This window comes from Bacillus rossius, chromosome 3, assembly GCF_032445375.1.
Source record: "Bacillus rossius redtenbacheri isolate Brsri chromosome 3, Brsri_v3, whole genome shotgun sequence".
NCBI lineage: Eukaryota > Metazoa > Arthropoda > Insecta > Phasmatodea > Bacillidae > Bacillus > Bacillus rossius.
Genome location: NC_086332.1, coordinates 56,046,993 through 56,163,162, shown reverse-complemented (window position 1 = coordinate 56,163,162; position 116,170 = coordinate 56,046,993). Strand labels below are relative to the sequence as shown.

General features: G+C 38.8%; 2 protein-coding genes across 2 annotated transcripts; one reads left to right on the top strand and one right to left on the bottom strand.

Annotated features, from left to right (window-relative positions):
- Window positions 1–31,068: 31,068 nt before the first annotated feature.
- Window positions 31,069–113,493, top strand: LOC134531291 (uncharacterized). The gene is made up of 5 exons (XM_063366985.1): window positions 31,069–31,077; window positions 32,856–33,012; window positions 70,720–70,797; window positions 74,809–74,933; window positions 113,335–113,493. The coding sequence occupies exons 1-4, from the start codon at window positions 31,069–31,071 to the stop codon at window positions 74,922–74,924; spliced, it is 360 nt and encodes a 119-aa protein (XP_063223055.1). The 3' UTR covers window positions 74,925–74,933; window positions 113,335–113,493.
- Window positions 97,991–103,028, bottom strand: LOC134531445 (odorant receptor 2a-like). The gene is made up of 3 exons (XM_063367149.1): window positions 102,935–103,028; window positions 101,136–101,291; window positions 97,991–98,066 (listed from the first exon to the last, which is right to left on the bottom strand). Exons 1-3 carry the CDS (start codon window positions 103,007–103,009, stop codon window positions 98,016–98,018), a joined length of 282 nt encoding a protein of 93 aa, XP_063223219.1. The 5' UTR covers window positions 103,010–103,028; the 3' UTR covers window positions 97,991–98,015.
- Window positions 113,494–116,170: the final 2,677 nt, after the last annotated feature.

Sequence of the window (116,170 nt, the reverse complement as noted above, 5' to 3'; positions counted from 1 at the left end):
GAGTAGAGTTCTTTCAGCAGTGAAAATATGACTGATAATTCTATTACTCTGACGTCGAAACTCTCACGAGGTTTAAAGCCCGGTACCCAACCCATTACCAGTAGTCACCCCTGACTGCGGAAGGCACCCACCGACCACTGAATATGGGCAAATCACCATTTACTAACCTGACAATATGGGGTGGCACCTGTTCATATTTAAGTCGAACAATTCCATTGCCAAGAAATTCTTATATGCATTCTTATTTAAATATTTGGGTGTCATAGACGTTGCTTGAGATTGTCTCAAGAGATCGCAAACAAGACAGTTTGATGAAGACCATCTTATGATAGTCCCATATTTCTTATTTCTGAGAGGGAATTCTCATGTATCATAGTTCGTTGCTTGAGAACACCATCGCATAAGCATGTTTCATAGTCGCTGAGGCCTTGCTTAAGACCTTCTTTGCCAAGACCACTGGAGACATGTCTCAAGAAATTGCTTGTTCAGATCGCAGTGTATAAAATGGCTGATTCTAGTGAACCTTGTATTTTTTAACTTATACAAATCCTATATGAAGATCTGAAGCAATAATTTGATATGTGTTTTAAAATAATTTAGTGTTTGTTTGTGACTGGTGGTTACATTTTAAAGTGTTAACCAGACCCATTTATTTACATATCGATTACAGAACGAGTACAATGGATGTGTAAGACGATGAGCTACATGATGGTTGATGAAGTTCATTTCACCATCAAAAAGATAAAATCGATATTCATGACACCCAGAATCCATTTTAAAATATTTAAAAAAATAATAAAATTGGAATTTACAGAAATTATACATAATCTCTCTCCTAAGTTCCTTAGAGCTTCGGTAGTCAATAACGCACCGGGCTATGGTGCAGGGGCTCTGGGTTCGAATCCCAGGTAAGACATGGATGTAATTTGTATTGTCTTAATACACCAACAATCACAACTTCAATTTCACAATGACTCGGGATGACATAACAATACAACATTTAGGGGGGGGGGGGGGGGGGGAGATGATTGGCACACTGGTGACTGTCAAAACTTGCCTGTGTGCCACCCATCTTTAAAAAAAATTATTAAATAAAGGTAGTATAATGGTTAGAATGTAAGATTTCGAATAACGATGACAATGGAAATTATAGTTCAAATCTTGTCATATAGGTAGGTTCTAATTTTTTTTTAGTTACAGGTTATTGAATACAAATATAAATTTAAGAAAAATTGTATTCATAATATTTTTGTTTAGATAATTGTTATACAATATTTAAATATGTATCTAAGTTCTGACATCGTACCGACCATGGCCTTTAAGCCCGTGCTCCGCACCGCCAGTACCGTATCCCGTTTTCGGAGCGCGCCCCTTGCCCAGCCGGATTGAGTCAGGCGAGCGCCTCGGGCGTGACCCCAATAGACAACAAACCAAATTAACAGTCACCGCGGCCACTGGCCTTAATTAAAATGCCCGTGAATGTCGGAATAGGAGAAGTCCCTCTAAAACAATTCACAGTGGGACAACATGGTAGTAAATTTACAGTCGCCAACTTGATGTCACATTTTAAATAATTAAATACATTAAAACTATTGTTAAGCCTTAAGCACCAATTACCAGGTGCTAAATTTAATTGGGCACCTGGAACATGTTTTAACTGGTAATATAGTAAATTAAATTAATATAAGTTTTTTGACGCCGACTCACAAAGAAGAGAAAGTTTCTCTTCCTTGCGAGGCGGCCATGTCCGGCAGTCTCGAACCACTCCGCGCCGGGAACAGATGTGTGTCTGTGGGCAGCATCCAAGTTTCTTTCATTTTATTACTTTTTATTCTGTACTAAATCTTTAAAATTAAAACCTTTTGTTAATTCACCGCTGCCCACGTCGACTCGGCGCATATTTTGCGGAGCCGGGCCTATCCCAACCGTCTTCAGTGTGATACCGCGATACGTATCGTAGCACAAAACGTACGGTACTGGCCGACTCCAGCGAAAGTGTTTTACTTAAGGACGCCGTGCATATGCCTGCCGGCTGCACACACGTAAGTGTTTCGCCGAATTTAGGAGCCCAATCATAGAGCACCCCCTGCACCCATTAATGTTCGGCACTGGCCGTCTCCAGCGAGCATCGACCCGCGTCCCGCGAGACTGCCGCGGTAACCATTAATGTCGCGTAGCGTTATGTTTTTCCTGTATTAATCGTGTAACGGCTAGACATCGCCAAGTGTTGGTAAGAGTGTTTGTAGCGGGACTAGATTAAAGGTAATTCTCACCAACTCGTGTATACTAATTTTCCGGAGTCTCCCGTCCTCCACACGGCCGAGCGGCCTTCACAGTCAAGAGAGAACCATTCAGGGTAGATTCAAGCCGTGTACCTGGCGGGGCACGCGGGGGCAGAGTACCCACGACCCAACACCAACGGCCTAGCAGCCCGCTAGCCTGGCGCCCCTCCGGACAACAAGAGCACCGCGACGCCCGTAGCGCCCGTCAGGTACCCCCCGGGCCTTTCACATAGGTCGGGTGACGGCAGTCCATTAGTTTAGTTATTTTATACTCGGTAGGCTTTGTGACATGTTTTGCTTCTAATAAGATTCAATTACAGCATCACAAGTAACTTGAACAAAAAAAAATTAACCTATTATATGAGAAAATTAATGTCTAATTTTATTTATTGCCGTCACCTGGCCTCTGTAGAAGGCCCGGGAAGTACCTGACAGGCACTACGGGCATCGCAGTGATGCTGTTGTCTGAGGGGGGGGGGGGGCATGCTAGTGGGACACTAGGCCGTTTGTGATGGGTCGTGGGTACTCTGCCCCTGCATGCCCCTACCAGGTACATGGCTTGAAATCTAACCTGAACTTCCCTACTTGGTTGTGATACCGCTCGGCCGTGTGAAGGATGGGGTGGTGCGAAATAATCGTAAGCGACACCGATTATATTAATTTGCGTTTAATTAACGGACTTCTCCGGTGGTACGCAAGGGTATGCGGTGACGTCCCTCGGCTTGTGGCCCCAGATTCCCTGCTTGCGTGACTGTCCAGTTATGCCCGTACTGCTCTCGTTGGTGAGGTGTGGGTCCAGGCCAACGTGGCCGGGACTGGGAACTGCAGGACCTGGAGGGAGGTGTTAGGTGAAGAGGAATAGTGGTAGACTGTTCCAAGAACAACTCGACGTTGACGATTTCACGAGCCTCTTTTATTGACGTTTTAGAGCCTGCCGCAGCCTGGCGGAACCGTCGCGGAACAAGCGCCCTTCCCGCGGCGACCCGGACTCCCGTAAAACCGTACTGCCCGTTAAGACGTCCTGAAACGGATTGGGAATTTTTATACGTAATACTGACCCCGTTTAAGGTTACTCTGTGAAGAAGTGCAATACGTGCGCGTCCCGTTACGTAACGTTTCGTAAGACGATGGAGGTTCTGAGACCCGTAATTGCACGTCCGCGTTCTGGAACTCTCGGCTTGCAAACGTCACTCGAAGACTCGTAAATTCAGTAAGGCGGCGAATGACTCGCGGAGGCAGCTTAACTGCCGCGACAACCCGTGAACTAGAGACAAAAGACTGGCCACGAGCTCAGGGTACGCGCTTCGCGAGCAGCGCGGAGCGGTGTACACGACTGTCCCGGTTCGAGCCCTGAACACGGCTGACTCTCCCCGCCTGCCAGCGGGCCGGAGCTCGCGGGCTGCGGGGAGGGGAGGAGAAATTGGCCGGCGTGGGAGAGGTCCCGCCCCGCGGCGCGCCAGGCTGCAATTACATACTAGCACACTTGAGAAAACACAAAATATTTACACAGCTAAACGAAACATTAATCAACAGCAAATTTACAGAATTAATAAATTACGATTACAACATTTACATACTCGTTGAGGCCCGTGACCATTTGGGAAAAATACAAACACAGAATTATTATTGCACAAAAGAAGCCACTGGCATGCTAGGGCGCACGCGGGTGCGTCCCTGGCCGATGCACTGCACTAATGGTTGCACTGGGGAACAAGAGAGGATGTTGACGAGGCATAATGGCCTGAAGGAGCCGAGGAGACACTTGGGTCGACGTCAGCGGTATTCCCTATACATTATCTATGTGGTGGCAGAACTGCTACAAAAACTATGCGAATGCACTATGCGGCATCTGAGCCTTGTACAGTTACATTAACACACGCTGATTACAGAACAAAACACGACACTAACATAACACTGCCGTCGTCCGGGGTCTCGGGCTCGAGTCCCGGTGTGGCTCCTAGTGGGAAAAGGCGGTTCTTGCTACGTATTGTCCGGGTGGGCGCCAGACTAGCTCGGTTCTAGTCGTGAGTTTGGGGGTCGTGGATGTATGTGCCCCTGCGTGGCCCACTAGGGCCGGCGGCGGTGTTGCGTGAGATGATTTTAAATAAGAGGCGTGGAGTTGAGGTGGTGGTGTCGTACCTTTTATTCATAGGAACGAGTCGTACACAATACAACACTCTACAGAGGTCCCCGGGGGGGGTTTACTCGTTATTCCGTGGCGCCGTATGGTTTGTGTTCCGCGTTACGTGGCCTCGGACGCTGTTACGTCTCATACGTCTCACTGGTTACACAGGTAACGTAATTTCGTAACACAAAGGCGGGACACAAAATACACTGAATTAAGGGGGTGCGCACAAGTTACGTTGCACTCGTTACTCGGGTAACGTAAGTTAGCAATACAAAGTACGGGACACAAAAATACACTGAATTAAGGGGGCGCGCACAAATTACGTGGCACTCGTTACTCGGGTAACGTAAGTTAGCAATACAAAGTACGGGACACAAAAATACACTGAATTAAGGGGGCGCGCACAAGTTACGTGGCACTCGTTACTCGGGTAACGTAAGTTAGCAATACAAAATACGGGATACAAAAATACACTGAATTAAGGGGGTGGACGATTGGAGACGGCCAATCCCGTATGCAAATGTCTCGGCGCGGGTGTTGTGCCCACTGTGGTAAAACACGCACCGCAATTAAGTTTGTCCAAGTTCCCTTGCGGGTTTGTGGTCAGCGCCGTGCGCGTGACCTTAAATAAAGTTCTGTAAGTTGCGGGAGGCGGCCCGTGCCGTATACTGAAGAGCAGCCCCGTTGACCAAGTGTGGTGCGGGGTGTCTTTAAATTGATGCGGCCGGATTAGGTCCTGGACCGAAAAAAGGGACCGGGTACTCACGGAGAGGTTAAGTAATAAAAGGGGTTCTGTTAATTAGTGACTATATTTACCGGACGTTACTTTCGATGTAGACAAAGGATGTTGCCTCTCCGTGGGACGTAGGTCCGCCCCGGTCCGTGAGCTGCGCTGAACTGCCGAACTGGCATGGCGTCCGAGGGAGGCTCGGCCTCTCTCGCGCCAGGCGTGACCTCATTACGCTAGACTCCAAACGGGTGTGTCTGGAAGAGATTTTATTGTCGCTAAAATCCTAATTTAATGTTTTAGGAGGAATGGGTACGGTTCTTCTCTTGTCTACTCAGGTTTCCGCGGCTTTGTCTTTGATTGCTGTTCGGGTCGCCTGACTCGGGTGGGCCATGGCCAGGGGTGTGTTCCGTTAGCGGGAGCGTATACTGGCGGGTGCAGGTCGGGCTCTGGGGTGGTCGTCGGCCAGACGACGTTAAACGCCCCCCCCCTGTGAAGCCCGACCTTGCGCCGCTTATGGTCCCGCTAACATGGGGCCACCCCTAGCTCCGGCCACTCCATCCCGGCGTGGTTCGCGGCTCAGCAGCTGGTTGGCTCCGCGTACTGGACCTGGTGATCAAGGCCGACTGGGCCAGCGTGCGCGCCGCCCCGGTTGCCGTCGTGGCAGGCGTGCCGGGGGCGGCGTCGTGGCGCCTGGGCGGGGTCAGCGGCTGATAGGGTCAGCGCACTGGACCTGGTGAACGTGGCCGACTGGGCCAACGTGCGCGCCGCCCCGGTTGCCGTCGTGGCAGACGTGCCGGGGGCGGCGTCGTGGCGCCTGTGCGGGGTCAGCGGCTGATAGGGTCAGCGCACTGGACCTGGTGAACGTGGCCGACTGGGCCAACGTGCGCGCCGCCCCGGTTGCCGTCGTGGCAGGCGTGCCGGGGGCGGCGTCGTGGCGCCTGGGCGGGGTCAGCGGCTGATAGGGTCAGCGCACTGGACCTGGTGATTGTGGCCGACTGGGCCAACGTGCGCGCCGCCCCGGTTGCCGTCGTGGCAGGCGTGCCGGGGGCGGCGTCGTGGCGCCTGGGTGGGGTCAGCGGCTGATAGGGTCAGCGCACTGGACCTGGTGAACGTGGCCGACTGGGCCAACGTGCGCGCCGCCCCGGTTGCCGTCGTGGCAGACGTGCCGGGGGCGGCGTCGTGGTGCCTGTGCGGGGTCAGTGGCTGATAGGGTCAGCGCACTGGACCTGGTGATCGTGGCCGACTGGGCCAACGTGCGCGCCGCCCCGGTTGCCGTCGTGGCAGGCGTGCCGGGGGCGGCGTCGTGGCGCCTGGGCGGGGTCAGCGGCTGATAGGGTCAGCGCACTGGACCTGGTGAACGTGGCCGACTGGGCCAGCGTGCGCGCCTCCCCGGTTGCCGTCGTGGCAGGCGTGCCGGGGGCGGCGTCGTGGCGCCTCCTAGCTCCGGCAACAGCTCCACCCGGGTGGCGCTCTCGGTGGCCGCAGTTGGTAGGGCCCGAGCACCTGTCCCGGGTCGTCCCACGCCGAACATCCGGGGGTCGACTCGTCGAGGTGGCCTTGCGGCTGACAGGCTCTGCGCCTCGTTCCCAGGTCGTAGTCGGCCAGGCGAACTGGAGGTCTGTGGGCCCGTCGGGGTCGTTCCGCGGGCTCGCTGGCGGGTTCGCTTTTCCCCAGTCGATGTCCCGGTCCGCGGAGGTCCTCCTTCGGCGGCGGTTGACAGTTCGTGGACTGGTACGGAGTCCGTTCCCGTTCGGGTATGGCGGCTGATGCTGAGGCGGCGATCTCCGGGTCGGTCTCTCCGGGTTGCGTGACGATCGGCGTTGGCCCGTCGTCGTTGCCCGCATCGGATTGACCTATGCTGTGCGACAGCTCGGCGATCTCCACGGCCTCTGCTTCATCGCCCCGTGGGTAGCATTGCGGTGGGGGGCTCTCGTACACCCCGCTTCCCTCCCAGGGTACCACTGCCGTCTCCGGTGCGTTCTCGTGGACCTCTTCTGGTTCGTCTGGCACATCGTGGGCGGGGTCGCCCCCGGTGTCCCCCGTGGCCATGCTAAGGGCATAATCGTCGAGATACGTGGGCGGGCGCCGCCACCGCCATGGTCGTGGCCTCGCCTCGTCGTCTGACGCGGCCTCTGCGGTTGATGTCCCGGGCGTGTATGCAAGTTCGTCGCGGGGCCTGTTGGACGTGGTGTTCGTGAACACTAGGGTGCGGTATGGGCGCGGTTCGGGTCGGCTCCTAGCGGGGGTCGCTTCTGGCGAGTTGTCCTCTTCCTGGACGGCGTCGCTCTCCGGCGTACGGCGTCCGTTGTCGTCCGGAGTGGGGGGTCCTGCGTCCCCGTCTGGGTTCCTCTCCCCAGGCAGGGCGGTGAGCCGGATGTCGTCCCTGTGCACCTTTTTCAGGCGCCGTCCCTCCGTGCGGACTAAGTACGTCGTCCTGCCTAGTCGTCGCCGTACCGTGTATGGCCCGCCCCAGCGCGGGGCCAGGCCCGCGCAATAGTTGCGGGGTGCGGCTGAAAGTGGGTGTAGTCGCGCGAACACCTGATCGCCGACCTGCACGGCGAGTGGAGGATGATCTGTGATTGGGGTGATCCGGTTGGCGTACCTCTCCTGCCTACGTCTTGCCTCGTCGTGCAGAGTCACCTGTCGTTGGTCGCGTTCCTCCGTCGTCTCGTCGGGGTGTGGAGTGCCGTGTGTGGCCCATTCTCCCGGTAAGGGCAGGTTGTGGCCCTGTATCATTTCGGTCGGTGTGCGGCCGGTTGCGGCGTTGGTGCGGCGTCGTACACAGAAGAGGGCGTCAGCCACGTGCAGGTCCCACTGCGTGTGGTCTGCCCCCAGCCGGATCCGGAGCTGTGCCTTCAGTTCCTGGTTCCGGCGCTCTGTCGGGTTCGCTCTCGGGTGGTAGGCGGGCGTCGTGTGGTGCTCGATCTGGTGTTCGTCGCACCAGCCCTTCCAATGTCGCCCCAGGAACTGACTGGCGTTGTCCGTCAACACCGACTGGGGGTATCCCCAACGGGACAGGAATTCCCTGGTCAGCAGGCTGATGATGGTAGGTGTGCGCACGTTCCCGCATGGATACGCCTCCGTCCACCGCGTGAAGAGGTCCGTCACGACGAGGAGGAAGCGTTTGCCGCGCGGCGTGCGGGGGTAGGGGCCCATTACGTCTAAGGCTATCGTTTGGAAGGCGGTGGTGGGTTCCCTGGGTCGCTGTTGCTCCTCGCCGTCACGCCGCCTCGCTTTCCTCGCCTGACAGACCTCGCATTCGCGCACGTACGTACGTACGTCGTACGTGACGCGGGGCCAGTGGTAGTGCCGGGTGACTTCTCGTCGTGTCTGATCGGTCCCCGGGTGTCCAGCGAGGTCGTGGTCGTGGAAGAACCGAAGGACCGCTTCTCGGGCTTCCGTCGGGACGTAGGTCCTCCAGTCTTCCTGGTGTCCGGGTGTGTGAGTCTGAATCAGGCCGTCTTGCATGCGCCACGCCTCGTGTCCGGCGGTCGCTTGCTGGCGGCGTCTTGCCGCGTCTATTGACGTTTCCTGTGCTCGACGTACCCGGTCCTGGACGTCGGCCACAGTGTTGGGTGGGTCTTCGTCCCCGTCCGCGTCGGCCGTGATTCGTGCGCATGCCGAGTCGTGCGATGCGTGTCCGTGTGGTGTGTCCGGGGGTAGAATCTCCTCCCAGTCGTCCTCGTCCGTCAGCTCTGTTCGGTCGTCGGGTTCCCGCGACAGTAAGTCGGGGAGCTGGTTCTCCGTGCCGGGAACGTGCTCGACGTCGAAGTCGAACGACTGGAGGAATAGCGCCCATCGTATGAGTTTGCCTTTCCGCCCCTGCATCGTACGCAGCCAGGTGAGGCAGCTGTTGTCCGTTCTCAGTGTGAAGCACTTCCCCTCCAGGTGGGGCCGGTACTTTTTCATGGCGCAGACTACGGCTAGGCACTCTTGCTCGTTGCTGTGATACCGGCGTTCGGCTGGTCCGAGCTTCGCGCTAGCGTAGTCGATGACCTCGCGGACGCCGTTCGGGTCCGTGTGAAAAAGCACCGCGCCCACACCGAGTGCGCTGGCGTCGGTCTGAAGGTAGAGGCGGCGTCCGGGGTCTACTCGTGTGAGGGTGTGACAGCGAGTGAAGGCGGCTTTTATTTCTTCGAAGGCGCGTTGCGCGGGTTCGCCCCAATGGTACCGTGCCCGTGGTGACAGGAGGTCGGTCAGTGGTGCGATGGTACGGGAGAAGTCGGGGATGTACCCCCTGAGCCAGTTCACCAGGCCGATAAACCGTTGGAGTTGCTTCCTCGTCCGCGGTGGTGCCGCTTCAGCGATCTTGCGCAAGTGAACGGGTTGGGGTCGGTTGCCAGCCGCGCTTACTAGGTGGCCCAGGAATTCGACCTCCTGGGTCCCGATATGACACTTGTGGTGTGCGGCCGTGAGATGGTGTGTGGCCAAGCGTTCTAGGACCAGCGCCAGGTGTCTGGCGTGGTCCTCCCACGTCTCGGAGAAGACGATCACGTCGTCGAGGTACGCGATCGCAAACCGGCCCAGGTACCCCTCCAACACTCGGGTCATCATTCCCTGGAACGTGGCCGGTGCGCACTTTAGCCCAAAAGGCATGGCGCGAAATTGAAACTTCCGCCCGTCTGGTATCGTGAACGCGGTTTTCCCCCTGTCTTCCGCCCGTATGGGCACTTGCCAGTACCCAGCCTTCAGGTCGAGCGTACTGAAGACTTTCGCGCGGCCGAGTCCGGCTACGGCGGCGTCGACGCTGATTTGAGGTGGGGGTGAGCTAATCGTGATCGCGTTTAGCGGCCGAAAATCGACGCAGAAGCGTAGCGAACCGTCTTTCTTTGGGGCTAATACGACGCAAGCATTGTAATGACTGTTGGACGGCTCGACTACCCCGTCGCGAAGCATGTCCGCCACTTGCTCCCGGATGGCCCTCTGCTCCCGGAACCCGTAGCCTCTCGGGGCCTCGTGTACTGGGTTGTCGTGGGTGGTCGGGATGTGGATTTCGGTGATGGTGGTGCGTTTCAGTGGGTCGGCTACCGCGAAGACGTCCTGCCTTTCTGCCAACACGCGTTCCACTGCTGCTCGGTACTCGTGGGGGACGTTGTGGCGGAACTGGTCTAAGGTTACTTTCTCCCCCTGACTCTCGGGGGTAGTGCCTATGGCGTACACCGTGAGCCGCTCGCGGGTGCCAATGTAAACTCGTCTGGGTTTCATTTCGATCACCGCATCTTGTCTCGCTAACCATGGTTGGCCTAGTACTATCCCTTCGTGTAAGTCCTCTACCACTAGGGCGGTTACCGTGGTGACGTCGTCCCGAATGCGTACCTCGAGTTCGGCTTGCCCCACTGTCCTTCCCGGTTGCGTGCTGGTTGCTAACCGTAACTCGGCTTGGTGGGGCTGCAGCGCGCCGGGGGGTACCAGGTGGGGGGCCACGAACACGTGGCTCGCGCCCGTGTCTACCAGGGCCGCCGTGGGTTGCCCGTTGACTTCCACTGGGATACGGAGTAGGCCGTCGCGAGGGTGGACTAGCTGGTTTATCTGCGGTGTGGCTGCTTCCGCGGCGGGTGTGGGTTGGCTCGGGTTACTCGGAGGCGCGGGTTTTACCGCCGTGCCCCCGGGTGGGCGTTTCCCGACGTGTTGGTGAAGGGTGGTGTTTGCCGGCGTGGGCAGTCGACATGCCAGTGGCGGGTACCTGCGGGGCAGCCCAACTGGCATCGCGGTAGTGGGGGTTCCTGCTGTGTCGATGATCCATCGGGCCTACCAGGTGGTGGTGCGTCCTCGATGGCTCGTCGCGGGCGGTCGGGTGGGTAGCCCCCTGCTTCCCGGTTCTGGACGCTGGCTATTCTCTGACCCATTGGGCGTCTGGCCAGGTCCCGGTCGGTGTTCGGGGGGTCGTAGTGTCGCAGTCCCCGGATGTTCCGTTCCGTGTCTATGGCTTGTCGGACGTAATCCTCGACGTCCTCTGCGCGGTAACATCGCATGAACGGTTGCAGTTCATTGTGTAGGAGGGTGGTAATGGTTGCGAGCGCGGTGGCTGGCGCGGCGCCGGGTGCTACTCGATTGAACAGTTGCATTTTCTTGGCCAGAAACTGCTCGACGGGTTCGCCGTCGCGTTGGCGTTCGCCATAGAACTGTGTCGTGCATTGGACCAGTGCGTGTTCCGTGTCAAATCGGCGGTTGAATGACGTGGCAAACTCCTCCCAGGGCATGCCGAAGCGTCCCCAGATGTTCCACCATTGGCGGGCGGTCCCCTTCAGCTGTTCGCTCGCTCGCCCCGACCATTCATCGGTCGGTATTCCGGACCGTGCCAGTCTAACCTCGCAGTGTGTTAGGAAGTCTCTGGGTACTTCCTGCCCTATTCCGCTGAACTCGGGTAGTGCTAACTTCCCTGTGTAGCACGGGTTGCGTGTATGCATCCCCATGTTTGGTCCGGTGATTGCGCTTGGTGGTGGGATGTATTTGGGTGCCAGATTGGTCCGGGCACTCGTGAGGCCCATAGTCGGTAGTATGCCTCCCAGTGTGACGTTAGCTTGTGCCTCCGTCTTAAGCGGTGCCCATGACCACGGTAATTGGGTGTGCGGCTCGCCGAGTAACGTCTCGCTCCAGGGCTTGCCCCAGGTCTGTTCGGTGACGTTGTCCCGGGTGTTCGCGCATTGGCATGTCCTGTACCACGGCAGTGATCCTGTCAATAGGTCTATTTCCCTTGGTAATAGGCAACGCGTGCACACGAGGTCTGTAGGTGGTGCCTGCATGTTGAGCTGTATGTTGTACGTTCAAGTTCGCCGTCTGTGACGGGCTGTTCGTAGTCTGGGCGCGTGTTGTAGCGCGCGGGTTTTAGATCGGCGGCGGGCAGGTGCCTGGACAGCCGCACAAAGAGGAGGCGAAAACGGTCCGCGCGGAGTGGGGGTATCGGGATGGTTGCCCGAAGCGGAGAGCGTGAAGCGGAGTGACGAGGTGGGGGTAGGTGCCCGGACAGCCGCACAAAGAGGAGGCGAAAACGGTCCGCGCGGAGTGGGGGTGGTGACGTCGCTCCGTTGCTCGCCTCGCCGTGATGACGTGCGGGGGTGGGGGTGGTTGGAGTGTCCTTTGTCCGCTCGCCTCGTCGCGCCGGTCTGTCTGGCCTTCGACCCTTCCTGTGTCCAAAATGGCCGTTTCGTGTCTCCGCTGTTGCCTGTTGGTGAATTTATTTCGAAAATGTCCAGAAGTGAAAAAAAAAATTTTTCACGTTATTTTCTGCCCCACGCAGCGGGCGCCAAATGCCGTCGTCCGGGGTCTCGGGCTCGAGTCCCGGTGTGGCTCCTAGTGGGAAAAGGCGGTTCTTGCTACGTATTGTCCGGGTGGGCGCCAGACTAGCTCGGTTCTAGTCGTGAGTTTGGGGGTCGTGGATGTATGTGCCCCTGCGTGGCCCACTAGGGCCGGCGGCGGTGTTGCGTGAGATGATTTTAAATAAGAGGCGTGGAGTTGAGGTGGTGGTGTCGTACCTTTTATTCATAGGAACGAGTCGTACACAATACAACACTCTACAGAGGTCCCCGGGGGGGGGTTTACTCGTTATTCCGTGGCGCCGTATGGTTTGTGTTCCGCGTTACGTGGCCTCGGATGCTGTTACGTCTCATACGTCTCACTGGTTACACAGGTAACGTAATTTCGTAACACAAAGGCGGGACACAAAATACACTGAATTAAGGGGGTGCGCACAAGTTACGTTGCACTCGTTACTCGGGTAACGTAAGTTAGCAATACAAAGTACGGGACACAAAAATACACTGAATTAAGGGGGCGCGCACAAATTACGTGGCACTCGTTACTCGGGTAACGTAAGTTAGCAATACAAAGTACGGGACACAAAAATACACTGAATTAAGGGGGCGCGCACAAGTTACGTGGCACTCGTTACTCGGGTAACGTAAGTTAGCAATACAAAATACGGGATACAAAAATACACTGAATTAAGGGGGTGGACGATTGGAGACGGCCAATCCCGTATGCAAATGTCTCGGCGCGGGTGTTGTGCCCACTGTGGTAAAACACGCACCGCAATTAAGTTTGTCCAAGTTCCCTTGCGGGTTTGTGGTCAGCGCCGTGCGCGTGACCTTAAATAAAGTTCTGTAAGTTGCGGGAGGCGGCCCGTGCCGTATACTGAAGAGCAGCCCCGTTGACCAAGTGTGGTGCGGGGTGTCTTTAAATTGATGCGGCCGGATTAGGTCCTGGACCGAAAAAAGGGACCGGGTACTCACGGAGAGGTTAAGTAATAAAAGGGGTTCTGTTAATTAGTGACTATATTTACCGGACGTTACTTTCGATGTAGACAAAGGATGTTGCCTCTCCGTGGGACGTAGGTCCGCCCCGGTCCGTGAGCTGCGCTGAACTGCCGAACTGGCATGGCGTCCGAGGGAGGCTCGGCCTCTCTCGCGCCAGGCGTGACCTCATTACGCTAGACTCCAAACGGGTGTGTCTGGAAGAGATTTTATTGTCGCTAAAATCCTAATTTAATGTTTTAGGAGGAATGGGTACGGTTCTTCTCTTGTCTACTCAGGTTTCCGCGGCTTTGTCTTTGATTGCTGTTCGGGTCGCCTGACTCGGGTGGGCCATGGCCAGGGGTGTGTTCCGTTAGCGGGAGCGTATACTGGCGGGTGCAGGTCGGGCTCTGGGGTGGTCGTCGGCCAGACGACGTCAACACTATGAATTTTCCGTGACAGTCTCGCGGGGCGCGGTTAATAGTGCTCTGGAGATGGCCAGTACCGGAAGTTAACTGTCTTGGGGGGGCTCAGTGAGCGTGATCCTAAATTACGCTTTACACTTACTTGAGGTTGCAGCCGACAGGCTTATGCGCGGCGGTCTTAGCGAAAGCGTGTTGGTCTGGAGTCGGCCAGTGCCAAAAATTGCGAGGTCCGCGACTCGGTGCAGAACCACTAAGGAAAACAGTCGAGATAAACCCAGGTCCACGAAATACACACCTTGTCGACATGATCAGCAATTAAATAAAAACTTTTGGATATTAAATCAAGTACAGCGTGAATAATCGGTGGAACAAAATTCAAGGCTGCTTAAAAACACACATCTTGACCCGGCGTGGAGTGGTTGGAGACTGCTCAACTTGGCCACCTCACAAGGGAGGGAAACAAACTTTCACCTTCTTTGTGAGTCGGTGCCAAAAACTTACATTAACTTAATTTGCTCTATTATAAGCTAAAACACATTCCAGGTGTCCAAATAAAAGGTAATTGGTTGCTGAAGTCTTTACAATTGTTTTAGAGTATTTAATTATTTGAATTGTGGCATTAAGTTGGGGACTGTAAATTTATTAACATATTGTCTCCCTGTGAACTCTATAAGTAGGATTTCTCCTGATCCGACTTGATCATTGTCACGGGCACTTTAATTAAGTCCAGTGGCCGCGGTGACTGTTAATGAGGTTCGTTGTCTGCTCTGTGCATGCGGTGCTCACATGGAGTGGCTACGACGCACTTGTTAAATGCCTGTGAATTAATAATTTTGTCCTAGTGTCTTGTCCCTTAATTGTTTATGTGGTCGAGCCCCCAGGGTTCTGTGCCCTTAAGTTTATTTAAATCTAGTGGGCTCACGCCTGAGGTGCTCGCCTGACTCATTCCCGCTGGGCTAGGGGTGCGCTCCGAAAACAGGATCTGATACTAGCGGTGCGGAGCACGGGCCTAGAGGGCATGGTCGGGACGACATCAAACGCCTCCCCCCCAGCGGAAGCCCCTCTTTGCCGCGTGTTCCCGATCCCGCGGCTCGATGACCCCCTAGCATAGCCAGCACCCTTCGTGGCACGATCCCGTGGCCCATGGCATCTTGACGCGGGCAGACGATGCCTCGGATGCTGTGGGGGCAGCTGGGCCAGGAGGGGGCACCGCGGCACATCTAGTGGGGGGCAGCACGGTGAGACTGCCCAGGAAATACTCGGCCAGGCGGCCTTGGGGCCAACGCTCCTCTCAGGAGCTCTCTCACTGGCTACTCCCCGCGGGGCTCATCGAAATTTGTCGCCCGTAGGGCTGGAATTCCCATTCGGGTATCAGCGTCGGGCTGGGTGAGCTCCACCCCTGAGTGGTGTCTAGGACGAACTCCCGCAACCTCGCTGGTCTGCGCCGAGTCCATCGCGAACGTCCGGTCCCTTCCTTGCACGGGTACGTGATGGTGACACGGAAAGTGGTCCCAGTGAGGGAGGCTGCGTGTTCCCAACCGCCTCTCGTCGGGCTCGGGGGTGATTCCACCTCGGCCTCATCCAGGTCGGAGATGAAGGGCTCTGGGTCAGAGGGCGCTCCAGCATAGTTCTAAGAGTCCTCCCCGTAACCTCCATTACCCGGCACTGGGCATAGCGGGGCCGGCCCCTTCTCTGCTGGTGGGGCATGTTGTATGTCCGTGCGGGCTCCTCTTGCCGCCGGGGGGGGGGGGGGATTGGGGTGTGGCTCGCTATAGGGGGCCTCCCCTTGTGTCGGGGCTGCTATGGAACGGGGGCCTCTCAGGGGTCATGCGGATTGTCCGTTTCCAGTCCTCCGTCGGCGAGGTGTTCCTGCTCTCCTGGAGTGGTGTTCTCGGCTGTCTCTTGCGGTCGCTCGAAATCTCCAGGAGGGCGTTCGTCGGGTGGAGTATCTAGTCCGTCGGCCAAGCCCCGTTGGTCTGGTTCGGTCGGGAGTGTTTCCTCGGGGGTCGCCGCCACTCGCAGGTGGTCTTGGTGGATTTTCTGTATGCGACAGCTGCCTAGGTTCACCATTTAGGACGTTGTCCCTAGGCACCGTGTCACGGAGTAGGGGCCCTCCCAGTGGGGGGCAAGTCCAGCGCAGTAGTTGCGCAGTGTTGCCGACAGGGGGTATACCCGGGCATACACCTTGTCGCCAGCCGGCAGTTGTGCCAGTGGTCGTGCAGTCTGTGGCGTTATTTCTAGGCTGTAGTATGCTTGTCGCGCTCGGGCTGCATCGTGTTCGTGGGTGCAGAATGCCGTGGGTTGCCAACTCACCAGGTAGCGGCAGGTTGTGCCCCTGGGTCATTTCTGCGGGAGTCATCCCAGTGGCCACCAGCCACCAGCAGTGCGTCGGCGACATGGTTGTTCCTCTGGGTGTGGTCCTCCCCTAGGCACAGCCACAGTTGTACCTTCAGGTCTTGGTTCCTGCACTCGGTCGGTTTGGCCCTGTGTGGTAGGAGGGTGTGGTGTGGTGGATGACGTGAGCCTCTTGGCACCACCCTCTCCACCGGGCCCCCAGGAACTGGATGCTGGGTAGCCGAACCGAGTTAGGAACTAGCGCGTCAGGACATCGATGATGGTGGCTGCTCATGCATATCTGCAGGGTAGGCTTCGGTCCAGCAGGTGTGCATGTCGGTCATTACCACCAGGAAGTGCTTACACCTTGGGGAGCGAGGGTACGTCCCCATAACGTCCAGCGCGAGTGTCTGGAACGACGCTGATGGCAGGCGAGGCTGCTGCTGTTGGGTACCATCGCCTCGACGGTACTTGCGGCACTGGCAGGTCTCACACTCCCAGATGTTGACCTGGACATCCCGGTTCACCCCCGGCCAGTGGTAGTATTGGCAGACAGCTCTCCAGGACTGGTCCGAGCCCCGATGTCCAGTGAGGTCATGTTCGTGGTAGAATCGCAGCACTACCTCGTGCGCCTCTGGCGGAACGTACATCTTCCACCTGTCTGTCTCCCCCGGTAACCTATTCAGGACCCGGTCGTCCCGGAGCTGCCAGGAGGGGTGGCTTTCTCTGTGCGCCAGATCGCGGCATCGGTCGGTGTCCAGCGATTGGTGCTGGGCTGCGAGAACATGCCACTCTAGGTAGGCCTCGGTGCTGGGTGGTGTTTCGGCCCCCTCCATGTTGAATGTCAGGCAGGTAGGGAGCCCGTCGACAGTTGTGCTGGCATGGGTGCGGGGGCAGGATCTCGTCCCACTCCTCTTCATCCAGAACCTCCCGACTGCCGTCTGGCTCGCGCGAGAGCAGGTCAGGGAGCTGGTTTTCCGCACCTGGCACGTGCTCTACTGCGAAGTCAAATGACTGCAGGAGCAGCACCCGACGGATCAGCTTCCCCTTCCTCTCCTGCATGGTGTGGAGCCAGGTGAGGCAGCGGTTGTCGGTGCGGAGTGTGAAATGTCTGCCCTCCATGTGTGGACGGTATTTTTTCATGGCCCACACTACTGCTAAGCACTCCTGCTCGTTGCTTATGAATAGGAATCATTTTTGCTATTTTCCAATTATTAGGAAATATATTCGTTTTCAGACTGGTGTTAAAAATGTGATAAAGTAGAGGTACTAAAAGTTGGGCACAGCCTTTAAGAATAAAATTGGGAATGCCATCAGGACCTGTGGATTTAGTTGATTTAAGTCCTTAATTGCCCAAAGTATTAGACTTTCAGAAATTTTAGGCACAGCTATATTCTCAAAAGACATGACCGATGTAGTTATTTGGGGAGAAGTATTTGGGGTTACATATACACTAGAGAAATACTGAGCAAACACATTCGTTACCACGTTCGGATCATTTGATATATCACCATTTACTTTAAGAGAAAGTTGTTCATAATAACCATCTTTCATTAATTTTACATATCTCCAGAAACTTTTAGGGTTTTTCTTGATAATGTTATTTGTCGATTGAGTCCAATGGATTTTGTCGCGCTTAATTAGAGATTTCACAGATTTTCTAAAATGAGAGAACTGTGCATAGTAGAGTAGATTATTGTTTCTTTTGTACAGCTTGTGGAAATGTTTTTTAGATTTAAGAGCACATATTTAATCGCTGGAAAACCAAAGAGGATATTTCGATTGTTTTTTTTACTAGATAGAGGTATATAAGTATCAATTTTTTCAGCATTACAAGTTGTTAGTTGATCCACTAGATCGTTAACATCAGTAGAACTATAAAAGTGTGACCAGTCACAGTCATTAATAGAGTTGTAAAGACCAAGATAATTCCCTTTTTTGTAATTTCTGAACACAGCAGAGGGATTAATATTATTATGCCATGTTTCTAATGTGATGTTAATATTTAAAGCAGGATGGAATGAATCTTCTTTGATAAGGATATCAGCAGAATGTGATACCAAACAATGAGGAAGATTAGAAAGACACAGATCTAAGAGATTTTATTATTTTGTTTGATAAATCATTAACATCTGTAGTGTGTGTATTTTTTAGATTACTAATAATGTTTATAATTTATTGTTCTGTGGTTGGAAATAGAAAAATAGTTTTTGGATTTGTCTGGCACATGGTTTGTAAATATTCTATAGCTTTCGTTATCGGTTCATTGTTGTTTGAATTTAAATTCTCGCTGAAGCAATTTTTTCACTTTCTGTAAGTTCGGTTCCTTCAACCTCTAGTTTTTTAATGCAATCACTTTTAACATTTGACTTGCCTGATTCTTTCTTTATAACACCCCATGTGGTTTTTATTTTTTCCTGGCTTATGTGAATTGCTTTTTCTAATTGAATATTTTTAGCTTGATGTAATACCTTTCTGTAAATGTTTTTGTAATTTTTTTAATATTCAAGGAATGAAGTGCTTACTTCTTGTTTCTTACTTATTTGGTGGAGTATTTTTTAATATTTGCTGGAAGTTAGTATACCTTTGGTGATCCATTTGTTATTCTTGATCTGGTTATTTAGTTTTATGTTTTTTGTTGGGAATGATTCATTAATGTATTTAACTAATGTATTTTTTAAGGTAGAGCATTTTTGATTAACACTTTGCATGTTATAGATATCTAGCCAATCCTCTGATTGTAATCGTTTAATAAAGTTTTCTTTTAAATTTTTATTTATTGGCCTAAATGTTATAAATTTATCACTATATGATATTTTTCCATTCATACGTATTGTTATTTGTTGAGAATAATGATCTGCTATTCCTAGGTCCTTAACTTCGCTAGTGTAATTTTTAGGATTTATATTTGTTATGATATAGTCTAATATTGATTGAGTGGAGCGTGTTTCTCTTGCAAGTTGAGTAATTGTGTTGGTCAGATCATATGATTTTAAAAAATTTATTAATTTGTCTCTATTTCTGCTGTCTCTTGCAAAGTCTATGTTGAGATCTCCGCATAGTACTGTTCGGTGCATACACCCGCGGTCTCGGGGTTTTTGCATAATACATGTCAAACAAAACATTTACAGCATTGACTTCATGTTCTGAATCGTCATCGAAAAAATTAAAGTTGATATTGTCCAAGAAAAACATATATAAGAATCTGTGAACGCCACAATTTACATATAACATCTCAACATAACCAAAAAATCAATTTCCGAAACTTTTATTTTATTAACATATGTATAAAATCAATATTACAATAAAATAGCTACATTATCCACGTTTTATTAAGCTTTTTGGAGTTTAACAAGCAAATCTGTAAACATTAGACCATAAAACATTAACAAATGTATGATATTGTTACGAACATTAGCAGGGCTGCGGCGCGCAGGTGCAGCACTAGCTGGATGGCAGGCTGCCGCCGCAACATTAGATATGCCGTGCGCACCTGGGTCGCCGCTTCCCTTGCCTCCAGCCCACCGCTCCCCGCGCGTCGCTGATAGCTAGACATCTGACACATGACAGCTGGGGAGTCTCGCGCGGCACCTAGCAGATGCCGACACGTGTTTCGAGAGATTTCTGCCGTCGGGTCGGTGCGGAATGACGCGACAGGCCCCAGCCGCGCTCATGAATTCTAGAAGGCGCCTGGGCTGATATATAAGCCAAGGACGCCGGCCGCGGAGAGTCAGAGAGAGTTCAGTCGGGAGTTCTCCCGCGGCGGAGTTTCCGGGGCGATAGTGCCGCGGGTGCGGCAGAGTGGCGAAGTCCTTGGACGAAGGTTCCAGGGCAAGGAGTGAGTGGAGTCGGGAGTTTTCCCGCGGCGGAGTTTCCGGGCGATAGAGCGGCGAAGTCCCTGGACGAAGGTTCCAGGGCGGAGAGTTCATTTCCGGGCGATAGTGTCGCGGGTGCGGCGGAGTTCCGAGCGAAGTTTCGAGCGAGGCGTCGAGTGGGTCCTCGGCGAAGGGTAGTGCGACAGCGGTGGCGGAGTGCGGCGACGGAGTACCGCGACGGAGTTCCACGAGAGGTGCTGCGGCGAGAGTTGCGCCAGAGGTGCGGCCCAGCGAGGTGTGCAGTGTGTAAGAATCGAGTGACTTGGGAAGCAACTTTTTAAAGTGCAATTGACTATTTGGCATTTTTAGATTATTTGTTAATGATGTAAATAGTGGCAATAAATAAAACTGTAGTGTAATAAAATCTTTGATTGGGCTATCCTTTACGAACCCGCGATCGTAACAATATATTTGTTTGTAAACACTTCTGAACTGAAGTTGTGATCCATGACCACCGACGGAAAACTCAGTTCAGCGTATAGTACACAATGATTAACGATCACCGCTCAAAAGATCATGCAACAGATAAATGTCACTAACTAGGTAAAATGTATTTGGCCTAAGTTCACGTATGAACCACAATAGTGAAACTGGCCATTAAAGAGCCTGTTAATTTCTTGGCAATTAGCTTGATGAACATGCCTCGTAACTGTAAAGTTATCTTCGGAATATTTTGTTAAAGGCCATTTTGTGATATGGTATTAATGCATATGATTAATTTTATTGTGTTGTGTGCTTACAGAGCTTGGAATAGAAACTTGTAAGAATTATATTGAAGCCATCCCATATTTTTGCTTCAAGGCTTGTTACATGAGATTTAAATGTTGATGATTTTTTCGTCAATGAACTTCTGTTCTTACCACTTAGTACTCACTGTTATTCGAATTGAATACACTGTACTACTTTCCAATAAAGGGGTTTACACCACTTTAAAAAAATTATTTAGACTATAAGTGGCTTGCATTAATCATCTTAATTTTAATAAGGAATCACCTTCTGAAATTTCTGGCTTGTTTCCGAACAACCTATATGCATTAATTTTTTAGCGGTAAGAGAAATTTCGGAAGTTGTGAATAAATATCAATAAGAGTCTAAATGTGGTTTTATATAGGTATGTTATTATTATAGCATTAAAACACAACTATAAAAACTTTTATTCTGTAGTAGAATTTCCTCACAAAATTATTCCACATATAATGATGGAGTGGAAATATACTAAGTAAACCATTGTAACTGAGTGCCTTATGTATGAATTGGACCAAAAAACTTCGGCTGCAGGTTCATCACGTAAAAAATTAATAGTTGAAACTTGAAATACATTTACGACTTATGGTCTAAAGTGCTTCCCAAGATACGCCTTGGAAGTTGCAGCTGAACCAGTCGTTTATTGAAAATAATAAAAGAAAGTATTAATGATGAAACACCAAGCATCTGGATAGTGCCCAATTGAACAAAGTTATATAAACACTGCAATTAATGAAGCTGAAGTAAAATTATTAAATTTAAATAATTTTGAGTAGGTAAAATTCTTATTTTACTTTTTTTTTTGTGACTTGGATGAATAAATAATGTAGTGTTTAAAAGCTTATTATTAATCTACATGTCAAAGAAACGAAAAAAAAAGTTAGTCATGTTGTACTACAATTACCCACCGTTTAAAAGAAGACTAGTATAAAATCTAGAGTGAAATAACTCGTGGACTGGCAGGTGTGGAACACTCATAACACTCAGTTTGAAACAGCTGCCTAAAATAAAGGACCCTGATTTTTAAGTGCTGTACGTGCCAATTACGGTAATTTGAAACTAGTAACTAAACTAAAACAACTGCAAATTTATCTAAAAGCACATAAACGCGAATGCTGAACAAACCATCAATCAAGCACCACAACATTAAAAAAAAATTGTGGTCTCACCTTTATTTAATGTGGAAAATAACGTTTCTCTTTGAGGACCACTATTGACAAAATATAGCAGTAAATAAAATCTAAAGATTGCGTTTTAAATGTGGAAGTCGGGTTTCACGTTTAACAACTGTACCACACGTACATCAATATAAACACAGCTTCTCACTGATCGTCAATGTTAAGTTAATATTGTACGTGTTCCTGCGTAATGGGAAACCCTGTTTCCAGCGATTGTGTCTTGTGGCGTGGCGACTTCCTGATTTGGAATGGATTCTTACATTTTACGCGCTAAATTTAGTGAACTGTTGTAAGGAAAGTAAAAAAACCTTTGATTATCAAGTTATATTTTATGAGAAGACATTTCCTTTCGTATAAAGGTTTCACCACATTTGTATTTTTTCTTGAAAACGGTGCGGTAAAGGGTAGTAAAACAAGATGACCATTTACTTTTGAAAAGTAGATTAATAATCTGAGTTTTAAAACAACATTCTTCTTCTACGTCACAAAAATCATGGTAAATAGAGACTATTACAATACATTATTAAAAAAAATTTACTTCAGAGAAAAGATTTGCAGTGTTTGTAGAAATTGGTTTAATTAGACAGTATCCAGACGCCTGGCGTTCAATCATAAATACTTTCTTTATTATTTTCAAGAAACAGCTGTTTGAGCTGATATCTAAAAGGTGTATAAGAGTCTTGGGAAGCACTTTAGACCCTAAGTCGTATATATATATTTACGTGATGAATCTTTCAGTTGAATTCAGACCCACTCTGTATATAATTATTTGGAGAGCATGTGGTGGAAGGATCGATAAAACGTCAATTTAAGCCCTGGCTTCAACCGTCATGTTGTGTTAGTGCAGTTTCATACCATTATTATTTCAGATGATTTACTTAAGAAGTTCCACTATATGGACATCGTATTTAGTCTTCTGTAGCAAATTGAGTAGCAGATACATGTTAAATGATGTTTTTATAAGGGCCTGAAAAATATTTATAATTACAATTCTATCTTAATTACGTCACAGTCATTCGCTGGAAGTAAATTTATGGGTTCACGTAGCTGGGAAGTGGATGTTAAATATCTTCTATACTCCCAATTAAAAAATACCTGTTAGTAAAAATGTAAAATTGGACAAAATAGCAATTATGGTGGTTGTAAAAGAGCATTAAGGTCAGGTCCACGAGCTCTAAAATCACAGGGGTGCTAAGGGCGACACTGGCCCACTAAGCAGACGTCTCTTCGCCTCTACGCGCCAGGCACCGATCTAACATGCAGTCAGTTTTCTAGTCGGTAACGCGCTTCTATGGGACTCTAAGCGGTGACCCTAAAACCTTATGCTGGAACATTAAAGTTAAGGGCTCCCTGCACTTACCTATACCACTTACAGCGTCCGTGAAGACACCACGAAATGAAACTTGTATAGATAATCAGACCCTGTCGAGTAATCTTGAGCGGTCGGTAGACCGAGAGCTCTGCGCGTCATTTAGCGACCCAGCCTCAAGTGCGTGAACCAGCTTCTGTTTGACCTCGCTGACCTCGTTCTCGGAACGCGGCAGAACACATATGACTCTCATCCAAGAGCAATTTATTATGCACCAATTTTAATCCCTTGTGGGAACAGCTAAAATGAGCATTATAAAGTTATGGTTAATGAGAATTTATTTCCTCTCGTATTGAGGCCACTTGTGGCGGCCTCAGTCGTCTTGGTTATTACTATTACCTTTATTTTGCGTAAAGTTTATTATGAGTTAATTTTTTCAATAACATTATTTATGTGTTTATATTATTTAATGGTGTATGTTATTATTTATTTATTGTAACTTTTTAATCGTATACCTTTTTTATTTTACGTTAAGTACCCTTATTCTGGAGTGGGACTTGCAAGAAATAACCAGAACGATCTAGCGGAGTGAGGGGTGGTAGTAGAGGAGGGGGGTGACGTCAGCTGACGTGACAAGGGGAGGCGACGGCCAGCTGTTTGCAGCGGGGGAGTGTGTGTTTGACCGCCGGCCGCGGAACTACTCGGTGGATAGTAGAATTTGCATCCCAGCGATGAGTAACTGGTGTTACGTTACGTGAATAAGATTTAATATGACGGTAACGCCACGACACCTTAGGCGAAGCAACATAAGTGGTGGTATACGAGAACGCGATATTTGGGGGCCTAGTGCACGGGCCACCGATATAGCGCGATGCAAGAGGCGCTAAAAAGTGAGTGGGGTTTACACCCGACCCCGGCAGTCACCAAATACAGAGGTATGCTTCAGTAACAAGTAAGTGCGAGAACTGGATTTTGTACTTTTTGCCCGGCTGGTATGACTTAAGGAAGACGCGTTTGAAAGACAGAGTGCGGCGACGGTAATTGCTGGTTGAATTTATCTAGACTGAAGGACGTCACTATTTCGTTTCCCCCCCCCCCCCCTTCTCCGTAATAGACTTTGTGGGACTTTGGAATATAATTAAGTTTAGTGTAAGAGTGTCTGTATACAAATGTCGCTACATGCGTTGAATTCAATTATAGCAATTTAAATGATATCTCGAATTAACCTTTTAGATCCCTTTACCCTTTTACAGTACTTAATTTTGAGCATCTTATTTTTGGTAATTCATTATTATAACTATTATAACTATCACAATAGGTTATGCAGGACTGTCGGTAAATTTAGCATGCTAATGATTTATTTTACGCACTGGCCAAATGTTACACCAGTCCATGCGCGTCTGTTGAATTTAATTTTACTACACTTTCAATATCAACATGGAAGTGGTGACGCGTATACGGGACTGGCGTGGCGAGTGCGGACGTGTCCAACTACCCCGGTATAAGGGGGGTTGGCCACAGTATAAAGGTGCGATCACATATTATCTCTTATGGTGTTTGATAACGCACCTTGTTTGTTTAGCATCCACGTTTATGATTGTTAAGTTACATCTGAAATTTTTTTTAGTTAAGTTATTAGTTCATTGTTTTCTTCAAATACCTTATAACTTGACAAGTTAACAATCTGTGCCCTTGATTTTAGGCAGCTGCTTCAAACTGAATGTTGTGAGTGTTGTACATCTGTCTAGCCTAGAAGTATTTCTTTCTGAATTTTATGAATTCCTGAATGTATGTATTTCAAAGAAAACATTAAACTAACAACTTTATTGAAAAAAAAAAACCCTTCAGATGTAAACTTAAGGGGATTGGTGCAGGACAAAAAACAGTCATTCGTCAGAATTTGTTGGAAATGAGCTTAAGTATTTCATAAATGCTTGTTTATTACTACTGTAAGGCCAGCCAGCACGTATATAAGCTAGCGGGTGAGATTTGGCAAGTTAGTGGCGAGAGAGCTTCTGTGAGGGGAGGTTGTCGAATGTTGCAGCTCTGAGGCCTGCCATCTAGCGGGAATCTTTCGAAGGTCTTCCACAATATCGCCTTTCTCTCTCTGCAACACGGAAGGAAAGCGAACCGCGATAACCAGCTCTTATCTTCGCTTCCCATCTCGCCCTATCCTTCATTCTCGGATCAGGTAGCCGCCCTTCCCCGTGTAGACTTTCGTTTTACTCCAGATTTTTGTACTCTGGTAGAGTTGACTGTGCTTAATAACATACCGAAAGTTTACCGCTGTAGACCTAGTGCGTTATAACCGAAAATTTGCATTCAAGTCCTAGGTGACAGCAAATTAAAAACATTAAAATGCTACCCGTTTATACAGTTTTTAATTTTGACTGTCCGTAAACTTACCAAAATAATCGAGAAACTGTAATTCACCCATTAATGTAAGAAAAAATTAAATTTTTAATATTTAAGATATGATATAAAGAGATTAATTCACGACATATTTTTTTTAATCTTTGCCACCCAGATAAAAATACGATTTACACCGATTTGAAGAGCCCAATGCGATAAAATGTCTAAATAAATGTTTATAATTATACTTTTAGCTTTAAGATAGTATATTTATAAAGAGTCTAGCATAATTAGTTGCCTCATTAAAGCTGCCCGAGCGTTGCAGTGTACTGCGGCCGTACTGATCTTTCACGGCCGGCGTGCTTTGAAACACGCTGCGTACTGCGACACTCAATAAACTTGGTCTTATTTAAGGATTACTTAAAATATATTTAATGCATATGATAGGGTGTATTCATGTTACATCTATTGAGATATACATATTCTTTTTTCTTATATGAATGATTTTTGATACAATAAAATTAACAATAGCTAAACAATTTCTGCTCGGAACTTGTAAATAAAAATTCTAGAGGACCTCTAGTTTTATATATGTGTGTTCGAATTTTATTATTAAAAATTATTTTAATACCAAAAAATATAATTATTTTTTATTTCTAATACATTATATTATTTTCGATCAGAACTATGCAAAATTTTAATGTAGCCTATATTATAAAAAATATATATTTAATTGTATAAAATTAGTTTACTACATAACAATTGAAAAAAACGATACACCGTAAATTTACTTATTGAGTTTTGTCACTTTTATAACATAATTCGTATGATAATATAATTTTTTTTTCAGAAAATAAATAAAACATAAGTTGTGTTGTAAAATGTATTGATAGAATTACATATTTAGTATTTTTTTTTCTAAGTTAATTTATTGGAGTGCTGCGCCTAGCTGACTTCGTTAAATTGCTAGTGGCAAAGAGCGGTGGTGGATGTTTTTGCAAGAGTTTGACCGTATTTTATGACCCTAGCTGTGAGAGGGTGTTCGTCCCAGAAATCTTAACGGTCAAGGAAAATAGCCTTTCTCTGTAGTCACGTACGGGTCTGCTACTCGCGCAATATCGTCAGTTTATCACAACTTTCTGGGAAGTTCTATTGTTGTTATTTATTTATAATTTAGAAATTAAAGAGTCGATCATACTAACATTTTTACCTAAGCAAATCGCATCCTGGAAGATTTTGATCTACGTTTGCAGCAAAAATCACTTGTAGTTAGGAAACTTTTATTATTTCAGAGTAAAATTCAGTCTGGAATTACCATACCTTCCTGGTAGTTTAGAACAGGCAACATTAAAGATGTAAACCAGTCTTCAAAAGCATGCCCATCAAACCAACCAGATTTAGTTCTATTGTATCGAGTACCCGAGGGTCCGTTTTCAGTCCAAGTTGTCCAAATCTTCTCCGCCTTATAGTTTACATAAGGTGGTGCTACATCCCCTGCTGCATTTCCACAAACAATTATAGATGTGCACGCTTTAGACAAATTTTGTATCCTCTCAGGCAGGAGCGCAACAACAGGGGGAGGCAAGGGTATTTTGCCCCCCCTCTGAAACCTTGAAATGGGGGCAAACGGGGGCAAAGAAAGTGCTGTGTAATCAATTTTTAGATAATAAAACTGCTTAAATAGCACCATTTTCCACCTTGAAATACAAATTTTCCCGGGGGAGGACCCCTGGACCCCCCGCTTCAATACGGGGGATCGATGATTCTTTATAAAAAGTTATATTGCCCCCTCCTTTGGAAATTTAATTGTTGCACCCCTGCTCTCAGGGTACTTAATTCCCCTCTTCGTGATGATTTTTCTGGTTCCAGAATTGTCTACAAGATTTGTTTCGTCGTAATTCCAAATATTCACTTTTGGAATTCCTATCAGCTCCTTTTACAAATTATCAAAAAACTTATTCACAACCTTTTCTTCTGTTGCTGCTCTAGAGTAAGAAATTTTTTTGCTGTTCTCTGAGTTAATATTGCTTTGTGCCGTCGCATGAACCCTTCCGCCCAATCATTTCCTGGTAAATTGTTTTAAAATCGTAGCTCCTTTCTTCCACAGCGGTCCAGGTAGGACTTGACAACACATTGAAGGTCAAACATATCCACAGGAACTGTTAACTCTGGCAACTAGAGCACCGGGCAGGCAGTATGACTGAAACTGCTCACATTGTGACTCGAACCCGTTTCTAAAGCTCATTCCTTTTTTTTTTTCTCCCTCCCTCCCCACTTTCTTATCCACAAATAGCCCTCAGCAGGGGGTAGGTTTTTAAAGCCCCGACCGCCCCCACCAAAGGATACAAGTTAAACAACACTATAGAAGTAACTCAGCATCATATTTTCACAGACATCCACACATAAACTCTATTTTAAAACAAGAGGTAGTGGGCGGCAATCCGCGGCCTGGAACTCTTCGCGGGCCCTTGGTTCGATGCTTTGTTCTGGCATACGGACCACGAGGCCCGCAACTGCTATGATGACAATACAGTTTGCGGCACACTGTGTCGCAGTGTTGTCTGATAAGCAAACAGTCTGAGCAGGATATCCACAGGAAATCCATAGTTAGACACGGCTACAATGTGACTTACAAATTGCAACTACTCTTCATTTGTGAAAACAGGAGCTCGGTCGACAGCTTTAAAATGCTTTTCCTGGTTTTTTAGGTGCAAAGTGTTTTTTGGAATACCATATTTTGTTGAAGCTTTGCGAATCGACAATGTTTTGTTCCGTACAGCTTGCAAAGCTTCATTCAAGTTTTCCTCTGTGTAATTTTTATATGGCCGTGTACCAAGAGCACGTTCGGGATTTATTGGCATGGTTGGTCGCTTTATTCTGAAAAATATGAAGAAAAAATGCAGTAAAACATATTACGCCAACTTTGGGGCAACTTTGGGACAGTCCCAAAGTTACCCCACCAAGTGATGAAAATTTACTATTTTGAGGTTATAAAATAAAATGCAAGTATCAAAAACATTAGCATCACATTAAATGGATGTCAAGGCTTGTACTTCTTCAAATACATGCCTGTATTTCGTGAAGTATTTGCCGTTTTTAAAGTGCGTACAAAAGTTTACACAAAAACAAAAATATAAACATGTGGTTGAAAACAAATCCACTGCCTCTATCCCACCAGTGCAACTACAGCTTCAAATAAATGCCATGAGATAGTAGCACATACCAGCGAATATAGAAGCGGTGATTGCGTACCACTTCTAAATACATTGCCTTGACAGGAAATCCTAAAGCCAGAAATTACTCACTGTCCCAAATTTACACCCCCAGTCCCAAAGTTACCCCGGTTTACGGTACTGATTTTCGAGTTGTGTTGAGGTTTCACATGCCACTTCGTGTACACCTGCTCTGGTAACAATGACTCATCACAACCGGTGCCGTCTGTACGAGCGTCTTCACAAGTTATCCTGAAATATGTTCTTAAATATCAATTCAAGTGAATTCTTAAAATCCTACACACCTTATCTTAAGTGTCGTAAATGAATCGTTATATTTTGTAAATCCATAATAATATAGGAGCCAACATGGCGCGAAGCGATGGACGCGATACGAATAATATTTTTTTTTACCAACCACTACATCAGTAAATATTTGTGGTTTCCATTCGCTATGAATTCAAGCATGTAACATTTCTACTGCTTCTTCAATTCGGCTACAGTTAAATGGGAGGATCTGAATCACTGAAAACTCCTCAACAAAATCAACGATGAATCACAGGCATTACAACAAACAGTTGTCACAAGTCAAGTAGCCAATGAGCAGGTGACATTTTTCGAGTCCGTAGAGGATTATTGAGACTATCGTACAGGTCATTGGCAACGCGCCCTTACGCGCATGGTTAATACCCGCATGAGTAGAGTGTAAAGGCGTAAGCATGAGACACATCTAGGTCCTCATCTAACCGCGCACACTTAGATTTAACTCAGGATAGGGTGAAAAATGTTTACTAATTTTGCAGTCCTAACAGTCACCAACGAAACGCCAGCAAAATAAATAAATAAGGCCACGAATATTGTTCGTGAATGAAGGCGAAGCTGATACTTTGGAAACGTTACCAGCAGATATTAAAAAATGTTTATTATTTACGTAGCTTACTTCTTAAAACTGCATTCATGTACTTAAACTGATTTTGTGTGAGACTAGGTTGAGTGTTTTCTGCTACTTAATAAACTTTTTAACATTGATGCCTGTCATAAAAAAAAATTCAAACGTAATTATACGGATACATGTTGAGTATAGTTTATGAATGGTTCACGCATTGCTGGAAAAAAAAAAAAGCATGTTTACAATTTTACACATCTTTTTGTTGTCGCATCGCGTCCATCGCGTTGTACATACGCAACTCTGAAAAATAAATGTATGTTAAAAAAGCTATAATAAAATAATCTCTTATCTTTCTTTATTCTTATTTCTAAGCGCTATAATGGCTTTCGATAGTTTTGTTCTTTTGTGTACTCTGCTTGGTGGAGGTTTCTTCGGCATTTTATTCCTGAATAAATCTCACGCTTACAACAAAAAACATCTGGCTAAATCACTGTGCTAAATAATAACAGGGAATAACCATTCAATTATACGCCGAGATAGACCAAACACGTTCTCTTATCTACTGAAAATGAATACGTTGACCTTCATATCAGTTTCGTGCGAAATCCCGTCTCCCCTTCGTAAACAGCAGACAGCTGTGGCTGGGTGGGAACGAGAGAAAACACTGGCTGCAAACAGTTGGGGAAACTGTCGCAAGGTGTCACTACTGTCCAGCGCGCTCCATAATTTCTCGTATCCGAGCTTGCACGCTGCTCAAACTTCTACAGCTACATTTTTACTTTAGGTCCGACTGCAATAAGCTAAAGACTAAAATAAAGTCAATCATTCAGCCGACAGATATGTTGGCGTTTGAATTACAAATGAAAACGCGAATGTTATTAAATTCGCAAATGAATATCACGCAATTTCGTAGCAGCTCATTTATTAAAATTCAAATTGTAAATACGTTAAATTAATAATGATTACAGATAAAATAATGGTCACAGTCATATCTCCCGTGTCTGAAAATTTATCTGCGAAAGTTTTACCACTGAATTCTTTATAGTTTATTAATAAAGCTTGAATTTAAAAAATTCCCGAAAATCAGCAATAACTTAATTAAAATAAAAAAATAAAAAAATAAATTTTACACCAGAATGGTTCAAATCTTCTCTAGCAGCTGAATCATCAACAAATATATTGTTTTTTTTAATACGATGCTGGTGCACCAATCCCCTTAAAGCTCATAAACGTGAGTGCTGAACAAACGATACGTGTTATCAAACACCACAAGAGAACAAATTTGGTCTCACCTTTACTGTAGAGGAAATATCTTCTCATAAAACATAACTTGATAACTAAAGGGCGTTATACTTTCCATACAACAGTTCACAAAATTTAGCATGTCAAGTGTGAGGAATGTAGTTCAATTCTAGAAGTCGTCACGTTACAAAACACAGCCGCTGGAAACAGGGTTTCCCATTTACGCCGGAACACGTGCATGTGCCATAGCATTGACGTGAAGTAAGTAGCTGTGTTTATGTTAGTGTAACTGCGGGAAGTGTTTAAACGTGATACTCGACATTCCTCTTGGGGTAGGACTGGGTTGGCGCGGCCTTCTAGGCATCGGGAAATGGACACGTCATTTCATCGAGACTTAGAGGAGAAGTATAGTGGAAGGGCTACAACGCGAGGCTGAGACAACCCATCTCAGAGTTTTTGCCACACAACTCCCTTAACCCATTCAGGTAAACCGTGGTTGGCTCAGAAGAGAACTCCGCATACAAGTACCGCCAAGCGCTTATCTAAGTCTATTACATCTGCGGGACCCCTCAGGAAACCCAAAGAGCCTTCACGAGAGAACACAGTTACGCGACAACCAGGTGGTGACCATGAATACCGCGAGAAGCCACCCTGTGTCCAATTGATGGTCTGCGCGTTGTTTTTGGGAACACTCAAAAAACTGTTGGGAATGTAGTGTTTGTATGGTGGAAACAAGGTCAAAGGACTGTACATCATGGAATTGCAGAGGAGGACTCAGAGAGCGGAGGGAGTAGGAGAATAAAGAGGATATATCCTCCCTCACGAAGTTGAGAAATTTTTGCAAAATATTAGTGAAGGCAGTAAGTTATTTTGGGTGATGTAAGGCGAGCCGTTATAAAACCTGCAATTTCAACTGACAGAGAAGCAGCGTTGCCTATGGCTACTTATGCAGGCCCATATGTCAGTGTGTCTGTGTAAAAAGTAATGAAATTTTATTTATTTTTATTATTGTGTTAAATGTTTAATTTTCGTTTATTTAAATTTCCCCCTCCTTTTCAAGGAGAAATAATTAATTCATCTGCCACTGTAGTAGTTAGTGTCCGTGTTCAACGATGGAAATTCTAGCATATCAAACACAAACTTATAACGGCGATATACATACGGATTAAAACTAAGGCTGAGAAGATCATTTATAATATTGTAATTCAACTTCACTTCATTATTAGTTGCTAACTATCACGAGGCGTTGTGAAGCGCCATTTCTGCAATGTTCTTGGTGTGGCGACGCGGAGAAGGAGACGCAGAAAGTGACGCGGACTACGTCACAGCACGCCGTCTCCCGATACGGCGAAAGCATTCTCGCCGGGGGCATGTGTCGTTTTGCCTAAAGGCGTTTTGCCTAATTTTAGGCAAAACGCCGTTTAGCAGAACGCCGTTAGGCAAAACGCCGTTGGCCAAATAGTAGTTAGGCAAAAAGACGTTAGGGAAAACGCCATTAGGCTAATCGCCATTAGGCAATTCGCCGTTAGGCAAAACGATTTTTCCTCTTTTAGGCAAAACGCCATTAGGCAATTCGGCGTTAGGCAAAACGCCGTTAGGCAAATCGCCGTCAGGCAGATCTCCGTTAGGGAAAACGCCGTTAGGCAAATAGCCTTTAGGCAAATTGCCTTTAGGCAAATAGCCGTTAGGCAATTCGACATTAGGCAAAACGCCTTTAGGCGAAATGACTTTAGGCAAATTGCCGTAACGAATTCATGTTTAAGCAAACCGCCTTTAGGCAAATCACCTGTTACTCCTCGCCGGTCGGCACGGCGGCACCCTCCAGAGATGGGCCAGGGGGAGGCAGGGGCTCCAGGAGCCGCTGGTCGGGGCAGGACTGGCCTCGGCGGCTGCCAGGATAAATAAGAGGCCGCGGGGCAATTTTTAGCCCGCGGGGTGTGGGCGGCTCCGAGCGGAGCCTCGCACCCCGACGCTGGCGGCAGCGGGGTCTCCCCTCCCTTCCTCCTCCTTCCCTGGCGGGACCAGTCTTCCAGGGACTGCGGCAGGGAGCGCTAGGACGTCGCAAGGGCCGCTGCTCATTTCACGTGAGTTCCTGTGCCTATCCGCCGGGACTTTCAAACTATGCGAGGAACGCTAGAACGCATCTAACGCAAGAAAATCAAGGATGTGTACGCTGTCATTTGTTTTTAAGTAAAAGAGAAATATTCATGTAAATCTACAGCTATTAGTAAATTTGTACATTAACTTGAAAAAAAAAACTGTTTAACTACAAAATAGCGTTTGTTGTAATATAGGTACAAATTATTACCCGGGAATTCATGATTTGTGTTGTTCCAGTACATCCAACAGTTAAAGTTATTTGTAAACCGTCGCCTGAATAACTTTCCAGTATTAACTGTGCGTAATAATAATCACGATAAAGATGAATTATTGAATATTCGATTATCTTTTTCATGGCTAAAAAATTAATCTTAGTTGAAACATCGATGAAAATATAAAATTTTGCTTCAATTTTCGTAAGAAATACACAGTATTATCCCGAAAAAAGTATTTCAAATATGCAAAAACAACCATAGCCATATATTGTACAAATTTACAATAATATTTTTGTAGTATTACAAAATATTTCTTGGCAATTATTTTCCAAAAGGAATCTTATTTAAGAATACAAAAAAAAAAAACTTTTATCCGTGTATAAAATATGACAGTCGGAAGACGTCATAAAACACTAGGTCTATTACTAGAATTTGTAAAACCGTAAAAAACAAATTTATTTTCAAGGCTTCTTTTTGTGTTTCATATTTATAATGAAAACGTGTGACGTGGTCAGTAATTTTATTTAAAAATGTTTTTGAATTTACAGATGAAAGTTTAAAAACTATGAACTTGATGAACGTATACTATAGAGCATCCCACTCTTAGATTGCAGTGTGGAAGTAAATGGGCGCATTCTCTCTCTCTCTAGCACACGCCGATTGCCGTTAGCACTGTCCTTGTTTCTTCGTGCGTTGTTGCCAAATATCAAACGAAATTTAAAATTTTAATTTTTGGACCAAGCTTTTTTTCATATTGTATAGAATCAAAATACGCATCAGGCAATGCTTATTTTGAATACTTAACAATATTTTAAGTGTCCGAAAAAATTAAAAAACATAACTTATTCGCTGCGAACTGTTTTGAAGTATTCCGATATGTTTCACATCAAAAAAAGAAAACCTACATGTGTATTTCATTCAGATTTTTTTATTAGTAAATTAATGCCTTAGGACGCCACCGATCAAATGTTAAGACAAAAACTGTACAGGTTTCACTTAAATAATTTTTTTAATATATTGAAATGCATTTTCTCACAAACTGAAACATCAAAAAGTTGACCCGCGGAAAAAAATTTTTCTATTAAAGATAGATGGGGGACGAAAGCGAGAAAAATGTTCACAATGAATTGAATTAGTTTTTAAAAGCATCCCCATCTCAATTGCTTCTACAGTTTCCGTGGAAATAGCTGTTAAAGATGTGTCTTATCAGTACAAGAGCGCGCGCTGCCGTCGTAAGAGGAAACAGGGTCGTGTGTTTAGATAAGTGGGGTTCTGTCCTACAAGCAATTTCAAATACATGGCTTCCTTAGTCAACAAAAATATTATAATCGATTCTTGAATATAATATGTAAAATGTATGAAATAAATACGAAGGAATTCAATAGCGATCATGGTACAAAATTTTGAATTACTTTTCTATCCTTCTCAACACCAAGCATCTTATCAAACATTGTTTTAGACAAAGTTTTGGAAAATAACTATGATATTATTACAAACAATTTAAACAGATTTGATAAGGTGTCTACTAAGGCAGTTACGTTTTTTTGTCCGGTGAAAATTTTTTTCGAACCCATGCAGTTATGGCTGGTCGTATCAAAAATGTATTTAGAAAACATTTTTCGGCATTAGGTAATCCGAGTTATCATACGTTAAAACGGATTCGATATTATTCATACTATGGGAGTTGTTGCGATTTTTCTGTTTTTCAAAAAATCTTCCCCATTTCGAACCAATTGTTCGGATTTTTCCCATAACTTACTCGACCGAGAATTTCCATTACTGTTTTTTATTTATCATTTTGGACATGACTTGTCCAAACATACGGCATTTATCGGGCCCATGAAAATGTGATATATATATATATATATATATATATATATATATGGGATTTTTAGAACAGAAAAGAAAACTTTAAGAAATTTTCGTCTACAATAGGTAGTTTTTATTTGAAATTTACATAAAAGTGGTATTATTACAATTTTATATGTGTAATAGTATAAAATATTATAAATTACGTTATGATTTCTTAAAATGCTTCTTGTTCGATCCAAATTACAAATACACGCATCTCCTGAAATTCGTAATGTGTTAGAGATTTGGCAACAGCGCGCGCCATAAGCCGTGTACTGCAATCTAAGAGTGGGACGGGCTATAGAATATATCACTTCAAATATGGAACGCAGAAACGCAATCTGAAACGCAATTAGTTGAAAGTTGGCTGATGATTGCGTTGTGTTTTTGCGCCTTGAGTAATTTATAAACGGATATTTGAAAATTTCTTCGGTTTGAAAACTTTTTGAGTCTTGTGTTTTATGCGTTCTTGCGTGGTTTATAAACCTGATGTTAGTGTTCTTCTTATACAGAATACACTGTTAAAATTTTTTGCTTTAATTTTACAAAGAACACTGGTTACAAATTATCCATAGATATGATTGAATTCACGGGTATCTTAGTAAATTTTCTTCATTTGAAAGCAAACAAACAATAACAATCTTGGAGTGTAAAATATTTTCTCATAATACGTCAAATAAGTATACAAAAACGAATGTGAATGTTTAAATTAATTACAACGTCACACAGTATCAAGCTTAATTCCTATGGAAATACAGTTATCCGGAATTAATATAAACTTTTGGTTTGTTTTAGGTTCATTATGCGTTAAAAAATTCGTAAATTTACTGTTATTTCTAACAGTGAAGTGATAAAACTGCAGTCCCTATTTATTACCTGTACGGTCAGAGACCCGGAATAACACCAGTAGCGCTGTCCGTAGCAGTAGACCTACTTTGGCCCAGTCGTTGGATGAGTTTTTCATTCTTTGATCACCTTAACGTAGAATCCAATAAACTATTTTTATCCCAGCATTTAAACGCACAATATTCAGACATTTGAATGCCGTGCCGCAGTGTTAAGATGCTATATTAGAATTCCAGAGTAACCAGTTTAGAATCTTTGTCCGGCCATCTTGATCTTGGTTTTCCTTGGTACCCGGGAATCGCTCGAGGCAACTTTAGGCTGGTTCCTTGCTGTATAACATAACCGAAAACTGTTACAATACTACTATCTGGAGTCGTGTGTTACCGTCTTCAACGATCTCGTCGCCGTCGACTCGTGAAACTCGACAAAAAAAAAAAAAAAAACAGTTACAGTTAACTGTCGTGGAAAGAATTTCAAGCTACAAGGACATTTGGCTGTCTGCACACTCTTGCGAGGTAAACAAAGATTTGCAATACACTCTTATATTAACTTAATTGTCCGTGTCTTAAAATCTGATTTGTGCAATTACGTGGCTAATGCTATCAAAATAATAAAATGCTGCTACTTCAGCGAAGGACATAATTTATTTTGAGCCAAATTGTACAAAAAAGTAAAAAGTTTCATCTTTTTTTTTGAAGTGTAACATCATAGCTCTCGGTATACGGAATTTCGTGGGAGTAATTTCGTGAATGGAACGGAAGTCACATGGAACGGAAGTGTATAAAAACTACGGTGCTGCCATTTGTGGTGGATGGCGCAAACCAAAGTTCACAAAGACAAAGGGAAACTTTGTAGTAGGTATTAATTGTTAAATGAATGGGCAGTATTTTAGTAAAATTCCTTGTAAATAAGGTCCAAAGCCAGGGTTTAGTATTTTTTCAAGTCTTTTTCGTTTTTATCGGCGCCGTTTCATTGTACAGGTATAATTTAAAATTTCTTTCTGTAAATAGAATAATTAGATAGTCGACGTGGCTGCTCCCGCAGCGAAATATAGCGGTGTGTGTGGAAACTACGTGTACTTCGCACCAAGAAATGTTGCTGAAAATCCAATTTGCTTATATTTATCACGCTCGGCATTATTCTAAAGAATTATACATTACATTTCATGTCCGAGCTTCTTATTATAAGTATTTTTGCAATACGAGAACACATGCATTTGCTCGTTACTGAGGTTAGATGTTACACATCTCTGACGAGGACTGAAAGACTTGCTCACGTTGTTTTTTTTACTGAGTAAGTGTACTTAATAGATTTTTATACACATGAAGATTAAGAGTTTATAGTACAAGTTTAGATGTAGCTTGAAATTTTTATTTTTATTTTGGTGTGGTTATAAGGATATCCTTAAAACTCTAAGGCGCCGTTCACACTAAGGCGATATACGATAAGCGATATATCGTGAACGATATACGATACGTGACACGCACAGACAAATACTTGAAATCTAAAGGAAGGCGATAAAAAAGGTTCACAGCCGCGCGATTGCACAACATATCGCAAGTGACATATCGCTCGAAGTACCGCTTGCCGGTCGCTTCAGCGATTAGTCTCGTACGATATTTTGAGCTGCGAACATGACGGGAAGAAGAGAAGACAATTCTGTAATTCCGTTCATTAACTTGGTAAAAGCTCATCAGTGCATCTGGAATTATTCGATTGCTGCATACAGTAAGACAGATGTGACGAGTGCTGCATGGAGGGAAATTGCATCATAAATAAAAGACATAGGTAAATACATTGTTTATGTATTTATTTTTTTATGTAAGACAAGTAAGTAATCGAATTGTTATGTTATTAACTCATAAATGCATATATATATATAATAACTGTGACACATGAAAAAGTCATTAAATTATAATTCAGAGATTAATTATGGTTCAGATTGACAGAATTACTTAACATTTACAATAATGTAGTTTCAATGTAAATTTTCATTACCGTGATAAAATTAAAATTTTACATTATTTTAAGTTAATATAAGGTTATATATAATGAAGTACACCCTACAGTTTTATTTTAAATGTTCGTAATTTTGTTTTAAGTACATACAGGTATATAAAGAATTTGTTGTACTAAATGAGAGGGTCTTGTAAACCGACACATCTCTATTGTGTAGGGATTGAACCCGTTGGTTTCAGAAAGTATTCACCTAGTTTATTTCTTAAGCGATTTGCTGCATTCAAATTCTTATTATCCTGTTATCTGATAATGCTGGTACCACAGAACACTTACAAAATTGCTGTGGAACATAAGGTTTTCCTTCTAGTCTGCGTATAAAATTATGAATCACGCATGCTGTTTTAATGGTCTGCATAGCATTACTTCTGTTTATATAAATTGGGCGGTCAAATAGACGAAATTTTGACGTTAGCATTCCAAAACTGCATTACACACATTTTCTGCATCTTGAAAGTCGAAAGTTGAATATTCGCCTTGCATCATTTAATACTTTTTTTTTTTTTTGGAAAGGGCTGCATTATATTATGCTGGAGAGAGAATGCTTCATCTGCCACAAAGTAGAACGGAAAAGGATCGTCATTTGCCTCGCCTGGCAAGGGAGTTGCTTCAGGTATTTTCATTTTATTATCCTGCAATAATTTGCCGATTGTTGATATGCGAAACACAGCACCATCACTATTCCGTCCATAGTCGCCAACATCTATTGCGGTGAACTTTCCATATGCGTCAGACAAAGCCAATAGAACTATTGAAAATAACCCTTTATAATTATAATCTGTAGACCCTGTATTAGGGGAACACTGAATGCGGAAATGTTTACCGTCAAGAGAACCAATACAGTTAGGTAAATTACATAACTCATAATAACGTTTTGATATTTGCTTCCAAGTTTCCTCTGTTGGTAGTGGCATATATAGCGGTTGTAAATGGGACCATATAGCAGCACAAGTCGAATGCACTATGTAACTGATAGTTCATTTACCTCTGTAAAACTGCAAGGAAATATCTTGAAAGCTGCTTCCAGTTACTAGATACCTGGAAAGAAAATTCATTCAATAAATTGAGGGTTTTAAATCGTAAATAGTTGTGTAATACATGTGTTTTAATTATAATAAACAACATTTATAAATAAATGCTATAATTGTCTACTTTTTTAATTTTGTTTTAGAAAAGAACTGTCGAGATAGATGGACGAACATCAGAACAGCTTATGTGCGATCGCTGAGACCTCCAAAGTCATGGGCTAGCCAGAATTCAAAGAAAATTTATTATTTGACTGAGCATTTAGCTTTTCTGCAACCATATTTGAAAGGAGTAGATACATCCGGCAATCTTCATGTTGAAGATACTGCAGAAGAGGAGCCCAAAACTAATCAAAATTACGAAAGTGAGACATTTGTTGAAGAGGAAATGTCTGATGAAGCTTCTTCTGTGTAATTAATCTAAAAACCCTCTAGTAAAAGCTCAAGTCAAACATATAAAAACGCAAGGGAAAAGATGAAGTCGACGATGCTTTTATAGAATGGATGAACATGAAACAATCTGTTAATAAAATGACCAAGATGCTGAACAGCATTTCCTTCTTTCTCTTTTGTCTGATCTGAAAAACCTTAGCTTGCATCGTAAGAGGACTTTCAAAATACAAACAATGTCTCTCTTACATAAGTTGTAAGAGGAAGACGAACGAGAGAGTGTGAAATCCAGTATTTCAGTTGCTTCCAGCCCTTCTGTATGGAGTGCGTCATGCCATCATGACACCTTACAAACTCAGGCTCACATGAGCAATATTGCAACGACTTCGGAAATCAATTCGGTTACCCCACAGCCGCAAGAAAGTGTAACTGATTGGTACAATTTGTAAAAATATATATACAAATAAAATTGCTTAATTTTATTAATACTACTATTTATAATCATAACTTCTTACCTTATAGTAATCAGAAGTTTTTCATCTGGAGAAATAGCCTTCCTGAAGTGTGTGTCTTTTTTTAAAGATTTCGTGACATTAGGCTTTTCAGAAAATGAAGGTTTTCAGGTTTCATTCGATAAAACTCCCTGAATTTCGATTCATGCTGAGACAGTTCTCTGGAAACAATAGCCGAGCTATGGTGCACGTTGGTAAGATTGTAGGGATGTACCCAGTATTTTCTTTTTCTTCTCATTCTACGCCTGAACCAATAAGCCACTACAACGTCTTCCTCACTTGAGCTCATACTTGTAACTGAAGTAGTGAGAATTGTCTTCCGGCAATATTTCTATCGCCCAAGTCGCACCGATTTATCGCCCGCTGTCATGAACCTTCCTAGCAATATATCGCCGCGATATATACCTTACCATATATCGCTTATCTTATATCGCTTCAGTATGAACGGCGCCTAACAATTGGCGTTTGACGGCATCAATACATATGCAGGTGTCCATGTGCTAAAGCTGTAACAGATCATTTTTTTGTAATTTTTGAGTTTTATTAAAATAATTTAGCCTACAGGTAGTTTTAATGATCAAAAGCAATAAAAATTGTACTAGAATGATTAATCTGTTTGTAATGATCAAAACATATCTTCATTCGAAAACAACACTGATAGTTCTATTTTTTTAAGTTAACTAAAACCACCCATAACATACCGAATACAGACCCTGTCAAAACCTGTCATCTTGAAGGTAAGATGTAGATTTAGCCATGGCCATAGAACGCATTGTTACGAAATACAAGACCAACCCCCTAAAAGATGGGCGCAAGATATAATAATTTATTTTCAGGAATATTCTTACCCGATTTATACATACCAAAATTTAAATTATATTTTATGAAATAGAACTGAATTTGTTACTAAGTTCAAGTTCTAGATAATCCAAAGGTGGCTACATAGTGTGTACGACTGTAATGCTTCTTCTTTTTGAATTTCTGCTGGTCATTTTAGTCACACCATAGAAACCTGTTAATAATTTAAACCTTAAATTAGCCAATCGTTTTAAAATAAACTATGCATATATATCTTAAGGGTGAAAATAAAAAAAAACACTAAACGAAATTACTGTGTTCATTATAGAACCAAAAATTTACATAAAAATGAAAAGCTTACAATGTTTTTCAAAGGCAGTTTTTCGCTATTATTAAGATGGCTCAAATTATTTGATTAAATCACTGCTGTTCGTTAATATTAATTATAAATCTACAAATGACGTACATTGTGCATCGAGAGGGTGAGTTCTACAACTATGCTGTTTCGAGAAAAAAATATAAATTAATGTTTTTTCATGATTTTGAGAGAATGTGAAGACATGAGTGATTTTTTATTAACGAACCTTTTTATGAATTTTAATTTGTTGCGTATTGTGGACCCAGTCTATTGGGACTTTTGTGTGCGTTTAGCCATATTTCGCTAATTTTTTAGTAACCTAGCTGTAGTACTCACTCCACGACATGATGACTTACATTGTAGGTATTGTGAATAATGTATACTTGAATGTTTTAAAAAGTTATTTTATGTGTATGATTCCTGAATTCTACATTATTACTCTATAACTTAAGAAATAGTTCATTCATCTAAATTTTTTAAGGTCTACTAGAGAACTAACTATAAAATTCACTAACCGTTTTATCACAGTAGCTAACTGTGTACGATATAAAACAAAGTTGTAATTAACACCTGCAGATGGTGGGTTGCCTACTCACATAATAATGAGGGCGATTCATAGTAAAGTTAAGACTACAAAATTTATCATAAATTTCATTTTTGCAAAAGCTACTTTTTTATTATAAATGATCTGACCATGGGGTCAAATGGCATAATCGAAAATACATATTCAGTGTAAGTTTTGGAATTACGGTACTTGACAATATTTTCTGAAACCAACGGGTTTTATTTTCTTGTACCGCAGGACACAAAACCAATGACATCAGTGTTATTAATTCGATCACACACAAACACCTATTCCCACGTAAACGCAGTTCATTTGTCGTGTTCCTCGACACTTTGATGATAGCACATACATAGTTTGTATCTTCTGATGCCACTAGCAAGAAAAGCGGAATCTAGGAAATATATGGCTGGAATTCAATTTATGTTCTGGGAGTCTGGCCCAAGACTGGCGGGATTTCAGAAGATTCGTTCCCATCAGAATGACGTGTAGCCCTTGGCCAGGCCTGGCTCACGAAGTCATCAACTTGGAATTCCACGTTTCAGCCACTGCCAGGAACAAAGTTATTGTACCACAATTTTGGCCAGCGTGAATTATACAAGTATATGGGGTGAAAAAATCCTTATCATCAATCTAATATTTGTGAGCCAACTGTTAATATTTTCCCCTTAAATTTACAAAGAATAACAGTTACAAATCATCTTTTCAAATGCACGGATATCTTCGTATTTTTTTTGGGTAATGACTTCGCGTATTTTTAACACGAACTCACAAAGATCTCGGTATTTTAACAGAACTATCAAAAAACTCGTTAATTTACAGAAATGGCTTGTTTACCCAGTTTACACGAAACACAGAACAACGAAGTCGGAATATGGCATAGTTTATCTGAAATACCCAGTGGTCTGTAACTACGAAGAAATCTTCTATTATTTGAGGAACTTTCTTAGTTGGAAAGTTCGTGAATTTGCTGTTATTTCTGACAGTGCAGTTAACCTCCGCAGCTATATAAAACTAAAGAAGTATTAGAATTCGAGTCTTCTTGAATGCGGGCACAGTGACACCTCTCTCTGTACTACGGTAGTGAAGAAATAGTCTTGGGTGCACTCCTAAGCGTAGTGCTGCTAACATCCACAAGATGAGAATAACCTGGGCTTCGGTTTGGCTGGGATGCAAGTATTTTATCTCTGGAATCATGGGAGCAGATTCCAAGGGGTTGGTAAAAAAAAAAGGGGGGGGGGGGGGGGGCGTTTCCAGGCCTTCCCTGGAATTCAAAAGTCCCTCACTGCTCTCTTTACCCAGTAAATATAATTTATGTGAAAAATTGGTAAATCCCACACGCTAAACACTCGAGTTACATTCTTGCTTCCATACTCGGAAGAAATGTGAGATAAAACCTTAGGCTGGTGCAGAGATGGAATACCTTAGGAAGAAAACATCCCGTAAATATTTATAGAACTTGACTGAAAGTAAAATAAAAAAATATGGTTAGTGTTTGTAAGTTTCAATTACTTAAAACGTCCTTTAACTATAGTTGCTTTTGAAATTAATTGGTTCTACATTATAAACCAAATAAGTTGACACAGATTTAACACTCGAAATCGCAAAAAAAAAACAAAAAAAAAACAGGTTTTTGAGAAATGCTAACACGGAATCACAAAAAGAAAAGAAGAAAGAATGTAGTTGGATGTGGTTACAGAAATAAAATTATAAATTACTGACAAATTACGCTAGTAGTCGTGAATGCTTCTCATAACGTAAGGTATACATTGTTTTGATGCTGGTGCTGAGAATGACATCTGCAGGCGAAGTGAAAATAAAACGAACAGTCGTGTTGATTCTGTTGTTTGAGGCTCGCCGAGTGCGCTCTGGGCAAGCGACCTGGAAAGCAGCTCCCCTCCCTGCCGCACAGCTCCGCGCTCCTGGCGGTCAGACCAGCAACAAGGAGCAATTAGCCATGAGTTATTCTGTTTTAATGACACGCGGCACGGCGGGAAGGGTGCCAAGGATGAGCTGATGGCGCGCGGTGGGCCTAAGAAAGCAGCTTGCTTCTGTTGTTGGTAGGCGCAGGCGTGTCGGCTCGGCGCAGCGATAAAGGGGTACAAGGGAAGCTTTAGCACCATCGTTAAGCCCTTTTGCTGCAAACAAGAGACTCACACACACGCACAGAGAGAGATAGAGATAGCGGATAAGTGATATTCGTGGGGCGAAAGAGGGAAAGTGTGGAGATTAAGACCCCGCGAGATTACAACGAAAATTTTCATCCTTCGGCCACGCGGCTAATTAGTTGCCGTTTCCAGTACATAAAACCAGCTCATTTTCACCCAGCCTCTCCCTTTCTCTCTCTCGTAGGAAATGCACAAATGCGATAGTTGATCTGACTTCCTCTTTATGCCTTCCTGTAGAAAATCTAATTTACATAAAGCAAACCGAGTGTTATTTTTAAACAGTGGTAACTAACACAAGTACTTTATAACTTCAGTAGCTGTGATACATTAATACGCACAGGTGGACAATTTTTTTAACAAAACAAGTTTCCTGTTAAGAATAATTTTAAAATACACACTTGTATAAATAATTTCAATTTTTTCGTAGCTGGCCTTCAACTCCCAATTTAACCAATAATGAGTCGACATGAAAGCGAAGATAATAACAGAAATACTGGATTAAGATCTTAAAATTACGTTCACTTGCGATATATATATATATATAATATATTTAAGACAGTTTTTTGGTTATTTTGGGATATCAGAAAAGTTTAATTATCTTAAGTCAAGAAAGCAGCCAGTATAGTCGTTTTTATCCGGTTTTAGTTGGTTGTAAATAGTGCTGCATATATAAACATAGCCTATGTACATATTGAATAATGTAGCTTTATAACAGTGGAAGAATGTTTGAAATTGGTGCAGTAGGTTGCGAACAAAAATAAACTCTATCTTTATTTATTTAGTAAAAACATTTGACATGCATAATGATTTATAAATACTGATTCAGTACCCTTGTGATTTAGAGATAATCTTGCAGTCCTTGCAGCGTAATTATTTCGGCGTATATCCTTATTTAAAACTGTTATTGAATGATGGATCAGTGTGCCGGAAATCAGTTGCCAATAAAACTGGAGCTCTCTGTAAAATAATGGGAATCAAATTGCAATACAATCAGCGAAACAGAGTTACTTTGAATCAGTTTACAGTTACTAACAACCAAAACTTGCCAAATCTTGAGTAAACTTGAGTAGATGTTTATTCTTCTGACACTTTTTTGGTATTATTATTGGTAAAGTATTGTGAATCCTACATACGTTTAAGTGTTTTCCCTTGCTGAATTTAGGTGTACGTAAGATCAATTCTAAAATTGCTATAGTTTTTAAAACAGTTGTTGCGTAACAAGCCACATCGATGTTATAGTCGAAAAATAATTATCAATAAATACAATTGTAGAGTTTTGAGTAACTAAAATTTATCTCCAAGAAACGTAAATGAACCAATAACACAAGAAGGATCGAGGCGCTGATACTAATAGCAAATTAAGCTGTGGCTGCAATGACGTTTTCTGGAGAAAGCTCTCGAAAGCTGCCAAAAATATTAGATGATGACCACGGAACCCCTGCCACCTCTTTCACGAGCTTCTGGATCTGCCACTAGACCTGCCAACTTTGCGGTATTTTCTGAAACCAGACAAGACACCACACACTTGTACGTAAACAAGTCGAGCTGTTGTGTTCATTGGCTGCTGCCGCATTTAACCTTCTGTCAAGATTAAATAATGTCGGATGATATGATTATGTTATTTTCTTATTGGTTTCTTGTCATTAAAGGTAATGTCAAACTACCATGCCATAGAAACATATCATGGTTACATTATAGCTGTCTCAAAATGTTGCCATTATCTACACTGTCAGAAATTTATGTGGATCTAATAACTTTTCTTAACAAAGAACTCACATCAAATAAATAAAATATTCTTCATAGTTAGAGATGACTGATTCTTAGTAGAAACTATAGCGGATTCCAACCTCCTGTGTTCTGTTACAAACAATGTAAACACACTCGCGGAAGGGTAGAAAAGTATGTTTTCCGTGGACTTAACAAGTTCTATAAAGTTTTTTTTTTTTAGTACGACGAGATTAATATTGTGCGTTCATGTTCAAAGGAAGAAGACTCAGTCCCCGTACACTTGAGAAGAAATCAGTAAGTATACGAAGTTCTCTGGATGATATGATACCAATTATTCGTATGTATGTATGTATAAATAATAAGGAGAAAATTAACTATGTTGGTTTTTAAGGTGTAGCCGCGTTGAAATGTTAGATTGCATCGACGTTTTACTCTGCATTGTAGCAGGAATCTTCAGTATTGAGAATTCCCAAAATGAATATTTCTTTGACAACGCAGAGCGAAACGTCGGTGCATATCACTACTCCAGCCTCTAAAGCCTAAATAGTTACAGCCTGAAGGGCCCCCGCCTACCTGGGTACACGTACGGTGTGCAGAGCTTCAGAAAAAAACAAGCGATTCGAAAACTGCTCAACATATCTGAGCGGTGTCTTAACGAAAAACATCCAAGAATACGTACGCCGAGGGCGGATGAGTGGAGATTCTTGAAAGCGCTCTAGGGACTTGTATTACTCCTTTATCATGTAATGTTATGGTTACCGCTAAAATGTTATAGTTTCCCTACGCACGCATGGAGGACTGCGCGCCAGTTCAGAGAGGAGATACCGCACTAGAAGCACCAGCACCAGCACCGTCCCCGGACTAGGGCACACACGCGGTGCGCAGAGCTTCAGGAAAAACAACGCGATTTCAAAACTACTCGAGATATCCGAGTGGGGTCTGTTTACGAAAAGCACTTAAGAGTTCGCCGAGAGCCAAACAGTACTTTTGATTTCAGATTAAGTTTTTAAACTGTATTTTTAGAAGAGTCAAAATAGCTAAAACGCATGTTTTCAGAGTAATTTTTAGGCGTTAAACAACCGGTACATATTCTTGAAAGCACTTAAGGGACTTGCATTACACAACTATCTTCATTTCTCCGCAATATAATGTTACGGTCACCGCTCAAATTTCACAGTTATCCTGTGACAACGAGAAGACTGCGCGCCAGTTCAGAGTCTTGCGCTAGAAGCACCAGCGAGCGTCGCGCTTATCATCCCGCCTCACTAACACACATACACCCCTGACTAGGCTAGGGATGGTGACCAAGTGGTAATCAGGCGCGACGCACACTGGAGCGGGAACGCCGCGGCGCTGATGGCTGCACTCCGTTGTCCGAGTGCGTCGAGCCGGGAGGAACAACCCAGCCCAGGGCGAGGCGCCTCGCGCGTATGTGGGCCAGTGCTCTTGGCTCGACGTCCAGAGCCACCCGGAGTCGGCCATAATTAGGCGTCGTCCAGAGGGATCACGCGGAGGCCCGACCGCCGAGAGAGAGAGAGAGAGAGAGAGAGAGGGAGAGAGAGAGGGAGAGAGAGGGAGAGAGAGAGGGAGAGAGAGGGAGAGGGAGAGAGAGAGGGAGAGAGAGAGAGGGAGAGAGAGAGAGAGGGAGAGAGAGAGAGAGAGGGAGAGAGAGAGAGAGGGAGAGAGAGAGAGAGGGTAACAGTCGAGCAGGCTGAGCAGCGACGCATCTACGGATCTCATATCCACTCATGACTTAGATAGTAACAACTTAGAATCACCTAAAAAAATCCACATCACCTTGACTGTATAAGTTATGAAAGTAGTAACTTAGAAACACATAAGTTAAAACCATCATAACTCACAATAATACGCGACTAGAAAATCATTAACTTCGAAATTTCACAACATACAAACGAACACCTTACAACTATCGTAACTCAGAAAGAAACAACTTAGAACTGTCATAAGTTAAAAAAATACGTTACATAAAGCAAAAAATTCGAAATGCTTAACCAAGAACCGTCATAACTTAGATAATTATATATTAAAACAATTACGACTAAGATTATAACAACTTAGATATGTTATAGCTTAGAAACACGTTTCTTATAACGATAGTTGAAAAATGGCTTAACTGGGAAAATTCTACCTTGTGTGTTTCTAAGTTGTGACGGCATTAAGGGAAAGGTCATTTGTCGGAGAACTCTGAAGTGAGTCATTTTCGCGAAATTTGTACAAAAATGTCAGATACTAAATATGAGCTGCGTGACGAGTAGAAAGCATATTGTGTATAGTCGTGTTGCCTAATCGTCCGGCAGTTAAAGTGCAGCATCTGAACGTACCTATTTCGCAAAAATGGCTGACCTTAGTCCTATACGTAGAGTAGGTCCCACGGTTAGGAAACGCTTGGTCATAAATAAGCGAAAAGAATTTCTGGTACGACACACTAATGTTATATGGATCCAATAGTAGAGCGTAAAGCACATCGAATATGGCTACTTACGGCCTCGTGGTTTTGAGAACCTCGACCAATATACATAAGTAGGTACTTGTGTTTGGCCTTATATCTAAATGTAAATCAATGTTACATTTGAAATAATGAATATGTAGTCGCACGTATTTAAGCATATTAAACTTTGTGAGATTACATAAGCCAATGTATAAACGAAATTAATAGTACCTCCATGTTTATTATTACTGATATTCAGGATCATCTTAAAACAAAATTGCACATAAATGTAGCATAGTCTTCTGGTTTGATAACCTAAAAATTGTAACGTGGCTGACCAAAGTTTCCTACCATTTTCAAAGCCATCCTATGAGTCGTTTTCAAATTCACGTATGCCCCACGAAAAACTTTATTTAAAAAAAAACTTTATATTATTTGCTTTTTTTTTAAGGTAGATTTCAAAGAAATACTTTCTATTGTAGCCATTACCATGGCACGACTTCCAGAAAATTTATATATAGTTTTTCTTTAATGGGCCATAGACCCCAAAACCATCGTCAACTCAAATATTTGTATACACATGTATATATGTATCACATATTTATGGACACAATAACTGCCGCAATTATTCATAAATCACTTCCAAACTAATAAATAAAATTACGGAAGTTGAAAATATAGGGTGGGTTCGTTAACGGACATTATCCGACCAAAGTGGTAGAAATGGAGATTTTTTTTTTGAAAATCAGAAAAATCACTTTAACACCCATAATATGATATAACATCCTTTTGGACGTATTGTAGCTCGTAGGAGTCATACCAAAACCTTTGTTTGGATAAATTTTTGATTATATCAACCTTAACTGCAAGGGATAAAAAAACTAGGATTTGAGGACAAAAAAAAAAGGTAACTCCATTGGCAGGCACACCATAGAATCATTCCAGATTGTTGATTTATCTTACATGTTTTATCTAAAACTTTTATCTGAATTTTTTTTTGATAATACGAACTTTGCTGCAAAGGATTAAAAAAAATAGGGGTAGAATTAAACAAAAATTCATAATTCATTTAGCAGACACACTATCAAATCAGTTAATATTGTTTGCAAATCTTATAATTATTATTTCAAACATTTGTCTGAAACAATTTTTGATACAACAAACAATTGCTGCAAAGGGTGTATAAATATGGGTTGAAATACAAAAATAAATTCATAACTACCTTGGTATCATACCATCGAATCCATTCAATTTATTTGTAAATCTTATAACTTTTATCTAAAACTTATGTCTGAAACAATTTTTGATAATACAAACCATAACTGCAAGGGGCTGGAAAAACCTAGGATTGAAATTATAAACTAAATAAAACTTACCTACCATGTACACTTTCAAATTCATTCTTATCTTGGATTATATTTTTAAATATTGTCTAAAACTTTTTACTAAAGTATATCTTTATGTAGCAAACCATTGTGCAAGAGTGTTGAAAGACAAAAAGTAATTACTATCAAATCCGTTTAAATTTATTGCAAAAGTCCTAACCTTTATTAAAAACCTTTCGCTGAAACAAACTATTACCGTAAAAACAGGGGGGGGGGGGGGGGAGATGATAATTATAAAACTTACTTAGTATCAAATTCTTTAGAATTTATTTAAAACAAATTTTATATTACCTTAATCTGGGTCCAAATAACATTTTTATACAACCTGTATTAGTACAAAGGATGAAAAATTAGTTGATCAAAAAAATTGTATGTCTGCCTTAGTAGGTATAATATGAAATTCTGAAATTCGTTCTAATCTATTCAATGCTGAATGCATTGAGTTAAATATATTAAATATTTTCGCTGCATGGAATATGAGAAAATATTTAATCTATCATTTTATAATATTGGAGAACATATAGTACGTTATAAGTTCTTAAAATGTTCCAAGAGATGATATAGAAATTTACAAAACATTTCAAGAATAATTAAGTACTTAGAAATCTACCTAAGTCTGTAGGCTGTGCCCAAAGGAATTTTTTTAGTTGAAATCATAAAATGCAAGATGTAAATATGACAATTCGTGTAAACAAGTCATAATGTGTAATATTCAAAGAAAAACGTATTCACAAACACATTGCGTTTAGAAGGTTGTTTTATGCAGAGAGGGATGAAAACTCGATATTATAAAAATAAATAGATGATGGTTTTTATCGTTTATGGAAAATGTTTCGTCAGAATTAAATGTGGTTAGAATGTAACTAAGAATAATAAAAAAAACGGGAAATTTCCTGTATAATCTTTCTGTTTCACCAAACTTATATTTTAACTAGATTTATCGTTGTACAGCTAGAATAGGGACTACAAACTTCCAACTTCTATGTTTCATGTTCACGGCAGTCACGTGGCCAAGACGAATATAACAATAAAATCTCGCATTCACCGTTAAAGGCGAGAACTTTAGATGGAACATAACACTATTATTCCATCATCTGGAGTTTCCTGAGATCTAGGGGGGCGAAAGGAAGACTGCCATAATGGAAAACTACCATAATGACAGAATCGCCTGGCCTCTTCGAAAAAGGCGGAAAAGTACCATAACGAAAACTGCCATAACAAGACAGAATTCTGCCATATTTATTTATACACTCCATGGAATGAGTACAACTGCTTTTCTCTTGAAGTAATGTATAGAATACGTCGCTAGGTAGCGCTGTTATCCCCCTAGCTGTTTCTTAGGTTAACTTAAAAGTCTAAAGATAGCACTTCTGACGGATTTTCTGTAGTTCGTCATAAATCAACTCAACAGATCGCGCACTAGTAGAAACAAATGTTTCCAAAAATGAATTATAGGGAACAGCACTGTATACTTATAAACACGATCTTTAAAAAAATATGGTAGTTTTCCATTATTACACTATTCCTCCTGTTTTGACGGGGGGCGACGGAAGACTGCCATACTGGAAAACTATCATAATGAGAGAATGGAGAAGTGCCATAACGGAAAATTACCATAAGTTAAAACGCAACCATGCAGTCCTAATACTCGAACGACATGAGTAAATTTTGTCTGATATCTTAGAAAGAATTTATAGAAATAAGTAGCATACAAAGTCTTGTGATTCTAATTCATGTGTTAACTCCAGGTCACTAGTTGAAATGAAATGCAATATAGTGACTGAAAATCACAATTACCTGACAACCGACGGTTAAGTAAGTAAAATATTGCAGGATTTAAATCATATGATTAAAATGCTACGACAGAATTTCACCATCAAGTGTGTAGCCATCTATAGTACTCAGGTGGCATTTCAATTAGTTTTATTTTACGTCATGTCTATCAAAAGAAGATGAAATAAACTTAAGCATGAATAATTTCACAGAAAAATGTGTTAACGTTACTAAATCATTAATAATACCCACATTATGTTTCTGATGGGCTGTTGGGGTTCAATTTCCGTGGGCTGACTTCACTACGACCTTACTTATGAAAATCTGCGGTGTGGTTTTTGTCGTGTCGGGGCTGTTACAGGATACTGTGATTCCAGCATTGTGTTTTTAGCATGTGCTGAGAAAACCACTAGAAGAGTATTTTAACATATAGATCTAAAGAAAAAACAATTGCCATTAAGATTAGATAAAAACAACCACGACATTTCCCACCTGATAACTGTGACTATGGAATATATGTTATACTTTACTTGAGAACGAACACGTTTGCTGTTTAAGTTTTATTAAGTAGTTATGAAATTAGGCCTATATTTTAACTGCGTCAATGACTACGAAATCATTTAGAAATACTGAAATGAGCTGGTTAAGTGAAAACATTTCAGAACATTAATTTATGAAAGCCTTGAAATAATTTTTATGTATGTTTACTAGAGGAATAGCCTATTTCCGATATTACCTATATTTCTGCATATTCTGAAATGCTTGCTTGTCAGTGAACATATAATAATAGCGAGGTCAATGCTGACGGCCAAACACAACGCCACAGTAGAGCGACGATGTGAAAGTAATTAGCCATGACCATGACCTACAGTAAGGAAGCATCCTACCAATTCTATAGAATTATTTCAGGAATCAGCAGACAAATTCGGTGGGGCTGTATCGGAACTCGCGGCCGTTGGTTTCGAGTGAAACGTCTATGTCAGCGATTCGCTTTTAGTGTAATGGTTTAAAATAAAAACAATAAAAACGAGATAGTGACTACGTACTACAAATTTTAATTCAAAAAGACACTAAACGGTAGCTTACAATTCATTTCAATTAATATATGGCGTTAATTTTATTTAACATTCGCCTGTGATATGAGATATTGAAGAAATAATATCAACATTAATGTTTTTTGGTGAACATACAATCTGTACTGCCCAGTGTTGTCGGTTCTCTATACACAAACACACGAATCACCGCGCTATCACGTCTGAGTCGTGAGCTATGAACTGAACAGATTTTTATCCTAACCTAAATTAAAACTATGTGTAACTATTTGGGAGTTCTAGGCAGGAAATATTCCTAAGTGCGTCTCAGGCTGAAGCCTATATAGTTAGGAAAATTATAAAGGTAGATGATACAGACCTTTTCGTCTGTTATGGTACCTATATGTTTCGCTGTTAATTTTAAGACTTTAAGACGATATGACAATGGCGGGATTTGAACAAGTGTTCTCTGGAATATGAATCTAGTGTCTTACGATTCGGTCCATAAACTTCTATAGTGTATCTTTTCTCATCTTCAGAGTGCCTTGTATTGATGCCCCATGCTACAGGCGTGAGTGTATGATCATTGCATAACAGTACAAATACATTGTTTCAGACTAGAGTACCTACTCCATGTAGGCTATCATCACATGTCTTGAAAAAGTATTGATATCTAATATAAATACAACTACTATTTTTTCAAAAATTACAGTCACAAAAATTTTAATTCACGTGTTTTGAGTATATCGTGTACTAGTGCGTGTAACTACAAGTGATTTTGTACAAATTCAGCGTAGTTCATTAAATAAAATTTCAACTGACAAACAACATTTTAAATAATAGGTAAATTAATTTAAGATATAGTTTCAGACATACAACATTACCTACCCATTAAACTGTATGTCATGACGAACCTCAGTCTGTTTGTGCCTTAAGTAGGAAATAGATCTCTTTCCCGAAACGTCGCAACTGTTCTCTTAGGAATCATATACTGCATTAGTCTGCGCTATCATCGTTGTGGTTTTCAAAATATCTGTTTTTAGGCTCAACTTTTGCTTACAGTGTTCGTCTGTGCTGTCGTCACTGTTTATTCACATCGCTGGGTACACTTGTGCGTCTTTGTATAGACGTTGTTTTTTCAATTTTTATCTGTTAAGTTTCATCGTTGAGTTATTCTGTTTGCCGTTATGCACCGTAAATTTTCTTTGTAAATGGAACAGAAATATTCATGTAAACTTACATATTTGTTAATTTGTACATTTACATGAAAATAACTGTATTACTACAAAATATGTTTGTGTTGCCCCAGTACCTTTAATATTTAAAGTTATTTGCAAACAGTTGTTTGAATAGCTTTCCAGTATTAGCTGCGCATATTAAGCACAGTAAAACTAAAGAACGCTGAATGAACACATCAATTAAAGTATAAAATTATTAGTTAATTTTTGTAAGAAATACTCAGTTTTACCGCGATAAACCGAATTTCATATATGCAAAAATAGCCAAATAGTTATGTACAAAGTTATAATATCTTTCTTTTAGTATTGCAAACAATTCCTCGTCAACGGGTTTCCAATAGCATATTTTGTAAAAGTACCGAAAATCCAATTCTGTGAGTTTTTCAAAGTATTTTTCGTCTTTATTTACTGTTTTAGTTGCTACTGTCTCGTCGTTGTTAGCCCACTTAGACAGTCTGTGCTGCAATAATACCAATTCTTTCTACGTAAATTGCTGTTTTGATGCTCTCCGATTTTCGCTTGTTTTCTTTTCTGTTCTTGAGGTTTCTTATGACATACATTGTAATCAGCAATGGTGTATGTCCTAAACTATATATATATAATCAATCTCTCCTATTGCATGAACCATTAAAAAAAGATGAAAAACTTAATGTTTATTTGGTATTTGAAACCCGTACGTTTGAAAAAAAAAGTATTTAAAATAAAATTACATATTTTTTTTGTAATAATCTCAAATATCAAGTATTGTATGTATGGAGTATTTTATTTCATAGCAAAAATTATATATACTTAAGCTTTTAAACTAAAAGAAAGTTTCAAACATAATAAATTAAAACAACAAAATTATAAGAAAAGTGAAATCTCTTATTGAAGGTTATTTAACTTTTTAAAAAATATTCTTTTTGACGGAAATAAACATACATAAGCATTATATTAACTTGAGATACTGTAACAGTGAAAATATTATAGCTACATGTTTTATTCTATTACACGTATAAATGTTTCACAACCAAAATATTTAAAACACCGTATTCCAAATTTTGTTACAATGAAAATTACAAATAATTAAATAGCAATGTCACTGCGATGTGCACAAATATTTAAAAAAAACTTTCTGTGGTTGTGTACCCAAAGAAGTTCATGTTTAATGATGATGATTTAATTAAGTTTCTGAGGGTTTCATTGTATGAAATGAAACATTTATGCTCCTGCTTAACCCTGAGGTAAGTTATTACCAAGAATTCTCTACTCAGGAGTACTGCAAGTTCCAATAAAATATAATTGTATTCAAACAATGTAAATATTTATAAATAAGTAAGCAAATCTCACAAAACTAGTGACATCTAAATTCTTAGTCTTCACAAACATCGATTTAAGGTCAGTACTATCATTACCTGAAAGTATGAAAATGTATCTTTTAGTTTGACATCTCCAACACTATCATAGATTAGTACTTAATTTAAGATTTTGAAAACGTCTATTTGCAAACAGTTGTTTGAATAGCTTTCCAGTATCAGCTGCGCATATTAAGCACGGTAAAACCAAAGAAAGCCAAAAGTGATATAAAAAGTTAACTTTTCTGTGGCTTTAAAACGAAATAAATAAAATGTAAGCACACACATATTTTAACTAAACACATTCTTTTAATATCTAACATTTAGTTCAAAATAACTTAACCATCGACAGTGCAAGCTCTTACATAATTTTTTACTAGTCTATATTTCTATATAATTACTGTACAGCGGAACTGTAAGTTTGTTTGTAGGAAATAAACTAAAAAATTGCCAGACTAGTTATACAAATTATATTTCACTGTTATGAAATTACATAATTCATGTTGAACGAACAACATAAGAACACATAAATGTGTTCGTTACCGAGGTTAGATGTTACTGCACGTGACACACGAAACTACAGTAAACTCGTGGAATAACATCATGTCAGTGTTAAGGAGACTGCAAGTATCCGCTATACCACTCTGGCTCTGGGGTAGAGCGCCTACCTTGTGACTTGTAGGACCCGGGTTCGCGCCCCGGCTCCTTCAAGGCGGATTGCCCACACAAAATGGCGACATTTTTATGGTATGAATACAATCCCTTGCAACAAGTCAAGCTACTAAAAAGACGGTGGGTGGTAAAACAAAACCTTCCAGGGTGGCTTCCAAATGGGGAGCCCTTTTATTTTTTAGGGCTCCCCATTTTGAAGCCATTCCGGGGTTTTTTCCGTGGTCACGGAGTTTTGAAAAACCAATTTTTTTTTAGTTTTTTAGCGTTTTAGTAACTAACGTTATTATTACACCATGTTATAAATAAAGCTCATACAAACATTTAAAACATTAAAAAAAAAGCTTTTGTACATAAAATATTTGAATTAAGTGTGTATCAGTCAGTGAGTGGTTGTATACCGATGTTGTGTGTTCAACCATTTATTGGTTTATATTTTCTTGAAGTATTATTGACAGTTAAATTTTAGTCACAAACTTTTGATCAATACCTTTGTTATGTAGTGTTTTAGACGTTTTCGTCGAAAAAATATTTATAGGCACATGAATTTTATTCCTAAAAATGTTATTCCTGAAAAACCACATAGTTTTCAATCAGGAAGATCGTCTTTAACACACGCACGTATTATATATATAACATATTTAATATAAATGTGTGTGTGCACCAGTATAACATCCAGATATAAATAAAATATTTTATTTATTTAAACATGAGCAAAGTCTTTGATATTTTCCAACACAATCTTATGATTAAAAAATTATCAATTTTAGGTCTCGTAAATCAAATTTGCAAATGCAATTTCATGGTATTAGGTGTTCCGCAAAGTAGTAGTTTATCTCAACTACTCTTTACTATTTAATAAATGATATTCCAACTATAATCAGAATTGATCAAGAAAAGATGGTGATGAAAAAAAAAATAGAATTGGGAAACATGTTTGCGAAACTATTCAGCAAGATATTTCAGCTGTCCAGATCGGATTTTAAAGTTAACAAACGTCTCTGAATTACGATAGCATTTATTGTATAACCTTAAAAAAACAATACAATTAATCTGAATCATCACATTGTAAGTAATGACATTAAACGTGGTGTCCTCTTTAAAGACCGAGTTATATTGGATGCCAAGCTTTTTTTTCCACCAAAATGTAGATAATACTATTAACAACACATGAAGATCTTTTGGTATTATTAAATTTAGAACTTTCTCTGCATCAACTAATTTTAATTAGAATAGAATTGAAAGTATGGAGAAAGAATGTCTTAAATTAATATTTAAAAATCTCAGGCAATTGAATTATTTTGAATATGCTACATTCCTATATAAACTATTTGCATTTTATATTTATTAGATGTTCAGTCATAATATCTCGGTTTGGATTAAGAATTCCAACTAAAATTACAGAATTAGTGACACTTTTAAAACCATTAGTAACTATGTAATGTGTAAAACATTATAACTCTTTTTGAATAATTTAGAAACATAAATAGGTAAAAACTTAAGCAAAACGTTATTTTAAACTTTTGTAATCTACATATTTATTTTGTATACACCATTTTAGTTTTTGTTCACGATTTTTGTGAAAACCAAAGTAACCAATTAGTTAACATTAACTTTATAAATCTTTATCTATCTGTGTGTTGTGTTGTTTCGTGTTTTGTCGCAAAGTTATTGATATGTATCAGTGTATGTCTTGTGTTAGTTTTTGATAATTTTTTTATGTGTCATAGTTCGTTTATAGTTGCTGTAAGGCACAAAAAACTGAATTTCAATTTGATCTGACAGTTATAATGAAGCAGAATAATATGGTACGCATTTATTTCATAATATAAAAAAATACTCAAATTTTAGCAGAGTTTACTTTTGAATGACTGCAAACTTTTGCAAAGCCCACCAACATTTGATGTACGAGCCTATATCTCCCCTAGAGTGCCTGGGCTGCTTGACCTGTGCCTTATACACTGTACAAAAATATTTTCTTACCATTATTTTGTAGAGTTTAAATAATTTAATGTGGACATTAAAAACCTTAATATCTGAGTTTTTTTTGTGTTCTGTCACCCTAATAATGAAAACATTACATAAGAAAACCCTTGAGTATTTGCGTTGGATTTGCACTCATCAAATAATGATCTACAATTATTTTAGTTTTTCCAGTGTGGAAAAATGTAAATTCTTTGAGTAGGGCCGTTTTCCTCATACCGTAGAATGTATAAGAAATTTTGGCAGAATTCCCTTTTGTCCTTTAAGTTATGACATTATGCTACTTTTCCGTCGCCTCCGTCAAAACAGGAGGAAGAGTGCCATAACGGAAAACTACAATTTTTTTTTTTACAAATCGTCGTAATAAGAATACAGTGCTGCTCCCTATAACACATTTTTGGAAACATTTGTTTCTACTAGTGCGCGATCTATGCGGTGATCTGTGATTGCAATTCTGACAGTCAGAGGCGTTATCTGTAGGCTTTAAAGAGTTAACTTGAGAAACAGCTAGAGGGTTGACGGCACTACCTACCGAGTATTCTATACACTACTTCGAGAGAAATGCTGCTGTACTCAATCCATGGAACGTATAAGAAAATATGGCAGAATTCCGTTTTGCTATGGCAGTTTTCCGTTATGGTACTGTTTCGACTTTTCGAAGAGGCCAGGCGGAATTCTGTCATTATGATAGTTTTCCAGTATTGCAGTCATCCGCGCCCCCAGAGCTAACCATGCAGGAGGTAATTCTGATATCTCTTGAGAAAGAGAACGAAGTTTGACATGTTTCATGGTTTCTGCAGGAAAAAGCCATTGCATCGCCTGCTTACGAGGAAAAAAATACGTGTATATATACAAATATATTCTCAAATATTTATTTAATAAGAAGAGAATGGGTCACTTTTTGGATGTAGACTTACTCATTGTGTTTGAGAATGGTTGTCTGTACAATGTAAGTTATCTTTGGCAAATGGAACAAAAATATTCATGTTAAATTACTGATATTTGTACAGTTAAATGAAAACTACTGTAGCAAATCAAAAATAGTGTTCCCAGTAATACTGGGTTCGGATTATTATTAAGAAATTTATGATTTTTGCTGTCCTAGTTCTTCCAATAGTTGAAGAAATTTGTAAACCTTTTCCTGAATAACTTTCTAGTAAGTATTAACTGCGCACATTAATAAGCGTAATAAAACAAAATAAAGTCCAATTATACAATATTCGATTATATTTTCAATAGTTTGAAAAAAAAATTATGCTTAAATGAAACATCACTTAAAAAATAAAATTATGCGCCCATGTTCGTAAGAAATAGTATTACCTTGAAAAAAAGTATTTAATATATGTAAAAATGACCATAGACATGCGTTGTACAAAATTACAATATTTTTCCTTGTAGTAAAATCTATTTCTTTGGCAACAGGTTTCCAAGATTTTTTTTTTTCCTGAGCGGCAACATTCATGCCGCACAGTTCGCATCGGTCGAGGTTAACGGAACTCACCGTGCAGGCGCGCTCCTGGTCAGCGGGAAGCGAAGTCTCAGCGTCTATTTCCAGTGTTGCGCGGAGGCCTTGCCTCGTTTCGACAGATGCTCTCTCTCTCCTCTGCTGGACCCCTCCCCGCCCCTCCCCCTGGTCGCACCCGGCCTGCTTCAGCGGGGGGCAGTGCCTCATTAGCGTCCGGTGCGAACGCGCTGGACGAATTTAGACGCTCGGGCGCGGCTCGTGCGCCGCGTGACGACAAACGAGCGCGGCCTGTCCCGACCGCAGAGTGGACACAGCGTCGAGGCAGCGCTACTCCGCTGCCTACTTCTGCCGCGCCCACGAACACGTCGCTCGTTCGCTTCACCAATCAGCATCAAGACTGTACACCGAAAAATAAGTCGGTGGCAAACGAATTAAAAAAAAAATTTAATTGTAAAAATAATAATATTGATACAACTCAACCTATACATGAGAACTTCTTTCATCACATATTCGCATTTCATCACCAAAATAAATGTCTACAAACTCCATATATTAGGAAAGTTATAGAAAAAATGACTCATTTAAGCAAAAAATTTGTAAAGTTTGCAAAGTATTTTTCTTTTACAATATGAATAATCAAATTATCAGATAAATTTTTTTTGTCACATAATTCGTAAAAATGGGATTTTATTGTGAATTTTTATCAATAGTAGTCACAGTTTCTAATAATTTGGTGCAGGGTGGGAATTTTAAAACTTTTGAAAATGTGACTATAACTCAAAACTACTACACTTTAAAACTTTTTTCATTCAGAACCATAATTAATTGACCCACGAACTATTCTAGGGCTTGACATTTAGTCTTGGGACATTCTGTATATCCAGTCTACAGTGCCAAAAGAGCCTGGAGCTGTGAGCGTGGTAACCCACGCACATGAAGGAAACGTATCCCCGACGTAAACGGCTTGGGAACCAGCTTCGGTCCATTAGTTTTCGGGCTATAATCTCGTGTGTCCCACCGCCACATTGACAATCTGAAAACAAGCGTCAGGTTACTGATCTAACCCTACGCCAGCCGTTGGCCAACTGAGCAGTGGGGTGGCTCTGCATACATGATCAGGTCCATGGACAAATGCATCAAGCCTCTTTTTGACCTGGCTGGTGGTCTGCACCATATTTGCAGGACACCCCAAATATTGGGTAAAGTGTATATGTTTGCTTTTTGGAAACAGTTTTATAAAGGAATTTATTTTTAATTAAAATTTTTTCTTGTAAATGAAACAGAGATATTCATGTAAAATTTCAGATATATGTAAATTTTTATTTACCCGAAAACTAATATATCACTACAAAATAGTGTTCGCAGTATTACTGGATTCAGATTCTTACACGGCCTTTTATGCTTTGTGTTGTTTGCCCCAGTAAAGTTATTCATAAACCGTTCCTTAACTGTTCCAGTATTAACTGTGCACATTAATAAGCATAATAAAACATATTCGATTGATTAAAAAAATTCTTAAATGAAACGTTAATTAAAATGTAAAATTATGCACCAGTTTTCGTAATAAATACTCAGTATTATCTTGAAAAACGTATTTTATGTATGCAATGTGTTTCCAAAGGAATCTTTTGTAAAGTACAGAAAAATTGTTTTCTGTGAAATAAAGTGACGTAAATTAACGACGCAATTTCTAATTCATACTCATTAATGGGACCATGCACTTTTAGCGAAGATATTTCCAGACGAGATGTGCGTTAAAACACACAATATGAACTAAAAAGTGTTTATCCCTTTTTAGAAAAAAACACGCTGTTAATCCATATACATGTGGTATTATTGTATATTTATTTTTATTATTTAGTTATAAATAGTTTAAATTAAAATAGTTTTTTAAATTTCTATATTACCTATTATTGAAAGAAAATATGTCTGATTGTTTGTTCGAGTAACGTGTAAAAACTACTAAACAGATTTTGTTGAAACTTTATTTTTTTGAAAGCTTATGATTAGAATTAAAAACTGGTGTGTATTGTATCACTTTCCGATGAGAGGATCCAGAGATATAACAATAAACCAAAATTTTGTTTTTCCACAATCAAGTGCAACCAATATAAGTTGATATCCCATTTCTACCAACACTCACGTCTAGCAATACTACTATGTACCTGTACCACATACCTACATAATCTAATTTATTTTTCCAACACAATTAATAAATTATTTTACTATATTTTACTACACGATGTGATGAATAAAGAAAGTATTTCTCTGTGCGATTATTCACACGAAGACACACATTAGTTTTTTATTTATTTCATTTTCTTGACATTACTATTATTTAATGGCTCTTTCTGTAATTTTATCATGATAGTTTTCTTGAATTTTATATATATAATCTCGTATTTTCTCAACCTATATTTTCTAAATATTATCTAATAGCATTTTTAATAATTATGATTGCATGCGTGACCGTTTGCAATTCTGTGTGTGAGAACGAGCCTTAATATAGACCATGGTCGCATCATTTCTCAGTAACTTTGAACTGTGATGTTTGGTGTACCGCTCTCTAATGAACCTCGCTGTAGAAGAGATGATGAATAAAAAAACAAAATGACAGGGATGTAGTAATTTACTTCAGTTGTGGCGGGTTACTGCCCGAGTCTTAGTAGGTTGGCCACCACTAGGCCTAAGTAAAGTTAACATTTTATTCAACTGTCTGTGAATGAGGTCACCCGAGTTTCATTGCTCCCAAGTCAGACGTCCGAATAATCTGGGTTCGTTCATTTTCAATTTATTTCTAAAAAAAGAAAAAAAGAAAAGTTTGGTCAGTTAGAACTTCTTAAAGATATCAATTAAATCCCAGAATTTTTATTTCGAACGACTAAGTTTTTGCACATCTAGATGATCATAAATAAAGCGAACATTATTTAAAAAATTGTTTGGTTAAGCCTGTTTCAATAATACTACGTTAAATAAATGTTAAAGTATAAAAATATAAGTTTTTTGTTATTTTTCCAGGTGGGTAACTTTTTGCATTTGACACGTTAAGGTTATCGTAACTGAAATTAAAGGTTGTTTAGATTACTTGAGGGACATTAAAGGCATTAAAATTTTTTAATTATTAACGAATTCTTGCAAAATGGTGTTTTTTATATTTCGACCGCGAAGTTGCACGAACGAGTGGTGAGCTTCGGGTATATTCGGGACTGATCGGGGCTCAGCGAATCGTAAGATTCCGTCAGTATCATATTATGTTCATAGGAAATGAGGCACAGATACGGATCGTTACGGAGTCTTTTAGGCTTCCCGTCCGAGAGCGGGATGCAAGACGCGAAAGCGCGAAGCCCAGGGGAACGACCCTCGTCTTCCCCGTAGCGGGAGGGGGGGGGGATGCGCGAGCTCATCAGTCACGTGTTCGACGACGCGTCGAGCGTGAAATGGGGCCTCGCCCCGCCCGCAACAATGCCTTCAGGATTCGGTCGCTCCGCCCCATTTGGCGGACATTGGCCCTTTGGCGCAGTTGCTGGCAACCGACATGATGCCTCGCGAACATTCGCGAGACTTAGCTTCCGCGCCAACTGTCTCACCCACCGTTGACGGCCTGGCAGGGCCGGAACTAGGAGATTTGTTAGGGGGGGCAAAGCTTAATTTGCCGCCCCCTCCTTACCAACATTATAAAATACCCTTTTTCGTTAGAAGCGGTGGTTGAAATGATACCATTCACTTATACATAATTGAGAACTTTTATTTATCAAGTACACTAATTGGAAAACTAATACAATTAAGTACATTTTTTATTATAATGAAATTGACTGTTATCTAACTATTGTTTATTGTTTGCACAACAGTGAAAATTAATGTCTTACCAATAAGTTTATTAAGTACTAAAATTACATAAGGAACATGTGATTCTGAATTAAGTATAATATTGTATTGATAATCATACAAAGAAATTCAATTCAAAATTTAATTTTTCAAGCATGATTAGCTGCAAAAGTGTTAATAATATCATCAAAAATGATCAAAGCAGGTCGTTGGTGTTCATAGATATAATACTTAGATTTGTTAATTTCTGCTGGCCCATCGTGCTTCTCAAATAGCTTTTAATACGTTTAAGTTTACTAAAACTTCTTTCACCTGACGCAATTGTAACTGGAAGGGTGAAAAACATTCTCAGAGCAGTAGTAATGTTAGGATGTGCCTCCTCCAGTTTATTTTTGTATATAAGGCTCAACATTGTTGATACTGTAGCATCTTTTAATTCATAGTCTACTGTTAATGCATGGTGCTTAAAACTTTCAATTTAAAATACGAATTCTTTTTTGTTAAGATCGGCACTGTGTTTCCTAATTCTGCTGCTTTGAATTTAAATATTCTACTTCCATTTTATGAATTTGACCACTTAAAAATCCAAACTTTTTGTTATGTTCTCCAAAGCCTTAAACCTGTTTCTCAGTTCCATAATTAATCTGTCAATGACTTCCATCATTACTTGATGTAAGTTTTTTGGACATACGCCATTGCTAAGCACTTTTTCTGTAGAAGAAAACTAAAAACTAAAATAAATAAATAAATAAGTAAAAATAACAAAAATACAAAAAGCACAAATTAAGCAAAAAATTGCTGTTGTCAACAAGATTTAAACACCACAAAATATTCCGTAACAGGAATATGGTCAACAAACAAAGAAAAACAAAGAAAAATGTACTAAGAGAACGAAAAAAAACCACAAATGATGACGACACAAAAATATTGAACCCAAAAAAATTCAGCACAATGGTTGAAACGAGACAAAAACACGACAAAACGAAAAGACGAAACAAACACAATAGTTTTCCAAAACAGAATAGAACGATAAAAACCCCACAAATGATGACAGCACAAAAATATTGAACCCAAAAAAATTCAGCACAACAGTTGAAATGAGACAATAACACGACAAAACGAAAATACGAAACAAACACAATAGTTTTTCCAAAACAGAAACAAGCGACGTTTCGGGAACTGCTATCTGCTCCCGTCCTCAGGCAGAGATGCACATGGTACGAAAACACAGGAGCGACTGAGTAGGGGCTGGTAAAATGAGGGTCTTTATCAGAGAAAGGGCTACTTCTTGCTCAGCCAAGTGATCACCAGCGCAACGGGTCCTTGAGATGCCAGCTCTCATCGCAGTGGTTTTACTCACTCCAGACCACGAATTATGGTAATACTTGTTTCTTAGAGTGAAGTAACGCATTTGAAGTACGAATATATTTACAAATTATGCATAATCAAGTTAAATATAATTTCTTAATTTCTTGGCTAACTTATTGATTGCGATATGTACACTTTCAAAACTTTTTTTAATGACTAGTTTCATTTTATTTTAGTGAACCACTTTTCATAATTTGCCGCCCCCTGATATTTGCCCCCATGCCCCCCCTTAGTTCCGGCCCTGCGGCCTGGGCTTATTAGATACAAATAAAGCATTCTATTACTCGCAAGCATAGAGCCACGATTATTGAGCGAATTCATTGCAAATAATGCAGACTTGAAGTACATATGCGTCTGTTTCAAGTTGATTGAACTTACGGTGTTCTTGACATGCTCCTGACGACCCCGAACCAGTTATATACAAAGACAGAAAAATTACGCGGATACATTTCGTTATATGCTAAAATTATAAAAACTGCACCTTTGTGCTGCTTCTGCTATTGGTTCACTGCTAATCTGGAGGAGTCTAAGCCAATTAGAGACCCTCAATTAAAGAATCCCAGGTTAACCTGTTTGAGACGCCTCACAAGTCAGCAGCCAATGAACAAGTGACATTTGTCCAAGTATGCAGAAGATTGTGGAGTTTATAATGGAGGTCAGTAAAGCCACAAATTTTTCCAGTCCTTACCAGTAAGGTGTCCCTGCAATAGGGATTGTTCCCTTGTAATTGGCGGCCGTCTGCAAGAGAAGTCATTGTGCCTTACTTGAACGGACCATTCAGAACGCGTTTTCTTCCGCACTGGACGACTATGCCTGGTGTTCTGACAGTAGACACGTACCTGAAATAAACACAGCCAACCACGAAACACAGACATGCTATAAATTTTTAACATACAGCTGGTCTAGAAATTTTTTCGCAATAAAAATACAAGGCCCTACATATCAACAAGGAACTTCTTCGGAAGAAGGAAACGTGGCAGATGTCGCCTCTTGCCAGTGAGTTTTCTCGTGATACTCCATTTATTCGGTGAAAGACTCATTAGTAAGACCTGAAAAATTCGCGGATTCTTTTCGTGAAATGCTACAATTCAAATAATTATACCTTAGTGCTGCTTCTGCCGTTGGTTCACTGTTAATCTGGGGTAATGAGGGCCAATTAGAGACCCTCACTCATAGAAGTGTTGAATCACATGCTACCCAGTCGAGACGACTCAAAAGTCAACAACCAATGAACAGTTGGCATTTGCCCGAGTGTGTAGAAAATAATGGAGTCTATCCTGGAGGTCATTGAACCCGCGAATTTTTCCGGTCTCTACTCATTAGTATATCTCCGCCTTTCATCGTCTCTAATGGCGTCAATGTACATGAGACGTTAGAACCCAATCCTTTTCATTTAATTTCCTGCCATATTGATAGGGACACCTGTATTCCGCAAATACATTTCGGGCCAAGATAGTCAAAGTAGCTTTTTCTTAGAGTTAAGGTGAATAATTGTGTGCGTGCAGCAGTACGGTACCCACATTCTCATTGGTCCCTTTAAATGCGGGAAAACACCTCTCACCGACCTCAGCCAATAACGATAAGAAAAAAGTTACAGTGTTTTGTGAAATACATTGAACACAAAATACATATTGACGAGTTCTCTACGTAAAAAAAAAGACAAGGAGGCACAGAAAACACTTGAACACCATAGAATTTACATCTGCATTTAACTATGTTTGTGAGATATATTTCTCATATGTTAAACAAATTTGACAACAAGTCAACAAAATTTATTAATTATATTTTTTATTTAGTGAAAATATTTTTTCAGACTTTATGGAAATTTTTTTTAAGATTTTCTAGAGGAATAATAAGGCAAATTTTGTAGATATTAATGTGGGTTAGGCAGCTCAGGAAGCATCATACTCGATATACGTTTCAAACGACTCATAGACTTATGCAAGACTTGGCCTATACTTATGCCTGTACGCTGTACACAACGCCTGGAGCCACGATTATTTTTCAGATGAATTTCACTCCAGGATCGACTCAACAAGCCTATATAAAATCAAAATTTTTTTATAAGATCATTTTTAGAATATCATTGGTAGGGGAATGACATTTTCGCGGAAAGATTTAGAGAAAAGCTGTGTTGCAAAACATTGCTGCATTTTCTCTGTTCTGCGGTTGTTTCTGTTTCAATCAATTACATGTATATACTGCAGGCACACGAATCACAGCCTGGTCAATTAGGGCGATTGCTTCTCTTGACGGCCACCAGTTGCGAGGAATAAACCACTGGTGCGTGTATAACTTGCTGCAGTTTAATGTGTGTTCATAACTTTTCGCGAAAATAGCATTCCCCTACTCATTGGTCAGTAACAAGGTCACGTCTTCTGGCGGGTTAAAGTGCTCTTGACACGCACTATAGCTCGATAATCAAGGTGAAGTAGATGTACATGTGCTTCAAGTCTACTTTGTTACCCAATGAATCCGCGAAATAATCTTGGCTCTAATAACAGACATATAATAATATATGCTGAATAAGTAAGGAAAGGCAATTTTTGTTAAAATCTCAGCTCCTTTTAGACTGCAACACTGTATACCCTCACCAGCGGTTTTTTCGTTGTGATTGGCGGCCGTCTGCGAAAGAAGTCGTCTTATTGGCCCGAGACACTCAGGACGCGTTTGCTTCCGCATTGAATTACTGTGATTGGTGTTTTAACACACGATATGTACCTGAAAGAAACTCACCCAATCACAAAATACAGACGATACGCGAAATATGCATGCCCCTACGAATAATTTATCTGTAGGGACCGGAAAAACTCGTGAGTTCAATGACCTATAGAATTGACTCCATGATATTCTTTGCACTCAGGTGCATTGCACCTGCTCATTCGCTACTGATTTGTGACACCTATTAACTTAGATGTTCGTGATTAGATACCTCTTTTGTTGAAGGTTTTTAATTGGCCCGGAGTCCTTCAGATAAACTATGGTCCAATCACTGAAGCAGCATAAAGGTAAACTTATTTTGATTCTAGCCTATCGCGAAGTATACCCGCAATTTTTTAAGGTCTCTAGTTATCTGAGATTCTCTCAGATATCCTTCGCTCGCGATGGGTAGTCTTAGTTATACACATCTGTAACCCAAAGGTGGATTTTGTTTAAGTAAGCAACACGAGCAATGAAATTCTAGGATCACAATAGCAACAGGTCAATGTAAAGGAGACGGGGCTACAGAAAATTTTCACATTATTTTGAAAATATGGTTCTTAACCACGTTTCAAACAGAAACAAACAACTAGTAATATAATTTTTATTGCCATTTAATCCGCACTACATATACGAAATCCATAAATGTTTACAAGTTGGTTTGAATTAACCTGATTTAAAAGATTTCCTTAACAAAAATTTAGTATTTATTATAAAAAATAATTGTAGGTAAACTTATTTAAACTATTTCTTAAACGAATTTAGTAAACAAAACCTAAAAAATTACACACATGTCGCTAATGTATACAGGTGGTGATTTAACGCAAATAAACTTCAACTGTGTGATAGACTTCAATACACTTTGCCAGTATTTGGACTATTTTTATTCTTATTGGCTGTGACCCGAAAGTAAATCTCGAACCGCATTTGATTCGGCCAATGAGAAAACACATACTGATATACAGAACCACCGTGATACGCCGCAAAATAGCTTGGCCGATTAAAACATATTTCTTCCAACTAATAGCTAAAGGTTGTCACAGAGGATTGCAGGCTATTCTGGCGCAAAACATTTCCGCGATAAATCAACATTCCTACTAAAGCACCTGTTGAACCATCATTATATAATTCCAAATTTCTGACGCTCGTTTCAGTACCTCCGCGATGGAATTTTGTCGCGCCGGTGTCACAAGACGTGTCGAACGTGATTGGTTTGATTGGTTTATTCGCGTCACGACCATCGCGTCGCGGCAGTCAGTACTCGTGGCGACAACAGCAGCATCGTCTGTGTTTCGTGATTGGTTGAGTTTCTTTCAGGCACACGTCTACTGATGGTACACTAATCGACAGCGATTATGTGTGGAAGCAAACGTGTTTCGATTTGCCTGGCCAAAAATGGCAATGAGTTCTCTTGCAGTCACCCGCCAATCACAGAGAAGTAAACGTTGGCGCTGGCCAGACTTCGTTCCTATGATCGAAAAAACAAACATGCCGTTATAAATTAACAACTTTTAATTTTAAAATGGAATTTATATCCTTTTTAAAAAAAAAATTCCAAAAGAATTTTACGACAGAGCAAAATGTCTCATGTTTCACTAAAAGGGAACCAGCATCTAGTATTTAGTACAAAAAAAAAACCCACAACTCTGTCGATGGACTCCATAAAATATTGAACGCAAGCTCAGTGTCAGCAAAGCAACGTGGAGAAAATGTTGGTGTTTATTAACCACAGGGAGGGCCCCTGCCAGCTTTATGGATTTTCAACGCTTAGATGTTTACCTTGGCTTCCTTCAGTCAATAAAGCTACTGACGGCAGCAGATCATTGCTTTTTTATGGCAGTATTTCCAACTTACGACCTTCCCAAATATTTCTTTCTACATCTTGATAAACTGAACATTTGCAGAACGTAAATGGAATTGGAAGAAATACATGTTTAGTTAAAATTTTTATAGTATTTTGAAACAAAATATACAACTGGTTATTTTTTTCGTAGATATACCAAACTTGTTCACTCTTGTAGTTGCCGCTATGAGTTCGAATCCAGCATACTGATATGTTGATTATTTTCCTACTTTGTTTTATTTTTTTTTGTTTCAGGCATCTTGCCGATTATTTTATGTATTAAAAATAAGTTTTTAATTTGTTAACATAATACTCTTGAGAAAATCATTAAAGTATCACAAATTAAGTAATTTTATGAAAAATTACTTTAACAAAAATGTTAAATAACTTATATCTGTTAATTTATGAAGACATTTTGGGATAACGTTGTTATTGAGTTTTGATGTCTCTAATTACATATTCAGTCCAGGGGAATACAATGTAAATACAATTTCTCCATTAGCCACTATTACTTATACAAGCAAAATTGGTAGCCATAAGACTTGTGCCCTTTTTCCACCTACTAAAGGAATTGTGCTGTTTAGCGTTCCTATCAATTATAGAAGTAAACCACTTTAAATGTTATTTTATATGAAATAGACATGCTTTCTGCATGATTGAACCGTTGTTATAAAATGTTATTAGACGTAAACTTAAATAAAACAAGCTTAATTGGGTACCTACTCAAGTGCAGCTTCAATTAATACATTCTCATATTATTTTTTGTTTTTGCTTTAGATTTATATCATTGAAACTGTCATATCAAAACATAATGTCATTTGATGTTTATTTTCCCCTTAACACAGTTACTTTTTCTTGTCAAATATTTTTATATAAATTATATTAATCGAGTTTAATACAATTATTTGATAGTATTTATCAAAATTTCAACGTACAGACTCTTTAAAAAATATGTAGTTTTTCCAGGTGCATAAAAAACCTAGCTACCAAACAAAGTTAACATTTGCTTATTCGCTAACTCATAAACATACAGAACTTATGCTGATTTTAAACAAATTCTGCTATTTACATAAATATTAGATAAACATACGAACAAGGCCTCCTTAGTAAATGCAATAAATACAAACACGGCGACCTCAATATCTAAGCCAGCATAGACGTAAATTTTGGGTTAAAAGGTTTCGGTTTAAATCAACCACAAAGAAAAAACAGATTTACTTATCAATATGTACGTTCTCACCTAAAATAACGAGGAACACTGGTAATAATTAATTATCAAGAGAACTTCATAAATCTATGTTTATCTTTATCAATTTACGAATACTGAGTTCACGTTCTTGAATACTGAACTCTCAAGAACAATATCGGTTGTTAACGCAATATTAAAAAACTTGTTACTTTCACAGAAAAAAAACACTATTCTTCCTTCGACGTGTGTGTTTGCATTGTTTACATGAAACATGTAACTAGGTAGTTGGACTAGTATAGTTTCTACTAAAACACAGCTATCTTAAATTACCAAAAACTCTCCTTTTATGTTTGATAAATTTTACGTTAGAAATCCGTAATTTTATTATAATTGCTATAGACCTAGAAACAATAAATATAATATTAATACATGAATGGTTATGACGATTAGCACATAAGGCAAAACTATCATAGCGGCTTGACTACAAAGGACATAAACTTAACCCTATTCCTTTGATTGTTTTGGTGGTTTTAGCCTTTGAAAAATTAATTATGTTAGAATTGGTAGTGTGTAATTATAATGAAAAAAATTAGTACTTACAGAATAAAATCTATTATAGCACAGAAATGGCAAAATTAAATTTACAAATATTTTATTTTACATCTTCTAAATTTTACCGTAATGATTATAGCGTAACACTATCGAGCAAACATAATGATCAAAATAATCTAATATTCAACACAATGTATACAACACTTTATTGAATAAAGTTTACACAACTGGTGACGTAGAGAACGTTCAGACAATAAGCACCCCCTGCATTACCAACTTCACCTTCGCTCCGTCTTCTTTATCGCTGACATTTCAGTCCCCATCGTGTGGTTGTACCCTGGGCCCGAGTTGACGGCCGCCACGTCCTGACCCTAGTGTAACTGCTCCCGTGAACAGGGACCTGGTGTCTGTGTTGCAGGGCGCGGGGACCAAACAGAAGGCGTCATGCCTGAGAGCGACAGCTACTACGCCCGAGCTGGAGCGAGGGGTCGGAGAGGTTGGTACCACTGCGAGCGATCTTAATACTTCGTGTTTTTGCGCATGATTTTAAATTTATACATAAAACAACTGTATTTAATTAAATGAGGCAGGATGGCTCACTACCACTTCCGAACCACAATGTCCGCAGCTCCCTGGCAGTATCCCCTACCTCGCCAAACTTGACAATTATAATTTTTTAAATAATATCAACAAAAAGTATACGCGCGATGTAGGGGAACCCACTCTCAGTTAAAATAATTAAACAGCTGCGGGAAAATAATAACTAAATAGTATTTTTCTAAAGCATCACAACAACTATAAGCATTATTACAAAAAGGAAATAGCGGAAGCTTAACTAGGATAGTAAAAAAAATTCCAGAAATAAGTTTGTTTACACTTTACTTTGAAATTATTAAAGAAACTCTTACACATGTTATAAAAAAATTATATGATTGACATAAAGAGGCATGTAAACTGTACATCAAAATTGATTTTTACACCTTACTAAATTAAATATAACTATGATTAAAAAAGCTACCTAAACCTATGCCAGTTTACTTATATAATGTGCTTTCTATACTAAACAAGACATATTAAATGGTTTTATTTGATCCGAAAGGCACCTTTCTGTGATAAACCTAGTATGTACTGAAAGCATGGCAATCGTGTGGTACACAGGTTTGGATAAACCGTTCGAATGAAGCCTTTGTCCACAAACACTTTACTTTTTGTACATATTTTATAAATCAATAAAAATTAGGTTTTCACAAAATCATAGAAAAATTAGTTTTCAGGGTTACAGGGGAACCTTATTTTTATTGATTTATAAATGATTTACTAAAAATAAAGTATTTTAAGTCGAAGGCTACATACAAACGATTCATCCAAAACTGTATACAACACAACTGTATACACATGCTAAGATTGACATACAAATTCTCCTTGAAGTTCATTAAAACATAAAAAAAGACTTGTGTAAAATAACAAGCATCTTAATAACAATTACATATAAGTTTAATTATATAATGAATTTAATAAAAATAATTTCAAAAAAAAGAATTATTACACGAAAAAAAATAATTTAGGATACAACCCCAGTTAATGGGCTCAAAATGAAATTAAAAAAGCAGGCTATGCAGACAACTGTGCACACAACCTGTGTGAAATCGGTTTACAATTGGATTATTTTGCATTAATTGTAGCTAGTAAAATTTCAATTAATCTACATATATTTATGGTATCAGTAATTTTTTTTTTTTTTTTTAATTTCTGGTAATCATTCTGTGACAGCTGACCAGCAGCCTGTAAGGACATTGATTAAAAAGAATTAATAAAAAGTTCCGATATAAACACTGTAATTTTTTTGTAAAGGGATCAAAAATATTCATGTAAAACTACAGATATTTGTAAACTTGTACATTTACATAAAAACAACTATGTCACTACAATATAGTGTTGCAGTAATACTGGGCTCAGATTCTTAACCGGTAATTTATGCTTTGTGTTGTCCCAGTACAACCAATGGTTAAAGTTATTTGTAAACCGTTCCCTGAATACCTTTTCGGTATTGATTGCACACATTAAAAAGCATAATAAAACAAAATAAAGTCCGTTTGTTGTTTATTAATCATTTTTTACATGTTTAAAAAAATTACTTGATGAAACATCATTTAAAATATAAAAATATGCGCTAAATTTCGCAAGAAATACTTAGAATTATCTCGAAAATCGTATTTCATATATACGAAAAGAAACATACCCATGTGGTGTACAAAGTTACATTATCTTTCTTGTAGTATTGGAAACTATTTATTGGCATTTGGTTTCCAAAGGAATCGTCGTGTAATGATACAGAAATTTTTTCTGTGTAGTGACACGATTATTACATCGATGCATTTCACTCCAGGTTATTCTCCCCTTGTATACACAATATCAAGCCAGTATTAAGTGCTCATTGGTAGATGATGCCAAATCATTACAAGTGATTGTAAGCCACTTATTATCCTTGTTTATAACTGGTTCAGTGTCGTCAAAATCGTGTCATTAGCATTGTAGTACATCAATAATCAACGTGAAGCTTATGTACATGTACTTTGATACACAATGAAACTGGAAATAAATGTGACTATAATGTTAGATTATGTAAAGGTTTAAGTGAGAATCTTTAATCTGGCAATTTTTTTTCAGTTCAATTTATCGCTAGTAAGTTTCTCAAATAACTGGAAAAAATTAGTTTGATAGCAGGAATATTCTCGACAATTTATTGCGACCATTCAGAAAAGTTTTTTTCTATATTATTACAAAAAACTTCTTTGGAAACCAGTTGCAAAGCAATAGCATGTTATACTAAAATAAAGATATTGCAACTTTTTACAACACATTGCTATGTTTATTTTTTGCATAGGTAGACCTATAAAACATACGAAATTTCAATATAATTCAGAGTATTTCTTAAGAAATTGGCACATAATTTGATGTTTTAATTTATGTTTAATTCAAACATATATTTTTTAAACCATGGGGAAAAAAATCGAATATTTATTAATTGGACTTTATATTGCAGTATTATGCTTATTAATGAGGACAGTTAATAATACTGGAAAGCTAATTAGGAAACGGTTTACCAATAAATTTAACTATTGGAGGTACTGGGATAAACAAATTACTGGGTAAAAACAAATTAGTTGGTGGTGATACAGTTGTTTTCTTGCAAATGTGTATGTGTACAAATATCTGCAAATTTACGCGTTTCACCGTCGCGTCGCGTCGGATCAAAAACCGCAGCGAGTCGCCCGTCCTTGGAGCTCGAAGTCCTCCGAGTGGGCGAGAACCTCATTCCAACTCTGGCGGAACACACATTTCCTCGGGGAACAACCACAACCCTACCCCCTGCCTGTCGCCGCGTGTTTACGTCCGACTTTCCGATGACCGCGGTCGCCGAGCTGTCCGCGCTCGATGTAAATGCGCCCCAGTTCGAAAATTACCCGCCAGGTGGCAGGGAATCCGTGGCTTGAGCTGTGCTTCGAGCGGATCAAACTAATTACCACGTCCTGCGCTCGTTTCCAAGGTACATTAGCTCGCGATAACCAGTGGACCATCCCGAAGGGCGTACACAGGGAGGAGACCCCCTCCCCCTTTCCCGTTTCTTTTAAAAATAATAATGTAACTCATTAACCAGATTTTAGTTTTAAGGAAAAATATTTCAAAAAAATATCGAAGGAAAAAGTAAAAATCATCCCTGACAATTCTGAAGTTAGTTTAATTGTTCTATTTGTGTTTTTTTGTTCCGTACGTGCTATTGTCATTCCCTTTTAATTATGTTACCACGCAAATAAAATTATTGTATTTATTGATTCGGTAAACCTATTTCTTTAATCAAACATTAAAAAAAGTTGAATTATTTAACAACAAAGTAAATATATAAGTTTATTTATTGGGAATTAGTCTTTTTTTGACCCATGTGACCTAGATTTGTAGTTGAGAGGTAGATTCGATGTACCTACTCTCTGGGATTAGAATTCAAAAAAATGGAAATTTACCCATCATTCCTACCGATTGAAATAAGACATTTAGCAAGCGTTCAAAATTCTTTATATTAGCTGGAATGTACTACATACACAACTGTTAGTACAAAACTTAACAGATAAAAAGTTATGTTTGATACAAACCAATAAATTATTTTTGCGAAATAAATATTTAATTGCTGTAAATTTTTTTTTGTTGTCTTAACCAAATTTTACATGTAGCAAAATTTATTTTGTACACTTAATAAAATGTACAATTGAGTTGAAGAAAAGATTTCGTTAGGTCAACAAAATCTTTCCTGGTACAAGAATATTTGATCAAATTAACTTTATTTACTAGTGTCAACATAAACAAATAAATATAGGCCTATTGTTCAGGCATACAAACCTTTCTATCGGTGTAACAGTAGTAACTGCTGGTGAGTTGTGTTTTAAAAGGCGTTTTCACTTGTTAGTTTAACTATTTGGACACGGATTTATTTTTCAATACTTTTTTTTCCCAGGGACTTTCAGCATACCAACCGCGAAAACAGAAACAGGAAGCATTTTCACGACTTACATAATCCTGCTGGTTCTGCTGGTGGCACTGTGGCTTCTCTACTCCGGCATCGTGGTGTAGCCGACGAAGGTACGTTCCATCGTTGCGAAGTGTCACTCTACACGCGGCGACATCACTTCGCATTTAATTTATTCTACTTGGCATCTAAAAACCCTGAAACACTGTCAAATATTTGTCTACAAATACCTATATATGAAATATTGGCTTCCAAATTTCTCCATCAAATAAATTGGGCCAGATAACCCGAAACATGTTTTAAATCATGTCACACAACAAAAGTTTATTTTCGGTCTGAGATATATTAATTTTTTCAATTTTAACATTATGTTGAAATTAAATTATGCATCACATAGCTGGATGCAATTTTTAAATTTTTAAATGCTTTTTGTACATTTATCAACTTTGAAAATCTCTGTCAGTTTAACTGACATTAATGTTCTTTACCTAAATAAATAAATAAATGTTCAATATTTTTTAAGAGTAATATTCACATTAGGTACTTTTCACATATAACGTTATTTCGCATTCGAAATTCATACTAACATTATTTTAGTTATTTAAATTTTAAAACTTTTGTAATTGCCATGTGTTCTTCGCCATTTTAAGGATTCTTTGTGACGGAAACGGACGTCATTTACGGTTAAGCAAAGCAATATTATGATTGGCTGATCGTATAAAACATACAAAATATTTTATAACCCATCCTATATACAATATATTTGATGGAAACTCATGTCATACAACGTGTCAAGCAAGCATTGCTACCTTAGTGAAGTTTTCTATGATGTAATAACCCTCCAACTTTATTTGATATAACATATTGGAAGGGGTTGGAAGCGAAAGTTTGACAGTGTAACAGGGCCTTAAGAACTAACGTTCGAATACAGAAAATGTACAACTTTTCATTATACCACAGGAGGAAGTGGGGAGTCAATGGGGAATATTTATTACAGTTACTGTGGAATAATCTTATATTTCAGGCAGTGATGTGATAAGCAAACCATACACTGACACAAAACATAATACATAAATATTTAATGATACATAAAGAGTCGATACATGACACATTAACAGTAGGCCTACATGATAAACAAACGATTCATAATAACTAAACATTGGAGACATGATACAATTGATATAAATGATAGTAATAATACATCATACATAACAGTCTAGTCTAAACTAGGATTGTGGAATGATAAAGGAAGAGTGAGTGATACTCCATGCATTGTACCTACAGCCAAACATATTGTTAACCTCACATAATGGTATGTCTGTTCTTGTGTACACACGAAAGTCATTAAAGTGACTATTTTATTGATTATAGAAAATCAAAAGTTACATACTTTTTTCAAATAAAATATTTTTTTCGACGTAGATTTTTCTGTAAAAATTATTGAGACGATTCTTCGTTATATTTGGTAATTAAAACCAAATCAGGCATGAATTTCACACTGAGGAAAACTTTGGAATCAATATTATTATTATTATTATTAAAATAATCAAAAAAACAACTAATGTGATCAGACGTTATTAAAAGTTATACATGTAACGACATGGCAACAAATACGAGTTCATGTTGTAGAATATATTTGACACTTACGTTAGGGCAGCATGATTTGGTTTCAAACAAAATATTTTGTATAAATGACGGAGAAAACTTGGTCGCGCCACTGACAATTCTAAATGTTTCATTGCCAGGGACAAACCTTTTCCCGCGAATCCTTTTACGTCAGGTCGGATAATCTCCGGTCCGCTCAGACAGACAGGAATCGATCGGAACCAAGCGAGTGAAGGGACTGGATTTGAACGGACTTCATTATTTGGGGGGGGGGGGGGGGAGAGGGGATAATGATCCCTTCGCGCATGCAAGTGAAGTCAATGCTGCAATCACAATAGCGCGACGCGACAGACTTTCCGATGAGAAAGATTTTCTATTTCTATCGCGTCGCGGATGCGATGTTACTGCAATGAGCGTCAGCATTTAGTTTTCGAAAGATGGCTAGACTGGTGCATTGGTAATACTACTTTTACTCGTGTAATTTTTTGAAGGTTTTGTTTACTAAATTTATCAATCCAATCCTTGTAATGTGTTGAAGTGTTGGAAGTGCGTACCACAGAAAAAGGAGGGAGTTATAGAAGTGCAACTCTTAAAGTGGAAACTGTAACCATGTTTTGTGCGACATGTGACGCTATCAGTTGGGTGGGCGACTAACAAAAAAAAACCCTCGAGCGGGACGTTTAAACCTTTAAACCCAAAGTGTTAGCTTTAAAATGTTAATATAATTACTTGGCGACTAATTTCTTAGTAGAAGAGGATTAAAATGCGCAAAAAAAAAAAAAAAACACTTCTTGTAACAAAAAAAAAAAAGCATTTTCTATATAAATGAGCAGAATATGCAATATTTCTTGAGAGTGTTATTGTAGTTATCTACTATCCACCTACTGAAATGGTATCACTCTGGATGTTTGTTTGTAGTTTGCTAGTACCTATCTATCTCTGTATATCTATGAAAATATACTTTGGATTATTATGTAGTTTAGGTATGTTGTTAATGTGAGAAATATAGTAATTATTATGTAAATAGTACAGTATCGTGTTACATTCGTTAACTTTGGTGATATTTCATGTGATAAACTTTATAAACTCAGTATTAAACATCCAAAGATCGGACATAACTCTATGGTTTTTACTATGTTATATTTTCTTTAAAAACATGAAACACATAAACTTAACAACAACAAAGATGGACAATGTATTTTAATACCCTCTTATCTTGAATAGAATTACAAGTATTAAAATTAATATTATATATACTTGTTACTTATAAATCAATACTTTCCACGTTAACATAATCAAGAAATTATTGATTCCCTAAATAAGAAATTACGCTGGTTCTCTGTATTTCAAAAGTTCAAAGGTGGCTAATAATTGTTCATGAATTAATTTAAACAACATTAGGTGCTTGACACTATTTCTTAATTCTCTGAGTTAGTACAAAAATAATTATGAAAATGTAATGCTCAGTCAGTGGCCGAAGTCTCTTAATCACAGTTAAATACCTCTGGAATTATATTTTAAATTTTTCAGACTAAATCGCTGATCAAATATTGCTAATTAATCGATTTGGATTCAAGTAGACAAAAATAGTCATATAATTTCAATGGGTGAACAGTTAAACTCACCCAGACGATACCAAAATGTCTATGGCCATTTACAAAACAACCACTGATTATTATATACTTAATTTAATATCTTCAGAGTAATACTTCGGTAGCACAGACTAAATATCAGAAATACTTTCAGGCTCTTTTGACTTTAAACTTAAAAAGTATTCAACTCGAATATATATGCCTAGAATATCCGTTAGCCCATAAAATGAGCTAAACCAAATTATATCCATCAATCCTCCGTAATGGTAGAAGAGCCCTTTTTTAATTTATACCTTCTGGTTCACTATCACATAATTTTTAAACAATTCCAGCCAATAACATCCATTAACATACCACATGAATAGTAGTGTGCCAAACAAGCTAACACCCAATCCGGTTTCTTAACGTAACTGATAGCTAAAAAGGTTTTACATATCACAGATAGCACAATATCATCTCTAACATACAAATTACTGCAATTGGATAAAAACAATGAACAAATAGCTGTTAAAATACACAGATAAAAGATTGAAAAAACATGACACTAAAATAAAATGCATAGATATGCAGTTACAAAGGGGTAGGTATTACGTATGTAGTGCAGAAATGTGTTCCATTTATCTATGCCATTTAAAAAAAATATTAAAGTAAAGTTTTAGTAAGCACAAGTACTTATGTAGTAGTAAATTATGGTATGTCACACAACAAAACTACAAAACGAAGTGAATTTTATATCAGAAGTGAATTTTAGAATCAGAAGTGAAAACTTAAAATTTTTGTTTTAAAATGTGTAATATGACATCATTTCTACGTCAAATGTACGTAAGAAAATTATTTTGGTATTATATCAGTATGATTTCAGCATGATATCATTTATCCTTACATCATTTTTTAGTCACAACTGATGTCAGTGGTATGTAAAAATTACGTAAAAATTCATTACCTAGCTATGACTTACCAGTGATGTAAGACCTAAGTCAAGTGTTCACTTGGCAATGCACAGTATAAACAAATTAAACTTTTCATGTGATCAATTTAACTTCACTTACTGCTACTACATAATGACGGTGACGCGAACTCAACAATATTTTACCCATCAAAAAAGAGTCCAACACGCACATGATACAGTCGAGCATATACAATGTATTAGTGTATATATGCGTATACATGTGCACAGGCCGCTGCGCTTCGCCAGTCTGGCGCAACACGTCATTAGCATGTCGGTGACGCGAACCCATAAGTTTTGCCCCTACCAAAAATCGCTCAACGCGGCTAAAGAAGTTTTCACTTCAAAAACTTTTCAAGTTAGCAAACAATTCTGTTTACAAATTATGTAGAGATTTTCGTAAAAAATCATCGGTGTATCCATAAATTTATGGGCCGTGAGTTGGCGAACTCACAAGACTCATCTCGGTAAACCTCGAAAAAACTTCTCACATCCACAGTGACACACTCTTCTGCCTTCAGCGTGCTTGTTTACCTTGTTTACAACGGAATACATGACTCGGAAGCTGGAGTACCAAACGTTACAACGAATATACAGTATTTTGAACAACTTTTACGGAAGAAAAAAAAAAAGACAGTTTTTATTTGAGGTGGAAAGTTCCTAGATTTGGGAGCTCATTTCGATCACGCCACTCGAGCACGTGACTGGTCGGCCGTTGAAGACACGCCCACCTGGCCTCGCACCCGCGTCACGAGGCAAGGCGCCAACTCCGGGGGCTCGTCACCCTTCCCCCCCTCTTTTCCCCAGCGTGGGGGGGGGGGGGGGGAGGAAGGGGTAGGGACGCATTCCACCCACCCGAGGCCTTTGAAATAGCTGCTGTGACTCCAACCTGCGTAATATTAGTAGCGGATGTGCGCCGCGGCGCCGGCAGACATCCAGCAAGCCGCTGCAGGCCGCAGCTCCGAGCGCCGGCTTCTTCCCGAGCCTTGCTCTGAGGAGGACGCCGGCCTGAGACAACAGTCCGCGGGAGCACAGTACGTCGAAGCTAAACCCTCGTTTTGGCTCGTTTCTTTGATGTGTGAACATCTTAGCTCCCGCTATACAGCATTTGGTAGGAGTAACTTCGTCAATGGAAAGGAAGTCGAAACGTGTCCCTAAACATAGTGCTGACATCGGTGGAAGTCTCGGAAATCTTGAAAATATAGCTGGCCACGTGATTCATACATTTATTTTAACTTTCACGAATATCGGGGTTGTACTAAGGGTGTTGGTGTGCAAAACATAACTTAATAATAGTTCAATTATAATTATATACTTTATATTATAATTTATAGTCATAAAAAGAAATAACTAAAACTTAAGAAATACGCATTACAATTGTGACAGTATCTATCTAAATTAAAAGTAGAGATAGCGCAGAGTTCGCAATACTGTAAACACACAAGAAATTGTTAACCTACTATATATTAAACGCCATGTTTAATAAAATAATTTGGTTATGAAATTTTACTCTTAAATCTTTAAATCAGCTCAATAAAGTTAAGGTTTGTTTTTAGGAAATTTTAGAGACTGATTTGTGCATTTTAAGCAACAACAAACATACATCCATATACTTAGTGTTATGATATGTTTAAAAATGCTTCAGTTTAATTTTGTTTTAATGTATCTATTGGACTGCCACTTTTAGTTTGAAAAATACTGAAAAGAGAACGCCACATTCCTAATGCTTTAGAGAAACAACAAAATATTACATATTTTTGACGCCAGGTTTGTTCCAAACAATTTTCCTGGTTATTAAATTATAGGTATTTTATAAGATGCGATTATATGTTATGATTATTTAAGTTAACAAAATGTATTTCATGATAGTTTCACTACCATCAAATGTACGTAGGCAAACCAATACGCTTAGGACATCCCCCAATATTCGTGAAACATGCACGGGAGCATGTTGCCACAAGTGGGTTCACCATCTTGACGACTTCGGCTTGCGGCTTTAGCATTTTATCAATCCATACACATTAGACTTCCAACCTGTTCAATTTCAGTTGTGTAATGCGCGCTTATTTTTTTGCATTTCTGGTGCATGCTAAAATTTTACCCTCAACGCGCTTAAAGAAGTATAACCTCAAAAACGCAGGTGATGATAATTCCGATCTAGGGCGTAGTGTCACATCTTCAGCATTTACATGAGACATTTAAACGTGACGCGTTCGATACTCCTGTTGTTCGGCTAGCCTTGAGAAATCAGTAGTACCATCTTGTTAAACAGAATTATAGTTAGGTTTTAATTAGGGGCACAATTTTTACAGTTTTTCGTCTGAACGCCGCTGCGTTGAGATCGCGCGTCTTGACAAGTGTCTGGATGCGCGCGAAATTTAAAACTGCGCGCTACGGCTAGCGACTGTGACTTTGCAGGATTGCGTTTCCAGAGATAAGTTACTTTAGGTAATAATAATTATTATTTTTTTGTCATTTTCTGACCCCTATTTAAAATCGCACCCAGCAGTTCCCGAACATCTGTGCGATAGTACGAGCTTCAGAAAGCACGAGTAGGTAAAAAAACGTAAACGTAGTGTCAAACATGAGTTTCAGAATTTACTTTAGGCATGTTCAGTGTTTGAACCTGCTTCCTTCCCCCCACCCCGTGGGAGATAAAAAGGGTGGAAATAGGAACTGAAATGTGCCATCTTGGTATCAACAATTTTTCGGCCATAACAATTTCCCGTCCTTATTTTACAAAATTTGGCGTTGTTAAATCTTAGTAGGTACATATAATTTTATGGACTAGCGGATTTTTAAAGTGATTCACGAAGTCTGTGAAGTCACTGCTGTTTTAGTTTTGAATTAATTTTTGACTTCAACTGTAATAATATTGTCAATAGACATGCTGTTATAATCGATGAAAATATTTGCGTGCGCTCTCTTTCCTAAAGAAGGCAAATTTTCAATACTGAAAGATAATGAAAAAAAAAAAAAAATTGTTACGGCACAAAAACGGTAGTGTCCGATATGGAGTCTTTCCGTTCCAATTGCTCTCCCATAAATTGACAATGTTAATCGCCCTAATGGTTGGATAGGCAGGCATCACAAACGACATCGATGAACGAGTTAATCGGATCAAAGGAAGTGGCTCTCGCGCGCGGGGCGGGGGAGGGGGAACGGGTGAAGAGATGAATAGTTGCGGCGCGGCGGTACACGAACTGATGGACATTTCTCCCGGCCAGCTCCACGCAGCGCCATCACTCGCAGGAACGGCGGCGTTGGATGATTGACGGCTATGCTATATTCTTCCTGGCACGCCGGGCTCTTGGCTGCTCTCCCCCTGCCGGCCATTTTGATTCCGAAGGGGGAAGGGGAAAATGCGAGTACTCGCCAGAGATGTATAACATCTAAGCACGGCTACGAGCAAATTCACGTGTTCTCAAGTTGCAAATAAACTTCTGAAACGAAACTCGAACACTAAATTGAATGTAGAATTCTTTAAACTAATGCCGAGCGTTATAAATATTCGTAAATGTTCCGAAAAAAGAGAAAAAAAAAAGACTTAAAAAAATTACTAAACCCCTGATTTGGACCTGATTTTCGGAAAGGAATTTTAATAAAATACTGCCCACCGTATTAAAATTCATTGAACAGTTAATACTTTAACGTTTCCCTTTGGCCTTAGCAGCTTTGTTTCGCGCCATTCGCCACAGATGGCAGCACCATGGTTACACATTTCCGTTCCATTAACGGAATCACTCCCGCCAAATGCCGTGTACCGAGCGCTGAGATGATACACTTCAGGAAAGAGAAATGTATCTGTTCAGCACGCGAATGGTCAGTGCTACGGCTGTCTGCGTCAAATAGTGCAGGTTTCGCGGTATCGCGCAACATTCATGGAACTAGTGATTTAAAATTAATATTTCCATGGCCGTAACTCTCTGATCACGAGGGACTGACTCGGGAGTGATGGAAGCGCTACAAACACGTCTTTTTGCCATACACGCTAAAATAAATTTAGCACATTTTTAGCTTCTTTGCCCACTGACATGAAGCTAGAGTATTGACGAGAGCAACTGAAATCTTATTCGAAACTAACATTTATTCATTCGGCAACAAAGCAGACTTGAAACACCTGTACAAATCTGCCTCGCTTGAATGATTATGCTACAATTGACTTGAAACGACTTAGACAATTTTGAGCCAGTAATAAACAAGGAAAGATGTGTTGACCCAAAAGTGTGCAACCCAGCTCAAAGAACGGAAAGTCTATTGTATCGGTGAATGAGAAAGCTTATTGTCGCTTTATTTTGCGTATATCGCGGCTGAGCTTAAGGTGAAGTTAAATAATTTACTAATCGTGGCTCTACCAATAACAATTTTCAAATGTTAAAAAAAAAGTTTTATTTCAATATTTCAAGTATTTTACTGAGAAAATCAAAGGAAAATTAATTTCATCCACGCAGCCAGAAATTATAATGACAATATAAAAAAGTTATCATATTACAATATCGTGTTAACAAGTGTGGCGTAACGATTTTCCTTAAACTTTCACATCTGGAAAGTTTGGCATTTGTACTGGAAGCTCAGGATGGGCTCCGTTGATCACAGCGATGGAGCGCCATGCTGTTCGGTGAACTTAAGTTGGAACACAGGACCACAAATGCGTTATTTGAATAGGAGAAACAAGTCTGTATAACACAGATCTATACCAGAAGAATACCGTGAATGTCCCGGAAACTCAAAATGCAACCTTTTATAGCTACTAGTTTCCGCAACGCACATGTTGGTATTAACTGAGGAGCTTTCGTGCAAAACTCGACATGTCCGTCACCAGTAAAAAATGTATGTTTCACATGTTTTGAGGCCCTTTTTTCTGAAGCAAAGAACACTACCATCTCACGATGATCTAAAACCATACATGTCCAAGCCAATTACAAGTGTGAAGTATGGGTTTTTGAGCAAAACTCGACATGTCTACATGCAGCTGTCCCACTTATCGGTTATATTTAAAGAAACTTACGGGATATGCTCTAAATGAATGTGGGCTGTATCAGGATGTGGCAGGCCATGTTTGATTTATTCATTAGTAGGAAGATTATATTATTGCATTAAAGGAAATACACAGACAGTCTAAAATCTACAGAAACTCACAACAACAGAAAAAAATCCAGTCGAATATACGTGCCAGGAGATGTGAACATAAGCAATTTGCATAAAGTTTATAACAATTCAGTTTAAAAACCACTCCATGTAAAAAAATGCTATGCTCCAAAACATATTTCGCAATGACTTTAAAATTAACTTCAGATCACCAGCGTCAGATATACTGTACAAAGTGAAAAGTCAAACGACGTATTAAGTTGACTTGAACAAAACATACATGCCACTGTTGAAACGAGGGAAAAGGGATGGTACTACGTTACAAATACATCCTTATGTAATCTCACAGAAATAAGAAAGATATCTCTTCCCTGCTAACGATACAATTTGGGGTCAACTGGCCATCGCAAGAAAACTTTTTTTTTTTTTTTTTACAAAATAATCATTTTAACTACTCCAGTTGATACTTGTGATAGTTATGTCCCTGAATCACAGTAGTGCAATTGTCTAGATGAAGACATAGGTTTACATTAGTAATTTATGGTGTAGTGGTTTTTGATTTCATTTATCTGTTCGAATAAGCATTGTGGTTGGTGCACAACTTCAGAGAAGCCACCGTGTAAGTTTATTAAACTGTTTACTATGAAAGAGAACCAATATAATATTTCTTCATGTGTATTATGCTTAATAATATTTGTTTCTTTATTATCTACCAGATTAAATTGTGTATTTAATTACTACTAACCTTACATCAATCAGCAATTGATGCTTATAGTTTCAAATTTTTACTAATATTTTGCTATGAGTTACATGTTGTCTATCTTCATCTCGAAATCATTTAAAGTGACTTATCAAGTTCTGCACGAAAGCTCCTCAATTACAACGTTAACGATTTTTGTTAGTGTTCATAAGCATGGAATAAAAGTTAATAATCGACACTTTTACAGCAAATTGACAGTAAAACTCCCACAGCTTCAAGGAGGAGTCCGTCTGAGCCCTCTTTCATTCCATTCATGGATGCCAAAAGAAGGATCTACACATAACTTTGAAAATCATAACTTAGAAACGCATAACGTAGAACTGTTATAACTAAGAATGTCATAAAAATGTCATAAATTATAAACACACCAATTTAAACCAATTAAAATTAGAAATTTACTACTAAGAACGGTCGCAAATTAGAAATACATAGCATAGAACGGGGACGCACCACAACGCCGAAATACCACAACGCCGAAATGACAAATTGACCACAACGCCGACAGCTAGAAAACTGCTGTGTACCACAACGCCGAAATACCACAACACCGAAATACACTAACGCCGAAAAATGTCATTGCAGGACTGTCACAAAGGTTAGGTTAGGTTAAACTAGGTAAGGTTAGACTAGGTTAGGTTAGACTAGGTTAGGTTGGACTAGGTTAGGCTAGACTAGGTTAGGTTAGACTAGGTTAGGTTAGGCTAGGCTAAGATAGGCTAGGTTAAGGTAGGTTAGGTTATATTACGCTAGGTTAGGTTAGGTAAGGTTAGGTATGTTTGTGGTATTTCGGCGTTAAGGTACATTTAAGAAACACACACAAATTTATTAATTTGTTATTTCGGCGTTGTGGTACACAGCAGTTTTCTAGCTGTCGGCGTTGTGGTCAATTTTGACATTCGGCGTTATGGTATTTCAGCGTTGTGGTAACGACCCGCATAGAACTATTGCAATTTAGACCAGTACATAACTTGTAAAACTTACAAAATTCTGTCTTGCGTGTTTATGAGTTATGCGTTTATAATGTATGTTTATCTGAGTTATTACAGCGCTCAGGCACCCGCAGAGACAATGCAGGCCATTCGACGAGCCCCTCACCAGCACAGTGCATACTTAGCTGTGCCATCCCGTTCCACGGACCTTTTTGAAAGCAGACTCCCGAAATTATTTCAGGCAGATGCTGGGTCGATTCCCTCCTCGAAGTCCCTGAATCGCATCGGTATGATTCTCCGTACAAGGACCTCTCTGTGGATATGGCGTAAGGCTCTATGTTAATGAAAAGAATACAACACACATAAGATTCACATATAAGTTTATTTGGCAGGTTAAGTTTTTATCCGTGGCTGCCACAGTTGAAACTCCACATCTCCGAGGGCAGCGTTATCTCTGCGGGAATCGCAGGGACGAGGACAGTTCTTTCGCAAAAGCGGTTAGTGAAAGTCGGTCCGTGAAGGAGGGTCGGGGGAGAGGAGGAGGCTGCTGATTCAGCCAGACCACTTTGGCTCGAGCTCGGGATTCGAGGGCGAGAGTGCTGCGGGAGCGAGGGGGAGAGGACAGAGGTTGATGGTTGGACCACCGCTGGAGCGGACCCCGAAGTCCCGTGTCGCAATGACCGCGACCGGGAGGGAACATAACGGCGTAAAAGCATCTCTGTCTCTCTTTCTGTCCCTCTCATGCGGCCACTGCGGTATTTATAACTCCCGAGAGCGCATTTTATTTCCAGCGCTGACAGCTTCATCTCTGGCCAGACGCGTCCCATCAGCCTCGCGGCGCCGCATTCCCCCATTCCCCCCCCCTTCAACTACGACTCTAGTCCATCCTCGTGTGCGATCAGCTGTCCAGATCGTCACCCTTCGAGAAAAAAATACTACCCCCCCCCCCCCATGTACTGATGTTCGCTATGGTTCGAGCGGTCTGGACAGAGTGATATGTGTGGCGACGTGGATGGCTCGGGCGCAAATACACCGGATAGCAGGCGATGGCGAACTGCCAGGAGTATTCCACCTATGGCGAGGAACCCCCACGTGTGTCTCCCATCTTCTATTTATCCCTCTGCCCCTCTCCCCGAGTAGTTCTGGTACACATTTTCACGTTCAACGTTTACATAAGAACTGATGCTACTTCTGCACTTCACACACTCGCTCTCTACGAATGAAGGGGGGTAGTAGCAAAGTGATCCTTTCGAAACAACGCATGTGTTCTACGAAATACGAGAGGATTTTCCCCCCCTTCCGAACCTAACTAAAAACGATTTGTATGTGGGAGGGGTCTAGGGGAGACTCTAAGTGAGTCCCAGGCCAAAGCTTATACGGCTTATCATGCAAGATATTAGCCGTGCAGGAGGGAATGTGCTAGATGGGGATTGGCCAGCCATGGCTCCTATCTTAGCTCTAGACTATAACTTGTTAAACTGGGCCCAGGTAAACTCTGGGCTCATTTATGTGGGGGTGCAGTAAGTCATGCATCAAGCAAGCAGGTTGAGTACAGGACAAAGAAAGATGGTCCAGGCAAAAGAGTTGGTCGGGACAGAGACTACTATTGCAAGGGGCGGGAACTTGTACATTGCTGTGCACATTGGTTTTGGGCAGTATTGGCTTTTTGGGGGGCGACTTCTATCGTTACCCACAAGGCTGCCAACGGCCGTGGACCAGCCTATTATTGTAAAACCTATAAATCACAAGGAGAACTAATATCTGCAGCCACATAATTTTCTTTTCAGTTCAGCTTTCCAACTATTGCTTTCCGTCTTATTTACAAGTAAATATCTGTTTGGTGGATAATATCCTATAAATATAATTCATAATATCCTATAATTAGTTACGCTCATCACTGACTCACTGATTCTGTAACGCCAATATACCTTGGAGACAGGTGTATCACGAAGTAAAAAATAGCCCATTCCATAGAGATGTGTATAAAATAGAAAAGTGAAGTGTAACAATATAATAAAGTTTGAAATACAGTTACATAAGTGGAACACGCCATGATTATTAAATTAAAGTATTTTTTTATATTCAACTTTTTCAATGGTCGCCTTAGGTGCCTCACGAATAACTATGCTTATAATTATTAAAAAGTCTTATATCTCAGTAAGTTGAACGAAAAACAGTGCCTTGTTTCCCTTTATGGAAATATAAGTTTGTGTCACTAGCCATATTTTGATGATATTTTGAATTTTGTATTTATGCCCGTTTGAAAATACTTGTTTTTATTTTTAAATATGCTTATATAATTGAGGTTTATAAAAACATTGATATTTTTGTCTTTTATTTAGATAATATGTGTTTGTATGCCCGAAAGATTTTTGGCATGTTTGCTTTTTTGTAGTTATATACTTTTGAATTCTATATTATATTCTTCTTTTGTGGTCACATAATTTCTGCTCTTAAAATTATCAGTAAATAGAACAGATGCACTTAATATATATAGCCTATATAATTTTTTGTCAAACATTTTTAATATTTCATGTACGAGGGCTGTTTTTTTTAAATCTATGATGTGCTTTTAAAAAAACATTACAATTTTACTATCAAAAGTACAGCAAGGTCTTACTTATTTTTCTACATAATAGCCAAAATGATCGAGGCATTTTTCATATCGTAAAAAAAGCCTCTCGATGCCTTCTTCGAAGAAGTTAGCCATTAGTAAATAGAGATACAGTGCCAGCGCCTGGATATCCCTCTCCCTCACGACGCCGCTGTAAGGCAGATAGGCTAACCGCGCGGCGCACTGGCTCCCGCGTCAAGACGTATCGCAAGATTTGCGAATAGTGGGGCAGAACGCGCCGCACAATTAGTCCATCCGCCTCACAGCGGCGTCGTGAGGGAGAGGGAGATATAGGCGCTAACGCTATTATCTCTATTCTGGCGACTGACTTCTTCGAAAAGGCATCGAGAAGCTTGTTTTGCGATGTGAAAAATGCCTCGATCATTTTGGCGATTATGTAGAAAAGTAAGTAGAACACTCCTGAACTATATATGGTAAAATTTTTATGTTATATTAATTTGTAATTTTTTATAGCCCATGGGAGGTTGAAAAAAAAAACAGCCCTCGTATATAAACACACACACACACAGAAAAAATAATTTTTATTTGCAAACTATTAAAAGATATCGAATTGCTAGTAAATATTCCTTGCAAATTTAATTATAGTGTTTGTAAGGCCCATTAGACTTCTTACAACCTCCTAGTATACATATAAACCTGTATCTTATTTGACATTATAGAGTTTTAAATCCACCTTGTTAGACACAGGTGAAATCTTGAAATTATCTCCTAAAAAACATAGTGTTTAGCTGCTTTTAATTTGGTCACATTTATTACTAGTATGATAATTTCTGAATAAAATATTTCAGATAGAGTATAATTTTTTTTATAAATTTTATGAAAAAGGCAATTGAAAAAATAATTTTTGCTTAGTATAATTAAACACAAGCGAATTAAAATTTTGACCCCCAGAACGTGGCTAGAGGAACATGACACAGAATTCTGGGTCCTAAGATTTTACTTTCACTATTTATTAACCAACCGTTTTAACAATTTCTTAATAACTTAGCTTATTTTACACTGAATTTAATCCGAAGACTCTGTTTCACGCGCCAGGTAGGTTATTTTTATTTCATTTTATTACTATAAATAAATGGATGTTCCTGTAAATTAATTCTGAAAGTTGTCTTGCATTTGTTGCTTGGTCAAACATATACTCAGTCAGATATTTACTAAAGTCATTTTAGAACTGTAGAAGGCCAGGAATGTGTTAATTACGAGAAACTGCGTAACTTTTTAACACTATTAGATAATATTTAGTAAACACCAGATGAGAAAATTTGAGACTAAACATACAACTCACAAGAGTTATCGTGATGAATTTACAGGACAACCCGAACTATTTAGCAATGGTAAGACATTTAAATGATTTTTATGACGTATGAGATCGAGCCGTAAGTACAAAAATGAAACCTCAAGCTAATTAAATATTATACTTACGTATACGTTTCCAGGATATTTAATAGGACTTCTCTAATTCTGAGCATAACTTCGTGACCAACTAAGCCTCAAACGCTGCGCAGAAACAAAAATTTCTGCAGTTTTACATAAGATTCCTTTGAAAACCAGTTGCCAAGAAATAGTTTGTAATACTACAAGAAAGATATTGTAACTTTGTACAACACATGGCTAAGGTTATTTTTGCATATATTAAATACGATTTCGAGATAATACTGAGCATTTCTTACAAAGATTGGCGCATAATTTTATATTTTAATTGATGTTTCATTCAAACATAATTTTTTAAAGCACGGAAAAGATAATAAAATATTAAAAAATTTGAATTTATTTTGTTTTATTATGCTTATTAATTGCTTATTATTGCTATTCCGGGAACGGTTTACAATAACATTAACTATTGGAGGTACTGGGGAAACACAAAGCATAAATTGTTTATATTAATGCTGCGTATTTTGTAGTGATTCAGTTGTTTTCATGTACAAATTAACGAATATCTGTAATTATAATTGTACACGAATATTTCTGTTCCATTTACAAAAACAATTACAGTGTATACTGTTGAGAGTTGGGTAAACAACTTACACATAATTTTAATGAGTTTGTTGGCATAAGCATCGATCAAATAATCCACTGTAGGGAAACAGCGCTGAGTCATCGCAACATTCAGTGTTACGCTGTGGCGGACGCAGCCTGAAATTTATGGGAGGGCGGATACTAGGAGAGTTTTGGATTCGGTATGTAATGCTTCCTAGTTAAATCGAGAGTCAGAAACTTTTAGTCCCTTTAAATTCGTTTTTAAATCTTTGACGTCTTAGAAAGTCATCAAATTTTTTTTTTCAAACTGAAATTTCATTGTTGAAGGGCTACAATTTTCGAGCTATACGAAAATTCCGATCGCATGAGGGGAATAGTTAGGTACGTGTTGGGGGAACCGGTAGAGGAGGAGGACAATACAGCGGAGAGGCTTACCTGATACTCGCATACTTGTACACTTGCATTTTTGCATACTTGCATACTTGCATACTTTAATTATGCAAACTTGCACAATTACATACTTGAACACTCGCATACAAGCAAGTTTGGATACTTGCATACTTTCGCGATAGCATAATTTAATGCTCGCGACCTTAGCGAAAGATAATTATTTTTCCGATACCTAATAACATACTAGACAAAAAGTTTCACTTCTGTCACGCGTGGAATCGACGCATACATTCTTGTAATTTAATTACCCACATACCAATAGCACTAAACATTGTAGGATGATGCATGTTTGCAATAAAGAACTTCAAAGAAATTGTTATCGCTGAATGTTTTCTACTGTTTGATGTTGGGTTGTGGTGTAGGGGTGGTGTTATGGGGGTCACAGGTCAGCAATCGATGTAACGTTTCGCATGATTGTTTTGCTCGCAAGACGAGGGTGACGTCGGTTACATCGGAGCAGCTAAACCTCCAGTCACCCCCCGGCGCGGCGCGGTACGGCTCGCGGTGCAGATAGTGGAGCTAGTGGAGCTAGCGGAGCTGTGTTCCTGAGGCCACTTCGGCGGGGCAGCTAACCCTGTTACGAGCCCGACTATCTCCGGAACTGCGCGAGGGGTGGGAGCCGGCAGGGAACATAGCACAGGCAAGGAGCAGTTTGCCGGGCCGCGGAACAGACGCACGGGTTGATGGGGGCGGGGGGTATGGAAGAGGGAATGGTAAACTGTTGTCGAGGGCGCAGCAACTCGAGTAGGCTCTCGTGTAATCATGAACCATGGATGATGGTCCCTCTCCCCCACCCCCCCCCCCTCTCTCTCTCTCTGTCTATATCGAGGCTCGCGAGGTGTACCACTCCGGCTCCCGGAATATTAAGAGGCAGCGCAAAGCATGGCGCCGGACGGTTTAAAGTGGATGGGCGAGGGCGAACAAGATGTGAAGGTATAGATAGGGTGTGGTATAGGATTCACATCGTGTAAAGAATAGTGTGATTAAAGTCTACTTTTATACAAAAGATTCCTTCGGAAACCAATTGCAAAGAATATAGTTTCCAATACTACAAGAACGAAACTGTATCTTCCTTTGTACAACACATGGCTATCGTTATTGTTGCATAAATTAAATACTTTTTTTTAGAGATAATACTGAGTATTTATTACGAAGATTGGCGCTTAATTTTTTATATTAATTTATGTTTCATTCAAGAATTATTTTTTTTTAACCATGGAAAAGATAATCGAATGTTCAGCAGTTAATACCGGGAAAAATATTCAGGGAACAGTTTACAAATAAATGTAATTATTGAAGGTAACAGGATAACACAAAGCATAAATGCCCGGGTAAGAATCCGAACTCAGTATTACTGCGAATAGTGATACAATTGTTTTAATTTAATCGTATACCATTTCAAATACCTCTAATTTTACATGAAAAATTCTGTTCCGTTTACAAAAATATTACAATGCAAACACGTAATGCATTCACATGACAGATCGTTATCAAGGATATATATTTAAAAAATCGGACATTTTCCCGAGCAAGCACAACCTCAGTGATGCAATCCAACACGTGCAAGCATTAAAACGGATATAAATACATTATTTTATTACATATTAAAAATTTCCCACCAGAAAATGTAATCCAAAAAGACTTAAATAAACAACAAAAAAGAAATAAGTTCTTATACTTGGGTTCGGATTTTAACATTGATAAAATACGAAAACTAATTCATTTTTTAAATGAATGATTCAATGGGGAATTTTGATTTAATATAATATCTTGGACATAGGCCATTGCAGTTTTACACTGATTTCTCGATACAGTGACAGATACTTGACGCGGTGCGCAGATCACTACTTGTACTTGCTCTATATATACATTTGCTCTAAAGTTTACGTTTTATGACTATGCACAGAAATCCTTAATACAACAAAATAATAATAGTGAGAACCGAATAGCTTTTAAATGACTGTGAGCACTTTAACGAATATGGGTCGTCCTACGTTTTGGAATCTTAGTATCGCTCCTTGGTTCACCGATACAGCCAATGATATTCGAGCGAGGTGAACAAAGTGCAAGAGTAAAATATCATGCTTGTTTACAATTAGTTTTGATAAAAAAATCAATTTTGAAGTACCAAAAGCAGACAAAAATAAATGGAATAATGTGTCGTTGCAGAGGGGAGAAGTAGGTTGGCGAAAAGAATAATTTACATTTTGTGTTTTTGATATATATGAGAGTTGCACGTGGTTAATTTAATAAGTATTTAAAACACCTATCTTTAAATTTCACTGCCATTCGATACGAAACCGCGATATCACACGATAGTCGCCGGACACATCAGTGGAGCTAGAAAAACACTCCGAAGGAAATAAAAATATATTGCATTTCATCTGGTACTTTTAAAATGTTTATATGTAACAATTATATAGCTGAACGCCATTTACATAATCGCAAAAAATTTTTAGGAAATCTAATAGTTAATTTCCTCTCCCCCTCTCCCCCCCCCACTAGCAAACACAAATTTCCCCACTTTCGACAGTGACCCAGTGATAAAAGCTAAAGCAATTGAAATCATAGTGCGCAAATAAAACAAAGAAACCAAAAAAAACAAAAAAAAAAACATTCGGCACTAAATTGCAGCGAAAGGCGAAGCGCTTAACAACGTCGTCGTAATTTACAACTGTTAAACACCACGACGTTCCGCCGCGCACGGTTCCCGAGGAATAACTCTCGGTGGCTGGGGGTTTGGGTCCGTGGAAGGGGGGGGGGAAAGGCGGGGAATTCATTACTGGACGCGAGGCCCCGTGACGTCACCGACCCCTGGAGGAGGAGGAGGGAAGCGTAATTAACGCGCGCGGGCGGGCGGGCGGGCTCGCGCAGGAGCGGGTGAACTGCAGGGGCACGGGACCGGAAGCTGCGGCCCTTCCCCCCCCCCCCCCCGCGGGCGCCACGAAGCGAGACCGGCCCGGCGGGTCCCGGAGCGTGACTGGCCGAGGGCGTCTTTCGGCGTCTTTCCGCAGCGGCACGGAGACGGACCACGTAAACGGAGACGGATCTCCCCGGAACGTTTCACCATCTCGTCTGCTGCTTCCGCAACGCACGGCGACGTAACAAATGGCAACAAGTGAGATTGCATTCAAACATTACGAGATATTAACTTAATGAGAATTTTTTTTCAAAACCATAGCAAATGCAGAATTTACATTAATAAAAAAAATTACAAAGTAATAATAGAACTATAGATATTCTTCAATTAAAAAATAATAATTTACACTTTAGAATATAAACAAACATTGTTACCATAGCGGCCAAGTACTCGGCTTCTTTTGGTCGCACGGATTTACGTACACGGAAGAGCTCAGTAGTGCCGAGCTAATCCTCACGGGTCACTCTCCTTTCTTCCCCGTGTCTTTCTAGAACAGGCCTCCGAGGCGTTTCTGTACAACCCCCTTCCCCTTTACCAACACACATTATCGTTGGGTCGTCACCATGAAGGCACACTGTCAGGAATTACAGCAATTTTACGGATTTTTCAACCAATAATTTAAATTTAATAAAACGAAGACATAATTTCAAATAACTTAATCTTATTATAGACACTTTTGACTTCTCCCTTGTACATTTCATTCTAAAAAAAGGTAAACACCAACGTGGACAAAATAGGAAAGTTCTTACTGCAGACTTAACCAGTTTTTAAATGTTTTGCTAACATACTAAGAATACATATATATATATATATATATATATATATATATGTATATATATGTGTGTGTGTGTTTGGAATCAAGTTCAAAGTAAGCGAACTCAGTGGTGGTGGTGTGAGGTCAGTCTGCAGGTGGCTTCCATGGAAGAAGGATCTATCGACTTTTTTTATTTATACTCTTACCGGGTTCGAACCAAGGACTTCAATGCGTAAGTGCTTTTTTAAATAGTATTTTACAGAAATGTGATTAATAAAATTTCATTATAATTTTTGAAATTTTTTTCAAATTTTTTACCATAAAAATGTATGATTTTCCAAGATGGCGACCATAACGATAAGTGCAACGGTGTTTTTTTAAGATTTTTTATTAAAATTTAAATAATAAATATTTTTTTATAATTTTAAAATTTTTTCCCGATTTTCTAGCATTAAAATTATGGATTTTCAAGATGGCGGACATGACATCATACTAGCTAACAATATATATACCTTGACATAAGAGATGGGGGTCAGTCTGCCAACAGCCACCATGAGGGAAGGATCGGTCACCATTTTTTTTGCCCTCACCAGGGTCGACCCGAGGACTCCGAGCTCCATGTCATAAATGTATGTTTTTTAAAAATACTTTTTAATAAAAATTTATTAATTGAATTTTGTTATAAATTTAAAAAAAACTCATTAAAATCGAATAATAAATAAAGATTTTAAAGATGGCGGCCATAAGGTTTTAAACGGTGATGTCATCATTCAAAATGGCGGTAAACAAAATGGCGGAATGTTCGAGAAAACAAAATGGCAGAATGTTCGAGGAAACTAAATGACATCATCCAAGATGGCGGATCCAATATGACCGCCGGGGTCAAGGTCAATGCCAAAGGTCAACGCCTTCAAAGATGGCTGCCGTGACATCACAATCCAAGATGGCGGAAAAACACCACCACCATCTGGCGCCTGTCCCCGGAGGAACTATTGCATACGACTATAAATCAAATATCAATTTATTCATACATTCATTCATACAACCGTACAACGGCGGAAGGAGAACTCTTTGGCTGCGAACGTAATCGGATCTTGTCTCGCCATCTCAAGTTTATCAATTTTTTCTGGTACACTTTTATATTTTGAAAGTGAATAATATATTTACAGTTTTGTTTGCGTTTTTGAAGTCTGGTAAAAATAAAGCCCATTTATATTTCGCGAAATGATTTCAAGAACAGCTGTGTGTTAAAACGTTGTAGAATAGTCTGTGTTTCATGGTTGGCTGGGTTTATTTGTCTACTGTCAGCACACCAATAACAACCATCCAGTGAGGAAGCAAACGCGTCTTGAATGGCCCGGCCTAGTAGGGCAGTGACTCCTCTCGCAGACTACCTCCAATTACAAGGGAGCAATCTATAGCACCGGCGTACCATATTACAGTTCTAATGAGTGAATAAATGTTTTTACGAAAAATTATGCCCATTTTTATGAGAAGGCCATAGCACGAAACCATCAAGAGGAAATAACTGATAATCTTATATATATTGCAACTGCAGTAGTTATATTATGCCAAATGTCCTAAGATCCTATAGTTTGTCAAGCTAAAAACTGAAGTAAAAGATGCGCACCACAATCTGCGGCTTAATATCCGTTAAAGTTCATGATGGTAGAGTATTATACGACTGTGTAAAGGTAAACAAAATACCTGCCATCTTGGATTAAGCTGCATCTCTAAGATCATTTACTTTTCTAAGGCTTGACGTAGTAAATAACGTAATTATAAATCTGCAAATTTCGCGTTATTATTTGGTATTAAACTAGACTGCATACATTAAAAGCCTGACTTGCACTTTCTTCTAGTTTGTGGGAAGGTATAGTTTGACATGGCCCGAATGACAAAAAAAAAATTAAAAACTTAAATATCTCATTTAAAATTATCCATGCACTTGTAATTAGAAGAAAAGTTAAAATGTGGCTGTCTTCGATGAAAAATTACGATCTGTGGTTTGTTTGTATATAAGGTGTGAGGTATAAGCTCCATCACCGAACATATCGCGAAGTTTGCAGGTGTTAAGACATAGCTTAGGAAGGTTTCCGAAATTTAGTTACATACTGCTGTACCACTGGACTTTAAAGATGCTAGTTTATATAGATATATATACACGATTAAGTTTGCCTTCATTGCTTGAATTTACTACGGTCATGGAGAAATCGCTTCATAAATACTAACAAATTGAAAAACTCTTTAAATAAGTACGACAATTAAAAACACCAATTTAATAAACAATAGAATAACAGGAATTACCAAGTGTATAAAACGAATAAGAAATATCAGCAGCAATCAAAACTTTCGTGGATAGCAAGAATATATATAAAATAAAATGGACGTTATCTAGGCTTGAAAAAGTGGAATATAACTTGAAATTTTGAAATTTCAAGATTTGCGGATTCGCCGGGGAGTTTTGGCAGAGACTCTTCGAACTTGAAACAGGTTCTTGTGTCACGAAGACAAAACTTCAAACTTTTATACCCCCTCAATTTTCTGGAACACTTTATTAGCCGATATTGTAGTAAATATACGCCCCCCTCCCCCCTGTGTTAAGCTGTATTGGATTTGTGCAGTCGCTAGATATTTACGATCAGCTCAGAGACCTGCGGGGATGTCGGGTAACTCACGGTCCATTCATAAAAGTAACAAGAATGTATGAGTTTTTAAGTCCACCCACCCAAAAAATGAACTCGCGAACTTTCCCAACTCTCTCTTATGAGAAAACCCTCACACTGAGCTTAACCCTTGCGCATCAAAGAAAACTTCAGTCAGCTTAGTTAGGGAATGTGCAATCGACATTGAAGTAGGTTTCTGAAAAGTTAATTTGCTGTCTTTTTGTTTTTTAAAGATAAAAAAAACACGTCAAAAATGCTGTATTTACGATTATTTTAAAGTATTTGTAAATAATTCTTGAAATTATTAAGAGCTACGTCATGTGTTTTTTCATATTCTCGTCTTTACTAGGTATTATTTAAGGGCTATTTATGAAAATTAAACTCCTTTGCATTGGTTGTTCTGTAACAAATATTTTAAACGAATATTCATGAAGTTTAATATAATATATGTACAAAATTCGTTTAATTGTTTGTAACTATTATCACTTACGCGACTTTTTACACTCATTATATTACGCTTAGTTATCATCTGGAAGGCGTCGAGTTTTAACTTTAGAAATAGCCCCTAAATGTCGAGAGAATGAAGAAAGATAACATCAACATGGCGTTGAAACCGAGCCTTAAATGATCAAAATGTGATTGTTTATTATAAGTACAGACAAAACACTAAGGTTTTTTTTAGCAAGAAAAAATATTAGTCATTTTGATCAACCATTTTTTCTCATAGTTTGTTAAGTGTAATTATAATTTATTTTATTCTATTTGCTTGTGGATTTTTTTTACATTTAGTGCATCTATATCTAATAATCTATTCTATAACTGCTTACATTAACACAAAATGTGATAAACCACTGTCGTTGAAGCTGCTGTAATGATTCATGTCAGTTTACTCAAAATGTTGTAGTAGCTGTAGGCAGCTTGCAGAATCTGAAAAAAAGTTCCAATATTTGAATATGATGAAAAACAATGGCAACACAAGCTTGCATAGCATTTTTAGGAACAAAAAGGCTGACAGAATAGCTTGGCTTCAGGCTTGTAGCCGCGTCCAAGGCGAATATATCACATACGGCTCGGTTGACATTTCATTAAGATTCTTAAGCAATTTTCTCTTCAACCAACAGGTCTCCTGGTCAGCTCTGATGTGGTATCTTCACTAAAGATCCTTCCCAGAAGACCTTCAAATTCTCCTTACACATCTGGGAGAATACAACCTGAGCAAAGACATAGTAAAGCTCACAAAACACTGTGTTTCTTCCACCTAATTCTCATTCAAGGGGCAGATCTACAATAAACACGAAGGCAACACCATGGGCTCACCCCTATATCCCCTCTTAACCAACATATTTATGGCCGAATTTGAGGAGAAAGCAATAAGTACCGGTCAGCTTAAACCCAAATGCTGTTACAGGTATGTAGATGACAACTTTTTGATTTGGTACCATGGTAAAGATGCGCTGCAAGACTTCCTGAAACACTTGAACAGCATTTATCCGAACATAAAATTCACCATGGAGGTGGAAATAGAAGGAAAATGGCCTTTTCTGGATGTCTTGGTCTCAAGAGGAGAGGATAACCACAACGGCCACAGTGTTTAAAGAAAGCAACCCACACAGACAGGTATCTACGGGCGCGTTCACATCACCCTCCATATCAAAAGAAAACAGTCATCTCAACTTCGGTCAACAGGGCTAGAGTCATTTGCGAAGAAGACAATATTGTGGAATAAATGAAACATCTAACAAGTGCTCTACAATCAAATTGTTATTCAAAATCAGAAATTAGAAAAACTATGAAACCACCTCAACAGCAAAAGAAAGAGCATCTTCCTAATAAAGACTTAATTACATCAAAAGAACTTCAGACCAAGTGGCAAAAATTCTTTAGAAGCATGAAATTCATGCAATTCTCAAACCTATAAAGAAGATTGAGGGGTCTCTGACATCTGTGAAAGACAAAACTCCAGCCGAAAACCTAGCTGGTGTGTACAAGATTTCATGTTCTTGTGGCAAGGTATATGTTTGACAAACTGGCAGACGAAAAATCACAAGGGTTAAAGAACACATTAGTGACTATAAACATGAAAACCCACTATCAGCTGTAGCAGAACACTCCTTGGAAACCAGACACGGCATTGATTTCAAGCAATTCCACACCATAGCAAACATCTGGCAATACAAGAAAAGATACATTCGAGAATCAGTATGAATATTAAAACACCCAGCAAACATTAATAGAGAAGATGGCTACAATTCAAGCCCACTCTCCCGAAAACCTCATAACCTAACTAAAAAAAAGACATGTCACCTCTGGTTGGCCAAACAGCCAAGTCAATCAGTCCATCCTAAAGTGAAATGGATTCGTGAAATAATCGTGGCTTTACTAATAACAATTTAATCTGAAATGAACTGGTTAAAATAATTAGGGAATCAGACTAAAATGATAATCCTACTAATATTATAAACGTGAAAGTTTGTAAGTATGGATGGATGTTTGTTACTCTTTCACGTAAAAACTACTGAATGGATTTGAATGAAATTTGGCCTACAGCTAGCTTATAACCTGGATTAACCCATAGACCCCATATTAATATGAAATTCCATCCCTAAAGGAGTGAAAAAGTGAATATTTCATATTATAACAGAAAAAATCATAGGTCATAGACATAAAAATAGTGAGTGAGTGTCATTTCTCTATGTCTGACACACGATCATACACATAGTAAGGTCTGGAAAATTAATATTTTTCTCCTTGGTGAGACCAGTCCGCTTAGTGGAGCTTGCAGCCGCTAGCAAAATAAAGGCGCTAATAACAATTTTGTTCTTAACTTCGTCAATAGATAGAGTTGCCTTGAATTTTAAACGCACCATCGTTTGATGCGTTTGTCATGTCTTTAATAGTATATGTTGAACTACTTCAAACATATTACAAAACAAAACTGAATGAGGCTTTGCAATGCAGGCAGAGCATTAGATAGATAATGGAATCTTTTCAATATTAGTAATCTCTTATTTTTCAGCTTTTTTCTATATTGCTTTATAAAGTCTAAATTACATACAGACCAAGTAATAAACTATAAACTGGAAGAACAACGTCTGTCGGAATCTGAAAGTGATATAAATTAATTTTCACACTTGACATTCAAATTAAGAAGACAATTACTAACTACACCCTGTGTTCAGCCCGGGCAACGCCGGGTATTGCAGCTCGTAGAATATAAAGAAAATAATTAGACGATTAAAACCAGATCCTTAATGAATTGTTTCGAGTTCCACCTATCCTCCAGAATACTTCGGTTATTAGGTTCCTCAAAGAATCGCGGCTCATTGGAAAACGAAACGAATCTGCACAGAATCGGTGCGCTTTCATCCACGATGTTCCTCCGTCCAGTTTCTACGTGCCTACGTGCATAGAGACTGCCTGCATGTAGACGATTACGGACAGTTTGAGATGACACCCTGCGTCCTGTTGCTGCTTGCAAGACACGTTGACGTTAAGCGTCGCACTCCGCCCCCTGTTCCGACGGGCTGTCAACAGACGCTGCTTTTAGCTGGTACTGCTGCTGAAAGCACATCTTGTCGGATGACACCCTGATGATTCTGACCAGTGTAGTTTGAAAACTCGCGCTTGCCCGACATTACGTAAGGCGCAGGAACATGCAATTTTTAGGGGAAAGATTCCGAGACTAGCTGAAAGTTAAAACACTGAAGCTCCGTATGTGTTTCGTTACTGGGTTAAGTTTCTTTCAGGTACACGTCGATTGTTTCAACACCAGTCGCTGTAACTCAGTGCGGAATCAAACGCGTTCGGAGTGGCTCTTTCAAATAAGGCAACGACTTCTCTCGCAGACGGCCGCCAATCACAAGGAAGGAACCGCTGGTGCGGGTGTACCTTGTTGCAATACAGATTGTTTTTGCGAAAAATGCCTGCCCCTACTGATCCCCTGATTATTTCGACTAGTGTAGTGTGCCCGATATGACATAGTGAGAAGTCACTCACGGCAGCGTACGTCTCCAGTGACATGACAGCGAAACGGCCCGCCCACATCTGCACCGGCCTCTGCGCTCGGCACATGATGATCACAAACGTCGACTTGGCTTCGCGGCTGTGTTCGTACCACCGGCTGGCGGCTACTGCGTCACTCACTGCTTCACTCTGCAGGAACAACCAATTAGTAAAGTCACATTTCCACGTGGAGGTACATTTATTCTACGGGGTGCATGTCTGCTCAAAAGTTGAGGTTAGCAATTGGTTAGACTGTAATTTTTTTTTTGTAAATGGAACAGAAATATTCATATAATTACGGATATTTGTAAATTTGAACATTTACTTAAAAACTACCGTATCACTACAAAATAGAGTTCACAACAATACTGGGTTGGGTTTCTTACCCTGGAATTTACGTTTTGTGTTATCCCAGTACAGGCAATAGTTGCAAATTTTTTGTAAACTGTTCCCTGAATAGCTTTCCACTGAGCATAATAATAAGCGTAATAAAACTGCGCACAATAATAAGCATAATAAAACAAAATAAAGTACAATTATTTATATTTGATTATCGTTTCCATTGTTAAAAAAAATCATTCTTAAGTGAAACAGCAATTTCGCCAATTTTCATAAGAAATAATCAGTATTATTTAAAAAAAATGTTACATATTCGATATGCATATACAAATATAGCCATGTGTTGAACAAAGTTACAGTATTTCTCTTGTGATGTTACAAACTACTACTTTGCAACTAGTTTCCAAATGAATATTTTGTAATTAAAAAGTATTTTTCATCCGTTTTAGGGAAGGGTGTTGAAAGGTCTTTATTATTTTTACTTCAGTTATGCACTAAAGTGGCAATAATTGCACACAGACACTACATAACTTCTTAATTTCAGGATTTTCAGACAGTGTGTTGTATATAAATTAATACAATGCACGTAACCTCGATAGTTGTACATATTTTTAAACTACTGAAATGAATAACCGTCAACTACCATTATTGCATTTTTGTACGATTAAATCTACATTTATATTTCAGCTGAGCTACCGAACGACGTCACTGTATCAATGTTAGTGGGTACCATGTTTGTTTGTCTGAAAACATTTAATAAGTATTTGTTAAAATGTGTTTGAGACAAATATGAAATAAATGTAACTAAGCAGTTTTTAAAAACGAGAAAAAAATATTAGAAGAAACGATTTAATGTTTGAATGTGAAATTATGACTTCATTAACATTATGTTGTTTTCACACACACAAACACACACACACACCTAAACATACCCACAAACATCGCTTTTGCCGCGATCATTAAAAATGCAGAATTCGTTCAACAATTTCTAACATGTTTTCTCAATGTGAAAGTGTGGAAAATTTTCCACGTTTCTTTTGAATTTTTAGTCAGCGTTTACAACTTGTCAACGCGAAGCTAAAGGCAAGAGCTTTTTTCCTTACGATCATGCGTACATACTTAAAACGATTGGCTTTCATGAACGCAAGGAACCGAACCACACTAGAACCCAGCACCCCAGATTCAGAAGTTGTCATGCAATTAACTATGCTGCAGTGGTTGAATGGAATGTTTATTTACATATTGATTCCTAATATTGTTGCACAATTTTCTTAGAGTAGTAGTAGATAATGATAAAGTTAAATTGAGTATCAGGAAATTGCAAAAATTTTGAACTGATAATAGAAATACTAAATTTGCATTTCATCTTAACTTCTATTTCGGAAATTTTTAAGCGTTAAAAATAATGGACTTAGTTTTTTTAAGGTCAAACTGACAAGCATACACAATACAACCTTGGTAGTAAGCCTCGATGACAGGAAGCTCAAAATAAACAATCGTATCATCACAGAAGACAAGAACCACGACATGTGCAAACGCCGCAAAAATTCTTCAGCCTGAAAAAAATTTAAAAAATACATATCAAATGCTGTCATTAACGAAAAATTGACACTAGAAACTAATAAATATAAATTTAATACATGCAGGTTTTTAGAATTTCAATAAGGCTAGAAAGTTATAAAGCGTGACAATTTAATAATTTTAAATGTTTTATAATCAAAGATGTCCTCAATTGCCCCGTTTGCATAGTTATATATTAAATTTAGTGCAAGAATACACATGATAAAACACTTCATTGAAAATTATTCAATAACTTATGTTACTTCATCAAGAACAGATATGTAAAACACCCCTATATCAATAATGAAGGGGAACAAAATTTTTTTTTTTTTGTGAATCATGGCAACACCGTTAGCATGCCCGTCAATTTAAGTCCAGAACTGAACCAGTCACAATTTAAAATATTTTATTTTATTACAAATATCTTATAACAAATTTCTTTAAATTATCTGTTTCCACAGCGACACGTGGCCTTCATCTATCCTCTTCTTGGATAAAAGAACCTTTCCTAGGAAGACTCAACCCTCTATCCCTGTCTGCTGGCCAATCGCAGCCCTCCGCTACTCATTTGAGATTCCCTTCCCCTGATGACAGCAGTGACATTAAAGTTACTGTAATAGTTAAGTTTATGAATTAATTATGTTAAGTTTCACACTAAATCCTTCATAAAATATAAAATTTTAATTTACCTTTGTATATAATGTATTCAATGCAATGTTTTAAACGAAATTAATGCTCATTAAAATAATTTTAATAATCTCAAAATATAAACGTTTAGCAACAAAAGGTTTAATAACCTTACAACCATTTAATAAATATTAATAAATTTGAATTAAAAATAGTGTAAAATAAAAAAATATATTATTTAAAAAAAGCGTGGGGTGCTTTTTAAGATATTATCAAAATGATAATCCTTCTACTCATATCTGTCAATAAAATAATTATAACTATTGACACCATGCACCCACCCCACGCTTTTTTTAAAAAAATATTTTTTTTTATTTTACACTATTTTTAAATCAAATTTATTAAAATTTATTTTTTATATTTAAGTTGGATTTTATATAAAAGCGTGTTTTTTTAGTTTTTTAAAACTATTATTTATTTCAGTCATATTTGTACTTCTCTGTCGTCAACATCGTGTCGGCCAAACTGGTGGGAATGGTTGGGAAATAAATATTATTCATATTTACTAGCTTTCGATTTCGTGTTAAGATAATGCATTATATTTCTCTTTTGCTATGATTTTATTTGAATTTACAATTTTGTTAAAATAAAAATAATTACTTTTTAACCTTTAGATACAGTAGAGTTAACACAAAAATTAATTGTGAATCGTCGTAAAAAAAGCTAAGTGAATACTTCACTAATTTTACTTACTAATATTAAGATTTAACTGAAGTGCCACATACTCAGTAACTTTTAAGACTTCACGGTGGCATAATTATTAGTGCCTTAGTTACGGATACGTATTTTCATTAGTTACTGCCATAGTCATTTCTAATATTTATTCTTGCTGGGGCTGTGCATTATTTTTAACAAGTTAATAACCCGCGGCTTCGCTCGCGCAGTTTAATGTAATTGTTGATATTTTAGCATTGTAAGAATAGTATGCGATTTATTCCAAACATTTTTACTAGATAAATATACACAATAAACTATCAGGTTTATAAAATATATAATTCATAACAAAACCGTCTAAGAATTATATTTACTAAAATCGTTATACATAAGACTTTTTCAATTATTAGTATATATTAAGTATATGATTTTATGACACCCTTTTCCCCGTGACTTTAGATTTGGATCCAGAGGGGAATGAATAAAGAGGGAAAATGAATTATATATAAAAAAGGATGAGACTGATTGGTATTGCAGTTTTGGGCTTCATTGACTTGGAAGAATAGCTGAATTAATTTTGTTCCTTGACATATATAATTTAATTATTTATATTCGCAAAGACAACATTGTATGATATATTATTTTCCACCAGTTTGTATAAGTTTTCGGCTTTCGATACTCTTGAACGACCAATATAGAGATGATCATGCGAAATGCATGTAGTTCACAATTGAAATCCTGCCACTTTTAATGTTTAGCCCTAGGATCTATTAATTGTAATTGTAAATGCTAACCCTTAGCGGGAATTGCAGCCTCTTAAATTGTAAGGGCAAATTACTGGGAATTATTAGGTTGCTGGGAATCAACACGCTCTCTATCCTTCAGCTGCTCCAGTGAGGATAGTCACCTTAATACTGCTTCTCCGCAGCTCTGTGATGCGCAGCCTTGTTACCGTTGTACAATCTCGGTGCATCAAGGTCACGCATCAGCAAAACCGAGACGCCAACCTTCAGCTCCAGTTTGTGGTGAAGCACGCCTGACAGTTCTACGAAATTCAGGAATTCCACGGGGTAAGCAGTACTGTCATTACTGGTCATCATCGTGTCGATCAATATGTATATGTTAGATTCGCCGACTACGGCGTACAACATATTTATTTCTTATTTTATTTACGGACACGCCAAACGATACAGCGTTTCAAATTCAAGGCAACGTCATCTAATGATGAAGTACAAAACAAAGCTGTTATTAGCGCCGTTAGTTCGCTAGCCACCGCGAGCTTCTCTAAGCGGACGTATCTCGCCAAGGAAAAGGATAGGATACTATGTTACTGTGTAGTGGCATAGAGAAATGACACATACTCAATTTATGTCTTTGACTTACCTTCTATGATTTACTATTATAAAACTGAATTCATCCCTTTTTATTCCCTTAGGGATAGCATTTCATAATTATATGTAGCCTATGTGTTAATCCAAGATATTAGTGCCAAATTTCATCCAAATCCGATCAGTGGTTTGGGCATGATTAGGTAACAATTATTCAAACATCCAAACATCTAAACACCCAGACATTCATATTTAAAATAATAGTAGGAATTAAAAAAAAATTTAAAAGATCAAATAAATATGGGGGAGGACTTTGACAGTAAAAATGAATATAAATTAACTGAAGATTCAAGAAAATTAAAAATAACGAACACTATACTCTTAAGATAGAAAAGTAAAACGTGTGAAAATAAACATGTTTTGTTGGCAAAGCCGTTGAACCAGTAATTCTAGTATTTAATATGTAAATGACTTACCGCATTAAATTGGTACAGAGCCAAGCATAATATTACAGATGTCAGGGCATAGTGTAAGAAAAATAATGTTCTAAGAAGTTCACATAAGTTATCTGCATTCCTGAAACAAATAAATTTTTACTAGCTAATATAATTTTCTAATTTTTTTTGATAATTGCAAAGAGCATGCCTTTCATGGAACCTCTCACTAGGGACCTACAGTGTTCCGGATCACCTTACCTCAATACTTCTTGATGATAAGCAGCCAGCTTTCTCCAAATGCGAACAACTTCAAAGTTTTTACCTGACTCTGACTTTCTACACCAACTCTCAGTATCGCCTGAAGAAAATTCCGATTTGTCGTTCTCTCTCGTGTTTTTCCTTCCAATCACTGACTTCTGGTGCCAACGTTCATCGCAAGTTTCGAGATGCCAGTCTTTGGCGCTCGAGTCAACATTTATTATCAAAGTGTTAAGTACTTCAAACTGGTTGGTGGTGTACACTATTAGGACGAATACGAAATTTTCCACAGTCGCTATAGTTACAAGAGCAAGAGTTCCCACGATGAACTGAAGGACAAACAAGGGAACAAATGTTAAGTTGTTTTCGTTTTCGCTTATGGGGTACATCCCCACCGGTAGCGTCATCCTGAATGTGCTGTTGGCATCTTGATGGGCTATGTAATATATGGCCACCGGTTGGAAAATTTTAACGTAGAAGCCAAATGTCAAAAATATAACGCACGGTACAGCCACTTTCTTTTCGGTTGCGACCGCATCTTGCAGAGACTTTTCCGTGAGATCGCAAACTGTGCGAGCTGCAAAGGACTTCAAATTCGTAACGATTTCCTCGAACTGGTCCTTCTTGTAAAGTAGTATCAGTACGTTGTAGACGATGGGAACAAACGTCAGGATAAAGCAGGTGTTTTCCAAAGCGGAATACATGGTCTTTCCGGACACCAAAAAGTACGAGGCGGCTATCAGTATCAGAAGCGGCGTGCTGGTGGATATGAGTAATGTGCGTAGGGAGACGATGCATTTCTTTTTCGTTGACCACATGCCGACATTACGGAGCATCTTCAAGGACAGCGTTAGTACTTGCTCAGAAGCTGAACGCCGCTTGTCATAAGCCTCTTGACCACCTCCCATAGTGGAGTACTTTCTGGTGGCGATCTTTTCCGTGGTGGCCATCTCTCCCGCAACCTTCAGACTGAGACAGCGGAAGGAAATCAGTTGACTGCACAGTGTATGCATAAGTAATCAAAGACTGCCGTCACTGTCAAATAGTGAAATAGACAGCCGGGATATTTTCCAATGGTTTTGCACTCTATTACTAAAAAACTTATTAATTAGTATTTTTTTAATTCGGTGTTGAACAAACTTTAGTAAGGAATTAATGTTACTATTCCTGTTTTTCTTGGAAACCTTTGACTTGTCAGTCAAACCAAGCAGCATAATTGGCGTTTATGAAACCAATCCAAACACACAGAGAATAAGAAATGTAATTAAATATATATTAAAATCTGGTCTTTGAATTGGGATCATGAGACTTCTAGCATAGCCTAAAGAAGCCTCAGATCTCACAACTCAAATAGAAAATAAAATTAGTGATTCACTCGCTTTGCCCTTCTGCTTGGATCTTGAAACGATGAGCATTAATTTTAGGCACTATCTATTGGTGAAATTCCATTGTTTTAAGGTTTCAACAGTTTTTAGGCGAAACAAATATTTTATCGCTTTATTTATCTGTGCCAAAGCATGGATCCCGGAAGGTAAGAGTGACTGGCTGTTACAAGTCACAAATTTAATCTACTTAATAACACTGACTCACAGACAGCGCACAGCCTAAACCGGTGAACCTAGAGGTTTGAAACTTGGAGGAAATAATATTCCTTGAGTACCCTAGGGTTGCATAAAGGAAATAGTTTTATAAATTCCATCCCTAAGGAGGTGGTAAAAATTGTATAAAGCGAAATACCATTCACTGACTCACTCATCACGAATTCTCCGGAACTATGACCTACAGACTTGAAAGTATATTCCTTTTGATACGTATTTGTTGCGGGGCGTTAAAGATAAAAACATTTTCGTCTTTCAAGTACATGACCTGATGTGTAATGACGTGTAAAGCCCGGGCAGTGATGGTACTTCAGCTATTATTACCTTTAATATTCACTATGTTATGTTCATTGAACATCTCTCATTTTCAAACCTTAACGATAAAAATTGTTCTGGCACGTTAACTGATAAAAATCATGTGATGTCTTTCGGTTCCCATTTGAAGGGAAAAATACATAACCTCAATCACACCCAACTCTGATAGTCAGTGGGTTGGAACCTTGGCAAGATAAGTCTAAGGGAATCTCAGAAGTAGATTTATTTGTGTAATAATAGTGTAGAGACAACCTCTTTATAGCCGATTGGGATATTTCTTCAGGTGGCTTTTGTATTCTTCTATTTCTTTACTACATAGTTCCTTCCATTTATCTCTTTTCCATAGAGTGAATTTTAGAGGCTGACGAACTGGTGGGTGTGTTCTCCTTCTTGCTAGGCCTCGCACCACTACATGCGATTTCAACATGTTAGATTTTAGAGTTTTTTTTAGGTAAATCTATAAAATATATTTTATGGTTTCGTAGTTTCAGAGCTGCATTTTAATGAAACTAAAGAAGTTAAAGGGAATAATTATATATATGTGTGTGTGTGTCATAATTATAATTCCGTCGATATCAAAGTGATTCGAAGGCAACTATAAATTCTGAGATATCGTGGCACAATATGTGCAATGTACAGAAAGATTCAGAAATTGGTATAAAATTTCAGGGATAGTAGAGGAATAAGTAAAAAAAATATATAGAAGTCCATATCATAAACACCACGTTAGATAGTTACAGGGCCTAATATGTATTACAACCAGTAAGTATAAGAAACATTGCGTAACAACCGCTTATTAGTCTACTCTTATTAAACCACTCAGATATTTAAAGAGAAAAACTTAAAAATGTCATAGTAAAGTTACACCCAAAAACTATTTTGAGGATTCATTGACCGCAATTATACGTCAATATGTTTATTTTAAGCGTGTATTCATCAATATAATTTTTAAGTTTAAAATAGTGTCGGAGTACATTAATTCCCAGAGATCTTTCTCAATCGAAATACTTGGACTAAATATGCAAACTGTAAATTTTCAATTCGCTAAGCAATGAAGTAAATAATAACTATATATTAAATGAGATCTTATTTACATCATGAGTGCATGTTTGAGTAAAATATAAAAAAAGTATTGAACTAAAAACACAAAACCTTAGGAGCTAAACACAATAAAATCCAATATCGAAGTATTATTTAAAAATTAATTTATAGCAGCTACCTTACATTAAATTAGAATGTATGCAAACACTAAACGATGTGTGCTGTATCAAATTTAGACAGCCAAACATTTTTACTAGGTACAATATAACTTCCATAAATTTTCGAAAATACTGGAATAGACTGATTTTAATATTATTTACACTTTATTAAACTGAATTGCAAACGTTTTTGTATTTTTTTCTGAATTTTAAAGCACCGTAATTAGTACACATATGTGGAAATTCCAGGATGATATAATTTAGATTTGAATTTTTCCAGCATTGAACCATTTATTCGAGTTTTAGCTCAAAAACTTAAAGCACTGGCTTAGATATAACAATAATGTGTGATAGTGAGTGGCAAAATCGTAAGTGGCCGGGAATGAATTATATTTAAAGCCTACAGGTGCAGTAAGAATTCAAAGTATTTTTTTCTTTGGGCACGTTCTGGAAACTTCTTGAACATTCTAGAAACTTCTATAGACTTATGAGGACGTCATCTGTATTGTATCCTATATATTTTTCAATATTGTGAAATATTTATTAAATATTTTCTCATATTCCATGCAAGGAAAATGTGTCGAATGATTTTTATGCGTTCAGTATTGACTAACTAATAACTAATTTCATACTATGCCTACAAATAAATTAAAAATTGTTTGACTTTAAAACAGTATATTTTAAACCTTGCACAAATAAATTTTTGTTTAAAAATTTTGTATTGGACCAAAAGTTAAAGATAAAAATTTTAATAACTTTGAATGGGTATTTAAGTATTCAGGTGGTTTAGAATTTTTAAAAATTCAAAACCTTTTTTTTTAAAACCCTGGTCTTCAGGATGTTTTCAGCCAATAGTTTTAGATAATGTTTAGATCTTTTTACAGTAAATCGTAACGGATTTGATAGTTTACCTACTATAAGAGTTATGATTGGAGTAATTCTTAATCGTATCAAAATTTTGGCTCAACAAAAGTTCTGATAATACTTAGAGAGATTAAATAAAATAGGAATGGATTCTATAGTGTACATGGTACGTAAATTAAGATTTTTGTTGTATTTAAATTTCTGTTTTTTTTAACCCCCTTGCAGTAGTGGTTTGAATTATTAAAAAGTGTTTTAGTCAAAAGGTTCAGATACTATTTTTGACATTTACAATAAACAGTAACAAATTTTTTAGTGTACCTAATAAGGGAGTTATGTTTATTTTGTACCTCAACACTAATTTTTTCCACCATTGTAGCTATGTTTGGTCATATAAAATAATTTTTGACAACAGTTGTTAGTAAAATTTAGAAGGCTTACAATAAATAAGAAAGGATTTGCTAGTGTACACAGTAGGAAAATAATATATATATATAATTTTACACTCATATTTTTCAAACCCTTTGTTTGAAACAAAAGTTTAAGGTTATATTTATAATGATTACAATCATTCGGAACGGATTTGATTGTGTGCCTACTAAGGGAGTTATGAATTTTTTGGTATTCCAAATCCTGTTTTTTTCCATTACTTGTATGGTCACATCAAAAAATTTATCTTTACAAAAAATTTTGGTATAACTATAAAAAAATTATATATTTACAAACGGATGAGGTAATTGTAATTTTTTTTTAATTTTTCCCCAATGGTCGGATTTTGCTCACTAGCGAATTAAACTTAGATTTTACGTTACTGTGTTTTATGTATCATTTTGAAATTGATTTATACAAAATAACAGTAGCTATCATGTCTATGGACCATGAAACGAAAAACTATGAAACATTTTTTGAAGTCGCACTATGGTAACGGCTACAAAAGATAGTCTTTCATCGTAATATACTTGAAAATGCCTTGGTATTTGAGTAAAAATAATAATATTGTTTGGTTTTCATAACCATTGTTTGTTTTTATCTGGGCTTTATGGAATAGATGAGTCTATTTCCCTTGACATATCTACAAATATTAATTTAAACTTTTTAAATCACGACGTTTAATAAACGTAAGAAAGGCCCTGCAAAATTGAAATAAGGTTTAGATGAAAAATGATATCTTCCTCACTCTGGGTAAAAAATTTCCAAAGAGGAAATTTTATTCATAACAAATATCCAAAGGACCACCTTTATTTTTATTTTGATTCGTAAACTCAAATTTCAGTGAGTGTTTGATTTATTTTTACAACAGAGTATTGTACATAGTAAATAAAAAAAATTATGGCTAGGTTTTGATTAATACTTCAGAACTAACAGGACGAAATTTTCCTGTGCTTAAAAAATTACTATGCATACGTGTGTACTAGTTAAAATGTTAACAATTTCACTTGTATTCACTGTTTTCTTTAGGATAGGATGGATTCTTACTTTTAATTCTTAAGTTTTCAATCCTCAACTTGACGTAAGCCCTAAATACATGACACATTTTGTTTAGATAAATGATTGTAATCGCTTATTTAGTTATAAACCTACATATATATATTACTATTGTATGTTTCATTTTAAGGAATAAAGTTATTCAAACCTATATTGAAACATTTTGTAAATGATTTGTAGGGACTGAAAAACCTGTATGTTTCTTTAATTAACATGTGTTACTGAAAAATTAACGTTATCATGCTACCATTTAAAACTTAAAAATTACGTTCAATATGTTTGAAAATTAAATATTAACATATACGTTAAAATACTTACAAACAACAGTTTATTTCAGTTTTGTGCAAAATAATTTTTTCATGTCTTTATAGATTAAAATCACAAAAAAAAAAAACCTTATTACTATGAAAAATTCGTAGTGCTATACATTAGCGAATATTAAGTCGCAGCTTTATTTTATAGTGTTTCACATTTTATCTGGTTTGGAAAGATATAAAGTTCTAAATTATTTCGGTGGCATGTAAATTGGCTGCATCACAGAGACATGGCGATTCCACGAAGCAAGTTGGTCAGAAAAACTAGTGTAGAGAATGATTACCTAAAATTCGCCACACGGGTCAAGTGTAATATTTAGGGAACACAAAGTAAGTAACTCTAACACTGCTGTGGTTTACTACAAACTCCTGCTGAAGCAAAATGCAAGCGAGTACAACCAGTCGTGCTTTCTTCTTATTAGCCAACAGTACACCTTCCGTCCGTGACACAAAACAAAATCTGTAGCATAGATGGTAGACGTGTTGTGTGTATGTGCGTTGTTAAGTCCTAAACATGCGTTAAAATTTTTATTAAATGTGACATTGTGTTCTCAAAAAACAACAAAGTACGAAGTCTGGTAACTGATAATCTACACGACAGAGTTTTTTGTAAATGTGAAACTCTAACCTTTTAAACAAATTTTTAAAAACTCTCAGTAACTTAATGTGTAGCAGATATGTAGCATTGTTATTAAGAATATTCAACGAATACATGTCATATTAGGCTTATATATTAGAAAACATTCAATTTCAATACTAGGTTAAATAGCATTTATGTCGGAAATAATAAAATAACATTTAAATGTAAATTAGCAAAACAATATAATATGTAATTTTTTAGCCCTAATATGTAATTTTTCCGACACCTAATGATTTTATGAAATGATTGCTAAGATTGTGATCTAAAGACTGTCAACAAGTTTTAAATTAGTTTACAAATTTTAAAAATAAACTGATCAATTCAAATCCTTTGAAGACATTAAAAGTGTGTTCTAAAAATCTATAAGAATAGCCTAAAAGTTTTGTTTCAATGTTTATATTTTAAAAGAAACTTTGAAAAATGAAAAATAAAATTTCTTTACTTTGACTTATTATATTTCACTGATGTAGGTTCTTCAAGAATGTTTTCAACAAACTGTCTGTGGTCTTATTTTCCAGGTCGATGGCTGTGTATTCCTCACTAGGGACGTCAAAAACAAGTGTTCATCCGACACATCTGACGGGGCTATGAAGCAAACACGAAACTTTCACATCCAATCTTCACCAAGTGAAGAAAACTTTTCTTGAAATAAAAGTGAATTTATTATGTTCAATAAACTTATTGTTAAATAATATGTTCAATATTATCCAATATTTTGATAGTAAAATAATTATAAGTTAGTTCTTGGTTTTGAATGGCATGCGAGGATAAATACTTACCTTGTTGACACCCCAAAAATATTTATAGACGCACTATAGGAACAATACTTCACAGTTTTACACAAAAAACACAATGTATGAGAATTATGATTAAATCAATATTGAAAGTGATAGATAAATAATTACTCTAAATTAATGAAATGAAACCATTAATTTTAGATGAACAATAGTTTGATTTATTAATAAAAAAGGAAAAAGTAATATTTTAAATAAATAAGTTATTGAAATATTGTGTGCATAATGACGATTTGTGAAATATCTGTGTAACCACAAAACAGTTAATTTTTTTCTCTCTCAGTTATTCGTTGTATTCATTTAAATTTAAATGTAGTTTTTTCACACAAAATGTTTTATTGGCTGTCCATCTCTTACTAACTTTTACTTCGTTATGCTTTTATTGTTCCTTTTCAATAAGACGGTTGTCTTGTCACAGGATGTAAATATGTGTGTTTTGAGACTCACGATGAAGGCATTATTTTGTAATAGTCTTGGTCAGGTGTATAGCGCGTCTGGCAGCTGGGTCAAGGGGCTCGGGTTCGATTCCCAGCCGGGGAGGGGATGTTTCAAACCTTCTCCCTGGGTTCATTAATGCGAGTTTCTGATGTCCCGCTCACCTTCATCCCGCGGAAGGCAATGGTAAACCTTGGCCAGCACAGAATGTCACGGCTCTCATCACCGTGACGTTGCCTGTGCTCACGACACACAGCAATGGGTACAAAGACTCATCATTGACATTTAGTTATGGAATTACACTAGATGAAAAGCATTCGCAATAGAAGTTATTGAATATATTGTAAATTATTCAACATTTACACTGTGAAATTCATCATTAAAAATCCCAGCGCCATAAACTAAACGTGGAGTGGGGTGGACCACTTAGACTCAAAGTTACATAAAATTTTAGAACTGTTTATGTGTAGCATTTTCATTTTCCTTATTCAGGAAAATGATAATTCACATGTTTGGCGTTTCGTGACTTCACAATAAATGAAAATCAAGTTCAACTGTTTCCAGGTACACACATTGAACTGGACGTGGCTTCAAATTTCTGAAATATTATCCTGGCCCAAAGTACGTTACAGATTATTTACTTAAGGTCACATACCATTTTTCATGTTCTTTGAACGGATGCACTTTATACAGTGTAATTTAAAGTAAATTTCACAAAAAAGTCTCGTTATAAATGTTGCAATCATTGATTTTATTTGAAAAAGTCGATGGTTTTTAGATACCAAAATTTGTGTTTGTGAACACATTACAGTCCTACAGAAGCAAACGAAATATTATTGTAATAGTATTTTGAAATAAGACAGCTATTCAAAAAAAATCATTGAAGTCCACTGTTTCGTTTCAGCTCTGCTTCTGGTAAAGTATTAAGTTATTCAAAAGACAACACTGAACGAGCATATAGCAGGGAAATGAATCGCCGATTCGCCACGCCGCGAAAGTTTAAATGAGGTTCGGCTGTTCCCAGAGGGAAACATGAAATCAATTACAACCCGATAATTGGATTAACCCCGGACACGGCGCGTGCCCTGCGGGTTGCAGGCCGCTCCTCGTACACAGCCTGGGGTACACGCTGCCCCATTCGACCGAGTTGCAGGTGTCGGCTTAGTCTGCTCCTTGCGCCGAGCACGTGGCGGGCCTCGCGTGGGCAGGCGAGCATCTTCAACAGACCAAGTTTTCTCAATAAAACAAGATATATGAAATACTGTCCATCTACAACCAAGTATTTCGTAACTCGTCTCTAAATTCCAATATATTGAACCGATTCTGTGTCCATATGATGGCAAAGATAAAGAAAGGAAACACCTGGTAGATATCCGAAAAGTCTGCTCACATGCGAAGTATACATCTGTACCTCGGAGACATAAGTCATTATGTCACAAAAATATATATTTTTTTAATAATTTGAATTAGTGCCTCATTTATATACTCAACTATTTTAGACCCAAAATATGTGAATTTTTGACATATTGTAGAACTTAGTGTTATATGCCACTGGAAAGAACGTCAAACGGTGGCTAAGTTCCTGGTTAAAAGTGCATTTTGCTCAAAAGTGAACATAGTGTCTTATGCCTCCGAGGTAAAGATATATCTAAACAACTATTATAAATAGGCAAGTGTTTGTTTCTATGTTGGGGGTAATCTCGGTTACTACTTATCCGATTCTGACAATTCTTTCACTAATCTCTGAGTTCTATAGGCCACGTTTCATTTTGAAAAAAATGATAAAAAATTAATAATAAAATTTAAAATATCCGTAAACAAGTACACTATAGACAAATGTATACACTTAGGACATGCATATAAGGAAGAAATAAAGTTACACCAAAAAGATATGGAAGTGTGGATATACAATGGCGTGAATGAAACTCATATTTATCACTTTATTATTTGTTCTTATCTTTCCATGGAGTTAAAAAAAATATTGTGTGGACCAGTATTCAATATAAATCACTAAAGTATGTATCATTTTTTTTATGTAGCCTATTTTTCATCGTATGAATATTTAGTTTTAAGCTGCCCGCGCATCTTATTAATTCACTCTCATAATTTTTTCATGTATCCAAAG

Coding starts and splice junctions, on each gene's coding strand:
- LOC134531291 (XM_063366985.1), top strand. Junction 33,013..70,719: donor AGGGCCGCTGCTCATTTCAC/GTGAGTTCCTGT, acceptor TCTGTGTTGCAG/GGCGCGGGGACCAAACAGAA. Junction 70,798..74,808: donor TGGAGCGAGGGGTCGGAGAG/GTTGGTACCACT, acceptor TTTTTTTCCCAG/GGACTTTCAGCATACCAACC.
- LOC134531445 (XM_063367149.1), bottom strand. CDS start 103,009: ATGTCGTGGTTCTTGTCTTCTGTGATGATACGATTGTTTATTTTGAGC. Junction 101,292..102,934: donor CATCGAGGCTTACTACCAAG/GTTGTATTGTGT, acceptor TTGTTCCTGCAG/AGTGAAGCAGTGAGTGACGC. Junction 98,067..101,135: donor CACTGGAGACGTACGCTGCC/GTGAGTGACTTC, acceptor ACTTTTTTTCAG/ATTCTGCAAGCTGCCTACAG.